A 143,460-nucleotide genomic window follows, 5' to 3' on the forward strand; every position below is an offset into this window, starting at 1 on the left:
AAGAAGGGTGGAAAGTGAACCGTGCTGGCAAAACCTTTTACAAATTCCGCAGATAATGATTTAATAATAGTTTGATAGACTTTATCATATACGATATAGTTGGTGTTTTGGTTGGTTTTGCAAGTTATAGTGTGTTGCCATTTTTGTCTGGTATCTGTTCGCAGTATTGGTTGCTTGATAGACGGTGGCATGCACATGCTAGCAGGTTGTCCCTAGCGTTGTCTGGTTGTAGTTATATAGTTTTGCATTGTAAGAGGTTACTTGGTTTCCAAGGTAGCTTCGAGCTTTTGTTTATGATATTCGTTTATGCTGCGGAATCATATTATCAAATCATATGATATATAGTTTTATGAAAACTTCCTTTGCTTATCATTTTTGTGCCCCTGCAGCGCGTACACTTGCAGACATAAATTAGAGGAAGAGTGGTCCATATGATACGGGTAGTTCTGTAATAATTTATACATTAGAAATGATTTATGTAAGAAATTTATAAAAAAAATTAACTTAAAAATAATTAAAATATATTGTCTATTAATTTTGTATAATATTTTCTTTTATTATTAAGAATTTAACTTGTTAAAAATAAATATATGACAAGAGCAATTTAAATAAAACATGTACTTCAAATTAGTAAAATATGTTTTTCAATAATTTTATATTCTCTTGATCAAATATTATAATCTATATTCATGTCAAATAAGATAATATAACATTGTGATAATATATATTAATATTATAATTTGAGAATGGTAACGTTATATTCTGTTATCAAATGTCATTTAAGCATTAACTAGGATTAGACAATTAAAGAGTCAATTGCACAAGAAGTATTAAAATTATAGGCATTGTTCTAATTGATCCATGAACTATAAAACATTTTATAGCATATTTAAACTATTATATCATTCTAAATTAATCCACAACTATTATGTATTCTATATTAATCCTCAAACTATCATTATCATTATTTTAATCCTTCCACTGATGCGTCTTTAACTTATGGTTGAAAACAATACACCTATTTTTTAAAATCTATACTTTTTTAGATCACAAGTTCAATACCCAAAACCTTCAATAACTAATTAATTTTTAACCAGTAGAATTAATTATATGTTATCAAAGTAATCAAAATGAGATTGAAACATAATGATATTCATAATTTAAAGACGAATATTCCAAATTTAGAAACTAATTTAGAATGGAGTCATAGTTTAGGAAATAATAGAGAATTTTTAAATATTTAAATATCATTCTCAAAAATAAAATTTAGGTGCCAATTTAGATTAGAATCATAGCATGAGAGCCTCCTATGCAATAGTCGATACTCACCACACATTCGTCGACTCAAAGGACACCACCATCCGACTACTGATACACAGATCATGCCTAGTAGATGTCTCAACTAGAGTTATGAAGCTCATCTGCAGAGATAACTAGTCGATCACATGTATATGCTTGACTGACAGCTTCAAACTTTAACAGCACTTTAGGCAAATCATTGAAAGTTAATAGGAGGAAATTAAACCACATTTGTCTGAGAGATCATCAATATATAGTCCCCGAAGCCAGTACAAGATCATTTTTAACACGTTTTATCGGTATCCAGGTAACCACTGGCGGCATTTACTCGTTAAGTTTCGCAATCTTAAAGATGGTATTCTCGATCTTCCACACAGATCGGAGAAAACTGCAAAATTAACTGTAAGACGCTTCTGTTTGAGATAAACAGGAAAGAATGCATGCACGATCGAACATATCTAAAACCCGCGTTCAATTTCTACAGGCAAGTGTCCCCTCCCACTTTTCACTGGGTATAACATGATCTTAACACTCACCAAGTGCAACAAATTCAAACTGCACGATTGGACTTCCTATACAGAAAGACTTTGCTTTTAGGGAAAATAACACAAATGGCTTATAAGTCAGTTTTCTTGTTATAAAATGATTTAAGAATAAAACCACCACGTGCATATGAAAAAGCTGAACACACGAAAAGAAATAGAGACAGAGTAATCCTGAATTGATCTGAAAAATCATTTAGTCTATAGGAATACACACACAAAAGAGTGAATTGGAAATGACCAAAGAAAATAATTGAGCGCATACTCACTTGTTTAGCAGGAAGTGCCGCTGGAAGCGAAAGTCATCCATGCTTCCAACAAAATCTCAACACTGATAATGCTTCAAAGTTGGTGTTGATTTGGAAGCAAATGGATACCGTACATTCATAGGAATCATTCTCAAGAACCTCAAGAACACAAAACATTGCATATGAAGAAATCGGGTCAAAGAACTTTAGCAATAATTGTAGTCATCACAAAATCAAGAAGCGGAAAATGAGTGAAAAAGGTGAAGTTACCAGCTTGATCTCACACAAAATAATGACTTTTCCAGATTGATTGTCCTTTATACAGCTCAAGGCAGTAACGTACCCTGCTCGTTTCCATTCATGATTTGTTGTTGCTGCAATTCTGTTCATGTTAATTTTCAGATGCTCAAGAGTATTGTAGTCCAACCATCCCTTCTGCTTTCCGTTTGAAACTGTACCATTGGTACCTGTTTCCCAGGGAAAGGAAAGCTTACTGTTCCAGTCAGACCATTGCTGCTATTATTGACATACAGAATATCCGCATGAGATGCATAATTGAGGGACCATCAATCTGTCACGATTGGAGAGGGAGACGAGAGGGAGAAGATGGAGGACGAAAGAAGAGTATCGAAGGAGAATTGGGGGAAATGAATAATCAAGGGTTAGGGATTGAGATAGAATTGGGAAGTAATTACCTGGGAGCAAGGCACGTGAGGAGCACGGGGGCAATTGGTCCAGCAGATACGGGTAGCCCAGCAGATACGGGTAGCCCAGCAGAAGCCCAATTCCTGTTATCATAACAGAATTGGTTAGAGAAATGTCCAGCTGGCATAACAGCATCTATCACAATTGTATGTAAATAAAGGCAATGTAAACAGACGAATGAATTATGAAAGAAATGACTGAGTATTCATTTTCTGAAATCTCCTTTCTTCCCTTCTTCTAAAACCTCATCTTCGATAAATTCTTCTCTTAAGTCTCAATCCATAACAAATTGGTATCGAGAGCCTGATTTTTCCTGGCTATTGACGTTGGAATGCCAAAGAAAAACCAGACCATGACTGAATCAGCAGATTTTACAGCACTACAGAAACAATTGGAGGAATTGACTGCTTTGGTCAAGCAGACTCAGGATGAAACCAAGACCCCTAAATGGTGGGAGAATCAAGAGGAGCGTATCACTGCCTGGAGTCTAGAATGGCTACAAATCAAGGGTACATGGAAGAGCTTTTGAAGATTTTGATTGGCCGAAAAGGGGATCAAAACAGCTGATGAGGAACAGGTACAGACCCCTAATTTATCTAACACGAGTGGGAAGCATGCTGTACATGTTACAGTGGTTAATGACAAAAATAGGTTTACTTATAAACCTGATGAGCCTGGAATTCTAAAATCTAAGCCAAATGAGTTGCCTACTCACATAACCAGCTACAAAAATGATATTCAAGTGGGGGAGAACAGTGCTGTTAAGAACAATACAGTGGGTTTAGATATGGATAGAAGAGGCACAGGGGGTCTTGTAATACTTCAGGGATTATGATGCACAGGCCTAAAATAGAGTTACCTTTTTTGAGGGTAGTAATCCAAGAGGGTGGATACATAAATGCCTAAAGTACTTCTCATTATGTAGTATTGTTGAGGAACAAAGAGTAGAAATAGCTACAATGTACTTAACAGGTAAAGCAGAAATTTGGTTTGATGGCTACATCATGCAAAAACATCATGTTACATGGCATGAGTTTGAGGCAGACCTATGTCATAGGTTCTGTGATAAGGCGTTTGCTGATATTGTGGAAGAGTTTACTAAGCTGGTACAGAAAGGTTCTGTGGAGGAGTATCAGGACAGATTTGAAGAACTGCAGCCTCATATGCTCTTACAGAATCCTACACTAGGTGAGGAATTTTTTGTCTCTCTATTTCTTAGTGGATTAAGAGATGATATTAAACATAGAGTCAAGGCACTAGACCCTAAGACACTATCTGAAGCATACAGGCAAGCTAAACTGTATGAATTGTCTGTTGAATTTGAAAGTAAGAGAATGAGACCAACTTTTAGAAACCCATCCTACCCAAATTCCCTACCTATTTCTAAACCAACTCAGTTACCAATTCCACAAAAGAGTTCACCCACCTTGCCACCAAAACAGAATTTAATAGAGTACAGAAGACAAAATAATCTGTGCTTTAAGTGTGGTGAGAATTTGTTCCAGGCCATCAATGTAAAGCAAAACAATTGAACATGATGATTGAAGAAGATATTATTCTGCCTTCAGATACTCTACTTACTGATTCAGAACAGCAAGTTATACAGGAGGAAGAGAGCCTAGAAATATCTATGAATGCTATCACTGGGTGTATTGGTCATAACACCTTAAGAATTCAGGGCAGTATCCTAGGCAAACCAATGAATATTCTAATTGACAGTGGTAGTACCCACAGTTTTTTAACACCACAGTGGGCTGAGGCTGGTATACAGGTAAATACACCTTACCCTTTGGCTATTACAGTGGCAAATGGTCAACAACTATATAGTACAGCAAGGTGTAATAAAGTGGGATGGCAAATGCAAGGACACTCTTTTGTTCATGATTTCAGACTTTTACAGTGGGAGGGAGTGATATGGTATTGGGAGTAGATTGGATGAAATTATTTAGTCCAATTTGATGGATTTCAACAAAATGACTCTCAGTTTTGTTCATCAAGATGGACAAATTGTTATACATGGTCAACAACCATCTTCATGTTTGCAACAAATTTCAGGAGCTTCTTTACTGAAAATGACAGCTTCAGATTCTGTTATTTTGGGGCATATGGTATTATTATCTATGACAGAAGCCTCTAAACCTATTCCTGCAGCTATTCAATCTCTCCTAGAAAGCTACAAGGCTATTTTTGAGGAGCCAAGAGGTCTTCCACCAGTAAGAAACCAGGACCATGGTATTCCCCTTAAACCTGATTCAATTCCTGTCAACCTCAGGCCCTACAGATTTCCCCACAATCAGAAGGCTGAGGTGGAAAGACAAATTGCTACAATGTTATCTTCTTCTATTATTCAGCCTAGTAGGAGTCCATTTGCTTCTCCATGCCTCCTAATTAAGAAGAAAGATGGCTCTTGGAGGTTCTGTGTGGATTACAGGCAACTAAACAGCATGACTATTAAGGATAAATTTCCTATTCCTGTTGTGGAGGACTTATTAGATGAATTACATGGTGCTGTGTACTTTTCAAAGATTGACCTCAGATCAGGTATTGGCAAATCAGAATTAGGATGCAGATATTCACAAAACTGCATTCAGAACTCATCAAGGCCACTATGAATTTAAGGTGATGCCTTTGGCCTTACTAATGGCCCAGCTACTTTTCAGGCATTAATGAACGAATTATTTAGTTCATTCCTTAGAAAATTTGTATTGGTGTTTTTTGATGACATTTTAGTTTACAGCAGTTCTATGGCAGCTCATATTGCTCATTGACAACAAGTTTTAGAGGTGTTACAGGCTAATCAATTATTTGCAAAGTTCTCTAAATGTTTTTTTGGACAGACCCAAGTGGAATACTTGAGACATATTATTTCAGCAGCAGGTGTTGCTACTGATCCCAGTAAAGTGGAAGCAATGAAGAATTGGCCTCCCTAAATCTTTGAAGTCTTTGAGGGGATTTTTGGGATTAACAGGCTATAGAAGATTTATTAAAGATTATGGTGCTATAAGCAGGCCACTAACACAAATGCTTAAAGCAGACAATTTTAAGTGGACTACTGCAGCTTTGACTGCTTTTGAAGATCTTAAAAGAGCCATGTCCACTGCTCTGTTTTGGCTCTTCCAAATTTTACTCAGAATTTTATTTGGAGACAGATGCAAGTTCAGGAGGTATAGGTGCTGTTTTATCTCAAAATGGCAGACCTATAGCATTTTTGAGTAAGGCCCTTAGTCCAAGAAATGCTACTCTTTCTATTTATGAAAGAGAATATTTGGCTATCCTATTAGCAATATCTAAATGGAGACATTACTTAGAGGGTAATCCTTTTGTCATTAAGACTGACCATGAACCTCTAAAGTATCTTTTGGAGCAGAAGTTGACCATACAATTCAAAAGAGAGGATTGACCAAGCTTGTGGTGGTTGACAAGTTTACTAAATATAGTCACTTTTAGCTCTATCACACCCTTACACAGCAGCTGAGGTGGCTAAATTATATTTGGATCACATATATAAGCTTCATGGCCAGCCTAAATGGCCATTTCAGACAGAGACAAGACCTTTACCAGCCTCTTTTGGAGAGAACTAATGAAGCTCTTAGGGACTAAGACTCTCTTTAGCACTGCTTATCATCCTGAAACGGATGGACAAACAGAGAGGGTAAATCAGTGCTTAGAGCAATACCTAAGAGGGTTGTGTTTTTACCAACCAAAGCAATGGGCTAAATGGTTGCCACATGCTGAGTGGTGGTACAATTCTACCTATCATACTGCCTTAAAACTAACACCTTTTCAGGCTCTCTATGGCTACAAGCCCCCTACCATGGTTTGGTATACAGACACTCAAGTACATGCAGTGGCAGAGTTAATGAGAAGCAGGGAAGACATTCGACAATTGGTGAAAATTCAATTACAGCAAGCAAGTAATAGAATGAAACAGAAAGCTGATAAAAATAGATCAGAAAGAGTATTTCAAATTGGGGATTTTGTTTACCTGAAACTGCAGCCGTATCGACAGACTTCTATCGCCCTGAAAAAAAATTTGAAATTAGCAGCAAGGTTTTATGGCCCTTACAAGATTATTGAAAAAATTGGGGAAGTAGCCTACAAACTGGACTTACCAGATTCTTCGAGGTTGCACCCAGTATTTCATGTCAGTTTATTGAAGAAGCATGTTGGACCTGATGCAGCAACTTCCACAAATCCTCCTACGATGGATGATGAGGGTCAGTTTCGGATAGAACCCAACAAAATATTAGCCAGAAGGATTGTTAATCGACACAGTAAACCGATTACACAGTTGCTGGTTCGGTGGACTAACCTGGACGAGATGCACGACACTTGGGAAGACTATTCAGTGCTTCGAGGGCAGTTTCCGTCATTTGATCCTTGGGGACAAGGATCGTCTGATGGGGTGGGTATTGTCACGATTGGAGAGGGAAGACGAGAGGGAGAAGATGGAGGACGAAAGAAGAGTATCGAAGGAGAATTGGGGGAAATGAATAATCAAGGGTTAGGGATTGAGATAGAATTGGGAAGTAATTACCTGGGAGCAAGGCACGTGAGGAGCACGGGGGCAATTGGTCCAGCAGATACGGGTAGCCCAGCAGATACGGGTAGCCCAGCAGAAGCCCAATTCCTGTTATCATAACAGAATGGTTAGAGAAATGTCCAGCTGGCATAACAGCATCTATCACAATTGTATGTAAATAAAGGCAATGTAAACAGACGAATGAATTATGAAAGAAATGACTGAGTATTCATTTTCTGAAATCTCCTTTCTTCCCTTCTTCTAAAACCTCATCTTCGATAAATTCTTCTCTTAAGTCTCAATCCATAACACAATCCCAGAGCTTTTCAACGGTGATAACTGATATCCATCCAACCATCTATAATTATCCATCAGCGGGTTCTCCATAATTGCAGCGGTAACAGATTCACTTGGTGGCTTTAACGGAACAGGGATAAAACCTGGTGGGCGGCCAAGATGCCTAACTGGGCGGCTAATTGGACTCCTCCGCATGGCAACTTGTGAAGCCGAGGTGGTTTTAGTAGCCAATGCATCACTAGTTACTCTAGGTGACACCATAGCATCAATTCTGGATGGCATCACAGTTTCTGGCACTTTTGTCCGACTGTAAAATATACCACCAGCAGTGATGGGTTGTTGGATAGCAATTGAACTAGTAGCAGAATCAGGAAGACCTACATTCTCTTGAATATCCCATTTTGTCAAATGCCCATTCTCCAACATTTTCATACCATTCAAGCTACTAACCAGAGACATAGCTTCTTCCACTGAACACCTAGATGCATGCATCTGAACAGGCTGCAGATACTGTGGGAGAATGCTTCCAGCAGATACAGGAATTGGACTGGCACCAAAAGTATTATGCTGGTGAAGACTATCAAGAGGAGCAGACATGGTACTGCTATACAATTTGAGATCACCAGCAGTGCTACTTTGACTAAGTTTCAAAGACTCGGAAGGGGGGCGGTTTGAACCAATCATCTCAGTTCTATTTTCACTCTCAGCCGGCTGGAAAACAATCACTTCATCATCGTCATCCTCTTCCCCGGCCACTTTAGGTTGAGTAATTGGCTGCACATTTCCAACATAAATTGTCTTCTCAGTAGGGGTTTCATGCTCTACACTGTTTGTTGCCGTTGGGGCAGAAGAGCTGAAGGTGACTTCTCTGGAAGGCACAACACCAATAAGAAACTTCTTTGCTTTCGAATCAAAATAAACAGCTTTCTGATCAACCCTAATGGCATTAGTCAGAGTCTTCCCAGCTGCTAAAATTCTTTTTACACAGGCTTTCTTTTCCTTATTGCCATTGCTCACAAAGGAACGCTTTCCTGAGAAGTCTAAAATGGTGGGTGGGAACTAGAGGCAAGGACCCTCACAACTCAATGTCCTCCACAAAGCAAGACAGTTTTCAGTTTCTCCTTCATATCTGCTATTGAAAAAGCATGTCTCATCTTCATAATCATCAAATCACATTGGCCTAATTGACAAGATCTTATTCAGTAATGATGAGCAATGTTTCCAGAAATATGATCTTATATTTGACTGTTTCTCATCCACATCACAGCCAGCAGCTGCAACATCCGGGCAGAAAGCCAGCCATTCAACAAAAAACATAATAGCAGGTAAGGTGTAGCTTGAAGAAACATCCTGGAGCTGAGAACATCTCTTTATTACATGCCCCATCAACTCAAAAACAGCAGTGAATGCATTTTGAAGTAGGGCAGCACGGTGTACAATTTCAGCATAATTTGACCTTCACTCTCCCTCGTAAGATTGTGAACTGTAAATATGAGAATGGAGACCAGCCTAATAAGGAAAAGTGAATTATCAGCAGCATCGGCGCCAAAATTCAGCTCCTCTTCAGACCCAGAAGAGAGAAGTTCACATGAATCATGGCTGACTAGAGCAAGGACATCTGCAAAAGTCTCCAGGCTGCAAAAAGGAAGTTCAAATAAGGATACAACCCTAGAAAAGTTGGTCAGTAAAAAAAGTGAACAAGTTCGAGAAAATATACCTTGTGCATGTAAAAAGAATACCATTTAAACGCACAAATCAAATGCAAAATAACTTAAAAGTATACAGGACACCAGATACTTTCTCCTTGGCAGTGCTTGATTCCATATTGGCATATTTAGATTCAAGTTTTGCTTCATCTTTCTTCCTAACTTTTCCTGATAACCGCGAGCCATGCACCTTGACCAAGGGAGTCTTTACATCCCCAGCAGGTTGCAAAAAATTATGACGATTCAGTAAACCAAAATGCATACATTCAATACAATTTGCATAGTTATATGCATGTTCCAATACTAGCATATAAATGATAAACACACCCAAACTCAGTTCTCAAGTAGGTAACATTATATCAATTATCAATATTCAATATTCAATCACACTCCTATCAGCTAAAAGTAATGAATTCTAGAAGCTGGATTACCATGTCAAAAAGTGGCTGCAAGTGCAACAAAGAAAAAAAAGGCAAAATGTTCTTGACACAGTAAAAAATCCTCTCAAAACTCCTAATGGAGAGAGAGAAAAAACAGTTTGACAATATCTCATACTGCAGCTTCTGCTAATCTATGCATATAACATATGTAAGACGAAATATTACACAATTTCTTCTGTTTAAATATTTGAAAACATGCAGTACGTGCAGTTCACAATATCCCATTTCTAATCTTCATCGGTTTAGTAATTAACTGCTAAACGTAGAAAGGCTGTATCATAATTATTCACATTAGACTGAAAAGTAACATCATATGTTATAGTAAGAATCAGAAATTTTGCAGAAAATCTCCAAGATGTTTGATGTTTTGCAATCATCTACATTTAGAACCATCAACGAATGTGAATTATCATGAATTATCTCTCATTCAAGTCATTCACAATCAGGCATGAACACAAATTTTTATGTTAAGGAGAAGAACTAATAAAATTTTAGGAGGTAAAAATGTATAATTAATAAAAAAAATATCTAAAATATATGAGAATTTTTAAAAAATTCAGGTAGTGACTGTCTCCACTAGGGCCGTAAACAACTCAAGTCGAACTCGAGTATTGTTGAGCTCAACTCAACTTGAAAACTCTAAATTTAGGATCGACTCGATTTGAAAACTTGTGATCTTAGAACTGTCAAGTTCGACTCGAATTCGGAAAAAATTGAATCTCAACTCGACTCAGAAAAACTTGAACTTGAAACATTCTCAGACTTTGCTTGATTGAAGCTCAAATTCGAACTTAAACTTAAATTTTTAGTACATAAAAACCTTATGTTATATTTAAAAAACACACATAAATATTAATATTATTAATAATTTAATTTTCAAAATAAAACATTAATATGTTATTTTTTTTAATTACTCACGAACTTTTAAAATCGAATATCAAGTGATTCGAGTTGAACTCATTCAATTCGAGTATTAACTAAACTTTGACTGAACAAATCTCGAATAACTCACAACCTATCTTTATCTTATTTACAATACTCGTCTCCACCTACTTTCTTTGGTCCATCCTTAACCTCCATCCATTACCTTCTGTTCATCCCTTTCTACAATAATCTCATTTCACTTTGTGGTAGAGAAGTGAAAGAGGACTTAAAGTAAGAAAGTTATCGGATAAAATAGGATTCTTGGCTGGAGGTAAGATGTGGCTTAAAAATATTTTGAATGTTAAGAATATATTTTAATTTATATATATGGCTGACATTTAATAATGATATAGAAAATTCTAGTTCAAGCTTATAGATTATCAAAATCCAAACAATAAGAACACCATAAATCCCAACTCTTTCCGAATCTCTTTCTCCACTTCGCTCAAACCCTAGCCATCTTCCTATCCATCCTCCTCTGGTTAGTTCCCTTTCCCCTCTTTGTTTTCTTTCTGCTCATTCATTGATATAATTATCATAATCTTCTTCAAATCGAATGCTTTTTCCTTTTCCCTTCTTCCTTGGTTGCATAATCAGTATTATTTATTTATTTAGAAATAAAAGTGATCGATTACAAGGTCAGAAATCCTGAATTTGTTGCCATAAAACTTTCACTTAAACTCTCAAAACTTGGAATATTTTGGTTTTTTTATAAACACGTTTAGCTTTAACGTCCTTTTGCCTTCCAAAAGCACGAACTTATGATTTTTCTTCGTAATTTGATAGAATTAAGCTCTTGAAAGTTTGTCTTTTTAATATTGCTGCATATAGATTACAATTTATGTGGAAAAAAAAACAAAAGTTTTAGATAAATGGAGAAAGACGAACTGATTTGAAAATGGGTGTAACTACATCCAATGGATTCTTGACATATCATATATTTTGCGGGCCTATCTGTAATCCACGTTAGAGAGAGGAAGAGAGTCCACGTAAATTTTCTCGAGAAACCTCTCTATCCCCTGCCTTCCCTTATTTTGCTTTCTCTATTTCCTCACCTTTTCGTGTAATCTGTGAATTGCCCTAATAAGTTGTAGTGGGATTGTAATGGTTATTGAATTCTGTTATCAATATGAAAGTTTCTAACATTGTTGTCTGCATCTTCTTCTTTCGTAACTCTTATTCCTTATACTTTATGGTTATTATGTCTGTTTGGTTCCCGAGAAAACTGAGGAGAGGGATATTTTTTAAAATTGAGTTTACTCTTTCCATGAATTTTTTGGGTACAGTACCTTTAAATTTTTCTTAGAGGAAATTGAATTTAATTTATTTTTGACATCTCAAAAGTAAATTTAATTTAGGTAAAATAAACATTTTTTTTTGCTCCTAGGAGTTTAGCTGTTACGAGAGAATCGTGAAATGAAAACTAGAAAGTACACGAAAATGATAAAAGTACTTTCTTTTCTTCTTTTTTAAATAGATTACTAGATTTTATAAATTTTGCGTAACTCACGTATAACCCATGTTAAACATGTGAATTCTATTTTCACATTGTTTCTAACACATCTTAGGAGGAAAATAATGGTTAAATTTCAACACAATTTAGATGTCTTTCTGGGAAGTGGGAATTTTTATCCTGTAGTTTCGATTACTTTACAGTTTGTACTATTTTCTTGAAGGACTTTATGTTTTTTTAGGGATTGTGCTTCATATTTTAATATGTGGCATTTCTCTTTGGTTTTAAGTTTCTGGAATAGTGGTTGATGATTTTTGTTGTTAAGCAAAACTTTTTTTGCTGAAAACACTGATTATGTGATTGTTTTGTCAGGTATTATGCTCAAGTTTCCTTGCGCTGGCCAAGATCTGTAGTATGGTGGCATCTTGTGTTTGCTAACAATGAACTTTGGATTCCTTAGCATTCCATGGTTTGATGTTGATCCCAAAAGGGATTCAAATCTGTCTTTTGCTTCCATAGAGCCTAAACAGAAAACTAGTTTTGAGATCAGGGTGTGGGGATGGACCCTAGTTTCAGTTCCTCCTAAGGCAGTGAATGGTAATGATAGAAATCGAACTCCAACCACTATAAACAAAGGATTAAAAAGGCGTGCACAACAAAATCAGGTTATTGAGCCTCCCGCTCCTATCCGGTTTAGGCCATATGTTTGCAAGGTTCCATGGCATACAGGTGCTAGAGCCTTCCTTTCGCAGTTATTTCCACGTTATGGGCATTATTGTGGTCCTAATTGGTCAAGTGGGAAAGATGGTGGATCCCTTATTTGGGATAAGAGGCCAATTGATTGGTTAGATTTTGCTGCTATTGTCACGATATCGGTTACGATACTCACGACCAGGCAGAACTTCTGAAAGCTGATTTAGCATTTCTAGAATGCTTGGAGAGACGTCATATGAGCACAAGAGGTGATCCCCATATTGCTCAACTTTACATGACAATGTGCACCACAGGTACGTCTACTATTCAGTGTGCTTTAACATGATTATAGATATATACATAAATATGTGTCTGTATAGGGGAAGGAAATAGAAAAGAAATTGTATGCAATTTTTCTCTATTTACTGCTTCCTGTCCCTTGTTTTCGAGGCCAATCTTGCAATGAACACGGTGATGATATTGATTTGATGCTGTTCTTTTTGTCTGTGTTGAGTTAGTATGTTTGTTCTCAGTGCTCTACTCAATGAATGGCAGGTCTGAAAAATATACTAATCCCATATAGAAGGCACCTTATAAAACTACAATACGGGCAACCTCTAATCGATTTTGGATGGATTAGTAATCTAAGAAGGAAAAGTTGGAATTTTCGGAAAACCTGAAAGCAGTTCATGCAACCTTGGTGAGCAGGTTATTCAGATGGCCTGGCAACTGCGTTTTCGAACGATGTTCTGTCCTATCAATGGTTTCATCGGTGTTGACTTTCGAGGGTGAGCAGCTTATCATCATGCTCTTCATATGGAATATGCAATCCTGGTCTTATTTGAATTTGAAACAAATGTTGTATGATGTAAATAATTGGTGCTGCCTTCGTATGCTATTTCAAACTGTGAATATTAATTCAATTGACTTAGATAATAGCACAGGCCATGAATCAGTTAGTGTTTATGGGGGTGTAAATATAGAGTCTGGATATGGCTATAAAATTTAATCCTTTGTTGGCACATGAGAAGGTGTTGTAGTCTAATTTTTTACAGCTATACACAGTAAACATAGAATCTGGGTGTACCATATTATTTTATGAACACTTCTATCAATCAACTTAATATTACATGTATTGATAAGAATAAACATTTCATTTAAGTAATATTGTTAAAGATTTCATGGTATACATTTTTTTTATTTATCTATTGTAACGTCTTTTAAATTTCTGATGTTGATTTCGTTAAGATTTTGAGTCGAAGATCTCGTATGAAATATTTTAAATTTCAAAATCAACTATGATGCCAAAACATCTCGAAAAGAGTTAATACTTATAGAGTTAATATTTAGAGTTGAATTCGTTAAGATTTTGAGTCGAAGATCTGATATGAAATATTTTAATTTTCAAAATCAATTCTAATGTCAAAATATCTCGAAAAGAGTTTTAATAAGAAATTATCAAGTGGTTGACATATTAAATAGTTTGGTGGAAAAAAAATAAAAGGTGTGGTCTTTATAGGATAATAAGACCAAAATATAATTGAAGTGGATTTTATCTTAAGTTTATGATTCAAAATTAAAAATTAATTATTTTTGACATGCGAAATCGTCATCAAAGTTAATAATATAATATTAAATTATAAATAGTTGATAATATACGTCTCAAAAACTTAAAATTTTAAACTTTAGAGATCAAAACTAAAATAGAAGTGACCAGAATGGTAGTTAACCTAAAAAAGGGTATACTACGAATTAAATTATCTAAATATTATTGTGGCTTTATTTTGGTCACTCAATTATTTCTTTAAATCATATATAACGTTATGTTTTTGTTTCGATATAATCATTCATCGTTAAAAAATAAACAAAATTGTCAATATGATAATTTTTTTAATGATGATATGATTTTATCTTATGATAATATGTCAGCATACTCATTATTTTGTTAATGACACATGACTAAAACAGAACCAAAATATAACGTTAAGTGTGGTTTTAAAAATAAAAGAGATGAGTGACCAAAATAGATTCAAAATAATAGTTGAGCAACTAAATGCGTAGTTTACCAAAACAAATACAGTGCACTGCTTGTTACCGATCTGAATTAAGCCTTTCGAAAATCTTCCGCTATCAATTGTTTCAGAAAAAAATATGGCTATCTCCTAACACAAACGAAGACAAGACAAAGAAATCTCAGGCTTCGATTCCATTTCTGGTGCTTTAGAACCATGGCTTCTTCTCATTTGTTCCATAATCAGAGTCTCTTCTTCTCATCTCCCTTCAAAAATTGTGGCTTATCAAATGCTCCCCCACCAAAAGTTCATTTTCAAAGAACCCCTTTTGTCAAAGCATCCAAGAAACAGCTTGAGGTCCTTCTTTTAGTTACTCTTTCTTGGTTTTGCTTTGGTTTTAAGTCGAAAGCTTATTGTTTTAGTTATTTTTTTCATGGGTTTTATTTGTTTAGATTGTATATGACCCTGATGAGAGGCTAAATAAGTTAGCAGATGAAGTGGACAAGGAAGCTCCTTTTTCAAGGCTTACTTTGTTCTCACCTTGTAAGGTAATTTCCTGCATTTTATTTGAATTTAATTGAAATCGATTTTATGTTTTGAATTGCAAGTTTGAACCATACCTTTTTTTTTTCTTTGGGTATATAGATTAATGTTTTCCTGAGAATTACAAACAAAAGGGAAGATGGGTATCATGATTTAGCATCTCTCTTTCATGTAAGTTTGTTATTTCTCTCTCTTAATTCCTACATATACGTATATATGTGTATGTTGATTGTTGATCCCCAAAGTATCTGAATTTGCTTAGCCTTTTGTTTGTGGATCCAGACAGTGAGTCTGGGGGATATAATTAAGTTCTCTTTGTCACCATCCAAAACCAATGATCGTTTGTCGACCAATGTCTCCGGTGTACCCCTTGATGATAGAAACTTGGTGAGGTTTCAATGTTTCTGCGATTTCGTTCGACGCCTCGCTGCAAGTCCTTTTTTGTTCTCTTGTGTTCCTAAATTTGTTCTTCCTTGTTGCAGATTATTAAAGCCCTTAACCTCTACAGGAAGAAAACTGGCAGTTCCAACTTCTTTTGGGTAAAGAACTCTAGCTACGTGATAAACGTTGAAATTTTACGTTTTTATCTGAATATATGTGCTTCTGCAAACTTATGGTTTATTTGAATGTATTTTTGGCTTATATTGTTTTTATTGGAATGACATGGATAGGTTCATCTTGATAAAAAGGTGCCTACTGGGGCAGGGCTTGGTGGTGGAAGCAGCAATGCAGCGACCGCACTTTGGGCAGCTAATCAGTTCAATGGTTGTGTTGCAACTGAGAAGGAGCTCCAAGAATGGTCGAGTGAGATAGGTTCTGATATTCCATTCTTTTTCTCACATGGAGCAGCATATTGTACAGGTCGAGGTGAGGTATGGTAATATTTTACCTTGTTTTTTGATTGGAAAGCACATTGTCGGGAATATTTTGACCATTTTGTATTATGGAATGAGGCCAGTTTTAGAATCCTTCTCCAATGATAACTTCATTTTTTGTGCTGTAGTTTCTCATATCCCTTCAAAATTGTGAATTTGGCATTCTAATTTATTTAATTTGCAGAGAACTAAAGCTTCCTTTGTTCCTTTAACACCTGAATTTGTCGTAATATTTATTAGGACTGGTTGTAGGACTCGTAGGCTTTGATTATGTTTTTGTGTATTTGTTTTAGAGCAAAATTTGTGCCTAGATCTGTTTTCTTACTGTAGTCTATGTTACTTGGAATTGGATGAGAGTTTCCGACGTGGACGATTATCCAACCGGGGTATGTTCAATTTCCCCCCCATGGTTTACATTGTATTTTGGAGGGTTCTTGGAGGATCATATTCTATACCAAGTCCAGATAAGCATCGGACCCATGTATTTCGAGAAAAATAGAGTCAAAGCAACATAGACTGTAGTTATTATGATCTGGCATTCGCTAACGATGCAATCTCAGTCAATCGGAATGAAATTTATCTACTCCATTGCTATACTTGCATGATTAATGAACTCTATGCTGATATGCCCAGATTGTTCAAGATATATCCCCTCCTCTTCCATTGGACATTCCAATGGTTCTTATAAAGCCTAAGGAAGCATGTCCAACAGCTGAAGTTTACAAGGTAAACTACATTAGGTCGCCAGTGAGCGAATTCTGCTCTATTTTTATCACTTGCCATAGTTTATATCTGAGAGAAATCCTGGTTTTTCAGCTTCTTCGGCTAGATCAAACAAGTAATGTTGATCCTTTGACATTGCTGGAGAAAATATCAATGAATGGAATATCTCAGGATGTCTGCATTAATGATTTGGGTACAAATACACAAAGAATCAACTGATTCCATTCGCCTTTTATTTATTTGGCAATTACTTGAGTTTGATGAATGCATAATCTGTCAAAGTTTATTCTAGGCTGATGATTTGACTCCTCTCCATGAGAGGATGAGCTTTCGGTGATATATTATTAGCATACATCAATTATGTATTAAATTATCCTTTCTTCACATCTATAGTTTAATTCGACGTGCTTAATAATAGAATCAGAGATGTATTACCTTACATGAATCTGTATTATTTGCAGAACCTCCCGCGTTTGAAGTCTTACCATCCCTTAAACGGCTAAAGCAGCGGGTAACTGCAGCTGGTCGCGGACAGTACGATGCTGTGTTCATGTCTGGGAGGTACAAGATTGTGTGGAAAATGTTTAAATTTTAATGTCCGATCCAGCATTTATTGTGAACTGTCATGCTTAGAACGAACGAGAATCTGATGTTTGTGCTTAAACAAGATTAGATAGGGAAAATGCACGGATTAGTCTTTAAACTAAGTTTCATATATATATATATATATATATATATATATATATAAAACAATGAAGATAACATATAGATTTTCAGATTGTTTATCTGTTTGAGGTTGTTTATTTCTGTTTATATCATCGGGTTCCGAAGAAAGATGGCTGAATCTATTGGTATTGCCATTTCATTCAATTATCTTGATTGCTGCTATTTGAAAACATAATGCAGTGGAAGCACCATCGTCGGAGTCGGTTCCCCGGATCCCCCACAATTTGTATATGACGATGATGATTATCGAGATGTATTTTTGTCAGGCAAGTAGTTTAACTTGAGTTTTCTTTTTATCAGCCTCATAAAGAATTGGAAAGTTGGATGTTTGAGCTTTGTTACATCTTACATGACTTGGATTCATCGTTCTTTCAACATAATTGCAGTTAATAGTTCTATAGGAATTCTTAAAATGCAGATGCGAACTTTATTGGCCGGGAAGAAAATGAGTGGTACAAAGAACTTGTTTCGACGACTGTTTCGGAACCCTCGGAAGCATCGGGAACCGTTTGAGCGATTCGACTGCTCGGATGGAACTGTTTTTGCTAGTCTATTTACTGTCTTATTACATGGACAGTATCAATTTGTGTTTATAAATATTATGAGAATATGTTAAGTTCAACCTATTGAAGATTAATGCAAATGGAAATAAAAAAGTGCTTGGGTACTTCTCTCTGAAACAATATTTATCAGCAACCAACGCATTAGCATTACATGAAGGTTCCAGTTAAATCTCAGTTTATCATAATTAAAATATTAAGCCTAATTTTATTAATAAAACTAAAAGATCAATTAATAGTCGCGTCACAATATAGTTATTTTTATAATATTTTAGATTAAAAAGATTCAACTAAAATTTGACTTGCAATGAACTATTTGAAAATATTACTCAAGTTTCGTAACTTTAAATAAAAAGTAAAATCCGAGATCTATTAATTGATCAAGTGGTCAAGAATGTTCATATTGTCACACTTTGTGTGAGTTCAAAATTCGACATTTATTTTAAATCAATACATTAAGTATTAAAATTTTTGAGTTATTTGAGTCATATTGTATAACTCAAATTTTATTTTAAATCTTTTGAATTGAATCGAAAAGTTCGAATTTTTCAAGTTGAATTTTACTGGATAATTTTTATAGTAATTACGTTGGATGTTTCTTTAATTTTTGATTTTGGATTTTTTTTATTTATTTATGTATTTACTTGTTTATCCGAATAGGTTTTCAAGTTCGCCACTCTCTTGGAGGGGGAACCGGTTCCGGCGTGGGTACCCTGCTGATCTCAAAGATCAGAGAAGAATACCCTGATCGGATGATGCTCACTTTCTCCGTCTTTCCGTCACCATAGGTTTCAGATACAGTGGTTGAGCCGTATAATGCGACGCTTTCCGTTCACCAGCTTGTTGAAAATGCGGATGAGTGCATGGTGTTGGACAATGTGGCATTGTATGATATCTGTTTCAGGACCCTTACAATATTGTTGTACCAAAATTATGATTTGTGTTGGTTTTGTATCTTGATCTTAGTATATTATTGAATACTTCCCCTGATTTTGGTTATCATGTAACAGTTGGTGATTTGAACCATCTGATCCCTGCAACCATGAGTGGTGTCACATGCTGCCTTAGATTCCCTGGTCAGCTCAACTCCGACCTCTGGAAACTTGCTGTGAACCTTATTCCTTTCCCTCGGCTCCACTTCTTTATGGTCGGATTTGCTCCTCTCACCTCACGAGGATCTCAGCATTATCGTGAGCTAACCATCCCGGAGCTCACTCAGCAGATGTGGGATGCTAAGAACATGATGTGCTGCTACAGACCCACGACACGGTCGTTATGTCACGGCCTCAGCCATGTTCAGGGGCAAGATGAGCACCAAAGAGGTTGATGAGCAAATGATTAATGTTCAAAACAAGAACTCGTCGTACTTTGTCGAGTGGATTCCGAACAATGTAAAGTCCAGTGTCTGTGATATTCCTCCTCGGGGCCTGTCAATGGCATCTACCTTTGTTGGCAACTCAACCTCCATTCAGGATATGTTCAGACGAGTGAGCGAGCAATTCACCGCTATGTTCAGGAGGAAGGCTTTCTTGCACTGGTACACTGGTGAAGGAATGGATGAAATGGAGTTCACCGAGGCCGAGAGCAACATGAACGGCCTTGTATCCGAATATCAACAATACCAGGATGCAACAGCCGACGAGGAACTTGAATACGAGGATTGAGCTTGATCATGTCTTTGATTTTATATACGTGTAAATGGAAATCCTTACAGACTGCAGGTCAATGGGTTTATTTTAATCTTTTCCTTTTTGGGTTAGAGAACATATTTATTTTTAATCTATTATTGTATTTCAGTTTTTGTTAAAACTCGAATTAATTTTCCTTCTAATTCATTAATATTTTTATTTTTTCAGATCCTTCTATTTTCATAGCCATTAACACAAGAAGTGAGTCCAAAAAATAAGAAGATAACAATTAAAAAAAATGTGATTTTAAAGATTAAATTGACATAATATTAAAACGTTAAAATTTAATCTTTAAAATTAGGATAAAATAAAAAAAATATATAAATATTGATGACTAAATTTATTATTATACAAATTCTACTAACCAACTATTACGCCATATTTTTAGATGGTAATGTACCATATACCAATTTTGTTATTCATGGTTGAAGACTAAGAAAAGATTTTGAAGTCAGTGGACTATTTGCGTATTTTAACCAAAACTTTATTTGCAGACCCACTCCACAAGCACAGTAAAATTAATTTCAGCAAATCGCGACACCTTCACCTCTCTAATTTTCTACAACATTCAAATTCACTGATCCTTCCGATACCGATATTGTACGAGAAACCATGGCTTCAGGTCTCTCCTGTTCTCTTTCTTTTTCTTCCATTCAAAATTTGTTTTTGTATTACTAGCTTCGTTTTTTTAAATAAAAATTAGTTTAACTGATCGGTTTTTGGGAATTGGGCAGATGCGGATATGGAAGATTACGGATTTGAGTACTCCGATGAGGAGCCTGAGGAACAAGACGTTGATATTGAGAATCAATATTACAATTCCAAAGGTTTTTTTTCATCCATTTTTTTGGCATATTATTTCCTAATCTCTGTTTTGATATGGTTATGATCAAGAATTGTTTCAGTTTTACGTATAATACATTTATACTTCAAAATTTTACTTCCATTAGAGTTAGAGTACACCTTTGGAACGTGGTTGTGAACTGCTGTTAGGGTTTATGCCTATAATACGTTTATATACTTCAAAATTTTACTTCCATTCGAGTTACAATACACCTAACTTTACTAATGTTATTATTATGTTTTTTCACCAACGTTTCTTTATCTAATCCTCATTTGAGTGAGCATATGTTCTGTTAAGATCATTTTACCATTGTAACTAGTGTACTTATTATGCATGTGGGTGTGGATTTGCTTTTTCACACTGTCCTTTTGATTAATCAATATTGATATATCAGATACTGATAAGTCCCTAAATGGTATCTCCTATCCCATACAGTAGTGGTGGATGAGGGATCAGGGGCCAATTCTGTTTGGTTAAATGTGTAAAACCTTGTTGTTAGTTGACATTATTGATTTCACTTTTTATCGCTTTTTCTTTTTGCGTTTTTGGTTATCAAAGGTTTGCTAGAAACAGACCCTGAAGGAGCGCTTGTTGGTTTTTCTGAAGTGGTTAGCATGGAGCCTGAGAAGGCTGAGTGGTGAGTTCTCTGGAATTGACCTTTTTGTTTGTAACTTCAGGTATATTATTGTTATTACCTAGCATTTCTTTAATTGCTGTCAATGCTTTCTTGCTTTCCTTTTGCTAAATTTTCTTATGCTTTTGGCACATGCTAGCTACAATATATTATTTAGGAGCATATGCTACTGTTCCCTTTCCACTATGGATGGACTTCTCTCTTACGTCAACTTTACCAAAGAACTCTGTTATATAAATAGATTCTTGCAACCTTGCCGAATGCGGTTACTGTTTTATCTCTCCATAAAAAAAAACAATTGTCTTATTCACCAAAAAATTATGTATTTGGTTTGAGCCTTATCCATGTACAATGTGTGCTGATACTTCCTCTGCTAGGGGATTCAAAGCTCTGAAGCAAACTGTAAAGATCTATTACCGTTTAGGGAGGTATAAAGAAATGATACTCTTACCGGGAGATGCTAACGTACATCAAATCAGCAGTGACACGAAATTACAGTGAAAAATGTATAAACAATATTATGGATTTTGTTTCTGGATCAGCTAGTCAAAATTTTGATCTCCTGCAAGAATTCTATCAAACCACTCTAAAGGCCCTTGAAGAGGCAAAGAATGAGGTTAGATAGTATCTAATCTACAATGTCATAGCTTTGACATTTGTGTCAAGCTTTGCTTTATTGCTTCTTGTCATGCAGAGACTCTGGTTTAAGAAAATTCTATACCTTTGGCATTTGTATCAAGCTCTGGTATATTTCTTCTTGTCATGCAGAGACTTTGGTTTAAGACAAATCTAAAGCTTTGCAAGATCTGGTTTGATATGGGTGAGTATGGGCGAATGAGCAAGGTATCTTCTCAAAACATTTTTAAGTTCATTTATCCACGACATAGAATGTTAAAAAATAATCAGCTAGTATATTTCACTATCAGATTTTGAAGGAACTTCATAAATCTTGTAAAAGGGAAGATGGTACAGATGATCAAAAAAAGGGAAGTCAGCTTCTGGAGGTATATGCAATTGAAATTCAAATGTATACGGAGACAAAAAACAACAAAAAGCTCAAGGTAAATCCATTTGGGACGGTCCTGGATTATTTTAAAGCATGGTTGAATACTTTTTTTTTTAATAGGAATTGTAGGCCTCATTAAAAACCCCCTTCTTGAATAAGGAACTTATAATGAGTTCCTTCATCAGAGGAAGGAGGAAAAGAGTGCCTTAAACTTCATTAATGAAAATACATAAGATTACAACAAGAAGATAAGCCCCTTACAACAATTTGAAAATCCCAACATAAAATACCCCTAAGACACACTGGAATTAGCCAATGGCGGATTTAGCCAACCCATTAGCCTCAATATTGGCTGTCCTAGCAACCCATCTAATAACACCCTCAACTTCTTTTAGCTTAATTGTTATGTTCCTTACAAGAATGACAAAAATCTGAGGGCAGAAAGTTCCATTCTTAACCCAATCCACTGCCAATTTGCAGTCTGATTCTAACAACAAACGACCATTAATACCTCCTTTCACTGAATCAAAGAAAATTAAGCCCTTCTGAATAGCCCTTAGCTCCATCATAATAGGTGGACCTGGACCCGTGGCCTCCTTAAAAGATCCTAGAATAAGACCTTCCTCATCTCTTAGAATACCCGCAACTCCACTGCTGTTCCAATCAGAATTTGTAGCTGCATCCACATTCAATTTTACAAAGCCCTTAGGAGAGGGGGACCAAGGAATTGTAGTAACAATCGATTTGTTGAGAGGAAAGCATGAATCTCCAAGAGAAGGGTCCCCGATTAGAGAATCCATTGAAATAACAGAATCTGCAAACTTAGCTGAGAACCAAGATGCAAGTCGTACTCTTGCTAGGAAAAATAGATTAAGATGGTCAAACTTCCCTCTATCAAAAACAATATCATTTCTTACTTTCCAAACAGTCCAAATAACAACGGCAGGAATGAACTTCCAAATAGCAGACCTAGGATTTAGATCTTCCCAAGCTTGAAGAAACTTCTGCGCATTTGTATGAAAAACCACAGAAAGACTCCAATACTGCACAAATTTGTTCCAAAGTGACCACACAACTGAACACGAGAAAAGTAAATGAGAAGAAGATTCAACCTCCAAATTACATAGAGGACAAGAAAGATTTGTTATACCCGTAACCCCTCTCTTAACCAGTTCAGACCTCACTGGCAGTTTTTGAAGAACTACCTGCCACATGAATACCTCGACTCTTGGTGGCACCAGACCTTTCCACACAAATTTCTTCCAAACATAATCCTCCTTCTGAGCCAAAGAACAAGTCTTCACACATGAATTAGCAGAATAGACACCAGTTCCGTTTCCTTTCCAAATCAGACCATCGATTGCCTCTTTAGACAGACAAAAATTAGAAATGATAGCCATCAGGTTAGCCCACTGTTCAAATTCCCAATCGGCTAAGCTTCTCCTCAACTGAATATTCCAGATCCATCCCAAAGAATTGAACTCGCCAAATTCAATCAGTTTTCCAAACTGGTTTGTAGAGATTGCGAACAGCCTCGGAAAAGAAACCTTAAGAGGGCAGTCCATTGCCCATTTGTCCTGCCAAAACTGAATAAATTGACCATTCCCAACTCCTAGTCTGAACATGCTGCGGAAATAGCAACCAAAAGAGTCTTCTTTAAAATAAGAATTCACCACCGAGCTCCAAATCCAAGAAGCTTGAGCTGGGATTTTGCTATTGAACAATAAAGAAAAAGGATCAATATTGTATTTTGAACAGATCATTCTCCTCCAAACAGCATCCTTGTCATTAGCGAATCTCCAAGACCATTTCCCCAATAGTGCTCTGTTCATATTGCTAATATTTAACACTCCTAAACCACCAGCCTCCTTTGGCTTGCACACGTTAAGCCAACTAACCCAATGAATCTTATTTTTCTCCGCTCCACCTCCCCATAAGAACTTAGACATGATTGAGTTGAGTTTAGAAGTTACGGATGATGGAATTTTGAATATAGACAAGTAGTAAGTAGGAAGAGAACAGAGAACCGATTTAATCAAAACTAATCTCCCTGCCAAGGAAAGGGTGGCAGCTTTCCAACCTGCTAGTTTGTTGTTAAATTTTGAAACAACCGGATCCCAAAGAGAGGTTGAATTCCGTGTTGCACCAAGCGGCAGACCTAGATAATCAGAAGGAAATTTCCCCACTGCACAGCCAATAGACGACGCCCACTCCTCCACCTCCTCTGTAGCCGTATTAACACCAAATAACTTGCTTTTCTTAAGATTCAACTGCAGACCAGACATAACTTCAAACACTCTTAAGACCCTTTTAACATTTGAAATCTCCATTTTCGAAGCCCCACAGAAAATAATTAGGTCGTCTGCAAATTGCAGATGAGATAAGTTGAAAGCAGTCTCATTCCTCCCAATATGCAGACCAGAAAACAATCCATCAGAGACAGCCTTTAAGAGCAAGACATTTAGGAGTTCCCCAACTAAGTTAAAAAGCAAGGGCGAAAGAGAACAGCCCTGGCGGAGACCCCTTGCCATAGGAAATTCCTGAGAAGGTACCCCATTTATCAAAACTGAAATAGAAGCAGTAGTAACACATTGTTTTATCCAACTTCTCCATTTAGAACCGAAACCCATTTTCTCCATAACCTTAAAAAGAATAGACCAATCCACAGTGTCGTATGCCCTTCTAAAATCCACTTTAAACACACATCCTTTGAGTCCTTTTTTCCTCCAAAAATCAATCCCCTCATTGGCTATAAGAGAACAATCCAGAATTTGACGACCTGGAATGAAAGCAAACTGCATAGGGCTCATTACATCAGAAATGCAATTCCTTAATCTCCTCGAAAGACATTTTGAGAGGATCTTGTACAAACCTCCTACAAGGCTTATAGGTCTATAGTCATCTAATCCACCAATATTGGCCACCTTGGGGATAAGAGTAATGAAAGTATGATTTACTCCATGTTCCCAATCTTTCCCTAAATAAAAGTTATGAAAGAATTTCAGAATATCAACCTTAAGAACAACCCAAAATTTCTTGAAGAAGCCCATATTAAAACCATCCGGGTCGGGAGCTTTGTTGCTATCACATGATTGTATAGTCTCCCATATTTCTTCCTCCGTGAATTCTTTTTCCAGAATATTCCTTTGCTCCACTGAAATTTTTGAAAAATTCATCTTCATATCTTCTACTTCCAAAGTAGAACTAGAGTTGTAAATTCCAAAAAAATGATCTTTGACACAAGCTTTGATGACAGATGGATCTTGAGTTATCTCTCCATTGACATTCAAAGCATTCATGGAATTCCTCTTTCTCCTAATCAACGCACAAGTATGAAAAAATCTTGTATTGCGGTCCCCTTCTTCCACCCATCTAGCTCTCGATTTTTGAAACCATATTTTTTCTTCAATCTTATACAACCTCCATAATTCTGATCTCATATTGTTCAAATCTGATCCTCTGTCCCAAACATATGTACCTTGCCTCTGCTGCAAGTTCACCTCTTCCAAGTGAATCCTCTTTTCTAAATCTGTAATCTCTACAGAAGGAAAATGGTCTCTCTTCCCCGCCCATTGTTTGATCGACAGTTTAGTAGATTTCAGGATAGATAGAATTCCTGCTTTCCTCTGATCAGACTTGCATTCTTTAACAGTAGACTCAACTAAATTCTGGAAACCGTCCTCTTCCATCAAATAATTAAAGAGTTTGAAAGGTTTCTTCCCCCAACTGACCCCCTCATTCTCCAGAAAAACAGCATTATGATCTGACACTGACCTTGGCAACAAGTATTGTGTAACATCAGGAAATGCTTCTAGGAAATGAACATCAACGAGGAACCTGTCCAGTCTAACATAGGTGGGTAAATCCTGGTTGTTACACCAAGTGAATCTGCCCCCATGTAAAGGTAAATCAATTAACCCTGTATGTTGCAGAAATTGGCTGAAAATTCTTATTGAACTTCTGTTTGGAGCTCTCCCCACCTTCTCTTCTTCAGAAAGATGCACATTAAAATCACCTCCCACACATAAAGGGATATTCAGTCCACAAATAAAAACAGCTAACTCTTCAAAGAAGCTTGCTTTCTCTTCTTCAATACTAGGCCCATAAACATTAATAAAACCACACCTAAACTGTGAAGTTCGAAACTTTCCAAAAACTGCAATAAACCTTCTGTTTATAATAAGGTTGTCAACTTCAAAAGAGCACTCATCCCAGCAACTCAATAGCCCTCCAGAAGAACCCACTGCTGGAGATTCTGCAAAACCTTGAAGAGTATTCAAACCACTTCTCCTTAGAAATTGTCTCTGAACCTTCTCCACTTTTGTTTCTTGCAATAGAAGAAGAATAGGACGTCTCTTTAAAACTAGATTTTGAACAGCTCTGTGTTTTTCCTTCCTTCCCAAACCCCTAACGTTCCACGTAATAATGGCTAATTGAAATTTCATCATGATTCAAATAAGTATTAGAAAATCCAATAAACACCGAAAATCAAACCAGCCTCAAATCCTCCTCCAACTATTAGAATACTTTATTTCTTGATTTACCGTGTAAAGTAAGCTACTTTTTTAATTTAAAATCATGTACCCTTTTCAGCCTATTATAGAAAGAACTCGTGGGCTGGGGGGGTATTTCTCAAACATCAATCCCAATTTTTGTAGTTGCACTCCTTCCTTCTTGTAGAATCAATTCTACTTTTTTAACCAATGCCTTGTGCTTTTGTCTCAAACTGGATTTTATTATATCTATCCTGCCCCACCACCATAATTTCCTTTTATTTGTTCTTTAAAGGAATCATGCGTGGATCAATAGCAGGAGCATTAGTTGATTCTAATACTGATTTACATAAATGTTCACTACTGTTTGACCTCAATTTCATGCGTAGATCACTACCTTTCTGCCCTTAGTTAATACTGAATTGTGACCTTTCGAAGTATAAATTATTCTTTTATAATCCTATGTTTGAAAAAAATATCAAAATTATTTGGACATCAATATTAGGTTACGAATGATGACTTCCTTTGTTTTCTACCACGAATGAAGAGTTAAATCAAATATAAATTTTAGAAATGTTTGTACCAAAAAAAATGTAAATTTTAGAAATGTTTGTACCAAAAATGAAAATTTTAGAAATGTTATGGAATAATTAGGATCCACCTATAAGGCCAGAGAGAGAGTGAGGGAAGCTTAATCCCTTAATCCAGGCTTTTCTTTAATGCAGGTTTTTATGCTACACATATTTTGATGCTTCAAAACTCCCTTTGAGTTTTGTGAAGGACTATAAGTATAAATATAGTTATCTATGATTATTTCGGTATATGAACTTTTGCAACTGCTAATGCAACCTTTCAAGAAAAAAAGAATATCCTAAAAGTTGTATGTACGTGATATTATTGCTAACCCTCTTTGATGGATATTTGTAACTTTATTATATTTTAGTTAATAGCTTAAGAACTAACCTTGATAATGTATGACAATTGTTTTACAAAGTTATATGGTTTATCTCTGGGGTTTGGTCTTATACTGCGGTTTAGCTGAATCTGAAGTGTTGGATTATGCAGCAATTATACCACAAAGCACTTGCTATCAAATCTGCCATACCTCATCCACGGATCATGGGAATAATTCATGAATGTGGTGGCAAGATGCATATGGCCGAGTGCCAGTGGGCTGAGGCAGCAACAGATTTCTTTGAAGCTTTCAAGAACTATGATGAAGCTGGGAATCAGAGACGCATTCAATGTCTTAAGTATGATGGCTGTTCCTACTTTTTCTTCTCTATGCATTTTTCTTATTTTCAATTTGAAATGTACTCCTCTTCCCTCTCTCTCTCATCAGTATTATAACAGTAAAGCTTTGACATGATAGCCGAAGCTGTTTATCCATTCCCTGGTTCCTTGGGAGCATCTGATCTAACCCTACTACGGCACTAGGGTGGTCCAAGCATTTGAATAACATTTCTCTAAACATGTCTGAAGTGGCTACTTTGAGGAAAAATGTTCAGTTACAAAAATTAATGTAGTAAATAATTAATTGCCACAGTAGGAGACTAGGCGTAGAAGGTTAAGGATGAATTGTGGAGAATGCTCAACATGTGGAGGAGACTAGGAGAGCAAAAATGAAAAAGAAAGTAGGGATAGACAAAGCAAGAATTGAATGAGAAAAAAATCCAAAAGAGCACAAATCAAACTGATGGGCAAGGGTTCTGAACAGGAAGAAAGAGAAAATAAGGCCGTGGATGCCTTCTATAAATGCCTAGTTTCCCCTCCTTTACCCAATTAGATAAATTTTCAAATTGATCTTTCTAACTTGTGTCCCTTCTAGATACCTTGTTGATATTTTATGTGTTGCTTCCAGATACCTTGTTCTGGCTAATATGCTTATGGAATCCGAAGTTAATCCTTTTGATGGGCAGGAAACAAAGCCGTGAGTTCTTTTATATCCCTACTATCTCTCTTTTTCTCTCTCTATAATATATATTTGCATGGACGTGTGTGTGTGTGTGTACCAACTGATTGCTATACCGACAGGTACAAAAATGACCCTGAGATTTTGGCAATGACCAATCTTATAGCAGCCTATCAACGAAATGAAATAATAGAGTTTGAAAAGATCCTTAAGGTTTGTGCAATGCTGTTGTGATACATATCACCATTTGCATCTCTTTGCTTTCCTTCTTATTAAGTTCGGAACCCTTTTATCTCCTTTAGAGTTTTTAACTTTGATATCCACAGAGTAACCGAAGGACAATCATGGATGATCCATTCATCAGAAATTATATCGAAGATCTATTGAAGAATGTGAGAACTCAAGTGCTACTTAAGCTTATAAAACCAAATACAAGAATCCGGATCCCTTTCATATCAAAGGTGAAAGCTAAAGTTCTCCTTTCTAGCCAGTCGCGTCAAATGTTTGTTCTTTTTAATTACTGATACAATAAGCATTTTTGGCTTGACCTTTTTATATGATAAACTAAGGATTTTTTTTTTAATTTATAATATATCATTCAACTCCTTGAGCTTTCAATATTCAGGAACTCAATGTGCCAGAAAAAGATGTCGAGCAGTTGTTAGTTTCCTTGATCTTGGATAATCGCATCGAGGGGCATATTGATCAAGTGAACTGGCTGTTGGAGCGCAGTGACAGGTCAGTTCTGTTCCTTATCGTTTACTAATATACTAGTTGCGGTTGAAAATGAACCAATGTTGGTGTGATTCGACTTGTACTTATGTTGCCAGATCAAAGGGCATGAAGAAGTATACGGCTATAGATAAATGGAACACGCAGCTTAGATCCCTTTATCAAGTCTTCAGCAACAGGGTTTCCTGAGATTGCGAGTATGGTTATTTGATATCGGGTGCTACCGTATTCTTTTCATCAGTTTTTGAGGTAACGGTAATATGCTTTCTCAGTTCTCATCTCAGGTGATCTAGAAAAGCAATTCTGGAAAAGAGGATCACATACCTATGGTTTGCCAGCAAAGTTTTACTTTTGTTCAATGCCATAAACATAAGAACATACCGAAAATGGGTTTCTTTGGATAGTTGAGAAAAATTTAGAAAATGAGTGTAGAGGTGGATGAACTGCTAAACAAAAGTTCAAAACACAGTTTTTTTTGTCTCTTTATGGTTGGAAATATTGATTTTTAATCCTAGGATAAATTTTAGATCTAACAATGTGTATGATTATATTGAATGTCATACTTTATATTATTGGATTTATGTTGGATTTATTGAGTCTAAAATTCAAGTAAGGTTTAAAAAAGAAGAGGCTGCAATTGGTTGAAATTGGAAATATTATGTTTTTCATAACAAATAATGTAAATTGCATATTTATTTCAATTTAGGAAATCACTGTCAAGAAACTCATGTAACATTCTTGGTTGTAATCGAAATTATTATTAATTGTGTAACTTTTAGAATAGATAGGATAATATTTTTTGTTAAAACTTGTCGTAGTGTGACATTCTCGGTTGTAATCGAGATTTTTTACCAATTGTGTAATTTTTTAGGGTAAACAAGATAATTTAAGTTCAAATTCATCACAAATTAATCTTATATTTCCTCACCACACAAGGTCAGAAAATAAATACTCGTTTATTTGGTGTGTCCATCTTGGTCATTGATTATTTAAGAGCTTTTTGGTGGTCCAATTTGCTTCTAAAACTTTAGTTGTCATACAATAGTTCTTGTAAGTTGATATGGAATTCTTTTCCTACTATGATTGAGAATGGTTATATGAAGGTTTGTGGGGGGACCTTGGGACATAAATGCAAAGGAAGAATGGGTAATGTTCCAAGAGAGTAGACAGCCTGTGTTGTTGGGTTGGCCAACGCCTGGACAATGATAACTCTCCTTCTCTTACCATCATTTATGTTCTGCCAGCCCCACTCCCAAAATTTCAACTTCTCATATTCTACTAATCTTTACAAGGGTTAATAAATCCAATTCTCTCATTTAAACTATGACTCTTATTTCAAATTGGTCCATTGAACATTGCAAATTCATCTTCAAAATATGATCTCCATTCATATTGGTTTCCAAACTTTTGAATGCTCCAATTTCACCCCTAAACTTTGAATGATTTCGGGGGACATTATTGAAACTTTCAAAAGATAAGGGACCAATTTAGAATGAGAGTTGTAGTTTGGGGATGAATTTGAAATGTTTAAAAGTTCGAGGATCAATTTATAATAAAAGGATGAAATTGGAATATTTAAAACTTTCGGGATCAGTATAAAACGAATGATATGTGATTTAATGAGCTCTACAATTTTAACTTTAATAATGTATTATTATCATACCGCCTTCTGATATTTTTGTGGCTCAAGGTCAAACTTAAAAATTAAACCCTTGATAATAAGTACTATAAAATTAAATTTTAAGAGTAGATAAAAATAAGTTAATTTATTTATAAATTATTTTTTAACACTCAACAAACTATCTCATAAATATATCAAATTTCAAATTAAAAAGATCTTAAAAATGTATTTTTTTGGAGGAAGGAAAAAAAGCACTAATATATTTGTACATAATTTTTAAATGCAAAATTACTAATAATATTATTTACATCAATATTGTATAACATATTATTTTAATACATAAAATGACCAAATTATTCAACGTTTCTTGTGACATTGACGATTTCAAGTAATTTTTTCAACAATTTTAACTTTAAAAATTTCCTTCAACATATACAATTATCATTGACATAGTTAAGAAGATTCGACAAACAATAGAAACATTAAGTAACAATCTGAAAATTTAATAAACTTAAGAATTCTAAATGCTGACATTAATTTTTTTTGGCAAAGTAAAAAAATTATATGATTAATGTCAGACAAATGAAAAAAAAATGTTCTTAAATTTATATATTTTTTGTAATTTATTATTATTTATAAATTTTAAACTTTCAAAAAAAAGTAAAGATCTAAAAATATTATCTAATTATTTACATATATTTTTATAAAAAAATCTATAACTATAAAAAAAATAACTAACTCTAAATTATACATCTTAGTAACAAACTCTCCCTTGTCCAATCAAACGACAATCCTAATTATTATTTAATTCGTTAATAATTAATAAAATTTTATACTATCACCAATAATTCGTTTTTTTTATTAAACCAATAATTCAGCAATAATTCCTTTTTTTATTAAACCAATAATTCGTTTTTTTATTAAACCAATAATTAGTTAGTTTAATAGAATGTGATACTAAATTCTTTAAACAAATCACCTTTATATTAAACTTTATAGTATCTGATCCAGATTAATCAATTAATAAATTGGTTAGTAATAGTTATTGGAAAAAATATATACTACTAATTCATAAAATGTTGATCAGGTAAGTAATTCCTAGATCCGTACTTCGTGGGTAAAACTAGAGATGTTCAAATTTTAGTTTTAACCGAATTAATTGATTAAACTGAAATTTTTTAGATGATCGATCAGTTAATTTTAGATTCGATCAATTAATGATTAATGTTTTTTTCAAACTTTAGTTATCAATTAATTTAATTCGAAACTTGTTAATTAAACGAAAATGTTAAATGTTAAATATTTAATATTATATATTATTTATATACTACTTAAACTTAGCTTGGTTTATTCGGTTTGGTTAATTCAGTTAAATGTTAATTATTTAATATATTATATATATTAAATAGAAGAATTATAATTTATCTTGGTTAATTCTAAGACTGATCGAATTAATTGAACTTTGTTTGGTTTTAAAAAAAATTCAAAAATACTTAGTTTAATTAACAGTTAAAATAATTTAATTAATAAATTTTGAATAATTTGATTCCAACAGGAAAAATAAACCAACTACTAACCCAATTTCCCATTTCTGCATAAACGAAAAAAAGAGATAAAAAATAAATTTTGTCCAATTGCAGCAGCAGCGCACATGACGACGACGACGATACGATCATCAAAGTCTTTTAATTCGATTTCCCCTCGCCCCCAATTTTTCCTCATAATTCCTCTCTATTTATTTTCTCCTTCTTATCCAATCATCCAAGTCTAATAAGCATATTCTTTTCTTTTTTTCTCTCTTAATTACATTTTCATTAGTTAATCTTATTGATTAATGATGTAGATAATGCAAATACAATAGTACTTTTACTCGCATTTAAAACGTTGAATTTTGACTGTTGGGTGATATTTCTTAACTCTTTAAGCCTCTTCTTAACTCTAGTTAAATCAAATCAAGTTCCAAACTTAATTTGTTATTCTGGATGATTCTTGAGTATCTGGAATCAGCAAAGTTTATGGACTCTGATTGTCTTCCTTGATTTTGTCTCTAGTTTGGGTGATTAATTTAAAACATATGTTCTTTTTCTTAATAACAACAGAATTATGTGGTAGTAATTCGTTTGTTTATTTCAGTTTAGTAATTATTAGTATTATCATACATAAAGTTGGTAGAAAGGAATTGTTTTTGTTTTAGCTGAATAGACTTGATTCCTGCTGCTAGGGAATCGATCGTTTGAAGAAAAACAGTGAAGCCTCTGCAAATTTTCAGGTTGATAGCCTATTTGGCTGTTCTGTTCTACTTATTTGGGATGCACCCTTTTTATGGTTCTTCATCATATGACTGCTCTGATGTTTGAGGATGTTAAATCATATAATTTCAATGGCCATTGTTTTTTATCTTCCCTCCGTTCTTCAACTTCCTTCCCTTTTTCCTTTTGTTGTTTTAAAAGTTTTCCAACATTACTTCTGCTACAGGTTTTAGTGTCTCTTATGTGTTTTCTCTTTTATGATTCACGTTTGTGTAAATCGAATGACAAAGATGTTGATATCTGTTTCAGTAGTAGAACAAGGTTCAAGCCATATAGTTAAAAAAGGCATGAGTCAACCGAAAATCAAGCGTCGTGTGGGTAAATATGAGGTGGGAAGAACTATTGGGGAGGGGACATTTGCTAAAGTGAAGTTTGCAAGAAATTCTGAGACAGGAGAACCCGTGGCACTTAAGATCCTTGATAAAGAGAAGGTTCTCAAGCACAAGATGGCTGAACAGGTTTCTTTTGATCCATTATTTTCCTCTCTTTCTCCATGGTTTGAGAAGGAATTTTGTATGTTTTTAGTTTCTTTTCTTCCATTTAACATTGGTAAAAACCTCATCAATTCTTCTATTTTCATAGTTTGTCAATGCTATTGTAATCATATTGTAGGAAGTTCAGATATCATATCAGATTTCTTAGACTTTTTTCTTCTTGTTTTCGCAGATCAAGCGTGAAATAGCAACAATGAAGTTGATAAGACATCCGAATGTTGTCCGTTTATATGAGGTTTCTCTTTCTCTCTGTTTGTTCTTGGTTGATTATGTACCATGTACTCGTATTCCCTTTTCTCCTTGTTTTCATTAGAGTATGTTGTGATTTATAATGCAAAATTTATATTTCTTAATGGTGGGTTGGGGACTTGTAAACAAAGTCTTCCTTCTTAATTTCGGTCTTTAGAAGTAATATGGGTGGCGTTATCTTTATCCAACCTTGAACATTATATGAAAATTTTTGGAATTCATCGTATGTTTATTAATTTTGAACATAAAACCAGTGTTGGCATCTGAAACAACTATTTTATTTGTAGCCTGCATATGTACGTTTGTGAACTGTCTGCAGAAATAATCACCCAGTTTAGATATATAATTGAGATGAAAGAAAAACTATTTTGATAACCAATCTCTTGCAATGCCTATGTGGAACTTTTTTCTTTCTATCTTTACATGGTTTATCCTGCTGTCTGATCTTTATAACTAGTTAATGATACTTTGTGCTCTTCTGTGTGTTTGTTATCGAAGAAAAGCAGACCAAGCAACAAGCTTTAAAATTTTTATCAGATCATTTTGTATGATTTTGTTCAGGTAATAGGAAGCAAGACAAAGATATTTATTGTTTTGGAGTTTGTCACCGGGGGAGAGCTCTTTGACAAAATTGTGAGTTGGTGAATCTTGACATCCTAAATACTAATATATTTTTCTAGTATCAACAATGCTAATATATTTGCAGCTTGCTATAACTGTAGCTAACCACTACCTGGTGAAATTTCTTCCCATTCACATGCCTTTAACCATCTATTAATTCTGAAGGTAAACAATGTACGGATGAGAGAAGATGAGGCACGGAGATACTTCCAGCAGCTCATTAATGCTGTTGATTATTGCCATAGCAGGGGTGTTTACCATAGGGACCTTAAGGTATTTAACTTAGAACCCTTTAGGTTGAATTTGTTTATACTTTCATACATTTGTCTACATGCATGCATGTTATGCTGTTAGGAAATTAAGTTCCTTTAAACTTTATTGTGATCTTTTTGCAGCCTGAAAATCTGCTGTTGGATGCTTACGATAACCTCAAAGTTTCTGACTTTGGATTGAGTGCACTATCTCAGCAAGTCAGGGTAATTTGCTGCCTTTTCTTTTTCCTTCTAATGCTGGGTGATTATTAAACTTCTATACTTGAATGCTTAAGCATTCTTGAGTCCTCAACCTTTTTCCTTTGAACTATGAAGTCATATAAAGGGTTATGGAATTGTAAACCAGTAATGTTGAATAGAAGGATTAAACTGTATAAGGAAATGTATGCTAGCCTGCTTAGTCAAAACTATAGATATTCTGTTGTCCGTGCTATTTATCTGCTTATTGGGCAAGTATTTTAAACTCCCTAATCCTGATGTAACCGATTCAGTAAATGTGCAGGACTTGTTCCATCTCTTTTTATCTTTGATATCTTTTAGAACAATACGAAACATTTCTAATCGAAAGAAGAATTTGTAGGAAGATGGTCTCCTTCACACTACCTGTGGGACACCAAATTACGCTGCTCCTGAGGTGTTGTAAATTGTTAAATCACATTAATTTTCTTCTAGCATTTGCAACTTCGAAACCCTTTTATTAACAATTTTATGTCTTCCTATATAGGTCCTTAATGATAGAGGTTATGATGGGGCAACCGCAGACCTCTGGTCGTGTGGCGTGATACTCTTTGTGTTGCTTGCAGGGTACTTGCCTTTTGATGATTCTAATCTTATGAACTTGTATAAGAAGGTTAGCATTTCCTAGTTGCATGTTACAGTTATTCAGTGTTTTCATTGCCTGTTTTTACTCTCATTTCTCCGAATTTGCAGATTTCAGTGGCTGAATTTACTTGCCCCCCTTGGCTATCTTTTAGTGCGATGAAATTGATAACTCGAATCCTCGATCCAAACCCAATGACCGTAAGTTATTATACTCGACTCCAACATCATGTAAACTAAATTCTATGTGGATTTAATAGGATGAGGGGATAAAACAATCCTATACTTCACGTCATGAAGTTCTGAATTTGGCCCCTTTTGTGGCAAGTAATTAAAGATTGTATATTTGTGCAAGTTAGGCCTTTCATGCATGCAGCCATGCATATTTATGTGTACATATCTCTTTCTTGCGTTGCAGCGCATCACCATTCCTGAAATTTTGCAAGACGAATGGTTTAAAAAAGATTACAAACCTCCTGTGTTCAAGGAGAAAGACGATACTAATTTAGATGATGTAGAAGCTGTATTTAAGGATTCTGAAGTAAGTGGATGAAACATAGGCATAAAAATGCTGCTATAGCTGATGCTTCTTAACATTTTTTTATTAATAACTCTATTTTGTTGGTTTGTAACAGGAGCACCATGTAACAGAAAAGAGAGAAGAACAACCAACAACAATGAATGCTTTCGAGTTAATTTCCATGTCGAAAGGGTTGAACCTTGGGAATCTGTTTGATGTAGAACAGGTTTGTATTTTAAAACTCTTTTCCATGTCGAGTGTTGACTATGGTTATGTTCAATTTTTTCCATGTATTTAGAGGGGCCTTGGAGGGTCATATCTCCATACATGTATTTCTTTGATAAACAAAGAATTACGAGATTTTAGAGAGGAAATGAGAGAAGAAACTTATGAGTAAAACTCAAAGAATTACAACCAATAGAAACAAGTAGAATTACCAACTACTACTTGCTCTAGTGAAACGAGACATTAGGTCTTTAAGCAAGGTCATGGCTTCGGTTCCTGGGTCAAACTTTAAAACATTGTAATTACGAAAATTGAGTTTCATATTAAAATTAACTGTTTCATTTTCTGCAGGGATTTAAGAGAGAAACAAGGTTTACATCAAAATGTCCTGCTAATGAGATTATACACAAGATCGAGGAAGCAGCAAAGCCTCTGGGATTTGATGTACACAAGAAAAACTACAAGGTGAGAAAACTTTACACATTGCTATAAATGTAACCAGGGATGGATCCAAGGGGTGGGTGGGGCAGTTGTCTCCCTAGAAGTTTCAAATTCTCATATATTTTAGATATTTTCTCTTGATAATATGTTTTTGTCCCTCTAGAATTTTATAAGTTCACCCCTAACATAAAATCATACGTCTGTCCTGAATGTAACTATTGGAATCTTTACTTCGAGTTTGTTTATTTCTTGTTCTTTCCTTTTTGTGCGTAGATGAGACTTGAGAACGTGAAAGCCGGGAGGAAAGGAAATCTTAACGTAGCCACGGAGGTATAGCTTACAGAAACATTTTATTCATTTTTGGGCTTACATTCTGTACTTATAAAACTCTTACTATGTCAACCAGATATTTCAAGTGGCACCTTCTTTACATATGGTCGAGGTGCGGAAGGCTAAGGGTGATACCTTGGAGTTCCATAAGGTACCACTTCATTCATCTTTCATTAAAATTTCATTACACGTTAGATACGAGTGTCGGATACGAATACTTGGACAAAAGACGAGTCGGAACAAAGTAGGTTAGAATAAATTATGGTGGCCATTAAAGGCTTGCTTTGTTTTTGGTCTGCAGTTCTATAAAAACCTTTCGAGCTCGCTCGATGATGTTGTTTGGAAAAGTGAGGAGGACATGAAAGAAGTGAAGTAAAACCAATGGTTTTCTTATGTGTATGGGCTGTAAGATTAAGCAGACATGCTTCTTCCCCCCATTGTTTTCCATGTTATTAGTGTCGGAAAACATGGATGATTCCCATGGGGCCTGCTTTACCCATGTATGCTGTAATATCAATATTTGGAAAAGAAAAACAAATGTCGAGTTTTCATTTTTGTGGTAGTTTTTTTTATTTTCTTAAAATTAAGGTCCTAATTCGATTATTATTATTTTTATAGTAAGTAGAGTGAAAGTATGGTAATGAGTCAAATGTCATATCGGATACCATGGGGACCATAAACAAGATTGCTGAGAAAAGAAAGATGGTGTGTCGTTTTCAATCATAAATTTGTATGCGAATATTCGTGTAATATCCCAACCCAATGATGAAGTATGGATAGTGTTAACATTATATATACCGAAAGGGTGGATGGGGCAGTAGTTTTTTAAAATCGTCAAATTTTAATATTTTAATATTTATTATTGATAATTTATTCTTTTTCTCTTTAAAATTGTATAAATTCATACTTTCTAACATAAAATTATGTGTTAGTTCGTAATTAACATATATATATATATATATTAAATATAATTTCATATATTTTTATTTTCATAAAATGACATGATTGAATCTAGAAAAATTCACCATTTGTTAAACAATAAAACAAATAATTAATTTAAGATATTAATTTAATATATTTTATAGGGATGATTGCCTCACCCGCCCTCCTTCGATCTATTCATGAATAAGACTGTGCGGGTAAGTATGGAGCAGTTGGTGTGCTTCTGCTAGATGAAACCATGCAATGGATAAATCCAATGCAAGTGATAACAACTGGTCGACAAGATTGTGAGCGTCACTTTCAGTTATCACTCAATAGACATGCGAAGACCATGCGTGATGGCTGAAGATTCAACCATCATACTGAGATGGCATAAGAATAGAATATGCAGCAAGCACTAAACCAGAATGATCACCATGTGGGTTGGGTTAAGGCTAATGCCGATGGGGCGGTGCGTTGCAATGACGGTGTTGGTGCTGCTGGCGGAGTGATTAGAACCGATCAAAGATCGTGAATCTTCGACTTCTCTAGAAGCTTCGGCAGTTGCTTTGTGCTACTAGCGAAATTATGGGCGGTTCACCATATATTTAATGCATGCTTGGAGGTTAGGTAGAAAAGTTGACCCGGATACCGATAGCTTACATGTAAAAATTTATTGAACATGCTTATAGCTTTAAATGTTTACGTAGCGTAGTCTTAATATACAGTTAAAAAAATGTGTTATCGATTTTATTATTTTTTAAATAATAAAATCGATAAAAAATTACTGAAAATATTATTATTTCTATCAGTTTTGTTATTTTGGGTGTTTTACCGGATTTGGTAAAGTGCTACCTTTTTTATTATTTTTTCTATCGGTTTTATTATTATTAGGCACTTTTACCGAAAATGTTAAAAAATTAATGTTTTAAGTAAAAATAATAATATTTTAAATACTTTTTACTGATTTTTTTATTTAAAGAATAAAAAAACCGGTATCTCCTTGTCAAGAACTGACATTGTAGACTCTATAAAGACCTTACCAAAGAATGAAATGGGAAGTGGAAGTGAGACATGTGATAAGTATTGATTTGATACATACATACAATATATATATATATATTAATAAAATTTGAGAGTTAAATCAGATCGGCTTATGTTTTTCCTAATATTAATTAGATCAGGTTCGAATTTAAGAAGAATACATCCTATTTAGAATAATGAGGAAAATATTTTATTTATGTATTTATATATTATTAGTTAGATCTTAATAAAAATATATGAGAACATTAACATATAAGACTAAATTAAAATATTAAATTAAAATTTATTTTAATCTTATGTTATTGAATTAAATAAATTAATGTTTTATTCTAATATTTTTTACAAAATATTATAAAAATTTTAAAAAAATGCCATGTCGGATTAGGTGAGAATCGAATTTCCAATACGAATTTGGGGATAAAAATGATTTTAATATCAGATCGATCAAAATTTATTATAATAATATCGAATCAGAGTTGAATTGACAAAAACCCATCCCATACTATTGTCATCCATAGTTTCAAATATTGGACATTATAAGCACTTCTAGTTGATGTGATAACATATTGTTAAGTCAAAATTTGTTTGTCCCTTTGTAGTGCAGAAAGAACAGTTGGTGCATCATTCTTTTTCCTGGTTATATATATATATATATACATAAAATATAAGAATATTAAAAATAAAATAAAATTACTATTTTCCAGACTCAATCATGCCCATGAATAAACCAAGTTGCTTGCTTCGTTGTTGGCAGTTAAGAAGGTTGATCCAGGCTTGTCTCATGTCCAAAAAATAAATAAATAAATAAATAAACCTTCATATGCTGAAGCTCCGATAGAGGGTGTGACACATTCACCACCTTGCACGAAAATGAACCTATTAATTCTTATGAATGTGATGGCTCTGGTGCAGATGTTATAGGAAGAAAATCAAAACTGGTCGATATTGTAGTTAGCTTCGGACCGGTGAGCACCATTAATCCGATTACGTTTATTCCACCCGGTGCTTATTATGCTTACACCAACACCAGTATTGGGGGATTGATCCCTCTTTTTCTGTAACCCAGGAATGCTCTGCTACAGCTTTTAAACTCATCCTTTCTTTTGGGTCTGAACAAAGAATATGGTTAACTTTTTGGATCAAAACTCGATACAAATTTAAGGACTACGTAATGATGTTGTAAAAGTAGAGAGATTGAATTATGTCAAATTAAAATACAAGAACTAAATAATTATAATTGGACCAAAAACAGTTTCACTAACCTTTGCAAAGAAGTCCTTGTAATAAATTCTGTAACTCTGGGTTCATGTCATTTGGCAGAACCAAGGGGTTATTCACAATCTGCAGACGTTAAAATGAACAACGTTGTTGGCGGCTGTCGGAGAATGTTTGAATGCCGGAACAAGAGCAGAAGTGACAGAGAAATTGAGAGCAAATTGCATACCTTTTCATACGTATCTTGCAGAGTGTCTCCAAGAAATGGAAATTTTCCCAGTATCATACAATACAACGTAACTCCCACGGCCCATGTATCCGCAGCCTGTCCTCCATACGTAGAGCCTGTTAATGGATTTCATGTACAATCAAAGCAAACATATACTCCAGTACTGCTAAACCATAGTTTCAGCTAATTGAAGGAGCACCAACCTTGACAGCACTCAGGTGCAGTGAAAACAGGAGTCCCCGGAGAACGACGAAGCTCATCATTGTCATCCTATAAAAATAAACTGATTTTCTTACAAAAGTTCAATTGAACTCTTTTCAGAATGTGCATCAGCCACACAAAGCATTGAACTAATCAAAACAAGTGCATGTAACCTATTAAAATCAAGTACATTACCCTTTTGAACTAGCCCGTGTCTAAGAAAAATTTCATATAAACAAAACTGTAGTTCGTATTATATTCTATTTGAAATAAAACAGTATGACAGAAAAGTGGTTGTCAAGAAAAGGGACAGATCTATATTACTTAGACTCTGGATATGGGTATATGTTTGAATAGTTATGTTCGATTTATTATTATTATTTTTAAAAAGGATTTTTCATGTATTTGAGAATCTTTAGAAAGCTATATTTCCATACTCATCTCCAGATATGCATCGGACAAGGGTACTTCAATAAAAATGAAGGGTAGCTGTAATGCAGGGACATAAATATGCTTGTTATACATATTTCTTACACGAGCAAAAATTATTACACTTTAATACTTTCATTTAAGTAATAATATGAGGAATTTGAGGGTGAAGTAGTGTCATTACCTCAAACACCTGGCTGACACTAAAGTCTCCTATCTTCACCGCACCCGTGCTAGTAATCAATAAATTGTCAGGTTTTATATCTCCATGAACAATATTCTGCAGTTAAAAGAAGAGACACAAGTAAGCATGATAAAATAGCGAGACAAAAAGTAATAGATGATATGGCTATCACGGGAAACTAGACTCTCCACATAAAAAGCAAAATTCATGGAAGCATGTGCAAACGTTCGAATCATAGGAAGGCAGAGAAGTAATAGGAAAGGAAATCCTAGAACACAGACGATTAGATCAAATACTTTCATCATTGAAACATTAAAACACAGGGTATCAAACATGCATACACATGCTGCACATTTATATATCTTAGGTATCACAACTGGCAAACTCTGTTCTTCAGAGATGTTGCTTGTAAACTGACAACCTCAAGTGTTGTGTGTGTTTAAGAGCAAACAGGATGACTAGAAAGACAAAAAAAAAGACTACACATAGTCACATACTCAAAGAAAAACCTTATCATATTTTTCTAACCAAGTATGTAGTTGGACACAAAAAATTAAACACACCCTCATAGAGAATTGAAACATTTTAAAAAGAGAAAAATAATAAAAGAAATGAAATCATGTACAAAAGTTTATATGAAATCATACATGTGCATGGAGGTACATAAGCCCAGATACTATATCTCGCAAATACTTCCTAGCAGTATCTTCTCCCACGGCTCCAGGAGGACCAGAACCTTCACAAACACATTTTCCTTGCACATATTCAAGAACTACACAAAAAGATAGCTAACGGCCGTCAATATAATAAGCTAACTCGATAACTCTTTTATGCACATCACTTAGAAGAGAAAGAAATCAAAGAGAAATATAAATACCCATGTAAAATTGATCCGTGGTTGGGTCATCAATCACCTCAATGAGATTTACTATATTAGGATGCTCCAACATTTTCATGATTAGAACCTGTAAGGTAAATGGATAAGATAAAGACTGAGCTAACCAAATTTTTTTTAGTTGCTTCCAACATTTTCATGATTTAGTTGCTTCCAATTTACTTAAAAGGAAAATGAGTGCAAAAGCATAACAGTCATTCACTATAAGACAAAAGAATCGAATTAAAAAAAGAAAAAGTAAACCAATAGCAGAGTTGATGAGCTAACCATCATCAAAGACAAAGCCATTAAAATTCTATGTAGGTGGAAGACAGCAAGAATTCTCCATTAAGAAAAAAGAAAAGGATAAAACGAAATTTCAAAGAGGAAGGCAATTACATTTTCTTGACGTTGAGAATGAGTGGAGAGTTCAATGAAATTGCTTGAATACAGAGAACCTAAAAAAGAATTTCATAAACTGATGGAATATAATTATATAAACCTACGCACTGAATTATAATTTTAATCAAAATTTAAGAACGAAATTTGCAATTTATAATGAACTTTACACTTTGAACCAAAAAACAGAAGGAACGTATAGACTACTCCACATTAAACAGCAGATACATGGCAAACAAGACAGTTTTAAACCCTAAAACTCGTCGAGTCTTATGCAATGTATATACGAATGGTTATACCAGTAGAACAAAAATTTCAAGCCAATACCTCACAAAGAACATCATTCATTGCAGTCTCGGATGGAGCTACCCTCAGTTTTAACAAATGAGACTTATGAAAGGCCTGAAATTCAAATACAACATTGACTCATTACTGCATGGTGAACCATTAATTTGCAATAAAGTTAAAACATATAACCTATATGAATATGATGAAAGATAAAATGTTTCTGTAGTTTTACATGCCTCAGCTTTGCTAGAAAACATTTGTTTGTTACTGTCATTTTTATGTTTAAACCACAATCACCTATGTACTGAAACAAGCTACTAACCTTAATAGCATATTGTTTCCCGTCTACACTGTTTTGATATAGAACCTGCGACACAAGCAAACAAAATAAGTAATTATTTATTCTGTTATGCAAATTATGTAACACGGTGTCTTTCAACAATATCCTTACCACTTTTGCATAGCTACCAGAACCAATCTTGTATTGACGCACATATTCATTAACCATCTTATTCCCATTTTCATCCTGAAAATGAAGTCGATTCTAAAACTTGATAAGCATCACAGGTGAACACAATGAAATGAAGATTACTGGTATAAATACATAATGGTACACACGATATCTCGCATGCTGAAACATCCACAAGGAAAAAATATTAACATACACGGTGTACTTCAGTGGCAATGGAGGCATAATAACATCTCTGTGCCTACCTCTGAGCGAATAATCTTATTGGTTTCCTTAACAACAAATTGCCTGCAAATTAATCCATTGTTGATCCTGAACCTTAAAATCTCTTCAGAATGCTTGGCACGGCTTCGAGGCTCAACCTCATCGACATGAGAAGTGCTGGCCTCATTATCCTTATATGAACAACCATCATCTTCTTCTATTTCTAAATCTAACAAGTCCAGGTAGTTTGACCTACCAACTGGCCTTGGCTGTTTGGGCTTTGTTGTGTAGCCAAAGCAACCACAGCAGGCAGCAAATGAAAAGCTCCTACTTAACATTATAACAATTGAGACCTTGAAACTTGAAAGTAGTAAATAGTGGCTCTCGGCACAATAAGCCTCAAATATTAAACCTGAAAAGCGAGCATACGCTTAGTGAAGGCACCACCTATCTGAAACTGCACAAGGAATCTTCATTGCAAGATTAAGACTAACCCATACTATATATAAACTCGAGCTCCATTACTTTGTTAATTTTTAACTTGCATTGACTATTGCTAAAAAACGGAAGATAAATTTGATTTAAAATGAGCAAATGAGTTAATTGGAATACAGATTCAAAGATTATTGATTCCTCTAAAAACCTAGAATCTTGCATTTTTCTAATCAAACAGTAAATTATTAAATCTTCAAAAGCGTCGCATTACAAATTCACCTTTACATACATTTTCATCACAATACTTTAATTAAAAAAATCATGCATTAGAACTAAATAAAGTTTAGCAAAAAAAACCGAAAAAATGGAAACTAAAATATTAATTGAAAGAGAAAACCAAATTCAAAATTACCTGGAATGCTCGAAACCTTAATCAGCTGGGTATTGGGAAGGATAGAAATTCAACAAAACGAAGGCGCTTTCAACATAAAACCAACAATGATTCCCAAACAACTTGATAAACAAAGAGGCTAGTTTGAATTTGATTTCTTTTTTTATTAAAAAATAAATAAATAATTTGAACCACTACGAAGACGACGATTACGAAGCCTCCGTAGCGGTTTCAAAGAACAGAAAATCAAACTAAAAAAGCTGTACGTAAAATTTGATGAATTCGGATTGTTAAATGTCAGCGATTATTTCGTATTTATATATATAAAATTTTCAAATTGAAGAAAATACAAATCAAGCAAAAATAGCGATGCCACCTATAAAACAGTGTTGCTGTTAGATTACGAGTGTTGGGCATTTGTTTAGGGTAAACTATCCCAAACTCACTAAAGTATTGACTTCATTCTATTTTGACCACTAAACTAAAACTTGGGTCATTAAATCTTTAAGAGTTAACTGCACCATATGTCCCCAAACTATAACTCTCATTTTAAATAGGTCCTTAAACTTTTAAATATTCTAATTTAATTCCCAAACTATGGCTTTCATTCTAAATTAGTCATTAAACTTTTGAAAATTCTAATTACATCCCTAAACTACGACCCTCTTTCTAAATTGGTTCCCAAAGTTTTGAATCTTCCAATTTCATTCCCAAATTCATCCAATTATGTAATTAATTTCAACCATAGTTCAACCTAATTTTTTTTCAAACATGTAATAATATAAATTGGTCTAACAATTTTATTGAGGCTTAATGCAAAAATAAGTGCCTAAACTATACTCAAAATTAACTTATGGTGTCTAAAGAATTTTTATATAAAATAGGTGCCTAATGTTTTATGCATTACAGTTTTAGGTGCATACCGTTAAAAAAGATATTCAAGCCTTTTAAAAATATTTTTTGTTAAATTTTTCATTATATTTTTTTGAGTTTTTTTAAAATAAATATTTTTAAAAATATTTAAAAAAAATTAAACGTGACGTGCGCCGCTTAATGTTTTTTTAACGGTAAACACCTAAAAGTGCAACAGATAAAACTTTAGGCATCTATTTAAAAAAAAACCTTTAGGTACTAAAAAATAATTTTGAGTATAGTTTGGGCACTTATTTTATATTAAACCTTTTATTAACAAAGGATGTGATTAGTATATACATATAGTTTAGGATAAAATTAGAATATTCAAAAAGTTTAGAGACTAATTTAAAATAAATGTCATAGTTTAGGGATGAACTTAAAATATTCAAAATTTTACATATTATACGATAAACAACTGGGATACATAAACAAATCAACTTCTACAGGAACCCCAGACTCACCAGGATGGACGTGGGACACCAGTAGAAGATTTAGTGTAAAGAGTGCATATAAAAAAAGAACCAACATGAATGTTGAACCAGATTACAAGTATGGGGTTTGATATCAAAGTATGGAGGCCTACCTAGGATACGTACACTGCTATGACTCCTCTGTAAAGGACGCTTACTAACAAATAAGGAACGAGTAAGGAGACACATGACAACGAATGAAAGTTGTAGTGAGTGTGGAGCAGCAGTAGAATCAACCACACATATCTTTTGAGAATGTATGGCCGCAACATCGACTTGGAGCGTAATCATTAAGCCTACGCGATTGGAAGAATTCATGACAAATGAATTAACGGAGTGGATTCAATGCAACCTCCAACAGCAATCGTACTTTCCAAGAGAAGCTGAAGATTGGGATTTGCTTTATGGATCGGTAATTTGGAACCTTTGGACACGTAGAAATAGACAAATCTTTGATCCAGATTACTGTGAAGTTGAGAGTTTGGTTCAACGTAGCCGCAGACTCCAAAACGAAGCAACACATGCCCTAGCCATAAGCAATGCATGGCGCGAACAACAAACAAAGAAGGAAGACCGGAGCAAAAGCTGGTGTCCACCTCCCCAGGGGTGGTACAAACTGAATACAGACGGAGCACAACGCCCAGATTCCGAATTAGCTACGTGTGGTGGTTTGATTCGGGATGCACAAGGAGAGTGGATCGTGGGATTTGCAAAACCCATCCGTGCATGTTCAGTGCTGGACGCGGAATTGTGGGGTGTATTCGAAGGTATGACACTGGCATGGAACCAAGGAGTACGAGACGTCATCATAGAAACAGATAATAAGGAGGTACTAAACCTGCTTAAACAAGGGGAAGCCATGAAAGGTCTCTCATCAATGACCACTGATATTGCCGAGCTCATCAAACGACAATGGCGAGTTTCCTGCAATTTTGTGCCTCGTGAGGAGAAAAGGATTGCCGATGAACTTGCAAAAATGGCATGGGACTGCCCTTTAAGCTCCACATATCACAGCAACCACCTAGCACGATAGAGCACCTGCTGACTGTAGAGAAGCTGCATGCTGAGGAAGTAGTAACAGTTACTTAGAGTAAACCGTTTATTAGGCTGCTTAGTTCTTTTTCCATTCGAAAAAAAATCAACTTACTATAAATATTCAATAATGACATCAGAGTAAGATTTTCTCACATGATGAACAAAAGGATTGATGATACAATTATTCTCCTGTTAATTTTAAATATTATATCATTAATTATTAAAATATGTTAAATAAACAATAATTAAAAAAATTGTCAATAAAATAGTTTTCTTATCATGTCTGATAAATAGATTAAAATATATGTCACGTTTAATCTAAGCATTTTCAATTTTTACTATAAAATAAAAAAAATGATTATACAATTTTTAATAACTAAACTAAAAATTATTAAATAACTATGAAAAAGACTAAATAATTACAAAAAAAGTAACGACTTTTTATGCATTGATATTCATGTTAGATGACAAATAGAGAGCCTACACTAGAAAATTAATCAGAGTAAAATATTTACTTTTAGAATATAATTAAGACTAAAAAAGAAACATAAATACTAAACATATATAAAATTTCTAAATATGCATTTCCTTTTTTTCTTTCAAAATTTTGTAAAAGATTTTTTTAATTCTTATTCGCATAATTAAATTTTAATGTGTATAATTTGCCTATATCTCTATATGTCTAAATATGTGACCAACAAGAGTCTCAAACATAACCACTCCAATGAAAATAGTCAGACTAGAAATATAATATAGGATTTTTCGTACAAAATCATAATCCTATAGGCTAAAATGGATATTCAATAACGCATTAAGTGGCTTTTTAATGGCTTTAGTAGTTGAAGGGAGTCTCTCTTGAAGTTCTAGATTTCAGCTGCGTCTACAAAATGTGTATGAGTTGTTAATGATTAAGTAAAATTATGAGAATACTTGTATAAAGAAAAAGCAACCCGTATTCGGCACCGGCCTGTTCCGAGTTTGGGTAACATAGCTTATTATACTATTATCAATTATGTCCACAATTCTCCATGCTCAGATAAGCCATCAAAACCAGAAACAAACAAGCAAGTCCAGAAAATAAGCTGTCATTTATATTATGGTCTACAAGAAGACCTCTAAAATTCGACAAATCCCTTTTCCTTCAAGCTGTCAACCGTTTCCTTGAGGCTCGCATCCAAAGGAATGAATTCTACACCCAAAGTTTTTGCCTTTTCCTTTGACACCTGATACGTTGGCACAAACGGCTTGTCATCCGAGCATCTGTCAATTTTTTTTATCAAACGGTCACTGTTTAAGTATATATCCTGACATCGAGCATGCAACATAACGCAGAAGATATTTTCTTCCGAAATTGGAATCAAACATCAAAAACCATACTGCAACAATGGTGCAGAGTTTGTAATGTTTTAAGGTTAAGAAGTTAATTACTTACTTTTCAGGAAGTTGGAGATAAGGATAGAGCTCGTGTAAGATCTTCACAATCTCAGAGTAATGTGCAACTCTCTCAACTAAACAATATCTTCCAGTAGCTGATGGAATCTCAAATGCCTGGATATGTGCATTGGCAACATCTTTAACATTGATCCAACTCAAACTTGCATTGGGGAAGGTCCGTGCTCCTGCAGAAACAACCGTTGATGAAACTAAAACTTTTAATTAAGCAACTAAAACATGTCATTAAGCAAATAGCAAAGCATCAATCTCCAACTTAAAATTGAGAAAGAAAATAGTGGCCAAGAATACCTTTAATTAAGTTTAAAATTGCTGCAGCACTGGTATTAAGTGTTGGCTGTAAAAGAGGGCCAATTACCATAGCAGGGTTTATGGCGACCATGTCAATGCCCTTCTCCTTAGAAAATTTCCAGGCAGATTCCTCGGCCATTGTTTTTGAGACTACATACCATTGCTGAATTGAAAAGAATTATAGCAAAAACATTAATTAATTAAAAAAATTCAGTATGAATATATATATATATATGAACTTATCATGCACTTGAAAACGTTAAGGCTGTAGCACGCACATATAGTATAGTGCACAAACATAAGAATAAAATGCAAATTTGTTCCATATCTGTAATACAACCTTGCAAAATTTGTTCCATATCTGTAATCAATACCCTTCATGCTAAAGGGAAACAAACTGATGGTCACAAGATTGGTTTTTAGAATCTGAAGAAATCGTAAACTTATCTTGCAAGATGATACATAGGGGCTGTTCGAAGAATTTTTTAGACTTTTTATAGCACTATTTGAAGGCCAAATCCTAAATGTGAAAGTAATAAACAGAATCTACTTATCGCAAAGTAGTAGCCTATTACAAGTCAAAAGGGTCACAGTTTCCACTCGCTATCTGCAGAAATTATGGGATTGGCACACATTCTGCAATATGATAGAGCAAACATACAGGCTTAAGAGTTTATAAACTGGCTAAAGTTCCTATTTGATAGAAGATGGACCCATCATCAAGCATTGAAAAATATTCAGAAAACAACTAAACTATTGATATTTGTAAGCCTAACCACAGCAAAATAATGAATATTTCATTTAATCAGATCTCCATATACTATCATTTTCTCGCTTACAGACCTTTAAGCCCTTACAGTAATCAGCATCAGTGAACCAATTTTCATCGACGACAACATCAGGTGTACGAGGTTTTCCGTTATATGCAACTGCAGCTATAGAAGATGTCAGTACTACTCGTTTGACAGAAGGGATCTTAGCACATGAGTTCAAAACGTTCAATGTTCCCTTCACAGCAGGATCAATTAATTCTGCCTGATATGAGAAACAAAGAGTAAAAAGTTATTAATCAAAAGAGAAATAAAGCTATAACCCAGACAAGAAAAAAGGTGGATATACTCTTCAAATATTACAAAATGAGAATTTTGGAGGTCATCACTCGCCACCACAAGAATTTTCATCGATGACTCGATTTGATTTAAAGGTACCCCTGAAATTTTGTAATTTTGTACCCCTAAATTTCTAATATAAGTTCCTGCTTTAGTACCCTAACATAAAATCTTGCGCCCGTTTCTACATGCACGTAGTAAATCTCAAAGCACCAAACAATTTCAATTCGCTAGCGGACTTAGAACATGCATATTGAACACCTTACCAAATGGATGATGGTATACAAGAACAGGAAACAAAAAAAGGGTTATCTAGATAAAGCAGTACAGATCAACCTGTGGATCTACGACATCATGATAAAACGGAGATGCAGTGTGAAAAACACCATCACAACCTTCAACAACAGAATCAAACGAACCCTCTTCCAATAGATTTGCTTTAAACAACTTCAGCCTGTTCTCAGCACCATCAAGTGAAAGCAAGTGTTGTGTCTTTCTTGGATCATCTACTGAGAAAGAACAACTAATTACAAACACCAGAATTTAGATGCAAACAAAAATCGAATGGAAAAGAAGCTCACTGGGGTCGCGGACAGAGGCTCTGACAGTGTAACCACGGAGTAGAAGCAGCTTAACAATCCATGATGCAATGTAACCAGAAGCTCCAGTAACACACACTGTTTTTCCTACTCCACTGCTCATTTCTTCTCCTTTCGTGTTGGGGGGTTTGTTTCTCTCTGTTTCTTGCTCTGCTTTTCGGCCGGGAATTAAATTATTTTTCTTATCTTTATTTCTTGGATAAATTACAAATTTCATCACTAAACTTTACTATTATTTCTATTTTGATCACTGATTTTTAAAAACTTTTAATTTTATGACTAAACTTAATTTATTGGGTTTTTTAGTCACTCTGTCGTTAAATAATTAACGGCGTTAAAACGACGTTGTTTAAAAAATTCATCAAAATGATGTTTTGTATTTATATAACAACTCATTTATAATATCATTAGTGAAAAAAGAGCTCAGTGAAAAAAAACTCAATGTATTAAGTAAAAAAATTGAAAATATTTAAAGTACAATGAGTGAAATAAGAGATAGATTAAAATTTAGTAATTAAATTTGTAATTTATCCTCTTTTCTTTCTCAATGACACCGACTTTCAACCAATACTAGCTTTTTGCTTGTTAGATTTGGGGAAGTTATACGATGAGTCGTTGAGCAATTAAATGATACCCATTTAAGGTCATTTAATGCTATTTATATCTTATTTTAAAAAATCATTAAAATGATCCCTCAATTGTAAGCATTTATTTTGTTGAGTCATTCAATTATTAAAAATTACAAAATAATCACCTCATTATTCATTATATTTCAAACTCGTTCTTTTCTGTTAAAAATTAACGATTATCTAAGCTAGACATTAACAAGCTGACTGAAATATAATAGTCGTTGAGATTATGAGATCATATTTATCTTATCTCAGTCAACATGTTAACATCTAGCTCAGATTATTGTTAATTTTTTAACAAAAAATACGAGTTTGGAACATAATGAATAGTCGAGTGAATGTTTGTAACTTTTAATAGTTGGGGGACTTAACAAAATAATATTCAATAGTCAGTGGACCATTTGTGTACTTTACCCATAAAAAGGAAGTTTTATCCTTATAAAAAGTTTTATGTTTAAGGTTTAATCAGTTGAGTATACAAGATGTATACGTATTAGTTAGTTGGTAAGTATCAATGTTATCTTTCTAATATAACATCAACTTTGATCGTCGATCAGATGATCCGAAAGGGGTATGAGACTTTCATTGTCTATATCTTGAACACTAAAGGCTTTTTGTCCAAGATTGAGGAGATTCATACAGTTAGCGAGTTTCCTGATATATTTCCTAAGGAATTACTAAGGTTATCTCCGGAAAGAGAGGTAGAGTTCAAGATTAAGACTTACCAGGGTTTTGCACCTGTTTTTATGCCACCTGTGGCCCCGAATGAACTTAAGGAGTTGAAGGTTCAGTTGCAAGAATTACTTGATCGAGGTTTCATCAGACATAGTACATCACATTAGGGAGCCCCAGTCCTGTTTGTGAAAAAGAAAGATGGATCGCTCATATTATGTATTGATTACCGAAAGTTGAACAAGTTAACGGTTAAAAATAAATACCCACTGTCCAGGATTGATGATTTATTCGATCAATTACGGGGAGCTACTGTATTTTCGAAGATTGATCTTCGCTCGGGGTATTATCAGTTGAAGGTAAGGGGTTCAGATGTTGCGAAGACTGTCATTTGCACTAGATACGATATTATGATTTCTGGTGATGCATTTTGGTTTGACAAATACTCCCGCAGCTTTTATGGATCTGATGAATCGTGTGTTCTGGTACTATTTAGATCAGTTTGTAGTGGTTTTCATTGATGATATTATGGTCTATTATCGGACTGAGACAGAGCATGATGATCATCTGAGGATTATTCTGCAGAACTAAGAGAGTATCGTCTGTATACCAACCTGAGCAAGTGTGAATTCTGGCTTCGAAGGTGTCATTTCTTGGGCATATTGTTTATGCGAGAGGTATTCAAGTCGATCCGAGTAATATTGAGGCTATTGTGAGTTGGAAACGATCCAATAATGTCTCCGAGATCCGTAGTTTCTTGGTATAAGCCGGGTATTATCGACGTTTTATCGATGGCTTCTCGATCATTATCGCCCTTTAACGAAACTGATGAGGAAGAGTGTTCTGTTTGTCTGGGATGATGCACAACAGGAGAAATTTGAGAAATTGAAGACAACTTTGATTCAAGCTCCAGTTTTGACTCAACCTGATCTTGGGAAGGATTTTACAGTGTATATTGATGATTCATACTCTGACTTGGTTGTGTTCTAATTTAGGAGAGGAGAGTAGTCATTTATGCGTCCCGTCAGTAGATGTTGCATGAGTGTAATTACCCGACCTATGTTTGGAGTTGGCAGCAGTGATCTTTGCTTTAAAGATCATGAGACAGTATCTCTATGGACAGAAGTGTTACATTTTTACTGGTCATAAGAGTTTGAAGTATCTTTTGACCCAAAAGAAACTTAATCTGAGGCAGTGTTGTTAGATTGAGCTTCTGAAGGATTATGATTACGAGATTGACTATCATCCGGGTAAAGTTAATGTCGTTGTGGATGCTTTGAGCCGAAAGACAATATCTGATCTCATGTCCTTATTTTCTGGGATGAAGTTATATGATGATAACATTCTGTTAGCAGAATTGCATGTTAAGCCGACATTAGCAGATGAGATCAAGGCCAAGCAGATTCTTAATAGCTCATTACTCCCTATTATTGAGCAAGTTGAGCAGGGGTTTACCTCAAATTATACTTTTGACCAGGATGAAGTTTTATGCTTCAAGGGTAAATATTGTGTTCCTGATGATATAGAGTTGAGAGAGGTTATCCTTAATGAGGCTCATAGTAGCCCTAATGCTAAAAACCCCGGTGGAGAAAATATGTATCGGAATATGAGAAAGAGGTATCATTGGGTCTGTATGAAGAAAGATATCTCTGATTTTGCGGATAGATGTTTGACTTGTCAGCAAGTTAAGGCAGAGCACCAGCAACCGTCGAGTCTGTTACAGCCTATAGAGATCCTCGAGTTGAAGCATATTACTATGGATTTTGTTATTGGTCTGTATTTGACTCATTCGAAAAATACTCTATTTGGGTGATTATTGATAAACTCACAAAGTCAGCTCACTTCATTCCTGTACGAGTAAATTATTCTTTGGACAAGCTGGTTAGATTTTATATCTCAACGATCGTTAGATTGCATGGTGTTTTGCTATCTATTATTTATGATCAAGATCCAAGATTTACTTCAAGGTTCTGGAAAACATTACATGAGACTCTGGGTACGAGATTGAATTTCAGTACAACTTTTCACCCGCAAACTGATGGTCAATCTGATAGGGTGATTCAGGTTCTAGAGGATATATTGTGGGGTTGTGTGATAGATTTTCGTGTTAGTTGGGAGGATTTTTTGCCATTAGATGAGTTTGCTTACAATAATAACTACCATGATAGCATTTGTATGGCACCAACGAGCCATTGTATGGGCGTAGATGTCGCACCCCGATTTGTTGGATCGAGTTACGTGACAGAAAGACTTTGGGGCCTGAATTAGTTTGAGATACTGAGGACACTGTCTTATTGATATGTGACCGCCTTAGAGAGACATTTGATAAGAAGAAGTCTTATATTGACCAGAGAAGAAAAGATATCGAGTTTGAGGTTGAAGATCAGGTCTTTCTAAAGGTATCTCTATGAAAAATGTGCTAAGATTTAGGAACAAAGGTAAATTGAGTCCGAGATTTATTGAGTCATATCGCATCCTGAAGAGAGTAGGACCTGTTGCATATCAACTTGAGTTGCCTCCCTAACTCAGTCGTATTCATGATGTCTTTCATGTATCCATGTTGAGGCTCTATCATCCAAACCCTAGTCATATTATTCAGTTAGATGATGTTGAGTTGAGGCCAGATTTATCCTATGAAGAAAAATATGTTCAAATTTTGGATTGAGATGAGAGAGTGTTGAGGAACAAGCGTATACAGATGGTAAAGGTTTAGTGGAGTAATCGTGGTCTAGCAGAAACTACTTGGGAGACAGAGGAATCAATAAAAACTCAGTTTCCACATCTGTTTGATTCAGGTAAAATTTTGAGGACGAAATTTCTTTTAGGGGGAGAGTTGTCACACCCCTAATTTTTAATATAAGATTCTATTTAATTTAATTAATTAATTATTGGGGGTCAAATCAAATTTTTATGATAATTTATGGGCCAGTTCATAAATCCTAGTAATCTAGTGCTTTAAGTCCAAATTTTCCTTTTTTTTCTAGATGAAAAATATCAAGGAAAAAAAATGGGGTGGCTACTAAGATTTAAACCCACATTCAGTGATATGGCCGACCATACCCCTACCAACTAGGCTAGGCCACTGTTGGTGTAATAAAATAACCAAAATATCTTTTTGTTAATTTGGCTCGGGTTATAACCCAAAAACAATACTCCCGTTCCAAATTTGAAAACCCTAAATCCCTAATTTTTAAACCCCAAATCCCTAGTTGCCCATCGCCCCTTCACTGATTCGATGTTATACGACCACTGTTTAGTGCACCGCCACCCCTTATCATGACTGTCACCTTGCTCTAACTAAAAACCGAGCACTCGAGCAGTGATATTCGTTGTCGATTGCCATGAGGAAGCGTTCGAACGTTCGACGAAATCCCTAGCTTCTACGGCTATTTTCATCGATTTCGACCGAACCAGTAGCCATCTGAGCTCACCGCCCCACCAACGTGCTCCCCGGGATGTTCCACACGAAAGCCAACTAACTGTGCTCCCAATTGTTGAGTGTTTCTCCAGTCATATCGGTAAGTATTGAACATATTTTTTTATTATTTCCATTATGATTTTGGCTTGATATTGGAAATAATTGTGTTGCTTTGGTTGTGTGGATAATTTGGGAGTAAATAGATCATCGAAGGGACCCCTATTGTCGTTGCACGTGTAGCCAGTGCGCGTGGGGCTTCTCGGCCGGTCTATGAGACTTCTAGACCCGGTCTAGTCAGACCGAACCGGGTCGAGCCGAGTCAACTCGACTGAGTCAACCCGTTGACTTTGACCAAAAAGTCAAAATTTTTGAAAAATTATATTCTATGTTTTTCGACATTTTGAGTATGAATTCGAAGTCATTTTTATCAAATTTGAACCCGAAAGCCTCTTAATTGACCGTTAAACCCAAATATACATATGTACTTAAGTATTTTATTTAAGAATAGCTAAATTAAGGTTAATGACTGATCTAAAATATTGTTATTTGAAGGTACACAAGGCTCTCCTGACCGTTTGACAACTCGACACAACTTCTCTCGATCCGTTCAACCCCGTGAGCTAGTGATTACTCGTATGATTCGTAAACCCTAAGAATATTCAAGTTAAAATATTATTCCAATAATAAATTTGTTGCATTATGAATTAGGTTCGAGCACTGTTATAGAGCGTGGCGAGGCAGGTTCTAAATAGACTCGCCGGTTGATCCCTTTTTGCGAGGTGTGTTCCCTATGTGTTATGATTGTTTTAACTGTTCGATATTATGATTTATTGATTTACTATTTATGAACTATGGATGATTGGTATATGTTCTCTAGTTACTTGTTTTCACTAGAAAATACATTTATGCCTGAATTATGGATCATGGAATTTACTGATTACTATATGAATTGTTTTATTGAGATACTGTTTGGATAGGATTTTGGAGTATGGAGGGTAGGCTCCGAGGCCCCAATAACTTTCTTGGGTAGGCTCTCAGGCCCCAAGATATTTCGTTAGATTGGTTCCTATACCCAATGGGTATATGATAAGTCCTTATGGATACAGTTTTGGGGAACTGTATTTTGGTGTACGAGATGAGGGTAATTATGAGTTTTAAAATTTAAATTTCACTATGACTTTTATGATACTTTATTAAACTACTTCATGATTATTTTTCCTATTACGTTTTACTTGCACTATCAGAACGCACTAAACTCCCTAGCTCATTTCCCAAACTTTTTCCCTTTCAGATATTTTTGGATAAACACCCCTGACTTGGTACTTGGAGGATCGACACATCATCTACAATACTTTTATTGTAATGTTTCTATCTTTCATACTGTCTTTATTTCGTGACATGTGTCTATATTATTTTATGTTACATGTTTTATGACGTGTTTTAATTTGTTATTGATGCATGAGATTATCTTGATACCTGATATTTGGTTTACTTATGACATTTTATATTTTGTTAATATATATATATATATATATATATATATTAGTGCTGAAATGTTTTCAATTAACTAATTAATGTTTTTGCTCTAATTCTTTTCAATTTAGCGACGGTATGTAGCCTCAAAAACAATGGCCGAGGATTCTGCGTGGAAAACTTCAAATGAGAAGAGCATTGACGTGGTTGCCATAAACCCTGCTATGGTAATTGGCCATCTTTTACAGCCAACACTTAATACCCCTACTAATCACAACACTTAATTGAAAAAAAGTCTGGTCCGAACGTATATTTTTTCAAAAAAAATATTTTATTATAAATAATAATTTTTTGTTCAACAAATAGATATTCTATTTGAAAAAAAAGATTCGTTACCAAAAAGGAAAAAAGAGAGATTCTTTTGTTTTTTTTTATAAAAAAAACAATACCTCTACTAATTAAAATAAAAAAGATTCTTGCATTTTTTAAAACAATTAATTTGAATTTCTTAAGTTTTTTCTTTTCTTTTTGTATAAAACCAAAACGGAACCCACAGTGTGCGCGTGGAACCACTGCAATGTATGCACTTTGTAGTTGTCACCAACACCGTAATGCCACAAATCACTGGCACTGGACACGTATGTTTTAGGCGGTGTTTAACACGCTCCAATATAAAAAAAAAAGTCAGATTTACTACATCTAATTTCTTAAGAAAAATTTATAGGTTAATGTAGGATGAGATCTAATATTTCATTACTATTTAAAAATATTAATAATATGATTTTTAGTGATTAAAAATTATTATTTTTATTTCTTAGGTTTGAGCTTTATATATGTAATGGTGTATAAACGTTTATTATCAAATAAATTAGAATATTTGAATATATACTGCATTATTTTTACCATAGACTAATAACAAAAATAATCATATGAAATTAAAAATAAATTGTGTAAAATAAATTTTTAAATAATTACTAAAATTATATTAAAAACCAATAAATATGAAAAACAATATAGGACAACTTACATCGTAAGAAAAAATCTTATGAAAAAGAGTCAAGAAAATGAAATGGAACAAATATTTTTCTTTAGGCGTTTATTTAAACGGTTTAAAAAATGTTTAGTTTTTATTCAATCGTTTTGAAAAAATAACCCTTTATTTGTATATTTAGTTGAACTTTAAATAAAAAAGAGAATTATATTACATAAAACCTTTTTTTGGTGCCTAAATAAATTTTAGCTAAAAATATGTGTCTAACATTTTCTCAATTACACTTTTAAGTGTTTATCGTTATATTTTTAATTTTTTTAATAATAAAAATATTATTATTTAAAAAACTTAAGTTATTTATAAAAAACCCAAACTTTTAATGAAATTATAAACAAACTCTAAAAATAAAATATCTCATTTTAACCTCCATTACCAACTGTCGTCGACCATTTTCGGTCACCATCATCGTCGAACACTTGGGTTTTGTAACATCCTCAATATCGGGGTAGTGACCAAATTGTAAAGTTTCAAAACTTGGTGACTAAAGTAGAAGAATTGAATAGTTCAATGATTTACCTGGAAATATTTCCTGAAATTTACTAGTAATTATTAAGGGAAATAAAGGGCAAAATGGTCATTTGGCAAGGAAGATTTTTATTTCTCTTTATAAGATAAGGGAATCATGTGGGAAGGAAAGATTTCTCCAGAACTTCTTCTTCCTGCTTCTTCTTCTTCTTCCTCTCCTCCCGTATCTCCAAGCTCAAAGGTGAGTTTTCTATTTAGATAATTTCTGGTTAAATTTAAGGTTGAGTTATGATCATTAGATGATAACTAAGCTTAAGGAAAGCTTAAGTTATCTTAAAATCAAAAGATAAAGGAGTTAGGAAGGATTAAAGGAAGGAAGTCAATAAATGAGATCTTAGTAGAAAGACATTTATGGGATTTCCAGACCAAATTTGACTTGTCAAAGGTCCAATTAAGAAGTTAGAAGCAATAGAATTGAATTTGGAACATGTTGAAAATTTAGTATAATTATTGAATTACATATGGAGAATAGGATTTTGATGTTAAAAAGGTGATTAATGAATAGAAATGAGTTTGAATATGAGTATGTAAGTTAAGAATAAGAAAGGGGATGATATATGAAGTAATTAAGCTGAAAAGAGTGGATTTTCGGGTATAAATTGGAATTTTGGGCTATGTGCATTGATGCACATTCAATGTGTACCGATGCATCAAGGGTAAATTTCCAGAAATTGTTCAGTGTGTATCGATGCACATGAAGTGCATCGATGCACCCCTTAAAAATGAAAACATTGAATGCAATTAGTGCATCGATGCATAAGGAGTGCATCGATGCATATGTTAAGGGATGCATCGATACACGGTAGAATGCATCGATGCACTTCAAGGGGAAATTGAAATAGACACTTCTTTTGGTCTAAGAAATGATAGATTAGAGTATATCAACTAGATACTGATATGCATTAATGTATAAATATGTAGATATCAAGTACGAACAAGTCCCGGGATAACCATCAAGTTAAGATTCGATCGAAAGAAAGGAAATCATAAAAGAGGATTGGAACTTAGTGAGGCCAATGTGAGTGCATCTTATTACATAAGATTATATGGAAAGTGACTTGTGAGAAGTCTATTTCCGATAGTATAGTACATGATTATGTAATTAATATGAAATGTATGTATGTTTGATTATATGAATTGATATGTTTTTGTATGTGCTATATGGTTTATGTAAAAACACTATTAAGTGTTGATGAAAGAATATAAAATAAGTTGTGAAATTATAGGAATATAGAAGATAAGTCAAGTGATATATGGAAATGGAAACAGATGTCTACGAAGAGTCATAGGAGAACAAATATAAGTCATATGATAATGAAATATAAGACTATGTGAATACATGGTTATGAGATAAAATATGTAATAATAGAAAAATATGATGAAAGTGAGTTCGTGAGAAGTGATAAGAACTAGGTAAACATGTGTAACCATTATATACATAATAGAAACATGAGTTAGACAAGTACATAGTGATATGATCCACTATGAGAATTAGGATAAAAGAGGTTTTTGATTTATTGAGAGTGAAGGGAAATAAATAAGATTGAATTATAGAAAAAAAAAGGGAATAATATATCAAGTAGGAAACTTGAATATAAAGGGATAATACGAATATGTAAGATAAGTTATATGATAAAGATCTATAGAGCTATATTAAAAGGTTATAATGAATATATGAAATTGAATTAAGTAAATAGATTAAATTAATACATAAATAAAATACTATTAAATGATATATGTTTAGAAATACGATATAATTTATGAAATCTAAGGGAATAAAGAAATGGAGCATCAGGTAAATGATATGATATAAGTTATTATATACATATATGATATATGTTATCAAGTAATAAGAAAGGACTCCGAAAATTAATATAAGTTATGTGAAAGTGTTATAGGTGTTTCTATGTGCTATATGCAGTATATATATGATCATATGTGAACGAGATATGATATGTATGTTTACATGAATATCAGAAAGGATCTATGTGACTACGTGAGAAAGTATATAAGCTATATGACATGTAAATGTGAATCATATGAAAATGTTCTACGCGTAAGTGAATTATGTGTATATATGAATACGTGAAATGACATAAATGATAATGCTTATGTTATGTGTCATGAGAGCTAGAGGTATAGTTGGTATGCCAAGAGTTGAGGGTTTACGCGATCCTTCGGGACAATTCTACGTGGTCCTTCGGGACATATATGTAATTATGTGGCACATGTATGTGGTACTTCGGTACACTTATGTGGTCCATTGTATTATGTATATGGTTCTTAAAGAGTGGTCCTTCGGGACATAGTGGTTCTTCGGAACAATCAGTGGTCTTTCGGGATATAGTGGTCCTTCGGGACAAATATTCAATGCCCTTTGAGGGAATTATACGAGCTGTGGTGACAGCATAGTGCACAACCTCTATGTACTCGCATATCTTTAGTTCTCACATGTGTATCATGGGCTAATAAAGAGATAATATTAATAAACTTGAAATGATGATATGTTTGTTTCCTTGTGAAATGTTATGTGTGATATATAATTGTACAAATGGTAATTACAGAATCACATGATAAAAGGAATCAATGATAGTGATAAGCATGAAGATGATGATATAGTTGCTTTTGTGTATGTGTTTTATGATAGGATATATATGAGTACATGTTACAGTATATGTGAATGATTATAATTGATTTACATGATGATATAGTAACAAGTTTACAAGATAAATGATATGAATATAAGAGATCATATGAACTTGAGATAAGAGATATGAATAATTATGACATATACGTATGTATGTATTTGTTACCTATAAGAGTGTATGAATTGTATGAATGATAATAGTGATTGTTCATGTATGATTATTAGTTATGGTTTGCATATATGTTTACTGCCTTACTAAGTCATAGACTTAGCGTGTGATTGTTTCACACATAGGTTACAGAAGCGAGAAGAGAAGCGAATAAGAGCAAAACAGGTCAGCATCTCCCTTACAAAGATTTCAGATCAGAAAATAGATAATTTAAATGTGTTTGGTTATGTTGAATATAGTTGACATGTTCTAATTGATTGAGTTGAATATGCTCTGATCGATTTTGGTTATTTTGGTCGATTTATGTAAATAAATCGCTTTTATTTTAATGAAAGTTTTAAATTTTCTTTGAATATTGTCAAGAGTCCAAGTTTGAAAAGTCAATGTAACACCTCAGACTCAGATCCGGGTCGGGTACGGGTTGGGGGTGTTATAGGTTTTTATCGGATTTGCATGGTGGTTCGAATGGTGGCGACGGTATGGCTTATGTACGTCAAGATCGGCCAGAATCGACAAAAAACAATGACAATAGCTTATAATCGACAAACGAACGCTGCAAACGGTGGCACTTTACGACGAACGACGAACGGTGGTTTGATCAGAGGTCGACGTTGGTGATGGTGACGTTCACGGTCATAGATATCTGGCTGACAACCATGAAAGGGGAAAGAGGAAAGAGAATGGGGAAAGAAGGGACATGTGGCTGCTGTGTTTTTTTAATAAAAAATATATTTTAATTTTTTTTTAATAAATTCTCAAAATTATCAAAACGTGATACGTCTCACTTAACGGTCGTTACGGTCCAAACACCTAAAAATCTCTGATGAAAACGTTAAACACATATTTTTAACAGAAATTTCTTGGCAAAATGTTTTTCGAAACAAAGTTTAAGTAATTATTTTTGTATTAAGCCTTGTTATTATTTATCATATATTACTCTTTAAAAAATCATATATTATTATTTATTGGTTTTATGCATTTTCTTTAAATTTAATTGAAAATAATTATATTAAAGTACAATATAATTTATTATATATGATTTTGTATAAGTTAGTTGTGGTTTAATAAACTTTTAATATAACCACATTTAATAATGAGATTCCAAATCATTCCAAGATTATTTTTAGAATAAATAATTAAAAATGATGATATTTATTAATTGGTTAAGTGATTAATTATTTTCATGTTATTATTTTTTTATGAGTTCAAATTCTATATTGGTCTTAAAAATATAATATCCCTCTACTTAATCATCAATTGAGGTGATTGTAAGATAATATTTATTCATATTTTTTTAATTCTTAAGTTTATTTACACACATACCTTAAAGACATAACTGATTAAACTTTTTTATGATTAGTCTAAAATGATTATAAAATAATGTGTAGAGGATATACTCGAACTCAAAATCTTTGAATATTTTTTTAAAGAATAATACTATTTTTTATCATACCACTAAATATGTATAATGATAATGGTGAGTATAATAATAGGAAGAGCGTGAGTTGGAGGGAATGGAGGAGAGAGTGGGAAAGAATGAAACCCTAAAGTAAGAAAAGAGCAACCACACGGACAAAAACTGTCTTAGAAAAGTCCCCTGGCGTTTGGTTAGATTTAGATCCTCGTGTCATAAGTAAAACTCGTTCTGCTCCCCAAGCGAAGCAAACGCACAACGCTCCAAATCCAAAGCTCAGGAGAAAACCACCGGCCATGTCCATCGCCGCCGGCCTTTTCACTCCTTCACCACCATCCTTCTCTCCTCTCCCCACCATCACCCCTAAAATCCTCACCACTTTCCCTCTACACCTCCATCTCCGCCTTTCCTCCTCCTCCTCCGCGACCACTCTCCGCCACGCCCGACCTTCCCCGTTCTTAGCCTTGTCCGCCGGCGGTGATGGTGGTGATATTAATAGAAACGATAACAACTCTGGTGGTGAGGGCGGGGGGAATGATGATAATGGGAAACACGGGGGTGGTGGCGATGAAAATGCGGGTGATAAGAACAGGAAAGAGGCGATGATCGTGCTGGCGGAGGCAGGGAGGTCAACGGAGAGTCTGCCGAAGGACTTGGCGGCGGCGATCCAGGCCGGGAGGATCCCCGGGTCGGTTATAGAGAGGTTCTTGGGGCTCGAAAAATCAGGGCTTATGAGGTGGCTGATGCAGTTTGGTGGGTTTAAAGAAAGGCTTTTGGCTGATGATCTTTTCTTAGCTAAAGTTGCCATGGAGTGTGGTGTCGGCATCTTCACCAAGGTTTATTTCCATCTCTTTTCGTTTTCTCTTTGGATTTTTAATGTAGATTTGTTCATTGATTATTAAAACGGGGGTTGAGTTTCTTTCCTCTCCTTTTGATCTTTGTCTGTGAAATCAATCATAGCTTGAATTTTGAAGTACTCTGCCTTCTTTTAAGTTAACATCCTAGTTGTCTCGAGTGTGGCTCACAGCTGACTCAACAACTCAGCTTGGTTGAATCTAGTAAAACAATTTGGTTGATTTTTAGCAGAAGAATCTGAGCCTATAAGAGTTATGTTTATGCATGATCTGAACTTTGATCTCAATTCATGGAAGCTGTGGTCTGTTTAGTTGATGATTTCGAACTTAACAACTATTTTACTTATGTTCTTTCGTGTTTTCCAGACTGCTGCAGAATACGAACGTCGCAGAGAAAACTTTTTCAAAGAGCTCGAAATCGTTTTCGCAGATGTGGTATGGTTGTTTACCTCATACCTAGTTCTTTAAATGTGCATCTTTTCATCCTTCTTTTGGCTTGACTAGCAAGGATGTCTTGTTTGTTAAATTTAAAGAATAAATTTGAGTATGTCTTTGTGCAAAAGGATTGGTTTCGTCACCTACTGGATTTTGATGCCTATAGAAGTCTTTTATTTGATCTTTAGAACTTTTTGATTGTCGATCTATTGTTTTTCAGTCTGAAAATCCGAAACAAAATTGTATTTGTTTATGGAAAATGCCTTATCATTGTTTTTGGCTTCTTAAATCACGGATCAAGAGTGCATATTTCCCAGATACTAAGAGATCCTTTACCACAAAACTCATATTAGTATGAATTACATGTCCAACTCTGTTATTTCTACAGTTTTAAGTATTTTATTCGGTTTTCGTAGGTAATGGCCATAATCGCAGATTTCATGCTTGTTTATCTTCCTGCTCCTACCGTATCTCTCCGACCTCCTCTTGCAGTCAGTGCTGGAGCTATTTCCAAGTTTTTCTATAGCTGCCCGACAATGCTTTCAGGTTTTGTGTTTTAATCTTGTTGATAATATTGCACGGAGACTCTGCAAAAATTTTCCTAGTTGCTAAATACGAGTGATTTATGGTCATTGATAGAGAATCTTTGTTGCAGGTTGCTCTTCCTGGTACTTCGTATTCACTTCTGCAGCGATCAGGTGCAGTAATGGTAAGGAGACCTTCTTCTTCTTTTTCCGTAAACTTTTAAATAGTAAAATACCTGAATATCCGAGGTAAGAATAAAACCATTGTATCGTGTTCTAAATTTAATTGTATGTGCAGCGGAACGGCGCAAAGCTTTTGCAGTGGGCACCATTTCTTCGCTGGTAAGTTTTTGGCAGTTGTTACTCTTTTTATCCCCTTTTTTTGTTTATTCTTTCAAATGGTTGAGAAAATTATCTGCTATCTAGTATATAGAGTAGAAAGCAATTCCGCATTTCGGCTTTTTACGGGTTTAGTTTCTTGTAGGTTGGCACAGCCATCACAAATGCTTTGATCAATGCTAGGAAGGCGGTCGATAAGTCGGCGGCGATTGAAGTTGAAAATGTTCCCATACTATCCACCAGTGTTGCCTATGGTGTATACATGGCCGTTTCGAGCAACCTCAGGTGTGTAGATTTTGCTATTGTTCGTGGAATTGCTTTTACTAGTTCTGTTTTGAAACCTGACATGTATTTACGATATTTCTCGTGTAAGCCCTGTTGAGAACAATTTTTGAAGTCGGTTTCTCCAGATTCATACCTGTGAAAAAAAGTTTGAAATACTTGGAATGTATCGGTTATCAATTTTGGAACATTTGCTTAGGATTCCTTCTTTTTTCTGTCTGAACAGGTACCAAGTTCTGGCTGGTGTAATTGAACAACGGATTCTGGAGCCATTGTTACACCAGCATAAGCTTGTGTTGAGTGCATTATGCTTCGCTGTTAGAACCGGCAACACGTTCTTGGGTTCTCTATTGTAAGATCCGATATCAACCAACCTCGAACATTTTACGTGTCGTGATACGATGGTCGAGTTATTTTTCATGGTTTTGAATTGGCTTTTGTACAGGTGGGTGGATTATGCCCGCTTGGTCGGCATCCAGAAGGCTCATGAAGAGAACAGTGCAACATAGGTGAGTTTGAGGAGGTTTAAGGTCGTAACTCGGAACAACCAGTAGTGGTGGCGTTGGCCATTGGTGGAAAGGTTTGGCTGCCTCCGAATGGCAGTTTCCATTTAAATGCATACATATGTTAAAGACATCTTGTAAAAGAAAGCAGCTCTTTTTCCCGACATTATTTGTTGGATGTGTGCTGAGATAAACTTCTCGTTTTCTTTACCTTTTGAAACAAAAGTTAAATCAGAAGGAATTAATTTATAAATTTGCAATTTTATCAATTAATGATTTTTACTAAATTGAGTGTAAAATTAAAGATTTATTATTTAGATACCTGTTTGGTTATTCATGAAAATGACATTTTCTTTGTAAATTATAAAAAAGTGAATAATTTAGGCAAAAACTTCACCAGTGATACAAGGCCTCAACTTGATGTCTGCAACATTTGTAGCATTCATGTACTCCACATCGCAACATTCTACTTTTGCTTCCTGTAATTAATTAACACAAATATTATTACTAATCAACACTCTTTTTCTAAAGTTCTTCAAGAATCTAAATGGCGATTTAAGTAATAAAAGAACATTGTGCTTTCTAAATTATTCGAATTTAAAAACTTTTGCATATATATATATATATTTTATCTATATTTAAAATTAAATATAAATTTTACCTTATAATCATATTACATTCTTAAAAGAAAATAAAGTTGTTTCTTCACTGAGTTCATATTCATTGTGATAAGGTTCTTTATAGATCAATGTAGATGATAACATCGATGGTGGATCATCATATAAATATTATTAATAGTCACGTAAGTGCAATGACAATGAATAGATTTAATGGTATATAACACCCTCAATTTATTTTTAAAATAATGTCTCTTGAATTATTTATTTTTAATATTACCTTCTAACTTAGAAAAAAATTAAATGATATTTTGACGAGTGATTTCTATAGTTGACCGTTGCGATATTGACATGACAGTTCACAGTGCTAAGATAACAGTTAATTATGTTGACGTGATGATCTACTATGGTTGAAGACGTGGCTTAATTGTTTTTTTTTTTATTGAGTTCAAGGGTCAAATTAGTTTTTTTTTAATTTTAAGGGCTTAATTGACACTTTTAGAAAAAAAATTAAAAAATAAAATATTCAAAAAAAAATAAATATAAAAAATACCAAAAATATATATAAAAGAATTAATTTAATTCATTTATCACATCATCAGCTCTCGTGGTTCACCGCGTCAGAACCATTGACTACCATGTTAGTACCATGAATTGTTACATCAACATTGTAACGATCAACGACATAAATCATTGATCAAAAGGTCATATTAGATTTTTTTCCTGAGTTTGAAGATCATATTAAATATAAAGTAGTTCGAGAGGCATTAATTTTTATGAAAAAATTTAAGTACTTCATATACTATTAATTGTTGTATATTAATCAAAGAATTAAATTGATATCGTTTATGAGTTTGAGAGCCTAATTTGATATAAAAAAATTGCAAAGAGACTAAATTGATTATAGTCCGAGTAAAAGTATTATTCTTTTAAGCCTAAAAGCAGAGAAGATGAAATGAAGGAGGGCCTAACTTGCTTGCGACTCGTCGCCTGCAAAACAACCCTAACGTAGTCGATGTGATCCGCCGAATGGTTCCCACTCGACGAGCACGGCAGCTGGGATCATCTTCCCAAGGTGACCTCGTGTTGAACATGTACAATGGCGGCCTAGCAGATTTCTTGAATGGCCGAAACGTCTCGACTGGTTTCCTCAGAATGCTCCGAGGGATCACGCTTTCATAAACATGAGCCGAGTAACCCCACGACACCGTAACAGACCAGTTGGTTGCCTTGTGGTAGCAGATCGTTTGTTGTAGCAGACGAGATTGGTCGAATTTCGCAGCTCTCATCAAGTGGTTCATCGACTCGTGTCGGTTCTTCGAAGGGAATATCGGGTCTATTCCGTCGATATGATGAAGTGAGACAACCGGTGACTGCCGATGAGATGATAGCAGACCTGATATGTCACCTAGGAGATCAATCTGCACATGCCAAAACTAATCCACATGAGACTAGCTTCATTATTTAGATCGGATCGATTCAGAACTCATAGGATAGTCGAGATTACCTGGTGAAAACCCTATTCATGGGTGAGATCAACGCCTAAATCAGACAAACATGAAGACAACAACTGATCACTAACACACAAATAAGTCGAAATTCGACTTGACCGCTTCCGATGTCATCCCGATGTAATAGTATTCCGTATGATCATACTTGCCTAGTACATCCACCAAATTCTCAACAAAAAAGACCGTGTCATCATCCCCATGACATACCATCTCACGTTCTCATCGTCCCCGAGCCGAAACATCTTGAGGATCGAACCGAACAGTCGAACTGCAGCTGGAACAACAAGTTTAGGGTATACCCTTAATTTCTTGATGTCTTCATTGACTTGGAACGGAGGGTAAGATGAAGGCCAAGGGAGGAAGTCACTTGGGGGTGGTGAATCCAAGAAAATGTCTCCTCTTGTTCCATTTGACTGCCACCATGATTCAATGTATGGTCTTCTGGATTTCAATGTTTTCTTGGAGCTGGCTAATATGAACTTAATATGGCTAATACGTGTAGCAAAATTGATATTATCATTTGAAGTTGACCTTTGGAGATCTATGGGATTAAATGGGACAAAAGATTGGATGCAACCATGGCTATACAAGATTGTATAAAACAAGACCAAGATGGCTGAAATAGCTACTGATATGCAAGAAGCTCCAAGAGATAGACATTGGATTTTTGTGGGAAATAGAGCATTCTATTTTGCTATTTATTATTCGTACAATTAGGCCATTAATTTGAATTTAAACCCTTAATCAACCAGTAACAATAATAAAAATAATCTGATTTTTTTAACAGTCTAGGACGATTACTACATATTTTAACAAAACTATATAATATATATCACACAATTGGTGTGATGTGATATGAAATTACACAATATATATCATATAGAAAAGTGTACTAATATAAATACAATTAAGATCGTAAATTAGGGATTTGTGCACTATTGCTTATTGAATAAATCAGGCGAGCTTCAAACTCAAGCATGTCTCCATCTTCACCCACCAATTATGGAGTAATAGCAGGAATCAACCATTTACTTAAAACTACTCTTTCACGTGTGTTTAATATTTTTACAATTTATATATATTATACAGATTCAATTGATAGAAAATAATGTTATTCTTCTTAAAAAAATATATCTTACAATCACATTATGTATAAAAAAATATGCATTACGTTATTATGGTAAATTGTTACCACTGACGATTGGGTCATTGATGGATAAAAAACCTCCAATGATAAATGAAATGAAATGAATTATATATGTTATTATAGTGAATTGTTACAAACCTTTGTCTTTTTTTGTGTGTGCCACATTTTTAAAATATATATATATATATATATATATATATATGCATTATACTAAATTATTTCTATTTTTCTATAAAAAAATCTAAGACAATGTTATTCTGAATATTAAAAGAATAGTGTCTAAAGTAGTTAGGTACGATCGTTTTAGTCATTCATAATATAGGGGCATCCTTTACTATTTTTTATATATATATAATTTAAAACAATGATAGCTAAGGGGTAATGTTCAAAGTAAGTGGATTGTAATATATTTAACAACACGTAATAAAAGGATATCCTTTTTAAAGCTGAGTGAACTTTTAAAAATCTTTGTAAATATTTAAGGGATCAAAATTAAGATTGAATTTGTATTTATAACTTTACAAATTTATGATAACACTTAATTTTTTTAAAATGTATCAATTTTGGACATCGTGCGAGTATTTTAACTTTATCACGTGTAAAATTGAGTTTTTAATTCCATCTTCCTTTGATTTTAAAAACTGATCTCCAAAATTATTTCATTTCAAAAAATAATTTTTATTTTAAAAAATTTGATTTTATGAGTATCAGATCATATCTAACCCAAAACAAAAATCAATGATGACTCTATTTTATCAAAACATACACGATTTTAAAGAGCAATATTTTTTAATCTAAAAATAATTCCAAAAATACATAAAGAAAGAATTAAAATCCATCTACACAGTGTAAAACTTTTAAATTTTACATTTTTTTTATACCGTTGATTAATTGAATTTAAGAATGAGGTTAAAGCTTTTAAATTAAGGACAATTCACTATTTTTTTCTCGTAAAATAATCATTTCTTATTGTTAATCTCAATCATCTATTTTTCACATTTCTGACGATCTAAAAAACCATGTAAAATTTTAAAAAAAAAATTACACTATATCGACGATTGGCAATCATTTTCAAAGTGATACAAGTGATGCCATTTATTTTAGTACATGATAACATGAACTTGATAATCATTCTCAAAGTGGTACCTAATTTTGAAAATTATTATCTTATTATATTAATCTTAATTATCCATAGATTCCACTTTGCACCTTAAATTTGTAATTTCACCCCCTTGAATTTCTATTACCATTTACTGATTTTGCACCTCTAGCACAAAATCATGCATCTATTCATAATGACATGAAGGATTTGAAGTTAATATAGAAATGCTCAGCTTTTAGCAATTGCTAAGTTTAACTGAAGTTGATGAATTATTCAAACAAGCAAATGAGAGGAGAAAGTGATCCATAAGTGTTTCTGAAACTCATATTGATGTATAGAAGGGTGGGATTATATTCAATGGGTTCTCTACAAGGAGAGTTTTGCTTTTGCAAAGGGTGCAAACCAGAACAAGCAACTTATGCTTATATCAAAACTGCCTACCATTGTTTCGGTTCCATCTCGAAAACTGATTCGGAATCTTTAGAGGTGCACCATGATAGCATGAATGGGATAAGAGAAGCAATGAAACTTTGGGTCAATTGAAACAAAAGAGGGTGTCAACCAAATTTATGGGTTAACAATTATGTGATGAAAATGCATGAGTGAAGGATCTTGAGATGAGAATAATTAAAAGTGAACAGAAGAAATAAAGGTGTCGACCGATAATGTCGTCGGGGAAGCTTCTTCTATGACATCAAAACTTAGTAATGAATCCAAAACTTGAAGATTAGAATTGAGGCTAAAAGATACAGGCTTTAATTTGTAATTTATAATACTAAAATGAATTATAGAAAAGAAAAACAAAAGTATACTTTATATAAATAAGAAAAACAATTTCCCTCACTGTATGTAGCAACAATAATACGTTCAAGCATAGCATGGTGCCAGACATTCATCAACCATATCCAAAAGGTTTGGGTTTTCTAGTGCTGCTGCAACTCGTTCTTTATCATTCAGTTGTTTATTAACTGCATGGAAGAAGAGTAGAGAAATGAGCTTTAACAACTCCTGCAACACCCTATCATACTAAATATTCACTCAGGTTGTAACAAGTTTGACAACAATACGAATCTTGTGTCGTAGGTGTAATCAAGTTAAGTCAACTTGAACTTAAGAAATAAGAAGCTCGAGTACTAAAAATTCAAGGCTAAAAGCTTAGTCAAGCTTGAGTGCTTGACTAAGTTCTACTTTTAAAGGTTGAGATCCATTCAAGATAAAAATCAAGCTACTGAAACTCACTTAATTAAGCTCGTTTACTTGATGAAAAGTGAAAACATGCTCAAATTCAAAGCGCAGTTGTTTGTTCCTGTCTAAATTAAGATTTTTTTTACTAATTACTATATATATAAAACAAATCGATTAAGCTCGCAGGCTACTCAAGTCAAGCATGAGTACACTCAAATTCAGCTCACTTGATAGGTCAAAAAGCTCAAGCTTAACTCAACAAAGACCAAGTCAAATTCAACACTTTTTAGAGTTAAACCCGAGTAGCTTTGAACACAGATCTCTGGTATACACCTCTGTACCACACTTCTTTAGTTAATCTACAAATCTCTCATTCCACACCTAATTTTTGGAAACACAACTGGAATTGAACACCAGAGAAGAAGGACACATACCTGCAGCTTCAGTTGCATGAGTTCCAGGTGCAACCCTTATATCCATCTAAACACACAAAAAAAGTCATTAGCACAGAAAAAGAGGCAAGAATTTGCAAAGAGAATCTACAGAATAAAAATCATGTGTAATTTATTTGATAAAAAAATACCTAATATAATCTATATGAAATAATAACTCCAATTAATTTGATGGAATTGTTAGAGAACAAAACATGCAGCAGACAAGTTTATCAAACAAGTTTCTCGTATAGGAACAGATTAAGACCTTGTCATTAATTAATTGACTTGACCACTCATCTCATTTGAACTGTTAACTATCAGTTGAGGATAGATAAAGCCCTGCATACAGGTTTGAAAGCATCATATATCATGTGGGCAGCATAAAATCAACATGAGCCATATATGATGTTAAGAGTCTCCTGCTCCCTTTAAGCACACTTCAGTTGCAAACTAGTCCATAACCATAGCTCAAGCAGAAAATTTAGAAGTCAATAAGCCAATAAAAAACCCAATGGAAATTTAGTTGTTCGTGAAATTTCTGAAGCAACAACAAGAAGTTCAGATCAACGATCATCTCTAGTAAGATAAATTTCATATTTTACATCTCAGACTTCAGCTACGAAGATGAATGAAACAAGAAACAAATTTGCAGGTATTCAACAAGAAAAGTAATTATTTCCTTTCCATTTCAGGGAACGGATCCAACAAATTATGGTTGATCCACTTCTTGTTCCCAAATTTCTATCATCGAATTTATAAACTTTATATCAGGGATTCCGAACATTGTTTGAACTAAGCTCTTATCATCCATTCCTTAACCACTGAAATTGAGAGAGATTGACTTTACATTATTCATACAGCACTAGAAGTGACATGTTAAGCTCGGAAATCAAAAAAGGAAAAGAAAAAAGCCAGAAAGGCAATACCTTGTAGCGAGAAGGAAGACTCCTCATAAGTTTGACTCTCAAACAAAGACCAATAACTGTAGCCATACTACAATGTTCAACGGTGGGAGTGAATGTCACTCTGAATAAGAAACAAAATCAATAAGAAAACCATTTTCTTAACAAAAAAATGAGCGAGAAGCATATGAAAAAGAGATAATTTGACCATAATACCTAACATAACTTCGCTCGTTGTCTACTTCGATAGCATCTTCAGTTATTACTTTAAGCTCCTCCAGAGAGTAGGGATGTTCAGGATCCTTTATATCTCTAATATGATTTAAGAATGTTAAGAAAATCAAAATAACATGCTCCACATAACAAGATGTAAAATATGGAAAAATATTACCCAATAGAAACAGATACTTTACACAGCACGATAACAATCGCTTGCATGAAGAGAAAATAAGTAATAAATAAAAAGGATCGAAAAAAGGATATCGAAAATTTCTTCTTGGTCAATAGGTTCAACAGCATATTCATCAGGCGCAGATGTTACGTTACGAACCTGCCGCTCTTTCTTCTCGTACACATAGGGTTTGCATTTATTAAACCGGACACCATAGTTTCTGAGTCAATCAACAAAATAAAATTATGAAATTAAATCAATCACATCGTCACTCTTCTTTTTCCCTGTACCGCTATAAATAATTGTTCTCGGATAATCAAATTTGCAGCTCTTTGATTTCTACCACAAATGAAGAAGAACAATTGGGTTACGCATAAATAGATAATTTATAATAACTCAATATAATTCTCCCAAAAATTGAAAGAATCCATAGGGAAGCAGAAACAAACCTAAAAACTATTTTGAGAGAAAGGAATATTAAGAGACATAATAAACCAAACCTGAGGAAAAGACAATAAATTTGGGGGGAAATCAAAGAATTATAAGAAAACAAGTTGAGTACTCAAATTAAAGCATACAGAAACAACAACAAAAACTGAAATTTCAAACAGAATGGTAGAAAATTAGAGGGTACGAGTTACCAATTTGAAGTGGCTGCGAAAGGGGCAAAGTAATTGCGAGAAAGCGAAACCAAGTGTAAATCTATAGACCAATTGAGAAGATTGAAGTGGAAATTGGAGAAGAAAAAAAGCCCGAGGAATGCTATTTTTGAATGGCTCAAACGATTGTTTAGGTAAACTACACGTTTAATATTCCAACTATTACTTCTGTTCCATTTTCATCACCTAACTATTTTTCGTTTCAAAATCATACCTAATGTTACGTTTTTATTTCATTTTTATTACTCACCATTAAAAAATTAACGTCATTTCTATTACTTTTTTAATTACGGGTGACCAAAATGAAATTAAAACATGAATTATGTATGATTTTGAAACAAAAAATAGTTGAATAACAAAAAACAAACAAAAAATGATAGTTAAGATACTAAATGTATAGTTTACCTTTTTTTATTCATCGTTGTTTGAATCCAACGGCTGACAATCCATATTGTTTTTCCGATATCTACTGGCTCATTAAAGTCTACATTAGGTTAGGTTGCATTAGATGAACATATATTTCTATACTATTATTTAAATTTTTGATTAAATTGGCGTTATTGATTTTGGAAATTGATCGGTTTCTAATTGATTTTGAAAAATATTAAAAATTATAATTAATGATATAAGAATAATTGTATCTTTTCATATATTTGCCTATTGTCAAATTAAAAAATTATATAAAGATTAAATATATGACCTAGTAGTTTAAAAATATTTTTTAACATTTCACTAATAAAAAAATATTAAATAAATTTAGATAAAACCAATATTCAATTGGTTTAGTGACATGAGACACTCGATTTCTTAAACAAAATCAATAATTTGAATTATGATATTACGAATTGAGTAAATTAAATTGGGAGGGTTATCCCATAAATGGGTCTTTATAATGCTCGGTCACATTCAAAACTTAAAACGAAAGAAATGTTAGTGTTGAGCCAATCGACCAAGAATATGATCAAGAGAACGGTCAATTGACAATAAAAAAATTGATGAAAGCTTTATTAAGAATAAAGAAAATCTTAACAAATGATTTAGACCGATTAACTTTCTTAATGAAGACCATATGAGATGCATTTTATATGCTCTCAATTTGAGATTGTTGGAGGGGTTTGGAGTCATTTGAAGCATTAAATTATCGTATTAAAAGGTTATTTGCACATAAGTTTAAAACTTTCGGTAAGGGTTTCCAATTTGAAATTATTGAAGGGAGCGTATAGTCATTTGAAGCATTAAATTCTCATATTAAAAGGTTTTTTGCGCAAAAGTTTTAAAACTTTCGGTAAGAGTTTCAAAACTTTGATGAAAGTTTCCCTTGAGTCTTTGGGAGGAATCTCGATATTTATTTGTTTCGATTAGATAGAGAAAATGTTGCATTAAAATGTATTAGAAGGTATGTTTCTTCTCAATCGAAAGTAATAAATAGTCTTTTTCTCCTTAGAATTTTTGGATTGCTGGACAAGATGAGTCTAGAGTGAGTGACACATACCGATGTGCACAACTAATGATGTGTAGCGATATGAATTACTAATGTAAAAACATGGTAAAATTCATAAATGGCCATTAAATATAACAACTGTTGCACACATTATGAACGCTTATACCCTTACATACATGATGTTCGAACCCGAAACTTTAAAGAATAACAACAACCCTTATTCAGTTAGGTCATTTAGTTCGTGTTTATATATATATACATATATATAAAAGTATAATAGATAATTTAGATAAATATAATTGTTATGTGACAATGTGAAGGTAAACCATCAAAATAAAAATGATGTATTTTTTATCATTACATTATAAATTTATTTAATAATATAATTGTTTTTTTACAACAAATAAAAACATTTTAGAATTAAAATAAAACAAAAATTTAAGCATTAAGGGATGACTCTTTATCTTATTTCGAAATAATTTAGTAACATTTTTATATTAATTAGGATTAATAACCAAATAAGTGCCCAAACTATACATTTTTCCCGAATAGGTCATATAGTATTTTTTGGACCATCCAAGTGTCTAACATTATAAATGTGTCCACTTTAGGTGATCAGGACGTAACGACGGTTAGTTATGTCTATTAAGTGACACATGCAAAATTTTGATAATTTTAATTTTTTAAAAAATAATAAAAATATCATTATATTTATAAAAAAATATAATTTCTTTTAAATTACAAAAAAAATCTCAAAATCCCCAAATCCTAACACTAACCCACCTCCGGCGCTCTTTCCACCCATGCCCACTATTGTCGACGTAGTCCCTACCTTCACCTTAGTTATACGTTGCCATAGTTGTCGTCGATTAACCGTCAGAATCACGTGGGATCGCGATCTTCATCTTAGGTTTCACGGGGTTTAGAACATCGATTCGTCGTCGATCGACCGTTGATCGATCATGATTTTACAGGGGTTTTGGTCGTCGGGGGGAGGTGAGGTCAGGTGGAGCTTCACCTATAGCAAAGGGTGGCCATCAACGTGGTTTTAGGGGCTGAAAATGAAGGTTTTCAAAGTTTTATGGTTATTTCAATTTTAATGTGTTTTATTTTTAAAAAATATATAATTTTTTTTAATTTTATATAAAAATTTAAAATGATCAGATTGTGACACATGTCACTTAACGGAGGAAATTAACACTGTTGATGGCCATGTCACCTACAGTGGTAAAATTTGTAATGCTAGGCGATGGTCAAAAAAATATTATGGGCACCTATTCGGAAAAAATTATAGTTTGGGCACTATTGGGTATTAAGCCTATTAATTAATGTAATTATTGAATGGATAAATTACACATTTAGTACTCTAACTATCACTTTTGTTTCGTATTGATCATGGAAAATTTTTTTATTTCAAAATCATACCTAACGTTTAGTGTTGGTTTCATTTTGGTCACCTACCTTTAAAAAATAACATAATTGTTGTCATTGTATTTTTTATTTTATCAATGATGACATGACATTATCTTATGTTAACACATTATTATCTTCGTTAATTTTTTAATGTCATATGTCCAAAATAAAACTAAACTAAATGTTAGGTATGATTTTTAAATAAAAAACAGTTGGTGATAAAAATGGAATAAAAATAATAATTGGGTAATAAATGTATAGTTTACCCTTATTAAATACATTAAAGAAATCAAATTATTTCGAAATACTAATATTTTAAAAATATTTTATCAAACACAACAAATTTAAAAAAATGGAGAATTTGGAGAGATAAAAGTCCGCTCCATAGGAAAGTTTCACTCCAAAACCCTCCGCGCCCATTTCCCTATCCCACTGTCCTCTGATTTTCATTTTTATTTTTTTACTTTTTCATTTTTGAATTTTACAACAACTTGGAAAAAACCCACAAACGCCACTTCCCTGTCACTCTATTTTCTCTTTCTTCCCTCCAATGTGTCTTATTTTCTAGGAGGAAAAGAAAAATCCGAACTTCACAGTTTCTCTCAAACCAAACAAACAAAAACCGAGAGAAACTGTTAAAGCCTCCTCCATGGATCTTTCTGACACAACCAACGTTTTGTTTAGCAAAATCAAGGTTTTAGAACCTGAAAACGCTTCTAAAATCATGGGTTTCATCCTTATCCAGGACTTGGCTGACAGGGATTTATTACGTTTAGCCTTTGGTCCTGAAACCCTTTTGCAGTCCCTTGTTTTCAAGGCTAAGGCTCAATTAGGACTTTCTTCAAGCAGTTTCTTAACTCATTTGAATCCAATCTCAAGACCCTACACCTCTAACAATTCCCAAAACCCACTTCCTCCATTATCACCTACTATGATTCCGAAAAATGGGTTATCGGTTTTTTCAAAAAAGGTGCCTTCCTGGTCTCCTAATGGTAGCCCACAGTCAAGTCCTTTTCTTTCTTACGAAAATATTCGCTCTGGGTCTCTTTTAGTTACTCCAAGGACTGGGGATAGCAATACTGATTTAATCGATGAGAGTCAAATGAGTGACTATTTTTCTTTCTTGAATGATTCTTCCTCTTCCAAGAATGAGGATTTTATTGGTCATAGAAGGAGTTTTTCAGAAAGCGATGCATGTTTCGGGACAGCTGAAGAAGCCGACAGATTTGGTGGTCTTGTGGGTGGTTACAAGCCTTGTCTTTATTTTGCTAGAGGTTTTTGTAAGAACGGTGACAATTGCAAGTTTACACATGGTCTTGGTGGTTTAGCAGATAATGTTGATATTAATGGTGGTGTTGTCGTTGGTTCACCTAGTAAAATGGACCTTCTTTATCATCAACACGAGGAAATGATGAGAATGAGAGCAGCTGTTCATCAGCAAAGATTGGCTGCTGCTCAGTTGATGGCTGGTGTTTCTTCTCCACTGCCTTATGAAAAAAGCATGAATCTTCTGTTGCAACACTACACTGAGGACCAGAGGTGTATTAAAGATTCCTCATTTTTTGTTTCCTGTTGTCTGACATTTTTTGGGCTATTTTATGTCTATGTTTCTTAATTTTTGTTCTAACATTGCTTTTATCCCGGTGGCTATGGAATCCACAACGAGGGTTTGCTATGGTTTTACATAAAAAATTATAGGAATTTATTTATATATTATCATCTATTTGACCATTTTTTCGGGGATTTTTTACTATGAGGTGGGTTTCTTTTAAGCATTTTTATTTGTGTTCGTGGTTTACGCTTTCTGCTATGAATAGTAAAGACATCTATTTGGCTTTTGCCTTAGCTTTCACTGACTTGATGCATAAAATTCATTAATTTAAATTTGCCTTGTTACAGGCGTTTTTTTATTTGTAAGATAATTGTTGGTCTTGTTTTGGCGGGACTTGGGAGTATTAGCATGGTTATTGACATATTCTTCCATTGTGCTAAATATAAGTTCTTTTCATTTGGCACATTGTGGTGTTGCAGAGCTGCTGCATTAGTGCTGGGTGAAGAAATTTGCAAGTTCTCCAAGGGCCGATCTGAGGTGAACGATTTTTTGGAAATGGGATTGGCAGAAAAGGCTTACTCGGCTTCTAAACAGATTTACCTGACTTTTCCATCTGATAGTACATTTAAAGATGAAGATGTTTCTAACTACTTCAGGTATCTGTCACATTTAGATATAGTCTGATTGAGCATATATGTAGTTTATGAGTTCTCTCCGGTCCATATGCATTTAGATAATATACCGGATGGCTGAAAATCCATGGTTGTTTACATCTAGATCTGAACCCTTCTGCCTTTTCTAGCTATTGAATTAACGTTGATAGTGTGTTTTGTATCATCTTCTGGTAGCCCAATATCTATTTTGCAATAATCTATCATTTTTCTTGAGGATTTAAAATATCCTTAATCGCTAACCACTCTTCATTTGTACTTAATTTTTAATCCCGGTATATAGTGTATAATATTTGGAAATGTGCTAGAGTAGGATAACTATCTTGAGCTCAATTTGATTGCTGTTGTACTCTTCAGGTTAGGAGGGAATGATCAGTTAAATAAGTGATTCATCTTGGAACTGATTATATAATGGACATGTCAAATGTCGATAATGCTTTTGGTGGTAAATGGTCTATACAAAATACTGGAGGCGTTTTCAGTGGAGTTTGCATGAACAGAACACATGAAACTAATTATTAATTATTTAATTTATGCAATGCTTCATTATCTTCTTACTTTTTTTTGGATGAACGTTGCTTCATTGTCTTCTATTTTTACTTTGGTGCTAGAGGATATATGGGAAGTTTAAAGAATTGGTAGTTTCTGCATTTTTGTTTCAACGAGGAAATTCTACAAGATTTAGAATTAATGAGAATTAGTCCCCCTTACCCCAAGGAAAAGTCAACTGTTCATCAAAGACAATTTTATCACATCTATAGGAGTGACAAGCATATGATAAGAAAATATGTTTTCCCATGAGAAAGGTGAGGTTTAAGGCTTACAGGATCTTGTTTACGTGGCGAAACTTGCAACTGAGCTGTATAATAAGCCTGGTGGTGTTGTATAGGGAAAAATATTGTTTCTGTGTCTAGAAATTGATTATTGCTGGATGTGACATGCTTGTAGATGAAGCAGATTTGACAATTTATTTGAGCCCGAATACTGTAATTTGACCTTGGAAGTTTTATTGCTGTACCGCAGACAGTTTGAAACTCCTAGTGAATTGACAATACCAGGAACCCTGGTTATATATTCATCCATGTCTAGCTAAGGCTACCATTTAAATGTATGTTGCTGTCAGTTGTTTATTTTGATGCAAAATTCTAGGACTTCTAAAGGGGTTTTCTTTGTTCTGAACTAAGGTTTATAAAGTTCTTTAATTTTAATTCTGTTAACTTAGTTCAATTGTATCTTTTAAAGCATGTTTGGACCGGTGCAAGATGTGAGGATTCCGTATCAGCAGAAACGAATGTTTGGCTTTGTAACTTTTGTCCATCCAGAGACTGTGAAGCACATTTTGGCCAGAGGAAACCCCCATTACATTTGTGATTCACGTGTACTTGTTAAACCCTATAAGGAAAAGGGAAAAGTTCCGGACAAGTATGGCATTTTCTCTTATTTTTATTTTTTTCCTTCTTCTGGCCATCATCATGCAATGAATTTATAACTGATAATGGAGCAATTGCAGAAGGCAATACCTGCAACAACATTTAGACAGGGGCAACTTTTCTTCATGTTCAAGCCCTTCAGGGCTTGACTCTATAGAGCCTTATGATCCTCATGTTGGTAAGCAAACAAACATACTTTCTTGTATGATTGTCAGCTCATGTGCCTTTTTTTCCCCATGAAATCGAAGGATGGGAAACAGAATGCTTTGGATGTCTGTTTTTATGATTTTTTTCTTGCTCGTTAGATTTTGAGGCTAATAATTTCTCTTTAAATGCAGGGGCAAAGATGTTCCACGATGCTCCGGAGATGATGTTGAGAAGGGAATTCAAAGAACAAGCTGATCTCCAGCGTGCTATTGAACTGCAAAGGAGAAGGTTGGTGAACTTGCAACTTCCAGACTTCAAGATTGATGGCATTCATCATCACCAACGCAGCCTATCCGTCGATGCTTCTGTTTCCTTACCTGCTTATTCCCTTGACAGTCAAAATGCTCCTCCTTCTGACAGCATTAAACAAGAAGTCTCAAAAGGTTTTCTATTCAGCTCCAGTTGTCCTATCCCTTATTATCAAAATGAGAATGCGTGGATAAGTGTCCTTGTATCTTGTTCAGAGAAAAAGAATAAAATCAAAATTAGTTGTTTGATATATTTGAGTTTGTCAGTCAAGGAATTGGGGCGGGGGACCTTGCTGTTGTTAAAGTTATATTATTTTTGTGGCAGTCTATGGTGGTAATACAGCTGCTGCTGTTCCTATAACCTCGAATGCTGCTGAGGAGGAGGAAGTGAATTCAACTTGTGTTCAGAAAGGTGGAGTTGGAAATCCTAAAGGGTACGAAGTTGGATGTCCCTAAACAACACGGAACTTAATTTTGATGTTTAGATAAAACTTCAACTAGTACAGATCTTAGTGTATGCCGCTGTCTTCTCGAGAATTCTAAAGTTGGTTATCTTTCTGTTTTTCCTATTTGTTTTCATTTCCATTTCTGATAGATGTCATGAGAGCTGCATAGAGCATGCGCTTCCTGATAGCCCTTTTGCTTCCCCTGAGAAGTCTACTGAAAGTCACCTCTCTGAGTTTCCTGCTTTGGTGGAAGTAAATGGAAATTCAAATTTATGTGCTGTGTCATCTTCTGAAAATGATACGTTACTACTCATCTCTTCTGCTAGCGGCATGTCCTCCATTTAAGTTGTCCTCTTATTGCCAAGGTATTATCAGTGCTTTAAAATTGTTATAACTTAATCTCTCCTCCTGCTATGATTAATTGAGTAGTATGTATTGTATCATATTTGAAATTTATTTACGTTTTTTGCAGATTTTTTTATGCCGCGCGTGAAGGTAATGACATGTAGGAAATAAAGTTAAGCACAGTCAGAACTCAGACAAGGAGTAACTATGATATATGAACTAATCTTTCTTAGATTCTAGTCAGATGGCTTTCTTTGTAATGTCTTGGTGTGATATTAATTCACAAAAGTAGAAAAGCGTATAGGAGAAGATTCCCGTAGTTCGTAGATGTGTATATCCAAATTATACGGTGAAGAGTGGATCCGTAGAGAAAAAACTACTAACAGCAACTTCATATTGGATTAGATATATGGCAGACTAATCGAAATTCGAGTGTAGGGCTTTTCTCCTTTTGCCCTTCCGATGTAGGCATGTATTCCAATCACCAAAAGCCAGAAGAAACAAAGGATGGCCAGTCATCGCATTTTCAGCGTACGCATTGCATCTTCTTTCACATTGTATCTGATAAAAAACATTATCACAATCCGAATTGTGTACATTTATTGAACACAACAGTTGTTAGGAAGTTAGTGAAATGTCTTGATTATGAGTTATTTTATAGTTTTGGTGATCTTTGAGAGTAATATTTTTGGTGTTATTAAAATGAAGAATGTAGGGTGTTTTTAGAAAGTTGGTAAAGAAAGTATCTTTTGGGGCAGTTTGTCTGGTTTTACATTTATGTAAGTTTAGGTCCACATGAAAGGTGAAGGGCACATGGGGGGCTGACATTATGTTAAATTGGGAACAGGGCATGCTTTCAGTTCATATTTTTTTTTGAGATTTTGTTTTATTTGGTGGAGCCATAGATTCTGTATGTGTTTTAAATCATTGGTGATGTGGTTCTAATTCAAGCTCACTCCCACCTTGTACTGCCTTTGCTTTTGCCAGATTTTTTTCAAGTTCAAAGGAGGGTAAAAGGAAAGTGTTTTTTTTAATGCAAAAAGAAAAAAAAGTATAGTTAAAAAGAAGGGTAGGGATTTACTTGCAAACCATTAATAATTGTTTTGGTCTTTATTTTTTTTTGAGCATTTTGACTTCAAACGTTTTATTTTAGAGTAGAAAAAAAAGAGATCTAATGTATAAAGATTTAAGGTAAACTATATAGATAGTCCCTCGATTATAAAATATTTTGAGTCATTTGATTATGGAAAGTTATGAAATAGTCACTCAATTAATTGTAACTTATAAATTCTTGTCCTTTACGACTACCTGTGATGGATGTTAAAATGATGATTGATTGAATGAAATTGTTTTTTTTATTACACCTAATACCCATGTCAAAATTGGGCAAAAAAAATGAAAATAGGAATTTGCAATTGAAACCCTAATAAGTTGAACGAAAGTCCCAGACTTCATCTTATTTCTTAGAGCAAAACAAATGAGGTATCGAAAGAAAGAACGAGGAGGAAAATTGAATAATAGAAGGAATATATATATATATATATATATTGTGGTTTGAAAACCGTTAAAATAAATTAATCTTATCATAATATTATAAATATTTATAATTAAATTTGAGCATAAATTAAAAATTTAACTCGATGACTCAATTTTTTGAAATAATAAAGTTTGAATCTTAAAATAAGATTCATCAACTTGAGTAATTAAACTTTTTTAGCTCGACTTGATTGAATACTCACCCCTATATGTTATCCCAAATCGATAAACCAAATTAAGCATCACTTAGAATATCCTTGGACAACGCTTCCTTTTCTTATCTGCAGCTCACTCATCATAAATAAATCTTCAACAATGCTATTTACACACATCAATCTAACTTATCTCAAAGGCTCCATCCGAAGACGAATTTCAGAAAAGAAAACAGAAATAGAAAATGATTTTATTAACCAAACAAAAGTCGGGGAAATTCCTTTCATGAGGCAACATTCCTTCCCTTTTTTTTTTTGGGTTTGTTTACAACATTCCTTTATTTACTCTTGGTGTTCCCACTTTTGTTCAATAGGCTACTAGTTGCAGCGAGCCCTCCTTCATCAAGTTCAAGGTTGGACTGCTGAATCTTTCTCGTGAATATTGTCTTGATGCTTTTCTCCCATCGATGTCGGCTTTCATCATTGTAGCGAACTCATCATAACTTATGCAACCATCCTGCAACAAAAAATGTAAAAGGACGTGTTTGCAACATAATGAATAGTCGTTTGAAATTATGATATCATATTTTATCATATCTCACTCAACAAGTTAACGTCCAACTCAAACTGCCATTAAATTTTTAATGAAAAAGGACGAATTTGAAACATAATGAATAGTTAGATGATCATTTTGTAATTTTTAATAGTCAATGGACTCAATAAAGAAACTCCCTATAGTTGGAGGACTATTTTGTAACTTTTAATAGTCAAGTGACTCAACAAAATAATATCTTACAATCGGAGGACCATTTGTAGATTTTACCCTTAAGTCTATTACCTTCGAATCAAATATGAACCACATGGAGACTTGTATGCTAAACACAAAAAAAATACAGGATGGGGGCTTAATATTCTGATTGTTTTAGGTTTCCACTAATAATAGGGATTTGTTGATAAGAAAATTGTGGTTGTGGCAGCGTAGGAATTTTTTTATTTGAGCGGATAGTCGCAATTAGTGATTTCGAGTTAAAGAAAATAACATATGATATAGAGATAGATTGGTGGAGAGAAAAAGACTTCATCCCCTTTCTCCAATCATGCATAGTGATTTATACACTATCCAAAATGAGACTTAGGTCCATGATGACTATATGTAGGTTGGTATGACAAATAGATATAGCTATTTGATAATAGATTTAGCTAGAAAGATTATGTGAGTTTGTCAGAGATTATGTCAAGAGATTGTAGCTTTTTAGAGGACAGAGATTCAGGAGGCATCAATGAACTTTGGAGGATAAGGAGCACTAGGCATAGTACTAAATTACGGTGGCGGTTACGATCGAAGTTGCGGTACAGCAGTTGTAGGTGTTGCGGACGCGATGATATAAAATTCATGGTTTAATAAGCCTAGTTTCGGAAGAAAGATCAGGACTAAGTTCTGATGAGTTCAAATTGAATCCAATATTACCAAGATGATATTAACTATATAGCGGTAATCACCTTGTCAGTGTCGACATCGTTCATAATGGCACTAATAACTTCTTCGCTACAGGAGTCAACTTCATCGTTTAATGCATCTCGCAGATCATCTATCTCTAAATAACCACTTTTATTCAGATCCAGGAATGCAAAAGCATTATGCAAGTGTTCCTCGTTGGCCATTTTCCTGAGGTGAACTGAAACTGCTACAAACTCTCCGTAACTCAGAGTTCCATCGCCATCAACATCAGCCTGTTAAAAGCAAGTCACAGTTATACAACATGTTAAGAGTAAAATGAAGCCTAGCATAATTGCATTAACCATGTTATTAATTTGAAGATTTGACGAGATCAAAAATAAAGTTTTGGGTGAAGCACAAATGATCTTACAGATTTCACAAGGATCTGCAAATCTGCATCAGGGATTTGTTGGCCAAGCTTTTGCAATCCTGTCCTAAGCTCCTCAAGGGTTATTTTGCCTCGTAGTTCAGTGTCCATCATTTCGAAGGCCTCTTTTATACCAGCTACTTCCTCCACAGACAAATGCTCAGCAATCACCTGGGAAATAAAGAAAACTCCAAACTGTGTCATGTTAATGGGAAGTAGATAACTATAGGAGGAGATGTAAAATTATTTACCCTTAGAGCTCTTTTCTTTAGTTTGTTCATTACTGAAAATTGTTGTAGCCTAGCTTTCACGGTCTCACCTAATGGTACATCCGAAGCTTTCTCGGCATTTTGTAACCAAGGATGTTCTGCACATTAATAGTTCAGATGATTTCTTCGTAAAAGGTAAAAGGATATTGTTGACGGAAACAATTAAGTTAAGGTGGTTGTAGGTGGTTCATCCATTCTAATACGAGTGAAGAATCATAGTCGGTGAGAAAATGACTGTGATCAATTTCAAGATTCTTTGTCTCCATGAAGAGGTAGAAGAAAAATAAATGAGAATGAGATGATTTTAAATCCAATCATCTCGCTCAATCTTGATTGAAAAGTTTTATAGTGAGTTTTAAAATTGGTGTAAGATGTAGAGCTGTTATGACTATTCTTAGACTGATATATAAAATAAAATTAATCAACTGATGAAAGATTTGATTTTAATAGATCACATGAGTCTGTCAGAGGTCAAGTAAAAAAATCACGACTTCCTAAAGAATATTAAATATTCGAAACGTAGATGTTCTCTCTATCTTCTTAAGTTCCCTAAATACCGAGGTTCAGATAGAAGACCTCTGATGGGTATAACAAATATCAACATAAATAAAGCATGTAACCATGGACAGACAGATAATCTTATGTTAAGGGTAAACTTTTAAAATTTTAGAAGAGATAGACTTATATCTAAAATACTTATTAATTTAAAGGGTGACTATCCCATCCGTCCATTTAATCCATCCTTACATGTAAGAAAGATGTATATATAGAAGCTCACCAAGCACTTCTTGAGCAGTAAGTCGTTTCTTTGGATCAGGATTAAGCATGTTCTTTACAAGATCCTTTGCATCGTCGGAAATATTAGGCCATGGATCCCTGTTAAAGTCAATACTAGAGCGAATAATTGCCTGTGCCACTTCCTTCTCAGTCTCTGTATGAAAGCAGAAGAATTATTATTGATAATCTATTTCCGTCTTTTAAACTTTTATAAATTTACGCTTTAGCATAAAATTATACGTCCGTACATTATCTCACTGTCATCAAGTCAAATGAATAAAGGAGTAGCCCTACAAGATAAACAAACCAACCTGCACAGAATGGTGGAACACCGCAAAGTAAAATGTAAAGGATAACTCCGGCACTCCAAACATCAACTTCGGGGCCATAATTACGTTTACGAACTTCAGGAGCCATATAATATGGACTTCCCACAATCTCATTGAACCGTTCACCTGTCGGAAAACAGCATTCTTCTAATGCTGCTGCATAATATAGAAGAAAAAAAACAAAACAAAAGAGATCCCTAAGACAACCCACATTTACTATGCAATACCAGGTTTAAAGAAGACTGACAACCCGAAATCAATTGCCTTTAAGGAACAAGTTTCTTCTTTTTTTGCAAACAGAAAATTTTCTGGTTTGAGATCTCGATGCATGACTCCATGTTTATGACACATCTGCAACATCAATTTGCATAAAGAAAACCCATCTGATATAAAATCACTACCATCCACATAGAAAAGACCCATAAATTACATACAGGGAAACAAATGGAGGGATAAGAAAGAGAAAATGGTTCAACTCTAAATGAGTAAAGGGTTCACTTTTTGTTAAAAAGAAAAGATAACTGCATGGATTAGGGTTAAATAAGTTTTCTTTGTAATCAAGTAACTATTGATTAGGGTTAGAGATTAAGTTTCCATTGAGGATTTCTCTTCTATTTTTCTACTGCCGACAACAACAAATTTTCTTTTCTTATGCTCAGTTTTTTATATAAAAAAAAGATTTTATTCTGCAATCATTATACTTGTCGTCATCTTCTATCATAAATCGATTAAAAAATGTATTCCGAATTTGACCTGAATAACTTGTACGATGGTCTTCATGACCCCAGCAGCTGCTCGTTCAGAGTAGTGTCCCCTTGCAGCAATCCTATCAAACAACTCTCCTCCCTCACACAATTCCATTACAATGTGTACAGCATCATCATCCTCAAAAGTATCCTTCAATGTAACAATATTAGGATGGTTGGTCAGATGCTTCATTATCTGCACTTCCCTCCTCACATCCTCGATGTCCACTGCAGTCCTAAGTTTCTTCTTCGATATGGATTTACAAGCAAAATTTTCACCGGAATCCGGATTCGAACACAAATATGTTACACCGAATTCGCCACGGCCTAGCTCACGGCCTAGATCATATAGATCTGAAATATTATGGCTAGTGGGTTCCTTTAAGACCTTTAGCTTGAAGGTTGTGGCAGATCCATTGGTGGCACCATAATCATCTCCTACAATTGCATTGGCTTTGTTCTTGTTTCTCCTCTTTTTGTTATAAATCTTGACCGGAGCACCGATGGTGGTAGTACAACAATTTCCCATTTATGATAAAGAACGCCGTAAACAACCAAGAGCTCCCTCTTTTCCAGATCCTCTTGAATTTCATTAACAAATAGTTATAAGAAAAACAGATGAATTAAGGAATCAAAATAATAATAATAATAATTAAAACAAAAAACATTAAGAGGTACCAGAAATGGAATAAAGAGAGGGAGAGAGCAACTGCCAAGAAAATTGCAAGATTTGAACATACAGAAACAAATAATATTTTCTGCAAACGACTGGGAATTCTTTTTTAGTCTATTGAATTCAACGATGAACAAAAAAGAGACAGAGGAATAACCCTCTCGTCTTTATTTTTATTTGTAACTATTTTATTTTCTTCTAAAAATAGCAAAACAAATCTCACAATATAATAAAACCAATTTCGTTCCTATTTTTGGATTTTTTTCTTTATTTTACTACTATTATTTTGAAATGTTAACAAAACTTTCTAAAGTGCATAAAAAAATCTAAATTGTTACATTTGATAAATAAAATGAACTAAATTGTTAATTGGAAAATGGGGTTGGGGTGGTTTGTAGCGGTTCGATTCTTTTGATTTTGGCGAAGAGTCGCAACTAGTGATTCTCTTAAAAAGAAAGAGAGGATGGAGGAGTTGAGGAAGATGATATAGAGAGTGAGAGAGATATATAGAGAGAGGGAGATACAAACAGAGGATCGGTGAGAGTTTTTCCTTCTTAAGCGTTGCATGATGACCTATATAAATACTTTAGGGTGCGTTTGGTTCACGGAATGTAAGATTACTAATGGGAATAAAAGATTACCAGGGAATAGGATTACTGGAAATATTGTATTTTGTGTTTGGTTGGTTTAGCAGGAATGTAAGATTATCGTGTTTGGTTAAAGGAATAAAATATTATTGAAATGTATATTTGATCAAATTGTCCTTATTATATATTTGTTTTTTACAAGTTGAATTCTACTATAATATTACTATAAGATATTTATATATTTTCTTTAAAAAAATTAAATTCATAAAATTTATTTAATTTTCTTTTACAAAATTGAAAATATAAAAATTTTTAATGAAAGGGTAAAATTTTATTTTAACCCATGAACTTCATATAAAATTTTAATTATAGACTTTTTTTATAAATCTAAAATAGTTTAAGAATAAATTTGTAATTTAATCTTCATAGAATTTTTATTTTTCAATGACAGAAGAAGGATATTTTTGAAAAAAAAATAAGGGCATTTTAGTCCAAAACGCCGGTAATCCAACAATACCTAAGGGAAGAGAAGTAATGACATTTTCGGTAATATACCTCAAAAAATCCACTGTTGGTAATAAAATATTACCGGAAATGAGATTACCGGCCAACCAAACGGGGAATGTTGATTTCATTCCTCCGGTAATCTTAATATGACTTGAACCAAATAGCCCCTTAGTGTTAGTATCAAGCCTATAGTGATAATGACTATATGTGGTTCTGCCAAAAATCACATCAAGGGACTATCTGAAAGATATGAAACGTTGGAGAGTTTAGAGTTTGATAGGTAGAAGAATGAAAACGGAGGTATGAGTTACGAAAGATATCCCAATGAGGTACAACATTTGTCCCTCCTTAGTCGAGGGAATGACATAAAACGACTTGAACCAAGACTTGTAGAAGAAGACATTTACTACTAAAATAAATTGAACAAAGTTGTTTCAACACCTATAAATATATACACATTGGAGGATTCTCGAAGCTCTAGTGAGATAATGAGGAAACTGAAGCAGAGGCATCTCAAACAATACACATAAGGCGGAGGATCTCATCGTTCATGAATAGGTTATGGAGAACGTGATATCATCTCGACGCTTTGTAAGGGCAACTGATAAATTTATATATTTGTAACGGAGGCATCTGAACACTCTATGAACGTAAATGAAAAGATTCCCATTGCTAGAGTGGAGGTATCACAACTCTTTCATAATATTTTATAAGGTACCATACTTTTTCATAATATTTTTATAACACTTTTAAATTTATTTTTTAAAAATAAATTTTCAATCTAACATAAAAACCTTTACTTTTTGTATTAGTCTAAGTGATTATAAAATAATATTTGTTCGAAAGATTCTTAATCATTTATCAATAAACACTTGAACATCCATGTAAATGATATTATCACGCCCTTGGAGCCTTAATCTCTAAAGGCATGACAATATGCTGAAACCCGAGACCTTAATGAACAATAATCATTCATTTAATCATTGAATTCGTTTGGTTCATACAAATACAATAACCCTAGCCCATGAACTTTTGACTCGAATCCAATCAGTCCAGCCCATAAACTCTAGCACTGCCATCGACCATTTAGGTCAGCAGTAAATGTCGGCAAGGATACAAACGTAAGGCATGAAAAATTGGTGTCTCACATATCTTTCCATTTCCATTCAATTAAATTAAAATGCGGAGGCATTCACCATAATATCTTTACAAAAAAATTCAACCATCCCATTAATTATTCTCCAAATTAAATATACAATAATCATTACAAACATCGCGAGTTAGTTATGGGGATGTTTAAAATCTAAAGGTAAAATGATTTAGAAAAGCACTTGCTTTAATTCTTCATGCTATGTCGTCATTTAGTTTGAGAATTCATCATGTCCCTTTCCTTCTCATTTTGTTTTCGAGTAAAAAAAATATATAACCTAGAACTCATCGAGTGTTTTTAGTGGTTAAAGGATCCATGTTATTTTCTTATGAGATCTCGTGTTCGAGCAGTTACATTTATAAAGTGTGTTGCTAATGATTAAGAAAAATTCTGAACATATATTATATTACAACCACCCCATGCTATTCAAATATATATAACCTATGAATATGAAACAAATTATAAATAATACAATTTAAAATATAAGATTCGTACAATCAATGGTGGAGCCACGTTTACGTGAGGATGGGCATGTTTTTTCCACCTATATTTGTATCCTGATATTTTATTTATGTTCATCTCAGATATAATTTTTTGCGTTATTAATATACACGTGTCTATCTTTAAAAATATTTTTAGATTCGTCACTACGTAGAATATTATTTCTTTAAGATAACTTCAGAAACCGATTAAATTAAATTACACATTTATTAATTATAACTCACTCCTTTCCATCAATGTTGGTTTATTTCATTTCCCATTTAATTCTTTATAATTATTACCATCACAAGAGAAATCAAAGAAAAAGTGTCAATAAGTTTATAATGGAAATTAAAGATATAAATTGGCATTCAAGGCCAAATTGATAATTATTGTACAAGCTAAGTGGACGTCTCAACCTTAGGCTAACTAAGTGATTAAAATCTCATTTCCAAGGAAGAATTATGATACTAGTTATAAACCATTTTCATTACGCTATATCCATTGCTTCCTTTCCAAGGCAAAGACTATAACTTATATCATGTATATTTACAAGTGTAAACTTATACACATGTTAATTTGATATCGTTTTGATGTGACAATCACACCTGCAATTGTTACTCATGTCACCGTATTGTTAACGATTTAATGGATGAGTGATATAATTGAAACGAAATCAAAGTTCGGTGTTATAATTGATAAAACTGAAAGTTTAATATCATTATTTCTGTCCATTGCTTTGTACATCAAATCTCAATCTCAATTACCTCACACCTATGTGAGGCAACTATATATATTCCTTGAAATGTTCCTTTCTAACCTTGCTTACATGGTATAACTAATTATTTCATTTAAGGTCGTTTTACTGCCAAAGCACTCTTTTAACCTCAAGTAGATTTTAATCTCTATTTAAAGTACGAAACAAGCGACCTCAGTGGTTAAAGAGATAATTTTTATCTGTAGAGATTTTAAGTTCAAACACAACACTTCAGGGATGTTTGAACGTTTAATTATCAAATGATTAAGAGTCTTTTGAACATATATTACCTTGTAACCACGTCAAATTAATAAAAAATCGTTAAAATATATTTAAAGCTCAATTATTCCTATAACTTACACAAATGGTTTGTACCAGAGACCAATGTAAACTCCCAAAACATGCTGTTTTTGTGTTTATTTTTGTGGATTGTATGAGTAGGATATATATATATATCAGCTTTGGAAATCAAGAAAAGGGAAGGAAGAAACATCTTTCATCAAGTCCTCAAAGTCCCATTCTCCAACCTTGAGCTCTTCTCCTATCCGAAAATTCCCAACAGCTTCTGATTTGCTAATGTTGTTTTTACTATTACTATTGTTTATGATATTGAAAGGGTTGTTGATGTTCCAAGCATCAACTGTATTTTCAGTTTTAGGGTTCTTTTCTCCAATGCTTTCTAAAGGAGGGACATAGTCAACACTGCCCGACATCTCATTTTCGCCGCAGAAGCCGTCTCGATTTACCCCGAGCTGTGTCACATGTACGGCGGGGTCGATGTATCCGGTTTCCCCAAACACGTCGAGTCCATGATTGAGCATCGGTAAAGAGTTGCCGGCCGTGGTGTGGTTGAGGACCATGGATTGAAAGGAAGAGTTGGACGAAGTGGATGGTAAATCCATGCACATAGGCAACATTCCTTGTTCTTGCATTGACAATATGGCATCGTTATTAGCCTTTGGCGAGGGAGTGGATGACAAATTCTTTAGTCTTTTCTTTATTGTTGAATTCCAAAAGTTCTTTATTTCATTGTCGGTACGACCGGGTAGACGAGCCGCTATTTGGGACCACCTTTGAGGGTTTGAAACATGAGCAAACCATGAAACAAAAGAGTCGATAAGTACATTCCATCCATATATATATATAAGCAAAAATGTACTAAACAAATGTTGGATTTAAGGCCTCAGTTTTAAAATAGATAGTTATTCTCTTTAAAACTTTCGAGTTTGAGTAATTGTTTATCTTAAGTGTGTTGCCAATAACTAAAAATGATTCTAAACAAATACTACTTTGTAATTATCTCAATACATTCGCTCGATCTTTGATGTTCGTTTCAACTGAATTCATCATACTTCAATAAATAAAATATCCAAATACTCATAATGAACAAACTTGGCTTATTCATGTTACTTTCTCCTCACACTTTAATAATTGATTCCAACTACTCTATACACCCCCCATTGACTCCAGGCTTTATGGTTTGCATGTGCTGAACAAACAAGGGGAGCTCTTGATTGGTGTTTCTTTCCTGAAATCACTCTCCCTCTCCCTCTCTCTATATATATACATATGAAAGAATGTACCTTGCAACTTGCAAGTATGGTAAATGCAATTTTTGGTATAAATGAACCCGAAACTATTTTAGGTGATAAACAAATTAGAGTTACATAATAATTTTAGATTATATATATATATATTACTTATTTTATATTTTTTTTGTAGGATTAATATTTTAACAATGGACAGTTATATCTTAAAATAATACTTGTCAAGTCTTGAATACATTAAAATGTCTTTTTATTTATTTAATGTAAATTTTTTAACATTAAATTTGTATTAGAAAGCGTAGTATGTTGGATCAAAATAATAAAGATATTATATAGAAAAAAGTTTTATGTGCAGGAAAAGTATAATTATATTGATAAATTCAATATTTTGATCGTCAATTTTATTATTGGTATAAAAAATCATTATACGAATAATTTTTACCGTTTGAAAAAGATAGATTTTTCCATCTGATTTTAAAAGAGTTAGTATTATACAAAAACTTGACAAGTAAGAATGCATGAACGATAGGGAAGCAGACCTGTTGCCAAGAATGGAATGCAAATGGACGATATGCTCTTCTTCTTGAGGAGAAAAGGCTCCTCGTTTGAGATCAGGTCTCAAATAATTGATCCAACGAAGGCGACAGCTCTTGCCACACCTTTGCAGGCCAGCACTCCTAGCCACTTCACTCCAACATCCCTGCCCATTGGTTAACATATAGTTGATGAGCTTGTCGTCTTCCTCCGGCGACCACAATCCTTTCCTAAGTTTATTAGCACCACCATTGCTAACCTTGACGGATGGATCAGGCTTCCTTATCATGGTTTCAGTGTCCTAATCCGACGAGAATAACAATGTTGGTGGTGGGTTGATCCTAAATTCTAACTAGTTTTGAACATGTGGATTGTTGGATACTTTATAGAGTGAAAAGAGGCTTCATGAAGTGGAAATATTGGTGGTGATGATGATGGTGATGGTTGTGGGGTTTGCTTAGAATATAGGGAAGAAATAAGGAGAGATAAGAGTTGGTTGATGGGTCTAAGCAGAAAACGGTTTGGATGGTAACTTTAGAGAGAGAAATTAAAAAGGCAATAAGAGAGGTGTCTTCAAAAATGGAGAGATTAATAAATATTTTTTTTTAGAGTGGACACAAATATATTAATAACATAAAATTTTTATATGATGTGAACACAAATAAAATTTCATGGTAAACACAATCAATAAAATAGATACTTAAAGAAAATTCAAATTTCAGAATGAAAAACCTTAGTGGATCCGCCACTGGATCGAGGGATGTTGAGATAACAAAGGAAAATGAAAAGAACAACTATATAGGAATATAAAGGCTTTGTTTTGTAACCAAGCCAAGATATTTGCTTCAAATTCACATAAACTTTTTTTTTTAATTTAATCTCATGAACCTACACGTGTATTTTAAGCTATGAATTATATGGTGGGAATGGGTGACAAAATAAAGGAATATAACTTGATAATTGATACACACTTGGCACATGTTTATTAATCTAAATATTAATTAGGGTAAACTACATGGTTAGAACCCCAACTATTACTTTTATTCTGTTTTGATCGCTCGATTTTTTTTTCAAAATCATACATAACGTTTAGTTTTAGTTTCATTTTAATCATACGTCTTTAAAAAATTGACGGTGATGCTGGCGTGCCACCATAAGGTAATTCCATGTCATCATTGAATTTTTTTTAAAAATGTCACGTTAGCAGTTCTGTTTATATTTTAACAGTGAGTGACCAAAACGGAACGAAAGCGATAGCTGAGATACTAAATGTATAATTTACCCTATTAATTATCCAAGTGTTTCAAGTGGTTCATCTTGGACTCTGATATTACACATTTAAGTTTTGGACTCCTTACCTTTTGATTTAATATGTATATATTATACATAACTCTCACATTTTCGTCGTATGGAGAAAAGTTGACGAAAGGGATATGTTGAAGGCATCTTTAGATGAAGTACACATATGATCATTAAGTTATTTTGAAATTTTCTTTGGTATTATTTTTTAAAAAAAGTTAGAAAAATATTAAACTTTTGATTTTATTACAAAATAGGTATCGTGTAGTTAGTCGTCGTTAATTGTTTTTAAGGGATGACGTGATATATTAAATAAATGGATAATATTTCATTTGGTTCCTCGATTACAATTGAAATTTTATTTTAATACTTTTCTAATATTTTAATCGAAGTCATCTCGTGACGATTCGAATGTGTTAGGTCTTCAAAGAGTTCGTTATATGGTTGGAGTTGCAACCGGTCACTTTGGTTGAGTACGATCAAACACTCTTAAATCTTGTTTACATCTACATCGAATCATAGTTGGGTTCAAGAATTGGTTAAGCGTGGGAAAGGTTGAAGCATCCCCGTGACGCTCAAAGTAGGTACCTAAAAGGGTTATATTATCTTGAAAGAAAATTGCCATAATGATTGGATTAGTAAAAGATGAATAAATGCGGGAAAATGATGAGCATGTTCAAAAATAGAACCAAATAAAAATTAATTAAGATTTAAGGCCAAATTTATTAATTAATCACGAATTAAGAAATTTAAGCCAAAATTATTAATTTGAGCATGTTCTAAAACCTTATCTCACCATCTAACATGTACCATAGCAATTTGCGTCTCCAAATGAAGTTTAGGATGGGTAAAAGATGATGCTTACCTTCGAAGCTCGATCTATCTACTACTAGCCACCAAAAACCCACGGCAACCCTATAATATAAGAGCTAAAATTTGATATTTTTTCACACAAAGGAATATTTGCACTCTAGGCCCTCCCCATATACTCCCTTCTTCAAAGGCACCGCCAAAACTAACCGCTTGGGCTTCAATCCACCATCATCAAGGCCCAATTCCCTAATTTGCAAACCCAAACATTCAAACCTATTATTTACTAACCCGAGTCAACCCTAAATGTTGACTTAAAATTTATGGGTCGTTATTGTTGGATAATTGCAATCTTCGGGTATGTTGTTTCAACCATTTTTCCGCATCACTTGACCGTACGTGTCTTCAATGGGTGATGGTTAGTATGTGTGTGGTCTACTTGAGGGTTGAGGTTGATGTTCGGGTGGCTTGGGTGTTGAGGTAGTGGATGCAAGTGAGCGGGTGATGGCGAGTGGTGGATATAGTGAATAGGCCTTGGTTTGGTGTTGACAATAGAAGGCCGGAAGGTGTTACGCATAGTTTCATGTGGAGGTTGAGTGTGCTCGAGAGTATTAAGGTGTGGGAGAATGCTAGTGACAGTGTCGAGCAATGGGAGTTCATGGGAGAAGGTATTGGGTGATGAAGGTAGTGTGTATATAGGTTTGGCTACCTTCGAGTTCTGTCGGAGATATTATCCTTCGGGATCATGTCGTAGATCAACCAAATAGAATTAAACAAAGACCACGACGAAAGATGATTCATTTCTGGTCCTATTAAATGAAGCAAATATTTGATGCAGAAAAGGTTGGTTCTGTAATTAGAATAGAATAAAACATTCAAACATGTTGCGACAGACTAATTTACTATACAAAGACTTTTTGAGGACAGGACACCCCATGGTTGAAGAACATAATCTACCTGCCTGACTGTTACGCCGCCAAAAACATACTCTTCGAGATTCGATACTCAGACACTAGCTGAGACTTCATTTTTGGTCGGTTTATCTTTTTTCTTTCCAGGATCTTGTTGAGATTTTTGTACAACAGCCTTGTTTGGAACCAAAACTATGAATATATTCCTGTCTTTAAAGTTCTTGCTTTCCTCAGTTGCAAGCTGCAGATCAAAGATGGGGTTTAGGATTACAGTTAAGAGCAGCTTTCAGATAACAGATTATGAATGGCGTACGAAGCCCGAACAAATGCATTAAACGGCACAACATTATTGGAAACGAAGTCTCAAAACAACCATAAGCAAGAGAGTTGCTAATTATTTTGTTGTTCACAGTTCGGTTTTCAGTTTCATTCTCAATTCATGATTTTATCTAAAAGCAAATTACAATAAGGCAACCGTTGGAAATTTGAGAGCTTTATATGATGATATTTACTTTCTTTCCCTTGAAATTGCATATTAGTTATTGATGAAAGAAAAAAATGATAATTATTCATGACTGTACCTCCCCAACATCATTCTGGAATCGCCTAATGAGTTCCATAGCCATATTTCTAAATTCGTTTTCTCGGCCTTTCAAGTTCACCATGACCTTGACCTGAGAGCATAGATCAAAATATTTCATTGCTATTTAACTCCAAAAGATTTTATGGCCCATATGTAGCATGTCAAGCATAAATATTTATACAAAAACCTCTAAAAAGAAGAAGGAAAACAAACACCTTATCACCATCGTTCAGAAACTTCCTTGCAGCTTTCAAACGAACAGCGTAATCATGTTCATCAATGTTATAACTGTTCAAAACAAACAAAAGCAATTTAGCCAAAACAATAAAGAGCTAAAAATTGATATTTATAGTAGCATTGGAATACAATTCTTGATAGAAGCCACGGTCAAATGAGTTACTCTCACAAACTTTTACCCCCAACTGTTGAGGAAGAAAATAGCTTTGATTGGACAATGGCACTTCCATACCAAGGAAGAGACTAGGGAAAGTCGGATTCAATACCAAATATGATCACTTCACTGAGATAGTACCATTCAAATGAAACTACCATGGTAACTTATCAGAGCTTTTTGGCTCCAGTGTTAATGGAAACATGACTCGAATGACACTTGTATATTGAGGAATGCACACCCTCCAGAAAACTAGGTTAAATTGCAAGCCTTTGTATGGGTTTATGCAGAAGGGTAGGTTGGGGTATGCTTCTTGAAATATCATGTACAACTGAAGATATCAGGGTATGTCATCTTTCTTTCCCAAGAGTGTCAATTGTTTTATCATAAATGAATAAACTGCACATTAATGATACAATTATAAAACATCGTGGACCTATAAACTAACAAAAATCGAGATATTAAATAGTAGGATTATAGTTCATTTACCAAGTCATCGGTGCTTCAAAGAAAAACTAGACACCCACAAAAAGGGATACTTGGGTTAGATTATGATCATTGGGAGATAGAAATTTAACAGCAGTCAAATATCTCTGAAGCATACTTATGAAATAAATTCACCTGAGAGAAACTTATTTTGTAATTATGGATGATAATTACACATCAAAAAGACCAAAAAGACAAAGGAATGTAATTGATGTGGTTAAGAAGGAAAAACAGCAGTAAAATACTGGAATTATGACTGAAATACGAATGGGAAAGACAGAACTCAAGAAAATCAGGGTTATAGAAAACCTCTAGATTTTCTATTAATTCAAATAAAACAATAATGATAAGTTGCGAATTTAGTATTTTTACAGCTTCTTTATACTAGGGTTACAAAAATAATTTTAATCTTAGCCCTACATTTAAAACATAGAGAAACTGAATATAATAAAAGCCAAAAAGTTGTGAGATTGAAGTCAACTAACTATGTTTCGGAACTTTTTTACGAGTTCCAATTTCCAAAACATGTTCGGTTTTGTGCCCGGAGGAACGTTTAGTCAGCATCAATCCGCAGAAAGGAAAGTTTAATAGTTTAGTCTAACAAAGTGGACATAGAAGTATAATGCAAAATACTTGCCTCATTTTCAACTCCTTAAGATCCATGCGATTGGCTGACAGATGAAATAATAGCTTAGTCAGCATCAATCCGCAAAAAGGAAAGTTTAGTCATGAATCAAATAGAGGGAAGAGCTAAATCCACAGTCAATCTGGCTGGGTCAGCAGGATCAAATCATAAAGATATTAAATTAAAACAGAGCAACTTTTCCACCAGCCAGATGTTATATGATTTTAGCATTCCCCATTGAGAATAACAGAGAGGACATTAACACGCACTTTTCTTCTGCTGTACTTTCTTCTTCTTTTGCTGTTCATATCTATACTTACTGAGGAAAAGGTAAAAGCAAGCATATTAATACACTTCAAAATGAAATTTCAAAAGGAAAATACATGTATAACTAAGATGATTAATTTAATATTTTTTTAATCTCAGTCCAAAGTGCTGCCTTCAATAACGTGGGAATGACTAATAGATAACCCTCTATTTACATGATATTGAGAGGTAAATAGAGTTACTTTCGTCTCATTTAAAAGGGATGCTCAAAGCTTTAAATAGCTCTTCCCCCAGCTTACCTTTAAAAAATATCACAATTTAGCAGTTACTTTTATTTCACAATTATTTCCTCTAAGCTAGTAGCATAAAAATTCCATAAATGAATGAACGATAATATACTAATACTATTTCTCTCAAGTTATCATAAAGCATATCATACTTGTAATCCATTATTCTGACAACAGGAGGATCTGCATCAGGGGATAATATCACCTGCAAAAGTGGTATTAAAACAAATTTCAGCATCACCACTACACACACACACACAAGAAGTTCAAAGAAAGTTTGTTTTCTAAAAGAGAAAAAATATAAGTTCTGACGAACTTAGCATAGGCTACTCAAGTAAATTCAAGAAGAATAAAACACAGACAACGAACAGATGATCGTATAATGATATACGAATGTCCCTACAAACCTTAATTTTTTATTGTATATACTTGGAGCAAAGCAGACTGTAGGTTCACAGTGCCCTTATCAAAGACCAGTATAGCATCAATCACTAACTTGAACATGTAGTTGATCATTTCATATTGTTCTCTTTATACTTGCCATTTTTGGTATCAAGTTTTCTCAAAAGACATAAAACAATCCAATTAAAATGAGCTAGTATGAAGCTTAAGGATATGAACTAGTATCTAGAGATTTATGCAGCAGCAGGAAAATTGGCAAAACCAATACTGAGTATGAACTAATACTATATTCAAAACTGAAAATGCCCAAACTAAAATGACATTGACACCTTCTCAGGCAAGTAGCATGCAACAAATGTCTTCTAGCAAATAGATACGAGGTATTAAACAAGCACTTGGCTTAACCTTCATGTATCCACAAAGGGAGAAGAACTACAATAACGCTGATACCTAAAGCATGGAAGTTAAACCATAATCATAAAGCTTCCCATCCCCAGTAAGCAAAAGTTTGTGGATTTAAATACACTCTCTCTGTAACATCACATAACATTCATACGTAAAAAAACCAATTGTACAGCATGGAAGTGTCAAAGGCTTGATTGGATTATTACCTTTACTACTTGCTTTTTTTTTCCATCCAAAAATAATAGAAAAATTACGTGTTTGCATGAAAAAAATAAGTTTTTGAAATTGTTACAAAACTAAAAAAACCAACTGTTGTGAAAAACAATGCACAAACTCTTGTGAGAATATTGTGCTACCAATACAAACAATATATTCACAAAACAAATGCAAAACAAAGTGATCAGTATAAGCCAAAAAAAAAAACTTCTCCAGTTTATAAAAGCCAATAAGTTCTCGTTACTAACCTAATGTGGAAAAGAAAGTCACTAACACAGAGAGTCGGAGTCATGAAGCATATATAAATTTAATAGAAACAGAGAAAAGCATACCAAATCGAGCCCTGCATCTTCAGCCATTCCAATGGCCTGGCTTTTAGACACTACCCCAACCTACACATTAACAAAAACAAATCAATTTGACAGTTGATGATAAGAAATCAATATAATGTAGAAAATGTCATCTTAGCAGTAAACACAAAAAAGAGAGAAAACCAAAAGTAAAAAGTCACTAACCATATTTTGCTCCTCATCAATAAGTCTGACAGAATCAGACCTAAAACCAAAGAAACAAAGAAACAAACATACCCTTCAAGTTTATAATAAGCAAAGCTACCCCAAATTTGCAAATTGCAATTGAATCAAATAACACAAGTGAAAACCTGATGATAGATAAATCAAGCGCCTGGTCTTCATCGTTCTTCTTGGAACGACCGGGAGCGGAGGACCGAAAATTACCACCACCATAACGGGCGGATATAGCAGGCGCAGCAGAGAAGTGAAGAGAATAATAGGAGAAAGTGTTTGGGATGCGGAAATGAATGCCAGACAGCTTGGATTCGAGGGAAGAGAGGAGTAAAGGTATGGTCTTGAAAGGGAAGCCGGTGGCAATCCCAGACATGGCTTTGGGTGTACCGGAGGAATATGCTTATCCTCAAAACTCAAAAACTATAACTTGTGAATTCATGTGAGCCGTGCTTGCGCCTGTAATGTGAACATGAGAGATTGGGATTTTTCGCAAATTTGGGCCGTGAATACTTCAACCCATAGTGCAAATTGCTGTGATTTTTCGATCTTTGTCGTGTTTTTATATATACTATTTTTATCGGATATGAGATTTATTTTAGATGGTTTTATATGTGATAAAATATTTATAAATCTAAATCATCTGGTAGTTTTAGTGATTAAAAATAATTTATTTTTGAAGCATTAGATTCAAGAAGTTATATATCATCAATTCAAACTCGATTTTGAATTCGATTCAAGCTCGATTTTGAATTCGATTCAAACTCGATTTTGAGTTCAATTCAAACTTAAGACTGCTAACCGCACGGCTCCGTAAATTAAACCATTAAGTTTGCGCTTTAATTTATAGACTCACTTGTGGAGCACATGCTTCTATTTTAAAGATGTGGGATTCCCATCTTTCCTGCTTCTGTGACTCTTCTCCAACAAGCTCCCATCTTCTGCTAAATATACTCTCTATTTTCCATACTTTCATTGTGATTTATCTCTCATTTTATTTCAATATGCTACATTGGTACCGAAAGCACCAAGCTTTCTCTCTGGATTCATTTAGTCAGGTAGGTTTCCTGCATTTGTCAGCTCTCATTGTATTTTTCCTTTTGTTATAGTTCCATTTGATGTACATTGTGTGTCTGTGGTTTCTTCTTCCTTTCATTTTTCTCCTTTTGGTTCTTGAGGAACTTACTAGGCTTTTATTTCTGAGAAACTTCTAGTATGAAGTACCCAGAAGAAGTAAAGTTTAGTTCAAACCATTTGTAAATTCAAGGAGCAATTCGATGATTTTGATATGAGTTTTTGTTCTGAAAGTTGATTTATTGGGGCATATGGTAAGTAGTAATTTGTTGGAGTTCAACAAAAATAAAATGATCATATATATAAATTCAGTTTATGGTTATCAATCTCCAAACTTCAATGTTCATTATTTGATTTGTTAGATGAGCTAATCATGATCTGGTTTTTAATTTCTTTACATTCCTGCAGAAGGTTGTAGATTTTGTTTTATTCATTAATGCTTACATGGTTTATATAGAAGATGGAGCCCTAGATTCTGATTGGATTGTGACGGGGTTGTTCTTATGGAATTGCTTGTTGGTTTTGTTCATAATGCAGATTTATTGGGGTTTTCACCATTTAGCTGCAATATAATTCTGAAAGTTTGATTCCTGTAGGAATTTGGAGTGGCCACAGCTGAAGCAAAATCAAATTTCGGGGGGGGGGGGGGGGGGGAATGGAGTTTTCCAGGATTCTTATGATTGGTTTTTCTGTGTTGCTCTTATGCTCCTCTTGGCATATGGTCAAGGTGCTAGTCCTCCGGCTCCTGCCGCGATGAGCCCCAATCCGACACTGGCACCGGCTCCAGCTTATGTAAACCTCACTTATCTTAGGGTAAATTAGCTTTAGGCCCTCTACATTTATGTGTTTTGTACAAAACATTCCCTCATTTGCTTAAATTTTCTTATTTGTTTTAAATGTTCAGGTGTCATTTATGTTATTTTCCATATTAGTTTAGCTTAAACAGAATAGGATCAATTGCATATAAGACCCTGTAGTTTATGCACATTTTGTATTTAAGTCATTGGTTTAATTCCAATTTTGTAAGTTTAATTTTACATTTACGTGAATTTAATCATCATTCTAAAGTTAGTATATTTAGCTTAAATTAGTCCTCACACTTAGGTTTCTCTTAATTTATTCCATGTTTAGGATTGTTTTCTTTAATTAGTTATGTATATTTATTTTGCATGTTGGTATGTTTATGTATAAGTATGCGAATGATTTATTTAGGAGTCACATAACATCATTTTGCATAATTTGTATGTTACCTTCATGTGCATAACTTAAACCTTAAACCCTAAACCTTATCACATAATTAGAAGAAATGAGATGGCTTAGTGAAATGAGAGAGAGTAGACTTGTTTTTCTTTTGCTTTCTGAAGAACAAAAATCTAATAAGAAGTTTAAGTCTTTTTTATTTTTGTATCTCTTCTCTTCTCAGTCTTCTCTTTATTTACTGCTTTGATTTTCCAACTCTGCAATTATTACTTTTTTTTCATAGTAGAATCTAGTAATGCATATATATTTTTCTTGTTTTACTTTATATGGTACATGTTAGTAGTAAGGATGATCATTTTCTCTCAAAAATGATTTGATGCCATTAATTTTGTTAATTAAGATATTAATGTAAGTCTAAATGAGTTTTTTCTTTCTTAATTATTTATAAAATCGGTTATACTCTATTTTGATATGTTTTTAAAATTATTAATATTTAAATTGAATCATATTTTTATTACATTATATTTATTGTCAAATAAAAAAAATAATTGTGAGGTAAGTACAATATAGTATCTTGATATTAAATGCTCAAACCCTTGATATTTATGATATTTGAACCCGAGACCTCAAAATATAACAACAATTTAAAAAATTAGTTATTAAAAATGTTATCATTAGAAATATATTAAATATTTGTCATTAGATAAATAATTTTAATATATTAAAATTAAAATTTGAGGGTAGTTGTATTATAGAATTTTTAATATATTTTTAAATTTTTATAATTATCAATAATGTAGTTTTAATATATTTTTAATAATGTAATTTTAAAAAATCTAAAATTATAATATAACATTTTTTTCGAGCTGCTCACAAGCTTTTCGAGTCGAATATCGAGTAGCTCGTTTCGGCTCGTTAAGAACTCGAGTCCATTCGATCCGAGTATTTATCGAGCCTTAATCAAGTTGATCTGGAATAACTCGTGATCTGTCTCGTCTCATTTACAGCCCTAATACCAGTACTATGGATATGCTCTTCCTCGTAAAGATGTTCCACCGCTGATGCCAATACCATGTATATGCTTCCCTTTTTTTCTAGTAACACTAATAGCTGCAACATTCACATAACAGATGTGGACTAAATGAGCTTAATATGATAAAAGTAGCAAAATTCAATGACTAATATGGAACCAAAAATAAATTCAAGAACTAATGTGAGAAAAGTAAACAAAGTAAAGGAGTAAATGAATCTTTATCCAAAAAAACAAAGAGAAAAAGCTCCAAGGGTTTTAAGAACATATATAGAGTATCTATTCACTACATTTCTTTGTTGCCTCTCACTGAGAGGATAACTCGCTTTCATCTCAAACCTTAAGACCCGGTTCCTTTTACCGAGCGGCGGTGATTGAATATTACGGGAGGAAATGCAGCAGAGTAATCAGGAGGTGTTGAGCTTAAGACCTGGTGGTGGTCGAGGGAACAGACTCCTTGCTACTCCTGTTTCTTCTTCTTCTTTAGTCTTTGGTTCCTTTTCTTCTTCTGAGCTTCCTCCGGGCGGCGCTCCATTTTCTATAAAGGTTCGACCTTTTTCATCTCGTTCTATTCAAAACCAATATCTCAGTTTTTGATTTTTTTTCGGTTGTACTCGCCTTTGGGCTGTTTTGCTGTTCGTTCCGATGTCTAAATTAACCTTGAATCTTGGAAAGTACATTTGATTCATCATTGCCATTGCTGACTTCATAACTTACCCTCGAGAATCGAAATAAACACTACTTTTGTTTTTCGTATGAAAAGCTCTAAATTAACACTTTGCGCTCTTAGTAGTAAACTTTGTATTTGACCAATATTTTTTGTTCTTTGACCAATAAAAAACGTTGTGGTTAGTTCATTTTCGGCCTCTTTTTTGGAAGAGGAAGAATATGGTTAACTTTGTCCTAATTCTTGGTGGGGCACTTAGTATGTGTACTTGCTGTAAATATGGACAAACAAAAAATATGCAGGAGGACCTGCAAACATCTTATGTATTTTTAAACAAATGGAGGTGTTTCATTGATCTTTGAACATTAGACTAGGTTGTTCTTCTGAGCTGTGTTTCAATGGTTATATATGGATGATATTTTGCTATATTAGGATTGGAGTTTAAGTCTCTTTAAATGGGTTTAAGTGCTTGTTTTAATTTCAAATAAACTGGCTAACATTAAGTAGTTAAGTAACAAATGGACATGAAGTAATGGATTAAACCCACTTACGAAGTTTTGTAAGCCGACTGCTCTTAAATATACGACAATAAGTCATGGTTATATTTGCTACTTGTATTTACTTTTGGATCCTCCTATGCGGCAAAGAATGTCAATGAACAAGTTGAACTTTGTCAAGTTCATCAAGTGTTTGTGCATCACCACGCCACCAATAGATAAGTATATCGATGATTTGAAGTGCAGAAGATTGGGGCTTTACTCTTTGGACAGCCTCTTAATGGTAGAAATTTATAGAGTTGAACCATGTGATGTCCTTTAATACACCAGGGGCCAGCTTCTGCAGCTTAGGTAGGTAATTGTTCATATCTTTGCTTCGTAGTATCCTTCATCCTTGCCGTTGTGCATAGCACTCTATTGTTGCATTTTACTTCTGAAATTAGCCTGAAAAGAACAAGTATGCTTTTATTTGAGCAGAAAGATGTTCTTCAACATTCTTTACATTCTGTTCAATTATACGTGTGACAAGCGTTTTTTACCGTCAAATAATAATTCTTAGTCTCAAATAAAATAAATAAAATGAAAGCATAGAGAAGAAGGGCCGATCCACAGGATTTTTAAAATTGCTAATGTCGATTTATGTCGATCTTGATCAAAGAAACTGTAACATAAAGAAAAAAGGGGATTTAGTGTTATGAAAACTAAATAAATTGAATAAAAATAAAATGATAAATAAGGAAAGTAAATAGTTGGAAATAATGATAATAAAGATAGCTTCAAGCGTCGTTTTGTCTCAATTCTTTAAATTCAAGTTTGTAGAAAATTAAGAAAGATATTTAAAGATATGAAGTGTTTTTAATTTCACGAAACGAATTGAGTCATTGTTAAGCAATCGACTAATTAAAAAATTAGCTAAACAGATAGAAATTATACTTAAATTTTTAAAGAAAAATAAAATAAAAGCTTAAAAACAGAAATTGAAAATAAAGAAAACTTCTATAAAGCGAAAAAACCCAAGAACAAATAACAGCCAAGTACATTTTATTCCTTCAAATCCAATGGACTTCACCTATCATTCATCAACACATTTTATTTTTAAACAATTTCCTATCCTATCTACATTTGATCGGCAATATTAGTTTGATTCAAAGTAGGATGAGTAACGAATTTGAAAAATTGAAAAATTGACACGAATCGAGTAAAACGGTTTTGTTTAGTTCGGTTTGATCTTATACGGGTTGGTTTTGGGTTGGTTTAAAGTCTTAATTCTATTGATTCGGTTTGGTTCGATTTTTTCATATGGAAATCATTTGTTCATATTGAACCAAATAGATTTTTTTTAAAAAAATTATAGTTAAGTGAATTTTTCATTGAAAAACCGATAAACGAACTAAATCGAAAAAATCGAACTGTTAAAAAAAATGAACCGAACTGAAAAAATCGTTTCACATAATTCGATTTTTTAACCGGTTTCGATTTAAATTCTAAAAACCCATTTATTTCGATTCGATTTATTTTTTAGTAAAAAATTGAACCGAACCGAATATACCCCAAATTCCAAGTCAAACTCTTTTTCTTTTTTATTTTTAACTCACACGTGACCTATCCGAACCCAGTGCTCCATTGTCGGTCGTCGTTTTCATTTGTGCGTTTCTCGTCACCACACAGCTGCGCACTCCTCCCCGCTCATCCACACTGTCGCGATTTTCACGATGGTCCGAACAAGAAACCAAACCATCCAAGAATCTCTACTGTCGGTCAACCACGGAGGCCATCGCCGTCATGTTGTAGCGGCATTCGTTCAAATCTCGAGTGTTTTCGACTCTTTACCCGCGCTCGAACCACCTCCTCCTCGTCGTGGTGGGCGTTGGCAGCAAGGTTACCCTTCACCCCGCGTGACCCATCATCGGTGCACACCCCTGCCGCTGCTCATTCGTTCGTCGGACTCTCGACCCACGAACAGACTCATCATAATTCATGACGCTGGTCCGAGCAACCCAAGGTTATCTCCTTCACGGCCATCGTCACCTTCTTTCTACTCAATGCCAACCGAGTACCACTCTCAATCAATGCCGAACGCGCCGTTATCGCCTTCTGTACACTTGAAAATGCCCGAACAACTCGAGGTAAATTCTGCACCTCTTGATATTGAACCGTTACTAATGTGGCATCTTGTTTTTGGGTTTACAGAGGATTTCGTGCAAGGTTTCCCTTCACTGCCGGCTACTGCTCACGCTTCATCATCTCACCAACACGCCAGGCAGCAACCGTCATCCCCTTCCTTTGTTGCGAGCTTTGCAGCAGACTCGAGTGAGCATTCTACTGAAGGGGATGACATACCTTATCACGCTGGGTATTCCGAGAGACACTGCCGAGGCCGAACTTATTCGGTTCCAATCGAAGAAGTCTTGCAAGGATACTTGTAATTTGATGAGGATGAGTCTTGGCGGTTTAACAGCATCCGACACCATCGATTTCAGGTTTGCAAGTATATCTCTTTACGTACTCTTAACACTTTACACTTGTAAGAATCTGTTTCGAATTATTTTGCTGTTATTGGTTGGTCATTATATCCTGAGATTAGATGTGGCATCCGTCACGAATCCTATAGAGAAAGCAAAATCATTAATAAACATCCAAAAATATTGTTCAAGCAACCGAAATGACACTATGTCATCATTAAGTAAGGTTGAATTATTCTTTTTGTGGTGTATGTAAACCTGCACAAAGGTAAACTTGGGCTTTTGGTTCGCCCGTGTCTTTGAGTGTGTTGTGCAGTCGATTGCTCACTTATTCTTGGTCCTTACATAACTCACTTTGCATCTCATCTTTTTCCATTAACCTTTAATACTAGTACTACACAATTCACTTACGCTTTTGCTATGGATCTTTAAATGCAAGATGCTTAGACACCATGAGATTCCTCGCCGGCACTCCCGACGTACCTCATATTGTTCCTCCCTACACCATTATGCCTCGCAATCAATGAGTTTACCTCTGGAAGACTGCTCCACAACCGAGATCGACCAAGCACCGACACAATGAGATCCATGAAGTTTATGGACGCCTCGACCCCATCGAGGCTAACTTTGCTGAGATCTTATCTTACTTTCGTCTGAGTACATCTCATTGTGATTGTGGCCATCTTTGGACTAGGGGAGTATTTTTGTTTCATGTCTTGTGCTTTTCTTTACATATTGAGACAATATGGTCTAAGTGAGGGGATGAAATTTGCCTATTAAATTTTTACCTTCCTTATTCGATTGATTGGGATTAAGTTTTTCTGATGTTCATGTGTTGAAATCTCTTGTTGCATATATTCAAATTTACTCTATACTTTAGCTTCCTTTTAGATCGTGACGATACTTTTATTGAATTTAGTTTGCATGATGGTTATTGACATAGTTGGTGATTTTTTGTTAAGTTTTGATATTTCATGCATTTGTTAATAGATATGTTTTTTATTCAGTACATGTTACCATTCATGTGAGATCTGAGCTTAACGAGCATATATTTTCATTCTTGCTCATTGTTTGATTGAGTGTGTCGGACTAATTTTGATATTCTAGTACTCGTAACCTTAATGCATATCGAGACTACATGCTAGACTTAATGTTTTAATGTGATAGAGGCACTTAGGATTAAACCTACTCTTTCCCAAGTAGTCTTCCCATATATATATATATATATATATATTATCGAATTACTTTTTGAACCTTTATCATTTTCTTTATTTTTATCATATAATTAAACTCAAGCCTTTTATTTTTAGACCTCTTTTCTACTCTTATCAAGACAAGAAGGTTAGTTATCGAGCAATGTAGAAAAAAACATTTTTTTTTTGGTTAGTAATTAACCTTCTTGGTTGGTTCACTAATATATATATATATATATATATATATATATATATATATATATATATGGGAAGACTATTTGGGAAAGAGTATATTTAATCTTAAGTGCCCTTATCACATTAAAATATTAAGTCTAATATGTAGTCTTATATGCATTTAGATTACGAGTTGTAAAATATCAAAATTAGTCCGACACGCTCAATCAAACAATGAGTAAGAATGAAAATATATACTCGTTAAATACAAAATTTCACATGAATGGGTAACGTGTACTGAGTTAAGAACATAATCATCAACAAATGCATGAGATATCAAAACTTAACGGAAAATCACCAGCTACGTTACTAACTATCATGCAAACTAAGTTCGATAAAAGCATGATCCAAAAGGAAGCAAAAGTATAGAGTAAATTTGAAGATAAGCAACAAGAGATCATAAAAACTTAATTCAAACCAATCAAGGTAAAAATTTGATAGGCAAATTCTACTCCCGTCACTTAGGTAAATATTGTCCTGATCTAATGACGGTCGCGACCACGACAAGATATACCCAGTAGAAGGAAAGATAAGATTTAAGCAAGATAAACCTCGATGGAGTCGACACATCCATGAACTTAAAAATTATTATACATTAATTGGTTTAAGACTCGGGTAAAATAGAGATTATCTAGACTATATCTTTTATTCAATTTCTAATTGTTTAAAGTAATTTTTTGTTCAAAGTAATTATTTAACATTTTTTATTATTATTTTAAGTACACGATCTGTTACGACAATTAAAAGAATTATTATCCATTTAAAATCTGATATGTAGTGTGTTTATAAAATTTTATTTTTAAAAATTATTAATTTTAAAAAATCCTAAATTTCTCTAATTTTTTTATTAAAAAAACCCTAAAACCTTTAATTTTAAACCCTCCGTTATCATCGTGTCACCAATGCCAGATGGTCATTCATTTGTTATCGCGCATCCATTGATCCCAAACCCATGAATCTCTAATTTTAAATCCTTAAATTTTTAAAATCTTTAATTTTAAACCCTAAATCCTTACATTTTACCTATTGTCCCAATGTTTGTCCTTGCCCATTACCTTGTCCTTTATATGTGAAGCAGTCTAATTGAAGATTTATGTTTATTTTAATTTGTTTAATTCAATCAATTTATTTTTCTTCAATTAGAGGCTGATATGTGCCTTGATACATGTAACTAGTGATACATGTCACTAGTGACACATTTCATATAATTAGAAGATTATATTTATTAAATTAAAATAAAATTAGAACTAAATTGATCTAATAAATAACTAATAGGAACTAATGGCTTAATTGAAATATTTAAATAATTAAGTGGTTTCCTTGAAAAATTAAAATATCGGTGATTTAAATAGAAAAGAATAATAGCTAAATGGTCATAGATATAATTTATCATAATATTTATTGCTTTCAATATGTAACAGAACATCAATAATGGAGTGCTTCTAAGTAAATCGATTTGAATTGATTTAAAATAATTTAATTTGAATTAACTTTGAGTTATAATTTTATAAATTCGTTTGGGAATTAAAAAGTTCCGAAACGAATTATAAAATATAACTCTAATATCTCAAAATTTTTAATGATTAATAGATTAATTTTTAAGTTTGAGTTAAGTCTATCAACTCTCTATAATATGTGTATATCATATATTAAAAAATATGTAAAAATATATATATATTGTAAATTGTTATAGAAAATTATTTAAATTAGAATCAAATAGAATCCCGATGTTATAAATATTTATAATTAAATTTTAAAAAAACTGAAACAACTCAAATTTTATAAAATCGATTTAAATATAAAAAAATCAAATTTAATTTAATTTATAATACATGACTGTTAATTTGAATAACTCAAACTTTTTTAATTCAATTCGACCAAACTCACACCCCTAGTTGTGAATATGGATATTTTGAGCCAGTGTTTTGAAAACCGGATCAGACCGGCCGGTTCAACCGTAAACCGTTGCCTTGTCCGATCCATTCTATCCCGGTTGAATCGGTTCTAGTGAACCGCAAGGAACCGTTCGAATCGACTTAACCTAATTTTTTTATATTTTATTAAATATTTTTAGTATTTTTATTTAATTTTTTAAATAATTATGACGTCGTCCGGTTCTTATAATCGGTCTAACTGGTTCGACTTGTTGAATCCGGTTCTAAAAACCATGTTTTGAGCAACATCAGATCACGCTCACCTGCTCCACTTATTCATCCCTTTGAAAATATCGCATACCTGCCTCCAACCCACCTGTTCCCGTTTTAATTGTTTTCTGCTTTGTAAATAATAAAGGGAAACTAATTCAACAAGGATAATGAACCGTACGCCAACCAAAACATAGATTAATTTAATTAAGATTTGATCATTAACTTGAAAAAATGTTAATCATTATTATATGGCAGTGATATCATTTGTTTCGTCCCAAAGTCCGATACGTAACTTGCGAGCATGTGGAAGCTGATTAGATTCATATCAACTCTCTCCTTCCTCTTCTTTTCCTTCTCTTCATCAGTTGCGGCTGATGGAGACGGAGTTGCCATGGTTTCAGTCAAAAGAGTGCTTCTAAGCAAGCAGCAGCCGGAGGAGGAGCTAACGGTGGCCGATGAGAAGCAACTGCCTCCCAAGCTGGGAATTCACATGAGAAAAGTAAGATCAGGTGGTGGCGGCGGCGTTGCAACTGGAGCTCGTGGGAGAACGTCTTCTTCAGCCGTCCCAACCCATTTCTCCGCCCCTCTTGTTGCCTCCTGTTTCTTTCTTCCTCTCATCCTGCTCAAGCTTTTTCTTCTATCGAGTTGAGGCTTGAATTCTACTTTTATTAAAAGCTGGTGTATCACCGTTGTTTTTATCTTCCTTTTCTAAATAGAATTACCGTTTTTACTTTATTCCTCTTTGTTACAGGAACCTTATTAATTGATTAAATGTTTGTTTATATATACTTAATCTTTTTTTCTTTCAAAATCTTAATTTAATTTGAGAAATTTTCTTATTTGATAATAACACCTATTATTAACCGTTTTTATTATAGTCGAGAGACTATTTTATAATTTTTAATAGTCGAATATTAAAAATAATAATATGACATTTGTATACTTTACCTAAATATAAAAATTTAAAATAATATTATTAAATTAAGACTTAAATATAAAATAAATGTTTAAACTATACCGTTTTTTTATAAATATGTCTATAATATTTTTTAAATCATGGGCTTAATATTACAAATGTTATTATATTTATAAAAAAAACCTTAATGACATGAATCATATTTTGATAATTTTATTTTTTTAATTAAAAATATTATTATATTTATAAAAAATCTTAATTTCTCTTAAATTATAAAACCCCTAAAATTCATAAAATCCTAAATTCTAATCCTAGCCCACCTCTACCTCTATTTCTAGCCACGACCACTACCTCCGACTTAGTCTCTGACATCCTCCTAGTCAGGTGTAGTTGTAGTTACAGTCAATTTGTAGTCAGAATCGCGTGGGATTGCGATTTTCATCTAGGTTTGTGGGATACAAAATATTGATTGACTGTCGATCGGCCGCAATTTCATAGGGGTATTGATCGTCAGGAGTAGGTGAGATTCGTGGAGCTTCGTCGACGGCAAAGGGCGGCGACTTACTTGAGTTTAGGGGTTTAATTGAAAATTTTCAAAGTTTTGGAGCTATTTCGAATTTTTGTTTTTTTAAATATATAATTTTATTTTTTAATTTTATATAAAACTTTAAAAATACATAATATGACATGGGTCACTTAATGAGGAAAATTAACAGTATTTACGGCTCAGACACCTAAAGTGGTAACGTTTGTAACGTTAGACACTAAGATTAGTCAAAAAAATATTATAGGTATTTATTCTTGAAAAACGCTATAGTTTCTACACTTATTTATATTTAAGCCTTAAATTAACCTTATAATTTTTACAGAAACTTGTTGTTTTAATAATTATTATTGAATAAAAATGATATTTTATTAGAATGTTAAATAATATTTTATTGAAAATAATAAATATAATTAACCATACTAATAATTTATTATTAAAATAAATATATTATATTATATATTATTATACTAAATTTTGACCTAAAAATTGTATTCCGTAAAAGAAATAAAAATAAAAATTTAAAAATAATTTGATATCCGAATAATATATTAGATTATTAAGGTTTAGGGTTTATCGAATCGTATTATACTGTTTTTAAAAATGAAATAAAAATAAAATGCTACAAAAATCAAAATTTTCGGTTCGATTTGAATTAATTCGGTTTACAGCTTTTAACTGTTCACAATTTTTTAAACTCAACATCCAAAAAGCAAACTTTAGTTTAAACCAAATTTTATTTCGTTTCTGTTCTGGTGGGGTTCCTCTGTTTTGCATCGTTTGTGGTTGTGTTTTATGGTTCAGGAGTGATTGGGTGGTCGCAAGAGTTAGTGTTTCCCTGTGGCAGGCATGTATGCAGGTTCGTTTCTTTATTTGCAGAACCATATAGCCGATGATGCCTGAGGGAGTTGTTATGTTGCTCCCGCATCAAGTATAGGGATGGCAAAAAATCTCGAATCTGACGGGGAAAATCGAAAATCGAATTAAACGGGTTGGGTTCGGGGATGATAAACAGGGACGGAGACGGGTACGGGGAAAACCCATTTATTTTAAACGGGGACGGGGACGGGTTTGGTAATCCCCGCCCCGATACCCGACCCGATAAATATTAAAAATAATTATTTATATATATATATATATATTAATAAATTTAATTTAAATAAAAATATATATTTAATTTAAATATATATATATATACCCGGCCCGATTCCCGGCCCAATACCGACCCAATACCCGACCTAATACCCGGTCCAATACCCATTTAAATAACCGTTTGTGCTAAATGGGGATACCCGTTTCCCCGCGGTTTTCTAATTACCCGACGGAGATCCCCGTTTAAATCCCCGCGGTTTTTTAAACGGAGACGAGTACCGAATTTTTAAACAGGGACGGGGACGGGGACAGGGACGGGAGACCAATACCCGGCCCAAACCCGGCCCGAACCCGGCCCGTTGCCATCCCTAATCGAGTATGGGTCTGCTTTGTTATGAATTATGGCTATGGGTGGTGTTAAAGTGGCTGTTCTGCTATAAGGCTCGGTTACTGGTGTTATAGGATTTCGGGCAACAGTTCTCGGCTCCCGGGGGTGTGTTTTTGTTCTCCTTTCACTTGTTCAGTATATGATGCTTTCCCGACACGATCGTGGCGTACTCTTTTTCTTTCGTTTAAGTTTAAAGAAATTTTTTAATTTTTGTATGTCTATTCTTTATAACATGTAAAGTACATCATTTTTAAAAAATAAAATCAAAATAAATTTGATTTAAATTATTATCTTTTCTTTTTGAATTTAATTTAATTTGGAACAGACCAATTTTATAGAAAAATAGAATTGAATTAAATTATAAAGTTTTTATATATAATTAAAATCAAAATCAAACCATAAAAAATCAAATTAAACAAAATATTTCGATTTGAATCAATTTTTTAATTTTTTCAATTTCGTTACTCAACCCTACCGTACATTACACTCTAAAAGAATATTTTCAAACAGAAATCGTCAGCTCTCTCTCAACGCCGCCTCACACAGCGCACAACAAGCGATCAAGGTTCCAGCCCTTTTCTCAAGCTCTCTCAGTTCTTGATCTGTTACTTTTACACGTATAGCTAATCTTTTCCTTGAAAACACTTTATTTGTTCTTTTTTGTGCGTGTGCTCTATAGCATAATTTATCACTGAATTTGAACTGAAAGAATCAATTTCGGCATATCCTTTCAGTTTATTTGGGTTAGAACAAATGGTTATCGCTATAAACGGAGCAGAGCAGATCCCTGCAGCAACGGAGACCGCTGAGGAACTGCTTGAGGTTTTAACACTCATCAATCTTTTCTTAATTGTTTTTGCCATTCAGTTTTTGGGTTATTTTCTTATGAATTTGTAGGCTTTTCTTGGTCGCAAAAATTGAAAGTTAGGATTTATATGATGTTGAAAGGAATGGTAAATAGGTTTCCCTTTACTAGCATACTTGGTAGGAATTATATTCAGAGAGACGGATACATGATTTTAAGCTAGGGGACAATTTATAATATTTTAAAGGGACGAATTTATAAAATTATAGGCTTAGCAGATTATCAATATTAAATACAAAGAAAATATCTAAAACATATTAAAATTTGAAAATTTCAGAGGTACCGACCGCCCCCTGGGTCCATCATTGATTATATTTATATATCTTTTATGTTTATTGTCTGGTAGGATCAGAAAGGGAGAGGAAAGAAAATGAAAATTAAAATCGTGTTGATGCTACTTACTAGTTTTATGCTCCAACTTATAACTCTTCAGCATTTACATTCACTAAGCAATTCAATTCAAACTCAATTCAAGTTCTTCTTTATTCAATGATTGACAGGCTGCCCGCTATGATGATAGAGATGATCTTATAAGATTAGAATCTACTGGTGTCTCTCTTGATTCTAAGGATTCACAAGGCCGAACAGGTTTCCTATTAATTTGATGGCTTCGAAGCTCTTGAAAATTTATTTATGGATCATCTCTTGCTCACATCTTATTAGTTGCATACTTGCATGTTAGACTTAATTGTCCTGAATGCAGTTTTCTATACTTATCATGACATGTAAAAAGAGGTCTATTTGGTAGTTTTATTGGTTGTCTCATTCCTGGACACTTTTTGTATTTGTTTGAAATATTTGCATGTTGGGTCTTGTTGAGGAGATCAGAAAAATTTAGCTAGGAACTTTTACACGATGTGAAAAGGATGTTGCAGCATGTATATCTGATCTTGAATGGCCTTTATCTTGCAGTTTTTTTTATTCTGGGTAGTGGTGTAAGGGCCTAACTGACCTATTTATTGAACTACGCTTTCTAGATGTTAATGTTGAAACAAAACTCACTAGATTTAAAGGAAAAACAAGGCAAAAGCTGCTGGGGTCACCAAAGTAGAAAAATGAAACCAATTGGCAGGGCTTCTTTTCTCTCTTGGCAACTGTTCTATTGACCTGACAGAGCTGTGATCTATTTATAATGGAGTTAAAATTGCTAACATTTTGGGAATCAACCAGCTTGAAATTGAATGTGCCTCTTTAAGCTGCATCACAGTGATAAAGCAAAGGATCACACAACTTCATCCTTTAGCACCAGTGATGAGAGCCGTAAAAGTTCTTAATTATCGTTAGACGTGGTAATTGAGGCATCCATTCAGATGAGAACGTGTGACTGATTGGCTAGCTGGAAAAAGTCTTGAACAATCATGAAGATCAAGATAGTTTTCAATGAGCTTGAAGAATTGTCTTTATTATGGCATGCAGATGAATTGTTAATTTGTTTGTCTAACTTTTAGGGGTTATGCCCTCCATCATGTATATAAAAAAAAGCAGGAGACTTGGATTTTGTTAAAGATCAATTGAATATTGTGGTTGGGCAATGAACAGATTGAGAAAAGAATGAAAAAAGTTGTGGAAAAAAAGGAAAGAAGGGTTAAGGAGAAGAGAAGTCAAGAGGTGATGTGATTGAGTGCTTACATGGCAAAAGAACACCCTATTTTGGGAATAAAATTTTCTGAATACGTCTCTCTCTCTCTCTACACACACAAATGTACATGCATATATTGCATGATTATATCACCCCTATATAGCCAGCTCAAGATTCTAATCATAACATCGTTACCAAATTAAGATGACATTAACATTAGTTTTTTTGGATGATATGATGTTTTTTTCTGAAGGGACACTATATCTGTTATAACCCCACTCAAGAAAGAAAGCTCAAGTCAATAATTCATGTCTTGTTAGATTTCAGTCGGAATTTTAAATCCCATCATTTTGTCAATGTTTAGTTAAGTGATGTTTTTAATCCCAAATGTAGTATTGGAATTCGGTTTTTCTCTCTCTAGCGGTCAACAATTGTGCTAATTTATAGAAATTTCTTTTGGCATTTTGGTTTTCATTTGTGCTTGTTGTTGTTTTCTGTTTACTTTTTGGAAAGAAAGTTTATTTGCTTATATTTCATTAAAAATTACTGTGATTTTCCATTGCAGCACTTCACATGGCTGCGGCTAATGGACATCTTGATATCGTGGAGTATCTCATCAGTAGAGGAGTGGTGAGAAAACTCTGCTATGAATATTTGTCTGGTTGTTTTAATATGTACCAATACCACCCTATCTTCCGAGTTTTCTGACTGGAATGATGACTGAATACTTGATAAAAGAGGTTTAATTTTAATTTAAAGAAAGGGGAAAAAGAGGGCATATGTTATTCGATTAATTTCGAAATATAATAAACTATCTTGATGTGTGTAACAGATGCAACATCCGTGGTGTGCATAAACTTGGAATAAATAAGTCATTTAACTTCCACTATATGTGTGGTTGGGTTTGGTGCATCTCTAGGCCTACACTTACACCATAACAACTGGATATTACTTCTCCTTTTTGGGTTGAGGATTTATATATGAAACAGGCAGGGAATTGAAGAGCTTAGCACAAAATTTGATATGATGAGGAAATAATGCACATAGCCAAGGAACACTAGATCTTGTTGATCTAGAGATTTTCTTTTCATTTTCACACATGCTTTCATGGACCTTACTTTTCAAGCTTAAATCGGAAAAGAAAAATACTTGAATTATTAGCGAGCAAAGGCAAAAAATTACATTCAGTTTTTTGAGGTAAAATAGGGTAATAGATACACTATCCATACGGATAGGGATCTTGCCCACAAGTTCCCTCCAGTGCAAATTACATGGGTGAGGAGGGGGTGGGTAGTGAAGCAATTATTTCCTCCATCTACCCAAAACTAGACAAACATGTTACGGGATAACCTGTTTAAGACACTTTCAACCTTCATACTTACTTGAGGCTTTTGGCATAGAAGGTTAAAATTAGGATGCTCTTTCTTTTCAGGAAGAAAGATGAATTAAATTCCTTTACAAGAAGTTGAAGGGCATTTATTTAAAATGTCTGGCTCATTTCTTGCAGTGATTTGATAAGCGTAAATTGCATGTTTGATTTTGACCTTAATGGCCTGATTGTAAAATCCCTTTTAACTCTTCTGTTTGCTTCATTGTTCCCTTTTTGACATCTCGCTCCATAATGTCTGGTTCTTGCTTTTCCTCGTCCTCTTCACACTCTTTAAGAAGTTATATTTCTTTTTCCTTTTCTGCTGGCCATGAGAGCTCCCAATTTTTTTTTATAGATCGTCTGTCATGATAGATTTCTTCTTGGATGTTTCCTTCCATGACCATTGCTGAGTCTGCTAGATCGATTTTAGAACCCAGCAATGTAGTTGCTCCTTTTGGTTTTCTTTTCCCCCTTTTTCACTTCAATTGTGTTTGGCTACAATGTGTTCAGTTCCTTTAGTCACAGATACATAAGCGTAAATATACAATGAATATGAATGGATTAATGTTGATCTCGCTGTTGTCTTGAAATCATTTTGTTACATTACTCTAGTTCTTTACCTTACCCAAATTACTGCAATGATTTTATATTGGTCAAAGAATTTTTTTCCAATGACAAATTCCACCAATAGGGTGTCTGTTATGTATATTTGGCAATAGCATGTATATTTGTCTAAAAATTTATGAAAATCTCATGCTTTGCATAGCAGCAACTTAAAGCATTTTCCATGAGATTATAAACATGGGTTTTATTTACTTTCATGGTTGCATTAATTTCCCTTGTTATGTAGTTTGTTGGTTGGTCCGATTTTATGGTTTGGTTTGATTAATCTTTTCACTGGTAGAATCTTACTTTGAAAAGAAATGGTCCAAGAGTGACGTTGAAAGTTCTGCAACCTGAATGTCAGTATCAAATCAGTTTACAAAATTTTCATATACCTTAGCCTAGCTCATTTTATGGCAAAAAGAAAAACTCCAAGCTCAATTTAAGGGGATTTCAAGGTTATAAACATCAAAATCTGAGGTTATTGACTATTTTTGCAAAAAGGTCATTCTCTAATGGAATTTCTTGTTGGCTTGGATGGAAAAAGGTTCTTTCTCTGTATTTATTTGAGCTTGGGTTATTGACTATTTTTGCTTTATTTCTCCATAATGGTAAGTTCACAAGGGATTAGCATACATTAAAATATTCATTAAGCATATCTTTGGCATTTATTATTACCTTTTCCCAGAGCATCTTTTTTACCATTTTGAAGATTTTACATGAGCAGGATGTTAATGCTTCTAATGTGGAGAACAATACTCCTCTTCATTGGGCTTGTCTCAACGGTCATGTTGAGGTAACTTTTTGCTGCTCATGCTTGCTAGTCTTTCACTTTAGCCGATCTTACACAAGTTTTGGGTTCTTATATTAATGGTGGTGACAGGTAGTTAAGAAATTAGTTCAATCAGGTGCAAATGTAAGCCTTCTGAACAGGTGAGTTATATTTCTATTATGTTAATATTGATTTTTCTAATTCCTTGTTTGCCCTGTTTTTTCAACCACCAAATACACGATTATTTACGGAATTGGATATGAACAGCCATGAACGAACTCCAATTGACGAAGCTGTGAGCATGGGAAAGATGGATGTTATAGATGCAATTAATGCCACAATGGCAGAATTGGAGCTTACCGGTGTCAATGTTTCCTGATATTGGGCCTCCTAAGAGAAGCATCGATTTATATCCGAAAAGTATGCTTCTTTTCTTATACAAACTAATGAGTAAGGTTATAAATATAATTGTGTTCTCCTCTTGATCCCTGATACTACAAAATTTTGTTGATTGTAATATTGGTCCTTTTGTTGGTGTCTTTTGACTTGTGCCTAAATACTTGATTCTCTAGCAGTGATTTGTTGTATGTTTTCGTCTAGCGCTTTGCGACAGAAGCATCCAATTTATGCTTTTGCCTAAAGCGAGCGATGTTAGTGGAGGAATAAAGGATACAAAAGATCCTCATTTCTCCCTCTTCCCTGATTAATTAACCAAGAATTAAGATTCTTCCCCCTGTTCTCGCTTTATGGTGGCATCGTACTCTTGTTTAGTGGTAGAAATACATAATTATCCTTTGTTGAGTCCTTTAAGTCGTTACTTATTATATATAGAAATGATGAAAGTAGTGCTCTAGAATGATGAAAGTAGTGCTCTAGTTTATATTTTAAAAAAAGATTGGCCAATGAGCAACGGTTGGGTGTTGTCAGTTTCTTGGAAAGAATAGGAATAATAGTAGTGAGGTTGAGCGACCTAGATTTGCTTTTGAAATGGTTCCTTTAAAGTTCTGGAAAGTACTCATGATTGTATTTACACACCCAACTAGGGATGACAATAGGTCGGGTGGGTTTAGGGTCATTTTCACCCTATCTGATAAGCATATACCCTCCACTCGATCTTCACCTGATCTTAGAAGTATACCTTCCACCAAAATTAGAACCGACTTGAGAAATATATTTCCTCCGCTTAAATCAACTAGAGTTTTGGGATCAAAATCCGTATCCAATTTCACCCTACATAAATATTAAAAAGTTAGTAAATTATACAAATAACTCATCGACTATAGATGTTGCACCCGAACCGCATACATACGTGTCAAATATGGATATGTTATACATATGTTTAAGAAGGATTGAAAAGTCGAAATAACATCAAATTAAGCATACCCTCAAACAGCCATCTTCTCTTGGATGCATACCAAGGTTAACAAAGGAAGCTTTAAAATCTTCTCCATTCTCAAACATGACCTGTAAAAGCTTTCATTCGATTTTTTTATGGCATCTACCTTCCGTGTTGCAGTGGTGAGGTAAGGTCATGTTAGTCATTCAATTATGTTTTCCATAATAATATTAAAATATCTCTGTGTAGAAGAAGAGAATCCACTAATAACGTCGAAAAAAAGAGTAATATCAGAAATTTTCATAAAGCAATTTAACATTTAATTCTAATCTGTAATATCTATTTATAAAGATAATTTAAAAATAAAATTTACATACCAAGAAATCTATTCAATTAAATAGAATACATATTTTACTTTCAATTAAATTAATATTTTCTCTAATCATTTTAAGTCTCATCGAATTTAAGTCAAATAAATATATGGGAGTCCTATGTAAAGACAAGGTAACGAGGCTAAACAATGTTGATCACAAATCTCGACATAAACAAGATTATACGCTAGATTTCCAAGCAAAAATAAATAAATTAAAATATGGAAGAAGAATACTGTCATGTTTGGTTGTCTGAGAAAGGTAAGATGCACTTGGAACAACGAGACTCTATTTTGGAACACACATGGCTTTGGACGCGGCACACGGCATTCAAGATTAGCACCAAGTAATAACCCACATGATGCAATATACAAGTAAAAGGGGACAGCATGCTTGAATGGCCGAAAGTAAGACCCTACCAACAATTAAATACAGGGCTCCATCTTATTTTAGTTAACAATTATACACAAGCCAAAGCACTAGGTTGCATCATCATGCAGAACCCTAGGGGGGAAATGGTATCACTAGAAGCCAAGAACAGACATATCCAACACCAATTGTCCTGGTTTTCCACACATAAGAGCAAGAATAAAGCCGACATATGGGGATAGAATATTGAGATAACGTTCAGTACATTGCATGTTTCTAATTACCAACCAAAGCATACACATATTCAATTAATGAAGATGATAGACAATATAGCTGCACTTGAAGAAAAGCAATGCATGCACGATTCCGCAAACTAAACCATTAAAAACAACTCGAAAAAGGTTAGATTCGTGTAAGGTGTGAATTTTGAGAGGGAACACATTTCTCATACCAGGATAACAGAAGAAGCAAGTACATCAGACATTCATGAATGCATGAAACTGCAGGACAACTGCTGGCCTGCTGCTATGTTTTGTTCATGGCCAAATACACAGTTGAAGCCAAAAGGATATGGAGTGTATAAAAGAAGAATTCACCGAAACCATATAAATAATCAGTATGAAGTAGGGAAAAAAAGGATCAAATTTATACTATAATGGATCCCCCAAGTCGATCACTCCACCTTTTTTCTTTACTAGGAAAGATGATCTCAATTTATTGCATTACCATTACTCGAACCACCGTTTCTGCCGCCGCCGCCGCCGCGGCGGATATGCAATTCAGATTTAGCCGGAAACCCATCTCTTCCTTCAAGTACTCCTTGGTCATAAAGAAACCCTTTGAACACACGCCCACCAATCCTAACCACTGCTTGATATGCATGCTCATCTTTACCATCGTCCACTGCCGTCACTCTTACGCACTTAAATACCGCCGGCGCCCGTACTTGCCCCGGCAGTGACCCTGCATCTGCATAAAAAAAACATTTTTCAGCTAAATTTCACCCTCTAGAAACAACCCTAATATAAGGGGGGGGGGGGAAGGCAAACCTTGGTGACTTGAGTTAGTGTCAAAGCTTCTTGGAGTAGTGTTTGAAGTATGAGTGGTCGTAGTAGCCTGTGAAATGACAAGTCTGGGTTTTTTAGCCCCAGAAGTCGACACCGATGAGCCAGCTCCGCCAGTAGTAGCGGCTGCTGCCATGAGCTGGCGATCTCTTCTCCTAGCAGCAGGTGCCCACGTGCTCTTAACGTGCGTAGGGCAATCAAAGCCCCGAGTTTTACAGCACGTTCTACATCTCCTGTGTGTACAATCTTTCTTGGCGTGGTTCCCACAATCTTGACACGTTGTGGCTGAGCTTGAACCTGAACCGCCGCCGCCACTGCTTTGTATCAAATTCATGGAAGAAGAATTGTTGTTGTTGTTGTCAAGGATTGAAGTTGGTTTTCTAAGATTATGCAGGGAGCTTTGATTCTGCCATAACTGCATCCCGCTTAGTTTGCTACGGCCATTGTCATTAATCAAATCAGAATCTTCCATATTTTGTGGAGCTAAATACGGAGATGCTGTAAGAAGTGGGAAAACACCGACGCCAAGTGCCGTGGCAGCATCGTGACAGTTGAATTGATCATTTCCGATGATGGGATCTTGAGCATGGTGGAGATGGTGATGGTGATGATGGTTAAAAGACGCAGGAGCGACAAAAACGAAATCGCGAAGACCAACCATTCCCATTTCTGAGGGAAGGCCGTAGTTGAGCGGACGAACTGAGGGTGGCCATTGAGTGGTGGCGGATTCAGGTGCTGCAGCCACCACCGCGGCGGCGGCGTTTGCATTGAAGCCAGGGGACAGCTCATCGGGGCTAGCTCGGATTGCTGCTGTGGACGATGATGTCGCCCAATCTACAAAGGCTCCTGAGTCTGACGGTAGCGGCTTCCTTGTGGTAGCCACAATGAATAACAAAATTATGCAGATGAAGACGTCTCCTTCAATTGTTAAAAGCTCAATCTTTACAAACATAAGACATATATATAATTAAGGCAGAAAGATGGAGAGAAGTGCAATCAAAGGAAAATATATCTATGTGGGTGTTATATGAGTTAAAGGGTCGAAATCTCTTAAATTGTAGCAGAAGAAGATATAATCATAGAAAGAAAGAGATTATCTTTGTTGGGTGTCTTTTCGAATTCCAATTGCTGCATAGAAAACACTAGTGTTTTGTTCTACTTTCTCTTTTATTTTTTGGGTTCTCCTTTGCCTTCTGCCATTAAACTGCAGCAGCTATACTGAGTGAGAGGCTAAAAGAGAGAAAGAAAATCAAATTGGAAGCCCCAAACCAAAATTAAACTACTAGTCTTCTGAAACAACTACAGTCTTGTAGTAATCTGAGATATAAAAAATAAGAATAAAATAAACAAATGGTATCCCAATTATAATGAAATATTTTATCTACTTATATTATTAAAAGTTATAAAATATTTATCATCTATAGGATGTTGTTTTATTAAAAAAATTATTATTTTATAAAATGATCATCTGATTATTCATATGTTTTAAACTCGTCATTTTCTGCTAGAAAATTGACTGTGGTCTGAGCTGAATGTTAACATGTTAACTGAGATATGGTAAAATATGATCTCATAATCGTATGAGTTGTATTTTGTGGATCAACTCTTCTCGTCGAGAGAATGTTTAAAACATTATGTAAGTGAACCAGTGCATGAAAGCAACCGATATACATCATAAAAATATGATTTTATCATATGTCGATTAGCAAATTAACGTCCACCTCATATAGACATCAAATTTTAAATTAAAAAAGACAGATGTAGAATATATAACTAGTCGGATAATATTTTATATAAATTTTACTAGTCGGGAGACTCAACAAAATAACACTCTATAGTCAAAGAACCATTTTGTAATTTTTAATAGTCGAAAGATTCAACAAAATAATACCCTATAATCAAAGGACTATTTTATAACTTTTAATAATCGATTGACTATTTTATAACTTTTAATAATCGATAAACTTAACAAAATATTATTTGGTTCTCCTGTATGTATTGAGATGAAGTCAAGTAGTAACGGCCCTTTTCTCGTATTTTCTTCCTAATCTATTTTTCTATCTATCTATTTATCTATATATATATATATATATATATATTTTACAAGAAAGCAACACTGAGGTGGGTTCCTCTCTCTCTCTCTCCAATAATCGCACACTAAGTAAAGAAGAGACCTATAAAGAGTTTTGTTGTTTAGTTCCTGTGATTTGATGCCCTTTTTTTAACTCACTTCACGATACCTTCTTCCATGAAACATAGCTTTGCTTTGCTTTACTGACAATGGCTCTCACTCCCCTTCAACTACAAAACATTAGAGTTTGGCTGCCTCTTCTTATTAGGAATGTGCATGGAACTCGAACTCGATGGATTCAGATTCGATTCGATCATGCCATATATTTTTCTAAAAAATTCAGGTTTAAGTTAGGTCGGTTCGGATTTAGGGTGAAAATATCTGACTTAAGAAAATATAATTTTACTGTATATATTTAGTAATAATTACAATAATACCTCTCTATATATTATTTTTTTTCAATTAAATCATTGTTTTTATTGAATAAAAATAATATTTTTATTATTATTTCGAGTCGAATTCAGATTTTATCTTAAAAAGTCGTGTCGGATCAAGTGAAGAATGTAAAATTTTTGAATCGGGTCGAGTTGGTTCAAACCCGACCCATCCCCATCCCTACTTCCTACCCTAAACCACCACCCCTCATCCGACCTCTCCTACTTAAGGACGATATGTATGCATAAATATTTGAGTTTTCTCTTTAATGTTTGAGTAAATAGTTATTTTAATTTTTTTTTTTATTTTTAATGTATTTGTGATAATAATATATATGTATTTTTGCATTCCTTTAATGTTTAACTGAATAAAGAGAAAACAAAAGAATATTAGAAATGAGAGTGAAATATCATAATTTTACACTGGGAAAAACTAAGCAAAATTGTCTCATTGTGAAATTAAGAATATACCTAATTTAGGTACTATATTTGTATTAAAATAATGAATAAAAATAAAAAAAATGAATAAAACTAGAGTAATTGACTAGAGAAAAATTGGTAAGACTAGTCTATTAATAATTATAATATATTTTTATTTCGAATATTTTATTATTTTATAATTTAAAAGTTCAAATACCAACTGAATAATAGGTAAATTATACAAATGGTCCCTAACTATAAGATATTGTTTTGTTGAGTTATCCGACTATTAAAAGTTATAAAATGATCTCTCAACTATATATATGTAGTTGCTTTGTTGAGTCACTTGACTATTAAAAGTTACAAAATGATCATCCGACTATTCATCATATTTCAAACTAGCTTTTTCGTTAAAAAATTAACGACTATCATATCTCAGTCAGCATGTTAATGTCCAACTTAGACGATCGTTAATTTTTTAACATAAAAAGACGAGTTTTTAATATAATGAATAGTCGGGTGACCATTTTGTAAATTTTAATAGTCGATAGACTCAACAAAACAATATCTTATAATCAAGAGACCATTGGTGTACTTTACCCATTTATAAAAATTCTTTAAATACTAATTTAAAAGAATATGTGTAATTTACATGATGTTTGAGTTAAACCTATCAAGCACACGTGTTTTTCGTGGTTAGACTAATTCTGCAAGATATAAACGTGGTATTAAACCATTATCTGTGTGTTTATATTACATTATTTAATTAAATTGAAGAATTTCAAAGTTAGCTACGCCATCAGACCGACGAATCCTGGGTTTTCTATTGGAACTTTGGACCATACCCTATATATTGCTCAAATACATGAACGAGTATGCACAAATTAATCACCACATGCTTCATTAGTTGCTTTCTTAAATTAATTCAACCCACCCACTTGCCTTTATTAATTAGTTGTTAGGCATTATAACATTTCAATGTTCATATACTATCACTAGGCATTATTATGAGTTAAAGAGATTGTTATATCAAATTTGATGTATGTCAATGGACTTGAAATCCCACACGAAATCATTTATCTTGTTCCCCTCAAATTTGCTTCTTAGTAAAACACTTCCCATATGTCTATCCATAAAAAAAATGAACGCTAAAATCTTTTATACGTGTATATATTCATATAATCTCATGACACAACTATAGAGTTATTGTCATGGTTGTTTATCTTAACTATCTCATCGGTTGAGGTTTATGTATATATTATTCAATTTCGTGATATCATAGTCATGTGATCATTGTTATAGTTATCCATTTTGATTATCTCACTCGTTGAATGTCATTTTTTCCTTTTCGATGTGATGTCCATTCAATCTTATGACACTCTTTTCATAGGATCATTGTTATGATTGTCCACCTTCTATCACACCCACTGAAGTAAATGTTTATTTTGATATCATTTGTCGGGAGATTATTATCTCTTCCTAAAAAATGTTTGATGATGTTAAAAGGTTATGTATGTATGTATCAACGGTTAAAAGGTCATAAATCAAAAGCTACAAAATGTTTTGTACAACAAGGGGAGTTCATGATGTTAAAAGCAAACAATCTTCTCAAAATATCTCCATTAATGGAAACATCTATATCTATAGGAAATGATACAGCGTAAAGAAATGACATCAGTAAATCACTACATTTGCCTATGCTTTTATTTCCACTCCAACCCTATGAATCTGCGAGGAGAAAACCTAATCTTATGCTCCGAAATCGTCTCAAGTTTAGGCGACCAAACTTGTTCTTTAGACCAAACAAGCATCTCATAATGCTTCTTCAACTCCGGTGTGCTGCAAAGGAAGCTATTACCCCCAACCCCTTCTTCTTTGCTTCCATGGATCAACCTCGTTATAAACTCCGGCAAAACCTTAATCAAAACCCTACCATCGGTGCCTCGGACGTACTCGAAAGGGCACTCTCCGAATTTGATCGGAGCAGGTTTCGATTTAGGGTTAGGATTTAAGGTTGCAACAAAAGACGTGGACAACACATTGCTTGAGAAGTGATCGAGGGGAAGAACGAAGTAAGTTTCCCGTTTCCCCGGGCATGAGGTCGTCGTCGATGGCTAAAACGGGTAGCGGGTGACCGATGAAGAAAGAGTTTGCATGGCAAACCATCTTGTCGGGGAACTCAAACATGACCTCGCCGGCTATGTGTTTTCCGGTGAGGATTCGAGTGTTTCCTTCCCAGAAGTTCAGCTTCACTGAAGACCTTGGATTAGGTTGAAAACACGGAGACATTGAATTGCCCATAATATTATTGTATACGATGAATCAAACGAGAAACAGATTGGATTATACACATGAGAAAACAAACAAGAAGAAAGGGTTGTGTTTATATAGAGGAAGAAGGAGAAGGATACAGTTAATATTTGTTTGTGTTTTTGGTGGTCAGCAATGGCGGGCTTCGGAAAAACACTTCATGTACCTCTCAATATCAAGTGGGATATTTTAGTTTATATATTATACTTAAAAGTTTATTTTAGTCCCTCTGTTATAAAAAAATAATATTTTAGTCCATGTAGGTTTAAAATGTTAATATTTTGGTCCTCAATTTTAAAGTTATAGTTAGTTAGTTTAAATATTTTAGTTTAAACACTCTTTAAGTCCATGCCGATTTCGAAATTGATCCCTCTTAAAGAAAGTTAATATTTTATAACACCAATTTATATTATTATTTTAATATCATTTATATTATTATTATTTAGTCTATGTATGTTTAAAAAGTTAATATTTTGGTCCTTAAAATATCATTTATAACTAAACTGAATATTATATTATTCATTTTAAATTATAATTCTATTTTGATAAGAGTACTTTATGTATTTATTTTAATCAAAAAGTACTTTAGGTATTTAGTTTAACCAAAATAATAATTTTAAGTATTTACTTTAACAAAAAATATTTTAAGTGATTGAATAAAAGAATAATATACTTTAAATACTTGTTTATTATACTCTTAGCTAGCTTTAGTCATACTAAAATCAAAGTCAAAATGTGAAACTTTTTTAATATTGTAATTACATTCGAATGTCGTTATATAAAAATTTAAAAATTTCAGGAAACGACTTTCTTTGTCAATCCTTTGATCTCATAAATAAGAATCAAACTCCGATAGATGGATAAGGGCCTAGATGACCATTCCACAACTAAAACCAAGTGACATTGAGCCAATATGTATATACGTACTCAGATAACATGCATCCCTCGAAAAAATCTCATATAATTTAATTTTTTTTAATATATTTTCTGTTGATGATATAATTTCATATTCCTTAAATTTCTAATATAATTTCTTAAGTTTGCACTCATTGACATAAATTCGTATGTTCTTCCCTGACTGATAGTAATAATTAATCTCTCATGTCAGTGTTATCTCCGTAAAAATAAATGTTGATCATGAAATGTGTTTGGTTCTTATTTAAAAAATGGAACTCTCGCCACATAAATAAAAATCAAAATGACGATTCTGTGCCCAAAACCATAGAACATTGAGCCATATGTATACTTACTTAGAACCACGTTTCTAACGTTTAACTAAGTAGTTATTTTATTTTCTGGAATAAGTGAGTAATCAAATAGAAAATTCTTCACAAGGTTCGAATGATGAATCTTCGTGATAATATGATAATAATAAACGCTTCTAACGTTTAACTAAATAGTTATTTTTGTCTTTTATCTTTTTTGGAGTATTTTGACTTCCAACATTTTATTTTGGGACAAAAAAACCCTATTGTTCGTTAACAAATCGACTATGCTATAAAATAGGGCCTTTTCCCTAAAATAAAAGATTGAGAGTTAAAATGTTTTAAAAAGAATAAGGACTAAAATGACTATTTAGTCAAATGTTAGAGACATTTTTTGTCATTATATTGTTATAATATTATCATGAAGATTCATCACGACACAATTTAAGTGTTGAAACTTCGCGATAATATAATAATGACATAATGATAAAAATGCTCATAATGTTTAACTAAATAGACATTTTTTTAGAGTATTTTTAACCTTCAACATTTTATTTTTTTTAGCATTTTGGCTCCACCATTTCTTTTAGGACAAAAAGGGCTTATGTTTTAGAGCATTGAGGGATCTTTTTGCCTAGAATGAAACGATTGGATCAATATGCTCCAAGAAAAAAGAATAGGATCAAAGTAATAATTTCGTTAAACGTTATCTATGCTAATAATAATTTGCAATTATAAATCATTAAACCTGGTTTGTAAAACGCAGAAAGACCAAAATCTGTGGCCTTGTGTGGTGAATCTTCTTCCTTGTTCAACAACAAGAAATTATCAGGCTTGAGATCCCTACAGATGACCCCCATAGAATGGCAAGTGTGCACAATCTGAACAATTGTTCTAAGCAAAGAAGCCGCCGCTCGCTCGGTGTAATGGCCCTTGGCGGTTATCCGATCGAACAGCTCTCCTCCGGCACATAACTCCATCACCAAATGAACCGAATACTTATCTTCGTAAGCTCCACAATGTTAGGCTGCCCCGTCAAATGGTTCATGATTTGTACTTCCCTTCTAACATTCTCAATATCCCCTTTGTTAGCCAGTTTTCTCTTGGTTATTGTCTTGCACGTAAATTGTTTCCCGGTTGTCTTTGTCTACACAAATGTGTGACCCCAAATTGACCCCTACCCAATTCTTTCCCGATCGTGTAGGTCGATTTCACGTCTTCCATCTGTCGGCCTAAGACGGTTCCAAGGGCAGAAGACGTGGAGTTTGAGCGGCGGCGACCGATGAACCTTGCCGTGCATCTCCCTTTTCTTCGTTGTTAACGCCGTCATCAGCCTCGCCACGAGAGCAACAACTTCCCATGGCGGGATGATGGCCTTAAAACAGGCGGAGAAATACCGGAAAGTTAATCTGTTCGGAAGTAAAGAAAAGAAAAGAAAAAGGATAATTGGCAAGAAAGAGTGAGAAAATGATTGTGGAAAAATTAGTGTTGGATCCTCAACTAAGGATCATGATTCTGGCACATGGAAGAACCGAAGAACTCAAGCTGGATCTTAAGGAAAATCATAAAACTCTGAGCAGCAGTTCGACCTCTTCTTGCATCCGGAGCTGTGACTACCAAACTGATTTGGGAAGAGGTTCGACAGAAAAAATAGTAAAGTCCCATGGCATAAACTGATTTGGTTTTCATTGCACATTCCCAAGTTTAGCTTAATATCTTGGATGGTTATCTTGGATCGTCTTCCTACAAAGGATAGGTTGCTCCGGTTTGGAATTGAAACTAATGATATGTGCATCCTCTGTTCTGAAGCAAGGGAATCCAGAAACCATCTCTTTGCTGAATGTAAAATAACTGCTTCAATCTGGAATTCTATTCTTCAGCTCACAGATATTCATAAACCTCTTCTTACCTGGACTGCCCTTCTTACTTGGGCATATAACACATGAAAAGGCAAGTCATTGCTTACTAATATTTGAAGCTTTCTTGGTGCACTCTCAATTATATAATATGGGAAGAAAGGAATCGAAGACTTTTTCGAGGAACCTGCAGATCCGAAGACGAAATTCTGGCCTCAATCAAACAGACTGTAAGAATACAACTTAGCAATAGGGTTGTTAATAGATTGAATAGTACTAATCTTTCTCTTTATAATTCTTGGGGTATAGTATGATTTTTTGTGAATCTTGTCACCCCTTTTTTATTCTTGTTTGTTTGTATTGGATTTGAAGCAATTCTGCTTTCATTGGGTAATAATAATCTAATTATCCCAAAAAAAAGAAATTGGAGGAGATTGATAGTGAGGGAATTTAGGATTAAGGGGTGTTTAAATCACGTCGGTTTGTGTTCCGGCCCATTAAATCCAAATACCTGTAAGTCGGATACTCTTAAAACCCGAATATAATTTGACACCATTCGTAAACTGAATTATGACTATTTTTAAACACGCTAATCGAGGATCAATAATCAGTTTACACATAATCCTTGATCAAACCTTCAATGATCTCTACCTGCTCATTTAATAAAAAGAAAACACCTACAATTAAACATTGTTTTGAAGGTTGGTTAAGTCAAAATTTTCAGTGTTTTAATCGATCGGAGCATCTGGACAACCATGTCAAAGGCACCTAGTGGCACTATGGTGAGGTGCCTCTAGGGATGGACGTAGATGTTATGGGACGGGTTTTATAAAATTTTAGGAATGAAAATATATATCAATAAAAATATTAATAAAATATTTAAATTATACGAGAATTTAAAATTTTTAGGAGGCGATTGCCTCCGTCAGCCTCCTCAGTCCATCTCTGATCCCATCTATTGAAGATGCAAATGGATGCCTTCTAAGACATAATATGTTGTACGTAAAACGTAGCTGCAAATAATAAACACAATAACCACCATTATTAAGCAATAACGAATTGTTGAAGGAAGTTTGATTGCCTTATTGTGAAATGAAACTGTACATCATGGAATGCAAACCCAAAAATGTGAAGTAATTACATTACAGAATCTGCAGATGTGGACTGTGAAACTGTGCTTTCTCAAAGAACCAGATACCATGGAAGGGAAAGTTTTGCCAAGAAAACATATGGCAATACTAGGAGCACTGGACATGTTAAGAGAATCTCAGTAAGTCGGAACCGATGGATCGACCTTGATTGCATACTCATGTATTCCCCCAGATACATTGAATACTTTCCTGAATCCCTGAGCCAAAAAAAAAGCAAAAGTAAATTCGTAAAGAAAGAGTCCGCAAACATTAGTTTGAGTTGATTATAAGGTAGTATTTGTTTGAAAAACTTTCAACCATTTGACAATGAATGTTCAAACACCCCCTGCAGACTTCGTTCTCTAACCCGAGAGCTCTAGGGATAACAATCATCTCTTTAACCACTGAGGTCGCTTGGTTCGTGCTCCAACAACATATCAGAAACAATGGCAATGACAGAAAATTAAATGAAATATGAGTCTGTGGTCAAGGAAAACAGATAAAAAAATCAATGCTACACTTACACTGCAAACCTAAGCTGTGTCTGATGCAAAGGACAATGTAAGGCATTGAATGATATATCATATATTACAGCACAGCACAGCACAGCATAAGAGCAGAGCTGGCAGAACATTGGTTTATATATACATGAAGGTTGGAGGAATGAGAAGCTATGATTCATTATGAAACCCCTGAAAGTGAAAATCTGAACTCCGATAAGCACATGGAATGAAGTGTGAAGAAAAACAAGTAATAAAATTAACCTGAGTCTGTAACCATTTGACAACCTGCAACGATGCCTTCCATGGTGACACTGCATCATACATTTTAACACCGATTAAAATGGAACATTGGTCAGCTAAATGCAGGGGGGGAATGGTTAAAAATCTTGGGATCAACGAGAAAATACTCACCAAGACATATGTATCTTTCATTGGATCAAATTTGCTAGTTATTTCAGGTCCCCAACTTCCTAACTGGCGTAGAAGAAGAACTGGAATCCTGGCAAAGATGCTTGAGACCTGCCATGTGAAAAAGATTGAGACATGACATCATCCTCTTCAAAGGCCAAAACAAAGTGTAACGCCTTAGTATGAAATTTTCCAACTATATAGTGCCTCTTGGTGATATAATTCGCTAATTGAACTAGGTAAAACATTGTATTGCTTGATTTTGTAATGCTACTAAAGTTGAACTTCGGGTAGCTAACCTCAATAACAGTTATGGTTTATGAAATGCTATAATATAATCATCATCATTAAAGAGACTTCAAAAATAATTCCAGTCGAATACTATATTTTAAAACTTCTCAAGCAATAGCTTGTTTCATGACCTAAAGCTTAAAAGCTTCATAGTGATGCTTAATCAATTAAGAGTTGAAATTCTCTTTTATCATATTACCTACACTAAGAATTTAGAGTAGTTTTTTGTTTTTGTTTTCTAAGCATGCTGTAATTGCTATAACTTCTATAGCTAGAGGAAAAAGTTGGCCTAGTAACTTTGCTGTGCATCTCATTCATCATTTAAAAATCTAAATTCGGAAAATCCACGTAAAAAAATTGTTCTTCGAGTTATGCAAGCATACACTTCTTCGGGCTCCCGGACATGTATCAACTGAGCCTCTTCGATGAAACTAGGGTCCTGCAATTTTCCATGAAGCTCCTCTGGTAGAATATCTTTAAGCAATGACTCTTCCCTGAAGCAAGCTAAAGGAGAGTTAGAATCTGCTTAGCTTCATCAAGCACAGATTTCAATTAAGTGTTACAAGCAATACCTCTCAGATAGAACTTGTAACAAGTGCCATCCAAAATTAGTTTTGCATTTCACAACTTTGTTTAAAGGTGCACTAAAAGCAGCCTCCTCAAATTCTGGCACCTAAAATATTTTACCATGACAAAAAGAAGTCCATCAAACATGTTTTCAATTAAATTTTCAACCCTTCTCTTCTTGTCATATAAATAACATGGGATAAAATGCATAGAGAACAAGCAAAGTATCATGAGGGTGAAATCTAAAAAGTAATCAAGATATATTCTACGTTAGAATTCTTAATTTGTAGGTTATTTTTTTACATGCATAAGAAAACTCTGATAAAAAATGCATGATATCTAGCATATGGACTGTTAACTATGCCCTCACATGAACAAGATTTCAAGATCTAAAGGAAATTGGAAGCTTATGGCAACTGCAAGCAATTGAAAAATACCAAGAAGAATCATAAATGGGAGATAAGGTGTAAAACTTTATAAGACCATCATGAAAGACATGGGCATAAAAGTTTGGTAAAATCTTCAAATTCAAGCACTATTTCATAATTCATATGATTAAAAAATCTAAACAATGAATACAAGTTTGAAAGTTGCTACCAAAAATATAATTCCAGCTAGCTAAGATTGTCTCTTGCACAGATTCGAACCCTCGAAACATCCATCTGTTGAAAACAGGGAGTAAGGCCATGTGCATCAAGACCTTGCTTATATTGGGAGCATTGTGCACTAGGTACAACATTTTTTTAGCTTTTAACTTCTCTAATATTTTCCACATATTTGGAGGTTCATAACTCCATATCCATGCTTATGGGATACAAGTTGGATGTGGATACTTTAAGAAAAACAAGGAGTTGAAACAACATGGAATATTCTTAATATATATTTAACTCTTCAAAGGATAAAAGTGGAATCAACATACCATTTGTCCCTTTCTTACCCATCCAAGCATTCCCCCCTTCTCCTTGGAGGGACATATGGAGTAATCAACAGCAAGATCAGCTAAATCCCCCCCTTCACCAAACAAAAAAAACTAAGTTACTTGAGACAGTTAAATATCACACAAGCAACATCAAAAGTGGTTTTAATCTATGCTCTATTTTGTTGTTGCCTTAAGCATTTACTCTTTCTAAAAGATGCTATAAAACAAATGCAAATGCAATAAAGTTGAATTAAAGATTAACAAAAACTGAACAGATGACTAAATACAAGATCGGTTCCAATACAATTATTTTATGTAAGGATAAGATAATCTATATTCCGAATTTATATAAAGAAAATCACTTGTTAAGATTTTAACTTCTTACATTCTAAGTTACCCTAATAAAATCATTGCCCCTTCTTGAGGTAGGAATCAACCAATCCCCAAAATGTGATCTTTTAAGAATACCATTCTCTAAACACAAAATATTCATCGAATTAAAGTTTTAAACACACACACCCCTCCAGCTATTATCTGTTGAAGCTTCTCCAAGAGCTTCTGAACATCTCCTTTTAGAATCAATGCTGTACCATTATTTCTCTGCTCTCTCCATGGCTACTATAGGAGTTAAATGAAGCTGAAAAAGATAACAAAAAGCCAGTTAGAGAAAAGAAGAAAAGAGAGAAAGAAAACAACTTTTGATAAAAATAACCACGAATGCACTGCTGATCAGTTGCAGATTCAAAAATATTTTTAAGGTTGGCACACATATATTAACAACACATGTCTGTCTTAGGTAAAGCATACATTCACCGATGCCCATGGTGTTTTATATAAAATACAAATATTTTTTCTCTAATTATGTTCACAAGAATGTTCACACTTATTAAATATTTTTTGATATTATTTTTTTCGTCAAAGTCCAAGTTAGTGATTCTTCTATAATATTCTTCAAGGATTGAGTCAAATTCAATACATTACCGGACTCTAACTCTCAATCTGTGACATTCTACCTATTAAATCGAGTGATGCTTTTGTTATGTCTATTGAACGAATTTGGACCAAGTGATCTTGAAACATCATCGGTGTCTTAGCTTGATCCTAATTTGTCGTTGTGTTTGTTTGCCCCCTCCATTGAACTGTTCACCTTACTACCTTAGCATCTGCTGCCATGCAACTTCATTTTTTTACATTGATGTACATATCGATAGTAGGGGTCCCTTTTCTGTTAAGTATGGTCTGTCTTGATTCATATCCTCTCGATCCTCGAATAAAGACTTAGATACCAGTATATTAAATATTAGATGAACTCTCAGAATCGCTGATAACTTTAATTTAATATCTTAAAACATTTATTCTATGTCGCATCAACCATTCTTTGTCCATGAAGTTTGATGCATCGTCCACCTCTCTCATGTGTGATAATCTCATTGGAAACTCATCAAGCATAGTGTAATGTCCTCTAAATCAGGTCAGAGAGTTTCGACCAAATTTCGAGTATCACATTGATTATTAAAAAAAACATATATCATATTTAGAATTTTAACTAGTCAATAATCAACACATATAAACATATTTATTATAATCTAGTGAATACACACAAGTTTAAATTTATAGAATATAATATTATTAATTTTAGGACTTTGTTTGTTTTATAACAAATTCAGAATGAATTTATTTGGATTATTATTTTTTAAATCCGATTTGATTTGAAATATATGGGTTTCATATGAAAAACCCGAAACATAATTGAATTGTAAAATTAAATGTCTAAACCGAACCGAAAACGAATCGTAAAATGAAAAACTCAAACTGAACTGAACCGTATAATGTGGTTCGAATCGGTTTTCGTTTCCTTGCTCAGCCCTAATTGGTACAATTGACCCTGACCTCTATGGTGCCTTGTCCATCTTGAAACATGACTCCTCCAGTCCTCCGGTTGCTCTGCCTATTGAACTTTTGGGTCACAATTTAATACCACATGTATCTTCAGTGATTCAGGCAGTATGCATCATAGATCTCACACTTCTCATCATTTACTAACCTTGGCAAATGGATATTTCAACTGTAGATTTCGAGTTCCAGCCTAAGATCAGAAGATAAGTTCATCTTCGGATAGCTAATTTTATTTATGGGTCTTCTCATTGACATTTGTTGATTTGGGTGCTTTCTCATTGTTGCATATGGAAAGGGCATGAAAATGAAGGTAGATCCATTGCTTGTGGAAAATTGGTTCCAAGAAGTTTGCAGTTTATAAAGGTGACCCACTTCTCATAACAAAGTTTATCTTTGCATTGATGCAATTTGAACTGTTAAATATCTGTTAAGTCTGATTTGTTAAGTTCATGGTACAAAAATAGAAAACTATAGACTGCCCCTTCAACTTTACAGTCAGAAAGCTCTAATGTAAGCTGTGAATATGAAGCAACATTTTCAAGGCATACTTCTTTCAGCGCTGTTGAGGAAGTTGCTAGCTGCTAAGGGCTCCTTGTGGATTGCATGGGTCAAATTTTACGTTGTTAGGGGCACGGACGTGTGGAGCTTTGAGCCGAGAGGGCTGGTGAGTTGGAGCTTGAAAAATATCTTTTCATTTAGGGAGGAGGCAGCTCCCGTCTTTGCTGTGGCAAGGAACCCGGGGGTTCTTCGGACCGGGAGATTTGGGATGAAATCAGAATAAAGAGGGCAACGTGTGTGGCATAGGCTGGTGTGATTTTCGTTGCACGTTCCCAGGCACGCTGTAATCGCGTGGATGGCAATCTTGGATAGACTAACAACTAGTGACCGACTTTTGTGCATGGGAATGTGTGGCTAGCGGGTGTGTACTGAGTGGGAATGCAAATGAATCTCGTTCTCAACTTTTCTTTGGATACTCCTAATTGGTTGCGGTTGGAAAGTCATTCTAGCCACCTACAGAATCAATCAACCAGTGCTGGACTGAGATCGTGAGGTGACCTGGGCATGCGCTCATGCAAAGGGTAAGTCCATTCCTATCATTATTTTTAAAATCGCTTGGAATGCATTCATCTATTTCACATTTCATTTGTGAAGAACATAATAGAAGAAACTTTATGAATATGTGATCGATATGGGGGAAATTTTATGCTCTACTAGGGAAGTTGTACAGACTAAAATTTATAGCAAATCTAAAGATAGCTTGAATCCCCAACTGTGCATTGCTTGTGATATTAGGGAATGAGTATCTTGTTTTGGTTAAGTTCTCTTTAAGATTTAACAACTTCCTCTTTGGATATAATGCACACATTTTATCAACAAAAAGAAAAATTAAATGCAAAGCATATTTCCACCACGACAATTTAGCTGTAACACTGCTAGCATAATTTCTCAACACAGTTCCCAGCTTCCATCCTAGTAAATTATGATACATGTGAAAGCAATTTCTGCAGGTGGATGTTGGCTTTGATGCTATAACTCCCTCAAGTCTAAAACTGCATGATCAGTTGCTCACAAGATTTGCTTTATCACGGAAACAACTACAATGCTATTCAACTCCTCAAGACACTAGCAGTAGCAGGCATAGAAACACACTTATTTCATACTGTAAATTTCATAGAACATAACTGAACAACTCAATTATAACCAGAAAGTGCTCCAAAATAGACTAATGGGGCTTTTTGATTAACTTCCATAAACATACAATTAAATCCATCGATGCGGTGCAACTATTCCCAGCCCAGGGTGTTACCAAGTGCAAACAAAATTTAGAAAGTAGGGAATTATCATAAGTAACAATAGATTTTGGAAGCATTAAACTTGCCTTCTAAAATCGTTTCTTGTTGAATATGAGTCATTCGTTGCCAAAACGTCGCAAACAAGAAGGTAGTTTAAAGCATTTTCCACATCAGATCTAATTCCGTTCTTCCACCTTAATGTGCAGTAGTTTCCACAATCCAAAAATATATTCATCACCTCTAACAGAGTGTGATTTCGAAGATGACTCCTTCGAGGTTTCCAACCACAGACCGTGTCCCGGCTACTTCATTTATCAGCATACCATGTCGAGTAGCTTCCGCAATAACCATCAAATCCATCCTGCATTTAATTCCAGCATGATTGTGCTTTAAAAAAAATTGTGTTGGACATGAATGAAGAGCTCAGTCTGCAACTGTGTGACATTAGCGATTGTAAAAAAATGAAACATGCTTGCACCAATATTGAAGTATTAAAAAGGAAATTATATCCAAGAAAAGGTTTGAACTCAAAGTATGTGTGTACATATAGTATAAACTCTAGTGGACTTTGTGTTGCAGACACATTTTTCGGAAGGACTTATGTGCTTTCGTAGGATGCCGGCAAGTGGAGCAACAAAGAATTATGTTTGATGGCGTCAATAAGTTTATGTTTATTAAGAATCTTGTTCAGCTCTAAATAACAAAACAAGAACCAATATATGGCAATGCTTAAAGGGTTATCTGCACAAAATGTAGCGGAAGATAGAAGCTCAAAGCATTTTTATGTTATTCTTTCATTGGGAAGATGACAGATTTATTATTGATATGAATTAGTAATCACATGAGAGAGGAAAAGCTATAAGACTTACATTTTGGCACGGGATACATATGCTAGTATGAATTTGCAATGTCCACGTCCCCTGTTCTTCAGGAGCTGTTCTACAGTATCAAAAAGCAAAGGAACACTTGACTGCTGGAAGCTTGGATATTGTCAAGGACAAGTTTTTACAGCTCCAGTTGTCAAGAGCAGCTATTAGAAAAGAACGATTGAATTATGAAAGAAAGGAAATGAGGCTTTTTTACAACTATCAGGTACGATGGCAGTTCTTCGTGTAATTATAGATAATGGTCCAACAAAGTCGGCACATAACCAAACAGCATCTAAATTCGATTCCACTTTTATGCTACAAAACAGAACACACATCTGCTAAAATAAACAATATATAATGAAAACTGACTGTAAATCTAAGTTATAGCAAGAAACATGTTGAACGGAATGATAATGTTAAATTCGTGTTCAATTCTCAGGTAATTATGATAATCAAAATTTCATCATTCAGAAGCTCAATCTTCGGCGTTTTATTTTATAAATTGCTCGAGAAAAGAAATAAATAAACGTAATCAGGATATAGATATCTGCGCCAAGAATCAAATCAAAACCTCCAGGATATCTGTGTAAAATCCTGGTAATTTGATCCGAGTTTCCCCACTCTAGCTTCTCAGCTTCTAGAGCTGCATGAAAGATGTGAAAAGAGGACATTAACTAACCCACAATGAGTATTCTCAATCAATCTTATTTCTCTCACCAGCACAAAAACCAGGATTTTCAGCAGATGCATTCAGCTGTATGTTTCTCCTAAGGATCTGTATATGATAAGACAACGAGAAAAATTAGCTATAAGAGCTACCAAATATATAACTTAACATTACTATCTTGCCTTCAGCACTTCGTCATTATGATCAGTCAAAAGAATTTGTCGACAAAATCTGCTGCAAAGCATGCCGGTAATACCTATATAGCAGATGACAGTAATCATATTATGTAATCAAGGTAACACTGATGAACGCTATGGAATCCTATAGAACATAACAAAAAACAAACTAGAGTGGAAAAATTCAATTCTTCTGCTATAAAACTCAAAGTTGCAAAACTATTTTGCTCATAAAGGAATGACTCAAAAAATTGAATTTTAAGTTTCCGTTAAGTTGACTATTTGTGCGCACATAGGACTTCAGAACGCATTCAACCTATTATTTCAAAAAGTGAGCACATGAAACATAGGAAGATCTCACTAATTAATAAAAAATCACAAAAGAAGCTAAACTATGCAGGCACATTCGGTAATCGTCTATCAAGCTGTTTTAGATGATTTTATAACAAAAGTATTGGTAGGGGAAAAGGCAGCTCAATGAAACAAAACTCCTTAATCCCTTTTCTTTTCAACCAAAATATCCACATGACATAAGACATACATACAAACTACACCATGCACATGAACATAATTACATAAATGCTCCTCAATCTCCTACAATCTCCTCAGATGCAATATAAAGACTGCCCAATTCTAAAACGCCAAAAACACAGGGAGTAATTCAAAGGGATAAGCAGATATAAGCATGGATTCAGATTCAGGTTATTATCTAACTGTCAAATGTGAGACCTTGAAATTTATGCATTAGTAACTTGCAAAATAAAATGGAAACAGAAAATATGACTCACCTACACCAGAGCCTAATTCAATCATGGAACATCCTTGAAGCAACTCATCATTTTTAGAGAGAAAGTCATTCAAAAGCATTGCACCAGGCCATACCAATTGTCCCGTCAAATCAAAATCAGCTGTTACACAAATAAAATCTAATAAAAATCTCACTTGAATAGTTAAAGACAACCTAAAGCAATTAAGTACAGACCCCCCACCTCACATACACACAACAATAACAAAATAAATAAATAAAGAAATCTTGATGACCCAACACAGTAAATTGAGAAACAGAGAAATGGGTTGTGATTAAATAAAAAGGACTTACTAGAAGCTGATTGAAGACAATATAGCAGGAGAACATGTGACCCAACTGTGAAAGTGGTTAGCTGGTAACTGCGGATATTAACATGTATGATTCAACTAATAGAAAAAGATCTTACAGAGAATGAAGATAAATGGTGTGAAAATACTTGTCATTGATGAAGAAGGATTCGTCCAAGCAAACTATATCATCTTCTTCTTCTTCTTGCTTCACCATTTTTCTAACCCTGCACTGGAGAAATTGTAAAAACGTGGATTTGTGCCCTCTGGCAGTTTCTACTTGTTGTCCTCGCCACGAAATGCATACTTAGGCCACCCCTGATGAGCTAGAAACTGAATCATGTGTCTGGACGTGTCCATGGACCATGGGCCAGGGCTGATCATTCCGTTCTCTTTCAAAATCATGTTTAGTATCTCAACTATTAATTTTGTTCTGTTTCGGTCACTCAGCTATTTCTTTTCAAAATCATATCTAACGTTATGTTTTGGTCTTATTTTGGTCACCCATCACTAGAAATTTAACAAGATTATGGAATACAAACAGTTAAATAGTTGAACTTAAAAAAAATAAAAGAGTAGTTTCATTTTTTTTATATAATTATGAGTATTTTCGATTGTTTTGTGATTAGGGATGATAACTAAGTTGAGTAGTTTGTGAACAGTTTGAACTTGACTCGGTTAAAATTTGATCAATATTTGACTTAAATTGACTTGATTTGACTTGAACTTAGCTTGAAACTTTAAGAGACCAATCAAACAAGGCTTAATTTGACTTGATAAGTTCGCGAGGAGCTTGTGACCGACTTACTCGATAAATAGTCTTATTTGTGATCTAAAATTAATTTTATTTGTATTAAATTGTATTTAAATAAAATGTTATCGATAATAATAAGTGTCACAATTCGAATTTAATTTGAATACATGACTGTTAGGTAGGCTGTTTCAATGATGCGATGAAGCATTAAGTTTTGGTGAAATGATTTGATGTGTGCCTAATGCCTATCATTTTCCAAAAGGGGTTTAGCACCAACATTCCTGAGTCTTGCTTCGAGTTGTATCTAAACTTATGAGACTCACAACCTAAAATCCAAATCAAACACGTTGCTTGATTTAACTCTGCCTCTAATTTTTATAAATAATCTATTTATTTAATTATTCTAACTATCACTTTGGTTTTATTTTATCATCTAATTATTTTTAAAAAAAATTATATATAATGTTACGTTTTTGTTTCGTTTTGATCACACATCATTAAAAAAATAGGGTAAAGTATACAAATATTCTCCCGACTATAAGACGTTGCTTTGTTAAATTACATGACTATTGAACGTTATAAAATGACCTCATGATTATAAGACACCATTTTATTGAGTCTCTAACAATTAAAAGTTATAAAATAGTCATCAGATTATTCATATATTTCAATATATTCCTTCTCCGTTTAAAAAAATGGCGGTCGTTATTGGATGTTAACCTACTCATTTGGATAGGATAAAAAAATGATTTCATAACTGTTTGAGTTGTACTTTGTGGATCGAGTCTCTATATACATTATATTCTCGAGCTAATGCTTGAAATATTATGTCATCGATTCAGTGCTTGAAAGTAATGTCGATGTTATTAGACATCATAAAATATGATTTTATCATATGTGAATCAACATGTTAACATCGGGCTCAGACGACCGTTAATTTTTAACAGAAAATGACGAGTTTAGAACATTTGAATAATCAAATGATCGTTTTATAATTTTTAATAATTGGATGACTCAACAAAATAATTCGTTATACTCGATGGATAATTTTATAACTTATAACAGCCAGATAACTTAACAAAACAATGTTCTACTGTCGATGGATCATTTGTATTATTAACCGTAGAAAATAAACTGAAATGTGATAAATTTTATTTTATATTTTTTAATAATATTTAAATAAAATCATGTGAATAAGAATGATAGACGCCAAGATTGAAATTTGATTGAAATGAATGACTTTGTGGTGGGCTGTTTGAATGATGTCATGAATTAGTTGTGGTGAAATTGATCTGTACCATCAATTTCTAAAAGGGTCTTAGTAACCAACAAACTAAAATCCAAATTATACACGTGGCATGATTTTAACGGTGCCTAATTTGATTCTTATTTGTCGTCTCGTCCACTCTGCGCCGCAGCTTCTTGCCTAGTTTGATTGCTATTTTGTTTTGTTTTTCTTGAGTAAATTATAAATTTACTCATTAAACTTTATTCTTTCTCCTATTCTATTTATTATACTTTTAATTTTTTTTCAATTGCGTCACTTAATTTTAGAGATTGAAATTTTAATCACTCGATCGTTTGTTCACTCACATTTTGATGACATGGATTAATTTAATATTCAAAAGGTCGTATGATATTTTTATTAATATTTTAAATCAAATAGGATTTAAAATAAAAAATTAAATTAAACTTACTAAACCCAAATCTCAAACCCACTGACCGGTCAAAATACCACCGCCAGGTGTAGATCATCTTTATGTTTCTCACTTTCTCTCTAACTCTTTTCAATCCAATCACTACCCACTATCTGTTTCTCAGTTCTAAGAAAACCCTTTTTAGATTTATAAGGCACTGAAAAGTTTAGAAGGAAAAATGACTTTGTGTGAAAAATAATGGAATGAATGATAAATTAATAATAAGTCATATCATTTGATGAAT

At 33.9% G+C, this 143,460-nt stretch overlaps 12 protein-coding genes and 8 pseudogenes across 14 annotated transcripts; 10 read left to right on the forward strand and 10 right to left on the reverse strand.

Annotated features, from left to right (window-relative positions):
• Window positions 1-18, forward strand: part of LOC120116466 — a 570-nt pseudogene extending 552 nt beyond the window's left edge.
• An 11,043-nt stretch (window positions 19-11,061) lies between these two features.
• LOC120116421 lies at window positions 11,062-13,815 on the forward strand (annotated as a pseudogene).
• Window positions 13,816-14,978: 1,163 nt separating this feature from the next.
• LOC120116426 (4-diphosphocytidyl-2-C-methyl-D-erythritol kinase, chloroplastic-like) lies at window positions 14,979-38,191 on the forward strand. The gene is made up of 13 exons (XM_039136928.1): window positions 14,979-15,198; window positions 15,294-15,389; window positions 15,487-15,555; window positions 15,667-15,771; window positions 15,867-15,923; window positions 16,056-16,256; window positions 16,893-16,985; window positions 17,076-17,175; window positions 17,444-17,543; window positions 17,889-17,974; window positions 18,127-18,226; window positions 36,300-36,310; window positions 38,163-38,191. The coding sequence occupies exons 1-11, from the start codon at window positions 15,058-15,060 to the stop codon at window positions 18,219-18,221; spliced, it is 1,143 nt and encodes a 380-aa protein (XP_038992859.1). The 5' UTR covers window positions 14,979-15,057; the 3' UTR covers window positions 18,222-18,226; window positions 36,300-36,310; window positions 38,163-38,191.
• On the forward strand, window positions 18,351-19,932 carry LOC120116452 (annotated as a pseudogene).
• Window positions 20,476-29,933, forward strand: LOC120116423 (annotated as a pseudogene).
• LOC120116422 (CBL-interacting serine/threonine-protein kinase 3-like) lies at window positions 33,359-38,040 on the forward strand. Its single transcript, XM_039136925.1, has 15 exons — window positions 33,359-33,467; window positions 33,757-33,965; window positions 34,174-34,236; window positions 34,812-34,883; window positions 35,037-35,144; window positions 35,267-35,347; window positions 35,724-35,777; window positions 35,868-35,993; window positions 36,074-36,163; window positions 36,381-36,503; window positions 36,598-36,708; window positions 37,059-37,172; window positions 37,422-37,478; window positions 37,555-37,629; window positions 37,780-38,040. Exons 2-15 carry the CDS (start codon window positions 33,795-33,797, stop codon window positions 37,852-37,854), a joined length of 1,320 nt encoding a protein of 439 aa, XP_038992856.1. The 5' UTR covers window positions 33,359-33,467; window positions 33,757-33,794; the 3' UTR covers window positions 37,855-38,040.
• Window positions 38,192-40,231: 2,040 nt separating the features above from the next.
• LOC120116424 (serine/threonine-protein kinase GRIK2-like) lies at window positions 40,232-44,288 on the reverse strand. The gene is made up of 11 exons (XM_039136926.1): window positions 43,977-44,288; window positions 43,714-43,788; window positions 43,585-43,629; window positions 43,302-43,376; window positions 42,579-42,666; window positions 42,349-42,473; window positions 41,702-41,797; window positions 41,091-41,157; window positions 40,888-41,003; window positions 40,706-40,784; window positions 40,232-40,552 (listed from the first exon to the last, which is right to left on the reverse strand). The coding sequence occupies exons 1-11, from the start codon at window positions 44,271-44,273 to the stop codon at window positions 40,434-40,436; spliced, it is 1,182 nt and encodes a 393-aa protein (XP_038992857.1). The 5' UTR covers window positions 44,274-44,288; the 3' UTR covers window positions 40,232-40,433.
• A 3,826-nt stretch (window positions 44,289-48,114) lies between these two features.
• LOC120116427 (phenylacetaldehyde reductase) lies at window positions 48,115-50,776 on the reverse strand. Its single transcript, XM_039136929.1, has 6 exons — window positions 50,615-50,776; window positions 50,370-50,539; window positions 49,768-49,959; window positions 48,925-49,087; window positions 48,614-48,800; window positions 48,115-48,441 (listed from the first exon to the last, which is right to left on the reverse strand). The coding sequence occupies exons 1-6, from the start codon at window positions 50,733-50,735 to the stop codon at window positions 48,297-48,299; spliced, it is 978 nt and encodes a 325-aa protein (XP_038992860.1). The 5' UTR covers window positions 50,736-50,776; the 3' UTR covers window positions 48,115-48,296.
• A 12,077-nt stretch (window positions 50,777-62,853) lies between these two features.
• Window positions 62,854-65,729, forward strand: LOC120116428 (annotated as a pseudogene).
• Window positions 65,730-70,740: 5,011 nt separating this feature from the next.
• Window positions 70,741-73,071, reverse strand: LOC120116465 (annotated as a pseudogene).
• Window positions 73,072-76,880: 3,809 nt separating this feature from the next.
• On the forward strand, window positions 76,881-81,860 carry LOC120116429 (zinc finger CCCH domain-containing protein 55-like). Of its 2 annotated transcripts, XM_039136932.1 has the most exons (8): window positions 76,881-77,908; window positions 78,401-78,577; window positions 79,835-80,014; window positions 80,103-80,200; window positions 80,361-80,612; window positions 80,803-80,911; window positions 81,073-81,288; window positions 81,396-81,860. In XM_039136932.1, the coding sequence occupies exons 1-7, from the start codon at window positions 77,019-77,021 to the stop codon at window positions 81,266-81,268; spliced, it is 1,902 nt and encodes a 633-aa protein (XP_038992863.1). In that variant the 5' UTR covers window positions 76,881-77,018; the 3' UTR covers window positions 81,269-81,288; window positions 81,396-81,860. The 2 variants fall into 2 exon arrangements, with proteins under 2 accessions (XP_038992863.1, XP_038992862.1); XM_039136931.1 differs by lacking the exon at window positions 81,396-81,860 and having other exon boundaries at window positions 81,073-81,380.
• Window positions 81,861-83,261: 1,401 nt separating this feature from the next.
• LOC120116436 (calcium-dependent protein kinase 8-like) lies at window positions 83,262-87,551 on the reverse strand. Its single transcript, XM_039136938.1, has 8 exons — window positions 86,950-87,551; window positions 86,424-86,547; window positions 86,179-86,322; window positions 85,869-86,021; window positions 85,073-85,188; window positions 84,825-84,992; window positions 84,457-84,687; window positions 83,262-83,473 (listed from the first exon to the last, which is right to left on the reverse strand). Exons 1-8 carry the CDS (start codon window positions 87,469-87,471, stop codon window positions 83,324-83,326), a joined length of 1,608 nt encoding a protein of 535 aa, XP_038992869.1. The 5' UTR covers window positions 87,472-87,551; the 3' UTR covers window positions 83,262-83,323.
• A 3,932-nt stretch (window positions 87,552-91,483) lies between these two features.
• Window positions 91,484-93,504, reverse strand: LOC120116431 (transcription factor MYB83-like). Its single transcript, XM_039136934.1, has 2 exons — window positions 93,183-93,504; window positions 91,484-92,167 (listed from the first exon to the last, which is right to left on the reverse strand). The coding sequence occupies exons 1-2, from the start codon at window positions 93,464-93,466 to the stop codon at window positions 91,552-91,554; spliced, it is 900 nt and encodes a 299-aa protein (XP_038992865.1). The 5' UTR covers window positions 93,467-93,504; the 3' UTR covers window positions 91,484-91,551.
• Window positions 93,505-96,070: 2,566 nt separating this feature from the next.
• On the reverse strand, window positions 96,071-100,801 carry LOC120116432 (translation initiation factor IF3-4, chloroplastic-like). Its single transcript, XM_039136935.1, has 9 exons — window positions 100,521-100,801; window positions 100,375-100,414; window positions 100,192-100,251; window positions 98,989-99,041; window positions 98,552-98,601; window positions 98,295-98,328; window positions 96,996-97,068; window positions 96,779-96,871; window positions 96,071-96,438 (listed from the first exon to the last, which is right to left on the reverse strand). The coding sequence occupies exons 1-9, from the start codon at window positions 100,757-100,759 to the stop codon at window positions 96,292-96,294; spliced, it is 789 nt and encodes a 262-aa protein (XP_038992866.1). The 5' UTR covers window positions 100,760-100,801; the 3' UTR covers window positions 96,071-96,291.
• Window positions 100,802-104,607: 3,806 nt separating this feature from the next.
• LOC120116467 lies at window positions 104,608-104,674 on the forward strand (annotated as a pseudogene).
• A 9,649-nt stretch (window positions 104,675-114,323) lies between these two features.
• LOC120116434 (ankyrin repeat-containing protein P16F5.05c-like) lies at window positions 114,324-119,607 on the forward strand. The gene is made up of 7 exons (XM_039136937.1): window positions 114,324-114,392; window positions 114,562-114,649; window positions 115,193-115,280; window positions 116,837-116,901; window positions 118,971-119,039; window positions 119,127-119,176; window positions 119,283-119,607. Exons 2-7 carry the CDS (start codon window positions 114,581-114,583, stop codon window positions 119,392-119,394), a joined length of 453 nt encoding a protein of 150 aa, XP_038992868.1. The 5' UTR covers window positions 114,324-114,392; window positions 114,562-114,580; the 3' UTR covers window positions 119,395-119,607.
• Window positions 119,608-121,587: 1,980 nt separating this feature from the next.
• On the reverse strand, window positions 121,588-123,408 carry LOC120116430 (protein LATERAL ROOT PRIMORDIUM 1-like). The gene is made up of 2 exons (XM_039136933.1): window positions 122,141-123,408; window positions 121,588-122,060 (listed from the first exon to the last, which is right to left on the reverse strand). The coding sequence occupies exons 1-2, from the start codon at window positions 123,105-123,107 to the stop codon at window positions 121,801-121,803; spliced, it is 1,227 nt and encodes a 408-aa protein (XP_038992864.1). The 5' UTR covers window positions 123,108-123,408; the 3' UTR covers window positions 121,588-121,800.
• A 2,284-nt stretch (window positions 123,409-125,692) lies between these two features.
• On the reverse strand, window positions 125,693-141,071 carry LOC120116433 (protein N-lysine methyltransferase METTL21A-like). 2 transcript variants are annotated; one of them, XR_005515547.1, is made up of 10 exons: window positions 140,915-141,071; window positions 140,770-140,837; window positions 140,459-140,578; window positions 139,677-139,750; window positions 139,545-139,602; window positions 139,369-139,470; window positions 138,828-138,939; window positions 138,153-138,319; window positions 136,193-136,202; window positions 125,693-125,704 (listed from the first exon to the last, which is right to left on the reverse strand). XR_005515547.1 is itself a non-coding variant. In XM_039136936.1 (8 exons), exons 1-8 carry the CDS (start codon window positions 140,980-140,982, stop codon window positions 138,199-138,201), a joined length of 723 nt encoding a protein of 240 aa, XP_038992867.1. In that variant the 5' UTR covers window positions 140,983-141,071; the 3' UTR covers window positions 137,988-138,198. The 2 variants fall into 2 exon arrangements, 1 of the variants encoding a protein (XP_038992867.1); XM_039136936.1 differs by lacking the exons at window positions 125,693-125,704; window positions 136,193-136,202 and having other exon boundaries at window positions 137,988-138,319.
• On the reverse strand, window positions 126,784-129,575 carry LOC120116454 (calcium/calmodulin-dependent protein kinase cmkB-like). Its single transcript, XM_039136954.1, has 3 exons — window positions 129,344-129,575; window positions 127,244-127,332; window positions 126,784-127,194 (listed from the first exon to the last, which is right to left on the reverse strand). The coding sequence occupies exons 1-3, from the start codon at window positions 129,573-129,575 to the stop codon at window positions 126,784-126,786; spliced, it is 732 nt and encodes a 243-aa protein (XP_038992885.1).
• Window positions 131,680-135,092, reverse strand: LOC120116455 (annotated as a pseudogene).
• Window positions 141,072-143,460: the final 2,389 nt, after the last annotated feature.

The sequence above is a fragment of the Hibiscus syriacus genome, unplaced genomic scaffold (assembly GCF_006381635.1).
Source record: "Hibiscus syriacus cultivar Baekdansim isolate YM2019G1 unplaced genomic scaffold, ASM638163v2 tig00110295_pilon, whole genome shotgun sequence".
Taxonomy (NCBI): Eukaryota; Viridiplantae; Streptophyta; class Magnoliopsida; order Malvales; family Malvaceae; genus Hibiscus; species Hibiscus syriacus.

Coding starts and splice junctions, on each gene's coding strand:
- LOC120116426 (XM_039136928.1), top strand. CDS start 15,058: ATGGCTTCTTCTCATTTGTTCCATAATCAGAGTCTCTTCTTCTCATCT. Junction 16,986..17,075: donor CAACAGCTGAAGTTTACAAG/GTAAACTACATT, acceptor CTGGTTTTTCAG/CTTCTTCGGCTAGATCAAAC. Junction 17,544..17,888: donor GCTGTGTTCATGTCTGGGAG/GTACAAGATTGT, acceptor AACATAATGCAG/TGGAAGCACCATCGTCGGAG.
- LOC120116422 (XM_039136925.1), top strand. CDS start 33,795: ATGAGTCAACCGAAAATCAAGCGTCGTGTGGGTAAATATGAGGTGGGA. Junction 34,884..35,036: donor GAGAGCTCTTTGACAAAATT/GTGAGTTGGTGA, acceptor TTAATTCTGAAG/GTAAACAATGTACGGATGAG. Junction 35,778..35,867: donor CAAATTACGCTGCTCCTGAG/GTGTTGTAAATT, acceptor CTTCCTATATAG/GTCCTTAATGATAGAGGTTA.
- LOC120116424 (XM_039136926.1), bottom strand. CDS start 44,273: ATGTTAAGTAGGAGCTTTTCATTTGCTGCCTGCTGTGGTTGCTTTGGC. Junction 43,377..43,584: donor GGAAACAATATGCTATTAAG/GTTAGTAGCTTG, acceptor TTTGAATTTCAG/GCCTTTCATAAGTCTCATTT. Junction 40,785..40,887: donor TGCAAGATACGTATGAAAAG/GTATGCAATTTG, acceptor TAACGTCTGCAG/ATTGTGAATAACCCCTTGGT.
- LOC120116427 (XM_039136929.1), bottom strand. CDS start 50,735: ATGAGCAGTGGAGTAGGAAAAACAGTGTGTGTTACTGGAGCTTCTGGT. Junction 49,960..50,369: donor ATGATGTCGTAGATCCACAG/GTTGATCTGTAC, acceptor TTCTCATATCAG/GCAGAATTAATTGATCCTGC. Junction 48,801..48,924: donor AATTTTAAACTTAATTAAAG/GTATTCTTGGCC, acceptor TTGTTTCTGCAG/GAGCACGGACCTTCCCCAAT.
- LOC120116429 (XM_039136932.1), top strand. CDS start 77,019: ATGGATCTTTCTGACACAACCAACGTTTTGTTTAGCAAAATCAAGGTT. Junction 78,578..79,834: donor GATGTTTCTAACTACTTCAG/GTATCTGTCACA, acceptor TATCTTTTAAAG/CATGTTTGGACCGGTGCAAG. Junction 80,015..80,102: donor AAGGGAAAAGTTCCGGACAA/GTATGGCATTTT, acceptor GAGCAATTGCAG/AAGGCAATACCTGCAACAAC.
- LOC120116436 (XM_039136938.1), bottom strand. CDS start 87,471: ATGGGAAATTGTTGTACTACCACCATCGGTGCTCCGGTCAAGATTTAT. Junction 86,022..86,178: donor TGTTCCACCATTCTGTGCAG/GTTGGTTTGTTT, acceptor GCTTTCATACAG/AGACTGAGAAGGAAGTGGCA. Junction 83,474..84,456: donor ACGATGTCGACACTGACAAG/GTGATTACCGCT, acceptor TTTTTGTTGCAG/GATGGTTGCATAAGTTATGA.
- LOC120116431 (XM_039136934.1), bottom strand. CDS start 93,466: ATGATAAGGAAGCCTGATCCATCCGTCAAGGTTAGCAATGGTGGTGCT. Junction 92,168..93,182: donor CATTCCATTCTTGGCAACAG/GTCTGCTTCCCT, acceptor AAACCCTCAAAG/GTGGTCCCAAATAGCGGCTC.
- LOC120116432 (XM_039136935.1), bottom strand. CDS start 100,759: ATGTCTGGGATTGCCACCGGCTTCCCTTTCAAGACCATACCTTTACTC. Junction 98,329..98,551: donor GAAAGTACAGCAGAAGAAAA/GTGCGTGTTAAT, acceptor TTCATCTGTCAG/CCAATCGCATGGATCTTAAG. Junction 96,872..96,995: donor TTCTGAACGATGGTGATAAG/GTGTTTGTTTTC, acceptor CTATGCTCTCAG/GTCAAGGTCATGGTGAACTT.
- LOC120116434 (XM_039136937.1), top strand. CDS start 114,581: ATGGTTATCGCTATAAACGGAGCAGAGCAGATCCCTGCAGCAACGGAG. Junction 114,650..115,192: donor CCGCTGAGGAACTGCTTGAG/GTTTTAACACTC, acceptor AATGATTGACAG/GCTGCCCGCTATGATGATAG. Junction 115,281..116,836: donor GGATTCACAAGGCCGAACAG/GTTTCCTATTAA, acceptor TTTCCATTGCAG/CACTTCACATGGCTGCGGCT.
- LOC120116430 (XM_039136933.1), bottom strand. CDS start 123,107: ATGTTTGTAAAGATTGAGCTTTTAACAATTGAAGGAGACGTCTTCATC. Junction 122,061..122,140: donor CACTAACTCAAGTCACCAAG/GTTTGCCTTCCC, acceptor TTTTTTATGCAG/ATGCAGGGTCACTGCCGGGG.
- LOC120116454 (XM_039136954.1), bottom strand. CDS start 129,575: ATGGAGTTATGTGCCGGAGGAGAGCTGTTCGATCGGATAACCGCCAAG. Junction 127,333..129,343: donor TTCTGCGTTTTACAAACCAG/GTTTAATGATTT, acceptor CAAGGTCTTCAG/TGAAGCTGAACTTCTGGGAA. Junction 127,195..127,243: donor TTGAGTTCCCCGACAAGATG/GTTTGCCATGCA, acceptor TACCCGTTTTAG/CCATCGACGACGACCTCATG.
- LOC120116433 (XM_039136936.1), bottom strand. CDS start 140,982: ATGGTGAAGCAAGAAGAAGAAGAAGATGATATAGTTTGCTTGGACGAA. Junction 140,838..140,914: donor TCCTTCTTCATCAATGACAA/GTATTTTCACAC, acceptor TAATATCCGCAG/TTACCAGCTAACCACTTTCA. Junction 140,579..140,769: donor TTGTCTTCAATCAGCTTCTA/GTAAGTCCTTTT, acceptor TTTGTGTAACAG/CTGATTTTGATTTGACGGGA.